We start from the raw sequence: 144,179 nt of genomic DNA, 5'->3' as shown, positions 1-144,179 counted from the left end.
AGGGGTCATCCAAGCGTCGCAAAAGGCCGCCATGCCCTGCATATCCCTTTTCTCTTTTCATAAGCAGACGAGGGTTGAAGCCAACTTTGACCCACTGCTTGGATGACATCACTTGCTGCCTTTCCAATGAAGCAAGTTTAATTTAGTAATAGGTGAAAAACCATCCCTACAAAGATGTTAATCAGATACTTGGCTTTGTGGACACTTTTCAGAGAACAAATTTGTTAGCATAAAAATAAAGCCAGAAAATGAAGAGCTGTTTAATCACTCAATTTGATTTTTTTGCCAGCATATTTCTTTTTCTCTGCAAACCACTGCTAAATTGTGCTTCCTAGCTGTTTTTATAAAATCACTGAATCAAATCTAACTCTGATTACATCAGAGAAGGCCAGGTACCCTACACCATAACAGGGGTTTTTGAAATTTTGACTTGTCTACTTAAAGATCACCAAAATCTGATAACAAGGTCAATTACATCCCTGGGTGGGATTGAACCACCAACCTTTTGGTTAATAGCTGTACACACTAACTGATTGCGCCACAGCGACACTTTGCAAAAGTACATACTGACAAAGGCTAATAAGCATTCATCTAGAACGTTTCCTAGAAAAACTTTAAATAGTCAATAATCTGGAGAGTTTTTGTAAGATGTTTCTTCCATCAACCAATGAAGAAACACATTGGTACTTTCCCATGATGAGTGAGTGCTTCAGGATCTCTTGCAATTACATGTGCAGCAGAGTACTGTAATGGAAGCATGCTGGGTCCATAGCCCAGAGGTAGGCAGATTGAAACTATCCTCTGCTATATGCGTTTTTTTTTTGTTAATTAAAGTAATCCAAAACTGGGATTGATATTTTTGCTCTTTTATTTTTACTTAAAGTACAATAACTTTTACCATTTTCATTTGTTTTAATAGTATATTGACAGTATTGTTTTCTTTCAAAAATCCACTTAATTTTCTTTACCCGATTATTAAAATGGTAATTGACAAAAACAAACTACATTGTCACCAGAAGAGCAATACAAAATGTACAAGTGATATATTAAAATCATCTTTCCAGCTTGAATTTCAATGATGCATTGGGGCAACGATTTTGTGAGAAACATCTTCACCCTTAAATAAAGATTTTCTTAATTCCTTACCTGTGTGCTAATTAGATATCACCTTGTTTTCACATTAAACAGACTTCCACATGAGAAAGCACAAAGGATGCAGTGGCGTTAATGTTTCCTGGTGTCAACCTGTATTATTTCAGTAGATATTGAAATGAGGATGCATCTTGCTGCCTTTCCAATGAAGCAAGTTTAATTTAGTAATAGGTTAAAAACCATCCCTACAAATGTGTTAATCAGAAACTTGGCTTTGTGGACACTTTTCAGAGAACAAATTTGTTAGCATAAAAATAAAGCCAGAAAATGAAAAGCTGTTTAATCACTCAATTGGATTTTTTTGCCAGCATATTTCTTTTTCTCTGCAACCCACTGCTAAATTGTGCTTCCTAGCTGTTTTTATAAAATCACTGAATCAAATCTAACTCTGATTACATCAGAGAAGGCCAGGTACCCTACACCATAAGAGGGGGTTTGAAATTTTCACTTGTCTACATAAAGATCACCAAAATCTGATAACAAGGTCAATTACGTCCCTGGGTGGGATTGAACCACCAACCTTTTGGTTAATAGCCTTACACAGTAACTGATTGCGCCACAGCAACACTTTGTAAAAGTCCATACTGACAAAGGCTAATAAGCATTCATCTAGAACGATTCCTAGAAACATTTTAAAAAGTCAATAATGTGGAGAGTTTTTGTAAGATGTTTCTTCCATCAACCAATGAAGAAACACATTGGTACTTTCCCATGATGAGTGAGTGCTTCAGGATCTCTTGCACTTACATGTGCAGCAGAGTACTGTAATGGAAGCATGCTGGGTCCATAACCCAGAGGTAGGCAGATTGAAACTATCCTTTGCTATATGCATTTTTTTTTTGTTCATTAAAGTAATCCAAAACTGGGATTGATATTTTAGCTTTTATTTTTACTTAAAGTACAATAACTTTTACCATTTTAATTTGTTTTAGTGCAAATGGCATATCAGCAGTCAGCACTAACTGGTGACATGCCATTTGTACAAGTAAGCCATGTGTGACTAATATATAAACATACTTTATTAAATAACACCTCAAACTATCATACCCAGGATTCAAACCTATAACCTGTTGAATTCTAATCAAACACCCTACCCATGGAGCTACTTGATCCTGCATCTTTTCTAACCTCCAAAAACAGATTCAGTTGCATTTTCCAGCGTGTTTTGTTTGCGCCTTTGCAAATGTCTTACATCGACAAACTTATTTAGTACTATTTTGCAAATAGGGTTACATTGTCGCAACATTGTGTTCCCTAATTGCTTGATTTTTTAAATGCAACAATTGATAAAGACACCTGATAATTGCTCTGTGGAGTCTTATTTTGTGTTTTGTGTTTAGTCTTTAGATCTGAATTTGAATGTACTTGTGAACTAACTTAATTTCCTACTTCTAAATTCATTCCTAAATTCACTACTTACATGAATCCTGTAGTTGGGCATTTTGGGACTTCGATTGTGGGCATTGTTTTGTGTCCAGACCAGCAGCAGGTGGTGTGCATTTGCTGGAAAGGCATCGAAGACCTCCGATATGCTGCATCTCCTGATGTGTGTCTCCCTCAAGTGGCTGTCAGCAAATGCCTGCTAGACACCCCATTCCAAGCTGATTGTGACATCATGGAACATGCATCATAGAACAGGCATGCTAAAACATGGGTCTTCAACCTGCGACCCTCCAGCTGCTGTGGAACTACACATCCCAGCATGCCCTGCCTCAGTTTTAGCATACCTTAATAGCAAAACTGTGGCAGGGCATGCTGGGATGTGTAGTTTCACAGCAGCTGGAGGGCCACAGGATGAAGACCCATGTGCTAGAGCCAAGCCGCAGGTACATTGAATGCTAGCAAGCTGAATATTTAAATCCTTTTTGTTCCGCAGCATTCCAATGCGGAAGATTCCATGGAACCAGAGATCCTTCCATTGAGAAGGACATGCTGCCTGGATGACTACACTGTGCAAATTAAATCACGGAGCCAGTTGGCTTGTGGGTGGCTCTGGTGACTGGGTGGTTGGGTGGGTGGTGTGTCGGAAGTGGAGCGCATGCAAATGATTGTGTATCATCCAGCTAGTGAGAGAGAAAACTCATGCAGGAGTGTTCCTGCTTGTCAGTGGGTTATGCACCTTGCCAGACGTTAAATCTACATAGAGCAGCTGGAGGGGACAAGAGCAGGTTTGCAAAATATAGATAGAAGAGCATATATGCTGGCGCATTCTCCATGATTGTGTCAGCTTATGTTTTGGTGCACTGCACTTTCCTCCACTAAGTTTTAGCCATTTTTGTTAAGCTCAAGTGTAGTTGCTTCTCGGCCTTTTGGCTGTGATCTTGTATCGTGGTTGAAGGGTCTGCTGGAGGGAGGGATTGTTTTCTTCATTGGCGAAAGACCAAAGATATTCCAGGATGGAAGGCTTGGGAACACTATCTGTTTTTCAGTTGTGGAAGAGCACAGAGGTCGGATTGGACTACATTCTATAGTAAAGGATATCTTTCTATTTATTGACCCTCCCCTTATATGTGTCTGTGTTACAATAAAGCTTCGGTTTTGTGAATCCCTCACCCTCTTACACTCCACACCCATAGCCTTATTAACTGTTGTATTATTGTATACTTTAAATGTATAGTGCAGTTCATGATTTATAGTGTAGACTGGCCTGTGCTGTAGTTCTTGAACTGTACTATACCGTCAGCATTTGTATTGTGTTTTGGCTGTGCTGCAACACTGTATTTATGTGTGCAATGTTTATGTATGTTTTTTTTTAATGTCAATAAAGACTGCTTTTTCAAGCCAATATCTGAAAACAATCAATGTTTATCTTTGATGGCAATAAAAGTGGTATGATATTTGATGCTTTTGAAATCCAATATCTGATATGTCCCCTATCTGGGAACCATATATTAAATGGCTTTTCAGAAAAGGGAGATGGGAGAAGAGCTTTCATTACTTGTAGGACCGATGCACATAAAGAAGCAAAAAAACATACATAAACATTACACACATAAGTACCGCGTTGCGGCACAGCCAAAACACAATAGAAATGCTGATGGTATAGTACAGTTCAAGAACTACAGCACAGGCCAGCCTACACTATAAATCATGAACTGCACTATACATTTAAACTGTACAATAATACAACAGTTAATAAGGCTATGGGTGTGGAGTGTAAGAGGGTGAGGGAATCACAAGCCCGAAGCTTTATTGAAAGACTGACACATATAAGGGGAGGTTTAATAAATAGAAAGACATCCTTTACTATAGAATGTAGTCCAATCCGACCTCTGTGCTCTTCCACAACTGAAAAACAGATAGTGTTCCCAAGCCTTCCATCCTGGAATATCTTTGGTCTTTCGCCAATGAAGAAAGCAATCCCTCCCTCCAGCAGACCCTTCAACCACAATACAAGATCACAGCCAAAAGGCCGAGAAGCAACTACACTTGAGCTTAACAAAAATGGCTAAAACTTAGTGGAGGAAAGTGCAGTGCACCAAAACATAAGCTGACACAATCATGGAGAATGCGCCAGCATATATGCTCTTCTATCTATATTTTGCAAACATGCTCTTGTCCCCTCCAGCTGCTCTATGTAGATTTAACGTCTGGCAAGGTGCATAACCCACTGACAAGCAGGCACACTCCTGCATGAGTTTTCACTCTCACTAGCTGGATGATACACAATCATTTGCATGTGCTCCACCTCCGACACACCACCCACCCAACCACCCAGTCACCAGAGCCACCCACAAACCAACTGGCTCCGTGATTTAATTTGCACAGTCTAGTCATCCAGGCAGCATGTCCTTCTCAATGGAAGGATCTCTGGTTCCATGGAATCTTCCGCATTGGAATGCTGCGGAACAAAAAGGATTTAAATATTCAGCTTGCTAGCATTCAATGTACCTGCGGCTTGGCTCTAGCACATGGGTCTTCATCCTGTGGCCCTCCAGCTGCTGTGAAACTACACATCCCAGCACGCCCTGCCACAGTTTTGCTATAAGGTATGCTAAAACTGAGGCAGGGCATGCTGGGATGTGTAGTTCCACAGCAGCTGGAGGGTCGCAGGTTGAAGACCCATGTTTTAGCATGCCTGTTCTATGATGCATGTTCCGTGATGTCACAATCAGCTTGGAATGGGGTGTCTAGCAGGCATTTGCTGACAGCCACTTGAGGGAGACACACATCAGGAGATGCAGCATATCGGAGGTCTTCGATGCCTTTCCAGCAAATGCACACCACCTGCTGCTGGTCTGGACACAAAACAATGCCCACAATCGAAGTCCCAAAATGCCCAACTACAGGATTCATGTAAGTAGTGAATTTAGGAATGAATTTAGAAGTAGGAAATTAAGTTAGTTCACAAGTACATTCAAATTCAGATCTAAAGTCTAGGTAGGCCTCACGTCCTGGCAGCCGCCAGCATTTAAAAATGCCTTGATTAGAGGTACGGAATTAAATGTAGATAAGAAGTAGACACAAAATAAGACTCCGCAGAGCAGTTATCAGGTGTTTTTATCAATTGTTGCATTTAAAAAATCAAGCAATTAGGGAACACAATGTTGCAACAATGTAACCCTATTTGCAAAATAGTACTAAATAAGTTTGTCGATGTAAGACATTTGCAAAGGCGCATCCAAAACACGCTGGAAAATGCAACTGAATCTGTTTTTGGAGGCTAGAATAGGAAATGTGCATCGGTCCTACAAGTACTGAAAGCTCTTCTCCCATCTCCCTTTTCTGAAAAGCCATTTAATATATGGTTCCCAGATAGGGGACATATCAGATATTGCCTTTCAAAAGCAGCAAATATCATACCACTTCTATTGCCATCAAAGATAAACATTGATTGTTTTCAGATATTGGATTGAAAAAGCAGTCTTTATTGACATAAAGAAGCAAAAAAACATACATAAACATTACACACATAAGTACTGTGTTGCAGCACAGCCAAAACACAATACAAATGCTGTCGGTATAGTACAGTTCAAGAACTACAGTACAGGTCAGCCTACACTATAAATCATGAACTGCACTATACATTTAAACAATACAATAGTTAATAAGGCTATGGGTGTGGAGTGTAAGAGGGTGACGGAATCACAAGCCCAAAGCTTTATTGAAAGACAGACACATATAAAGGGAGGATTAATAAATACAAAGATACCCTTTACTATAGAATGTAGTCCAATCCGGTCTTTCAACTCTTCCACAACTGAAAAACGGATAGTGTTCCCAAGCCTTCCATCCTGGAATATCTTCAGTCTCTCGCCAATGAAGAAAACAATCCCTCCAGCAGACTCTTCAACCACAATACAATATCACAGCCAAAAGAGCGAGAAGCAACTACACTTGCGTTTAAACAAAATGGCTAAAACTTAGTGGAGGAAAGTGCAGTGCACCAAAACATAAGCTGACACAATCATGGAGAATGCGCCAGCATATATGCTCTTCTGTGTATATTTTCCAAACCTGCTCTTGTCCCCTCCAGTTGCTCCATGTAGATTTGACGTCTGGCAAGGTGCATAACTCACTGACAAGCAGGCACACTCCTGCATGAGTTTTCTCTCTCACTAGCTGGATGATACACATTCATTTGCATGTGCTCCACCTCCGACACACCGCCCACCCAACCACCCAGTCACCAGAGCCACCCACAAGCCAACTGGCTCCGTGATTTAATTTGCACAGTGCAGTCATCCAGGCAGCATGTCCTTCTCAATGGAATAATCTCTGGTTCCATGGAATCTTCCGCATTGGAATGCTGCGGAACAAAAAGGATTTAAACATTCAGCTTGCTAGCATTCAATGTACCTGCGGTTTGGTTCTAGCACATGGGTCTTCATCCTGTGGCCCTCCAGCTGCTGTGAAACTACACATCCCAGCATGCCCTGCCACAGTTTTGCTATTAAGGTATGCTAAAACTGAGGCAGGGCATGCTGGGATATGTAGTTCCACAGCAGCTGGAGGGTCGCAGGTTGAAGACCCATGTTCTAGCATGCCTGTTCTATGATGCATGTTCCGTGATGTCACAATCAGCTTGGAATGGGGTGTCTAGCATGCATTTGCTGACAGCCACTTGAGGCAGACACACATCAGGAGATGCAGCATATCGGAGGTCTTCGATGCCTTTCCAGCAAATGCACACCACCAGCTGCTGGTCTGGACACAAAACAATGCCCACAATTGAAGGCTCAAAATGCCCAACTACAGGATTAATGTAAGTAGTGAATTTAGGAATGAGTTTAGAAGTAGGAAATTAAGTTAGTTCACAAGTACATTCAAATTCAGATCTAAAGACTAGGTAGGCCTCACGTCCTGGCAGCACCCAGCATTTAAAAATGCCTTGATTATAGGTAGGGAATTAAATGTAGATAAGAAGTAGACACAAAAGAAGACTCCACAGAGCAATTATCAGGTGTCTTTATCAATTTTTGCATTTAAAAAATCAAGCAATTAGGGAACACAATGTTGCGACAATGTAACCCTATTTGCAAAATAGTACTAAATAAGTTTGTCGATGTAAGACATTTGCAAAGGCGCAAACAAAACACGCTGGAAAATGCAACTGAATCTGTTTTTGGAGGTTAGAATAGATGCAGGATCAAGTAGCTCAATGGGTAGGGTGTTTGATTAGAATTTAACAGGTTATAGGTTTGAATCCTGGGTATGATAGTTTGAGGTGTTATTTAATAAAGTATGTTTATATATTAGTCACACATGGCTTACTTGTACAAATGGCATGTCACCAGTTAGTGCTGACTGCTGATATGCCATTTACACAAACATGCCATGTGTGACTGTATATGCATTTAAGGAGGGCACCCCTGCAATACCACAAACCATTGAGTGTCAAGTATACTAGATATATCTTCATATCTCATGTGCTTTCTCTGAGACCAATCTTGTTATGCCCCTTCCCCACAAGGCATGCGCCTTTTGTCCATATTGCAAAAATGGGGGGAGGGCATATAATTCTCTGTCACAGGGCACCAAAAAGTCTAGTTATGGCTCTGGTATGCATTATGTAATCTGGCAGACCATCTCTCCAACACTGGCTGGTTGGAATAGAAATCCGGTTATCTATGTGAGCAAATGACCATCAACGATTTACTCTCAAACACTAAAAAATTGACAAAAATGGTCCCCTAAACAAATTGGTTAAATTTTGGGTTTAACCAATTTGTGTAATGACCATTTTTGACCACTTTTCTAGTGTTTGGGAGCAAATGGTTAATTGACATTTGCTCCTATACATTACCAGATTTTCATTCCATCCATCCAGACTGGATAGATAGCCTGACAGATAATTGTGTAGTGTACGCCCAGGATAACTGTTAGTCATGCTTTATTTTATGGCGGCACATAAATGGGTGGACAGATCCAGGGCAAGCACTGCCCACTCATGCATAGTTGTCAACTGATGTGAAGTTCCAGGGGGCAATCTCAGTTATAAAGAGAAGTATCTGGAAATTGTCCCTAGTTAAAAAAAAAAATTTTTTATCAACTCCATTTATTTAGTATGATATCCCAGGTGATAGGATGCCGGCAGTCAGAACAACATACTTTATTAAATAACACATCTCAAACTACCATACCCAGGATTCAAACCTATAACCTGTTGAATTCTAATCAAACACCCTACCTATTGAGCTATTTGATCCTGCATAAAAATTGTGAACATTATATGAAGCTATTGGTACTTTGCAAAAAAAAAGAATCAGCATTACAACGCAGCAGATCCATGCAGTTTGCAGCCACACACTACATGTATCTGCTCAGCCACAATGCTGATTATTTCTTCACAAAGTACAAGGTGAGCTCCAAACAGAATTCTCTAGCTTAGAATTATACCTTTCTTTGCCAAACCTAGAAGTCGGGCCCCCCACCCTGGGATCCCCCAGAGGGAGGCCTGCACCGTCATGCGGCAGGCTTGTCCGTTTTGGAAGCAGGCTGATGGGCAGCCCAGGATTGCTTCAGTCTGGGCTTGGCAGGTCTGGAAACATGAGCTTGCTTTGGGTATGCCTGACCTTGGGTACGCTTTACCTGGAGGATGAAAGGGCCAAGAAAAGTACTTTTAGCCTTCTGCGTGGTAGGAGTCATACTAGGTAGGCAAGCTGTTTTAGCAGTAGCCAGATCAGCTACAATCTTATTGAGGTCTTCTCCAAAAGGAGATTCAACTGAGGCAGCACAAGGGAACTCTCATCTGGGGACAACAACTGCAGGGAGAACACATATTTTCAGATGAACATGGTAGGGCAGAAGGCTGCCTAATACTGAAGCACCCCCAAACAACAAATCAAATGCAACTTACTTGACAGAGATGTGCCTGAGCAACGGCCCTCCCCAGCCCTATCCCAAATCATACTTATTTTGCATAGGAGATACCATGGTCATGAAGATTGTTCTCCCAGGGTTAGGTTCATTCATTGCATTCTGGGTATGCTGACCCCTGTGATTTCCCCAAATGTGGGAAACTCGACTGCATTATTTGTGGTAGTGGGGGACTGTGTTTGTGCTTTCCTCTGGTCAGCTCTGGTAAAAGTCAGATTTCTTTGTCTCAGATCTTCCTCTAGCCTTGTTCTTCTTTCGAGAGTTCCCTTGTGCTGCCTCAGTTGGATCTCCTTCACTTGACAGGGGGGTGCCCGAGCAGCGACCCTCCCCAGCTCTAGCCCAACTCCTACTTACCTGCCAGGTGAGATACTATGATCATGAAGTTGCTTCTCCCAGGGCAAGGCTCACCCATTGCACTCTGGGTGTGCTGCCCCTGCGATTTCCCCAAATGTGGGAAACTTGACTGCATAATTTGAGTTTTCCCTGGTCGGCTCTCATGTTGTAATTCAGATCTCTTTGTCTCAGGTCTCTCTCCAGCCTAGTTTGCTGTCTGGTTCCACTTCTTTTTTCTTGAGCCCCTCCCTTCTATACCCTTGTGCACTATCCTGACTTCTCCTCCCGTCTGCTTACTTTGTGCCTCCCAATGCACAATGCAAACTACGGGTAGTGCTGCAGGGCCCACACCCTTTTACTTGCTTTACAGAGCAGCTCTGGAGCTGTTACAGTGCCCAGCTGCTGCAAGAAATCAGCTTGAATGCTTCAGGGGCTGGGGAATGGCCAACATGAGCCCCACACCGAAGGAGGGTGGGGGTGCTTAATGCGAACTAGGGGTCATCCAAGCACCACAAAAGGCCTCCATGCCCTGCACGCTCCTTTTCTCTTTTCATATGCAGACGAGGGTTGAAGCCAACTTTGACCCACTGCTTGGATGACATCACCATATTCAAATCCATCTGCTGCAGGCCATCCCCCAGGAATGCTTGCACTAGTTGTTGCATTTGGTTTGTTGTTTGGGGGTGCTTCAGTATTAGGCAGCCTTCTGCCACCCCATGTTCATCTGAAAATATGTGTTCTCCCTGCAGTTGTTGTCCCCAGATGAGAGTTCCCTTGTGCTGCCTCAGTTGAATCTCCTTTACTTGACAGAGATGTGCCTGAGCAACGGCCCTCCCCAGCCCTATCCCAAATCATACTTATTTTGCATAGGAGATACTATTGTCATGAAGATTGTTCTCCCAGATTTAATTAAGTGATTTTATAAAAAACAGCTAGGAAGCACAATTTAGCAGTGGGTTGCAGAGAAAAAAATAACATTTTAAACCTACCGGTAAATTTTTTTTCTCGTAGTCCGTAGAGGATGATGGGGACTCCGTAAGGACCATGGGGGATAGACGGGCTCCGCAGCAGACATGGGCACTTTAAGAAAGACTTTAGATCTGGGTGTGCACTGGCTCCTCCCTCTATGCCCCTCCTCCATACCTCAGTTAGAGAAACTGTGCCCAGAGGAGACGGACAGTACGAGGAAAGGATTTTTGTTAATCCAAGGTCAAGATTCATACCAGCCACACCAATCACACCGTATAACTTGTGATATACTACCCAGTTAACAGTATGAAAACAACATAGCATCAGTCCAAGACCGATGAAAACTAACATATAACCCTTATGTAAGCAATAACTATATACAAGTCTTGCAGAAGTAGTCCGCACTTGGGACGGGCACCCAGCATCCTCTACGGACTACGAGAAAAAGATTTACCGGTAGGTTTAAAATCTTATTTTCTCTTACGTCCTAAAAGATGCTGGGGACTCCGTAAGGACCATGGGGATTATACCAAAGCTCCCAAACGGGCTCCTGCGGATGACTCTGCAGCACCGATTGAGCAAACAGGAGGTCCTCCTCAGCCAGGGTATCAAACTTATAGAACTTTGCAAAGGTGTTTGAACCCGACCAAGTAGCAGCTCGGCACAGCTGTAGTGCCGAGACCCCCGGGCAGCTGCCCAAGAAGAGCCCACCTTCCTAGTGGAATGGGCCTTGACTGAATTAGGCAACGGCAATCCCGCCATAGAATGCGCCTGCTGAATCGTGTTACAGATCCAGAGAGCAATAGTCTGATTTGAAGCAGGGGTGCCAATCTTGTTGGCTGCATACAGGACAAACAGTGCTTCTGTTTTTCTGACTCTAGCCGTTCTGGCCACGTAAATTTTCAAAGCCCTGACCACATCAAGGGACTCGGAATCCTCCAAGTCACGCGTAGCCACAGGCACCACAATAGGTTGGTTCATATGAAAGGATGAGTCCACTTTTAGCAGGAATTGAGGACGGGTCTGCAATTCCGCTCTATCCATATGGAAAACCAGATAGGGGATTTTATGTGATAAAGCTGCTAATTCCGACACTCGCCTAGCGGAAGCCAAGGCTAATAACATGACCACCTTCCAAGTGAGATATTTAAACTCCACCATTTTAAGTGGTTCAAACCATAACCTTAACACCACGTTAAGGTCCCAAGGGACCACCAGAGGTACAAAAGGAGGCTGAATATGCAGTACTCCCTTCACAAAAGTTTGTACTTACTTCAGGAAGAGAGGCCAATTCCTTTTGAAAGAAAATGGATAAGGCCAAAATCTGAACCTTAATAGAGCCTAATTTTAGGCCCAAATTCACTCCAGTTTGTAGGAAGTGAAGGAAGTGGCCCAGGTGGAATTCTTACGTATGAGCATTCCTGGCCTCACACAAAGAAACATATTTTCGCCATATACAGTGATAATGTTTAGATGTCACGTCCTTCCTAGCCTTTATTAGCGTAGGAATGACCTCATCTGGAATACCCTTTTCCGCTAGGATCCGGCGTTCAACCGCCATGCCGTCAAACGCAGCCGCGGTAAGTCTTGGAACAGACAGGGCCCCTGTTGCAACAGGTCCTGTCTTAGAGGAAGTGGCCACGGATCTTCTGTGAGCATTTCCTGCAGATCTGGATACCAGGTCCTTCGCGGCCAATCTGGAACAATGAGAATTGTTCTTACTCCTCTTTTTCTTACTATTATCAACACCTTGGGTATGAGAGGTAAAGGAGGAAATACATAGACCGACCGGAACACCCACGGTGTCACTAGGGCGTCTACAGCTACTGCCCGAGGGTCTCTTGACCTGTTGCAATACCTCTGTAGCTTTTTGTTGAGGCGGGACGCCATCATGTCTATCTGGAACAGTCCCCACCGACTTGCAATCTGTGCGAAGACTTCCTGATGGAGTCCCCACTCTCCTGGATGTAGGTCGTGTCTGCTGAGGAAGTCTGCATCCCAGTTGTCCACTCCCGGAATGAACACTGCTGACAGTGCGCTTTGATAAAGCTAAATATTTATCTTAGTTAAAACCCTTTGTGAGGTCTAAGAACACTGTACGCTATTTGCGTATGGAGTACCGTAAGGGTACGCTCGTTGCGTAACAATCGCTTAGCCGTGGTCGAGACGCTCAAGCGTCACGTTCGCTCACGGCCAAGAGATCACAGGCAGGCACGCTATTGGCTGCTGACTAACGTAATGGTTCGCTATAGCGTAACGGACGCTGTATCGGGAGCGGGCTGCTCGAGCGATACAGACGCTCACGAGAATACGCTGTTGGTATCGGGCACACTTATAGGTGAGCGACTACCGTAATGCTACGCTATCAGCGTAGCGGACGCTCGAGACCACGAGGAGATCACGAGCGGCGCCGACGCTCACAATGTTAAACCTTTATGTCTAAACCACAAACAATGTAATTTGCTGTAAAACCTTAGTGTAGAGATAGGGTGTAAATGCAACACTGTATAACCTTATTAACTCAAAAGCTGTTCGAGCGTCACCGACGCTCTGAGAATACTTAACACTATAAGAAATACACAAATACCGTGCTTAGGGTCCAACGCCTAATATATATATTATGAATGTTATACTTGCAAAAGAATTAATACAATACAAGTCATACACTACAATATAACATAGACTAACTAACCAGGTAACTACACAGTAAATACAATACAAGTACGTTTAAGAGAAAATGAGAGAAAGAGAAGAGAGAGAGAGAAAGATATGGCCCATAATAACAAGAAAAGACAATATGATTACGGAGAAAACTTACGCACAAAGGAAACGATCGCATGCGCCTCTGGACATCCAGCTCCCGATTTTCAGCAATGATAACCGATGAAGAGTGAGTGCTGGATGTGATCGGCCTGTCTATTTATGCCCCACACACAATACAATTCAATGGTCCCTACAATCTCATTGTTCATTGGACACAGGAATTCGTCTTCGCATTATAACAAAAGGTCATAGGTTGATTCATACAGGTGGGCTGTGACTATTTCCAACAGCTCAGGTGGGAGGGAAACTGGGTTTCCCGCCGCATGGATAAGTAAGTGCAAATACAGTAAATGTTCATAAACTTCTTATGTCCATAACTATTCGCACGAGCGATTGATCCGCTTCAAACCAACACCGGAATATTGCTAATTAAATACTCTTCCGATGGATACTAAACACCACTGTATTACTCCTGTCTGACCCTTCGTATCAAACAATGAGGGATCTCTCTGTCCAGGAACATACTACATTAACTAAACTTTCAGAATCTATCAAAGGGACCATAATCTACAAAATGCATTATATGGTGAAAATATGTAACGAAAGAGTCGCCCGCTAGACGCACACAATCTCTACCGTAAATGTGCATACCGTGCGCCTGCGGGTGCCCGCAACAGCGAGTATGCGCACGCACGGTAGAGCGCACGCATGCGCAGCAGGGACACATATGAGGTGCAAATATGGCAGTGTGCATCGTGATATTTTTCTGACTTTGACAGTCCACCCTTTGGCAGTCAACAATAACTGCCACTTCCTAAAACATTTCAAAAAGAGAAAAATATATGTCAGGGGTTAATACATTTACATGGTTGGGTAGGGGAGGAGAGGAGAAGGTAGGAAAAGGGTATGACCTAGTGAGATAGCAGAAGCATGTGTGTATGAATCCATGTTTGGGGGGTCATGTATCATCGTGCCGTACGTGTTTTAAATCAAGCTTTGAGGTATTGCGAAGTATACATTTGAATTCCTTCTTATCCCGTGGTACGGGTCTGTGGATGGGCTGTCAAACTTTACCGAGCTTTTTTCGGATTTTGGTTGTAACAAAAATGGGGAGCACATTTTAGTTGATGATACATGAATGGGGGAATATGTGATTGCTGATATCTGTGCCTGTATTCCCTATACTATGTGTGTAATTACCTGAAGGTTGTAGAGATGAAGAAAATACATAGTTACGGTAAATGCAGTGGTATTCTATGTCAGGTTAATGAACATTCGTCGATTGAGGTCTTGTTTGGTGTCTGTTGAATGCAGTCTTCTTTGTGCTTTTGCCCATAAGGTGCGAGCAAAAAGCTTTGTCAATGTCCATAGATTTACAAAAGTGTTGGGCTAGAGTAATTTTAAAATTTCTAGGGAAACTGGGGATCTATGGCATAGTTCATCAAAAATCTGTGTATAAGGTTGTCAAAACTTCTTCTTTAATCCATCTGTTGTCTGTATATCGGCTCATCAAATTCCTCGTCCAAGTGGGTCTTTTTACCTCAGAGGAAAACGGAAAAACAGGTGAAAGAAACGGACCGTAGAAATCGCATTACAATTTCCTCACTCCTTAAATTCATCACCCTGGTACTTCGTTTGCACTTCGTTAAAGCCTGACCGCATCTAAATATCAAGCCAATCGTTATGATAACACCTAAGATACATAGGAGAAACTTCCCTACATCCATTATAACTCCTTGAGCCCATTCTCCTAAACCGGAGAACCAATTTCGCGGGTTCAACCATGACACCCAACTAGTCAGCTCATTACTCACAGCAGCAAGGGTGAGATTGTGTCTCCTGCGAAATTCCCACTTCAATTGGAGAATATCGTCCATCTTTTGGTCTATGACCTCGACCGGGTCCTCGGTACTATTCGTTATATATGTGCAGCATTTCACGCCGTACTGCGTTGCCAGTGTGACACAATATCCACCTGTTACTGCTGTGAGATAATTGAGAATCATTCTATGCTGAACTAGTTCTGTTTTATAAGCTTGAAGTTCTCTTCCAGTATACCTAAACGTGTCATCATACATTTCTGTGATATTGTCTAACAAATTTGCGAGCGCAGATATGTATTTATAATTCAACACTCCTCTGGCGGTGCGAGTGAGGTCTAACGCAAGTAGAAACTGAATCCCGGTGGATTCATGGATCATGTCAGAGGCCGGGTGCTCTGTTCTTTCTATCAGGTGCCGTTTAACTACGTGCTCGTAATGGGTGTGAGTATAAGGAGTTTGGGCAACACGGTGTATGTCTTTCATTTTGGCATGTGATACAGTCATTACCTCAGGCAATACTTTTCCAATATAACACAATCCTTCAGAGTTTGGGGCAAGCCACTTATACGCCTTCCTCCCGCATATGAAATATGCATCATCGGGGAGAACATATGGGACGGAGTAGGACATAACCATATTACACATTTTCCATGTGAAATCTCCTAACCCTAATTCTCCCATCTGTCTAGTACACGTATCAGCTTGTACGATATGTGCACAGTATCCTGGTGATACCTCTCCAACTCTCGTAATCCTACTTCCTAGGGTATACCTATACCGGAAAGATTTTCCTCTACTGGCTATGTGGCGTATAAGCTCTGTATCTGTCGGCATTCTATCTGCTCTATATGAAAAGGTCATGGTTTGGTTACTCCATGACACTTCCCAATTTCCCGGCTTTCGGGGATTGGAAATGTTAAAACATATGAGGGATCTATCCACATGATATTGGTGGAGCTTCAAACTAGGAGGACTGGAGATATTAAACCTCCTGTCCACCGGTCTCCCACCACTTAGCTCAAGTACCTCCCCTATCGTTAAAGGAAATGGTACTAGTCCTGATTTGCTATGACCTTGAGGTACTTGAGAGCATACCCAACAATCTGTTTGATTTAACACGCTACCCACTAAGGAGTGATAGTCACTCAAGGGATGCCGGTCCATGTGGATATTAAAACTGGATTAGCATTTCTTAATGCACCCATCCTCGACTACGTTGTCACAGAGCCTACAGATACAGTTTTCTTCAGCTAACAATCCTTCACAATTCCTTCTATTGTCAATGCTATCGGATCGTTTTCTGATACTCGCCTTTGCTTGTTGATTATGTTGTTCTCGGAAAACTACGCCTCCATCTCTGTCATCAGAACCCATTCCAGAACCTCTCTCGACCTCCATGGTACTCTCGCCGGAACAGACTGCTCTGGTCAACATCATGGTCAACAGGAAAATCCGGATCACAGTCTCTTGGGGCAAGTCCATCTTATAGGAGGAAACGAAGAAGAATGAGAAGGGGGGGAAAATAATTTGAGGGAGAGGGGATGGGAAGTTGGAGAAAAACAATAAAAGGGAACAGGGAATCGACAACTGCTTTTGATCTTGTGATTTTCAATGCTCAGGTGCCGCCTCAGTCCTCCTGGAACAGACACTCCAGTGATACAACGTCCTCTACCGTCTGTTCCTTATCACGGGACCTCTCTGGATCAGCAACCTTCTTACAATGGGACGAATGAACCCAAGTCTCTCTCTCGGCAACTTTCAATGCTGTAGTGCTAGTCAATAAGACTTGGTATGGTCCTTCCCATCTGTCAATAAGGCAACCTGAGCGTAGAAAATTTCGTATCATTACATACTCCCCAGGTTCAATGTCATGACAATTACTATCTGGTAAATCAGGAATCACCAACTTCAAATTATTATTTTGATTCCTTAGCTGTTTACTCATATTAACCAGGTACTTTACAGTCACTTCATTGTTACACTTCAAATCATCCTGAGGGTTAATCATAACATGCGGTTGTCGACCAAACAAGATTTCAAAAGGGGACAGATTAAGAGGGGACCTGGGAGTGGTTCTGATGCTGTACAGTACAATGGGTAAAGCTTCTGGCCATGTCAATCCTGTTTCTGCCATAACTTTGCTCAAATTATTTTTAATAGTGCTATTCACTCTTTCCACCTTCGCACTCGCCTGTGGACGGTATGGAGTGTGCAGCTTGCTATCAATTCCCATCAACTTACACATTCCTTGAAAGACATCACCTGTAAAATGGGTACCCCTATCACTTTCGATAATTCTAGGGATACCATATCTACATACAAATTCCTGCACAATTTTCTTAGCAGTAAACATAGCGGTATTTGTGGCCGCCGGGAATGCTTCAACCCAATTTGAGAACACATCTATACAAACAAGTACATATTTCAAATTTCGACAAGGGGGTAATTGAATGAAGTCAATCTGTATTGCCTGGAAAGGACCGCCTGCAGGTGGGATATGAGATGGTTCTGTTGGTATTGCCTTTCCGATATTCTTTCTCAAACAGGTAAGGCATGACATTGCTCTCTTACTTGCATGAGATGAAAATCCTGGGGCGCACCAATATGCTCTTACCAACTTGCACATTCCTTCCTTGCCCAGATGAGTCAGCCCGTGAGCTGCCTCAGCTAAACATGGAAGATATGCTCTGGGGGCCACCGGTTTACCTTGTCCATCCGTCCAGAGTCCTGAGGACTCCTGGCCATATCCCTTCGCCTTCCAGACTGCCTTTTCCTGTGTGGAACACAAATTTTGCATTTCACACAACTTCTGTGTGTTGATGGTATTAAATACCATCAGTTGTGTGGTGTCTGTCTGTCTGGGGGTACCAGCTGCTAACTTAGCTGCTTCGTCTGCTCGGCTGTTACCAAGTGATACTGGGTCCTGGCTATATGTGTGTGCTTTACACTTGATAACAGCCACTCTGTCGGGTTCCTGTATCGCTGTTAGAAGCCTTTTGATGTGAGCTGCATGCGCTACCGGTGTACCAGCTGCCGTCATGAAATTTCTGAGGCGCCATAGGGCTCCGAAATCATGGACTACCCCGAATGCGTATCTAGAGTCGGTGTAGATATTGGCTGATTTGCCCTTAGCCAATTCACATGCTCTGGTTAGGGCGACCAGTTCAGCAACCTGGGCTGAGTGAGGTGGGCCTAGCGGTTCCGCTTCTATGGTGCCTTGGTCATCTACGACTGCGTATCCAGTACACAAGTCTCCCGAGTCTGACTGTCTGTGACAACTACCGTCCGTGTAGAAAGTTAGATCTACATTTTCCAGCGGGTTGTCACTGATGTCAGGCCTTGCGGTAAAATTTTGGGTCAAATATTCCATACAATCATGTGTGTCCTCCTGTGTGTTAAATTCTCCTTCCCCACCACTCTCATCCTCCACCCTTTGTGCCTGTCCAGGCACACCTGGGAGATATGTTGCAGGATTTAATGCACTGCATCTCCTTATGGTGATGTTTACGGGGGCCATTAGTGCCAATTCCCATCTTGTAAACCGCGCTGATGAGACGTGCCTGGTTTGGGCAGAATTTAGCAAGGCTGACACTGCATGTGGTGTATGAATTGTGAGGTTGTGACCTAGCACTACATCTTCGCTTTTCGTTACTAGCAATGCTATCGCAGCGACGCTTCGCAAGCATGTGGGGAGGGATCGCGCTACCGTGTCTAGCTGAGCGCTGTAGTATGCTACTGGCCTGCTGGCATCACCGTGCTTTTGGGTTAAGACGCCTGCCGCGCAACCAGCACTTTCTGTTCCGTACAGCTCAAAGGGTTTCCCATAGTCTGGCATACCTAATGCTGGTGCCTGCGTTAGGCACTGTTTAAGTCTCTCAAATGCCATCTCGGACTCGTCTGTATGCGAAATCCGATCAGGTTTGTTTGAGGAGACCATCTCCTGCAGAGGTAACGCTAGAATGGAAAACCCTGGGATCCAGTTACGGCAATACCCACACATTCCTAAAAATGTTCTGATCTGTTGCTGGGTTTTTGGCAGAGTCATGTCTCTAATTGCTTGAATTCTATCAGTGGTCAGGTGTCTCAGTCCTTGTGTTAGACAGTGTCCCAAATATTTTACCTTAGTTTGGCATAATTGCAACTTGTCTTTGGAAACCTTGTGTCCTGTGTCTGAAAGATGAAACAGGAGCTGTTTCGTATCCTTCAGGGATGCTTCCAATGAATCAGAACACAGTAGTAGATCATCCACGTACTGTATTAATACTGATCCACTCTCTGGTTGGAAAGACTGTAAACAATCATGCAAAGCCTGGGAAAATATACTTGGACTGTCTATGAAACCTTGTGGTAATCGAGTCCATGTGTATTGGACTCCTCTGTATGTGAATGCAAACAAATATTGGCTGTCAGGGTGCAGAGGTACCGAAAAGAAAGCGGAGCAGAGGTCAATAACAGTGAAAAATTTCGCAGTGGGAGGGATTTGCATAAGGATGACAGCTGGATTTGGCACTATGGGGAACTGACTCTCAACTATTTTGTTGATCCCCCTTAGATCCTGCACTAGCCGGTAACCCCTCCCCCCACTCTTTTTCACAGGGAAGATGGGACTATTGGCAGTGCTGGACGTTCTTACCAGAATACCCTGTTGTAGCAAGCGCTCTATTACGGGATACACTCCTAACTCCACCTCTGGCTTCAGAGGGTACTGTGGGATTTTTGGAGCTATCCTACCATCTTTTACTTGTACAACTACAGGAGCTACGTTTGCCATTAATCCAGTGTCCTGTCCATCTTTAGTCCAAAGTGACTCTGGTATCTGGGATGTCATTTCTTCTACTTTGGATGGAGTCCTATTTGTCATAATGGTATGTGACATTAATTTTGATGGGGAGTCTAACATGTCTCGCACTTCCTGAGCGTGATTCTCAGGTATGTCCAAGAATACACCTTCAGGAGTACAATAAATGACGCACCCCATTTTACACAATAAGTCTCTTCCCAGGAGATTAGTCGGTGCCGATGCAGCCAGCAAAAAGGAATGCTTGGTATGTAAAGGCCCTACTGTAATCTCGGCTGGTTTGCTAACAGGGTAGTGCTGGACTACTCCCGTTACCCCTATGGCTGGAATTGTCTTACCAGTGGTTCTCATGCCCACTGTCGAATTTATCACTGATTTGGCCGCCCCTGTGTCTACAAGAAAGTTTAATGATTTACCAGCTACATTGATTGCAATTTCAGGTTCACTCCCAAGGCTTGCAATCAATTTTACTGGCTGCAGATTACAGGTATGGCTACACCCCTATTGGGTATGGTGACCTCCCTGAATCCCGCTGGCAGCAACTACTTGTGAAGGGGTTAAATGGGAACTGCCAGGAGTTTGCCAGTCTCTGTTCGGGGGGTATCTTTTTGTTTCTCCTGCATGTGGCTCATAACTCCGTCTCTGCGGACCTTGCTCCCAATGTCGTGTGTCGTGTCGTTGTCTAGGGGGTTGGTAAGATCTTTGCGAATTTTTCGCTCTACAGTCTCGTGCTATGTGTCCCTGTTTATGACAAAAATAACATGTTACCACATTTGACTTACCCACAGGGTTTGGTGATATAAACACAGGCTGTTTTGTGGTCAGGGCCTGTATACTTACTGACATTAACTTATCACCTTGCGACTCCCTGTGTCTGGTGATATTCCGGTCGTGATCAATAGCAGCCTCTCTCAAAGTAGCCACTGACAGACCTCGCCAACATGGTTGCGTGGTCTGTACCCTTGTCTTTAATGCTTCTTTTAAACCATCCATTAGCACAGATACTGCTACTTCTTGATGGTTTGCATTGGTCCTAATGTCCTCTATGCCAGTGTACTTTGCCATTTCTAATAATGCCCGGTGAAAATAATCAGCAGCTGTTTCTGTCTCTTTTTGTTTAATGGAAAAAATTCTATTCCATTTGGCTACAGCTGGGAAATACTCCTTTAACTGTAAATTTATTCTTTTTACGTTATCTTTGTTGTACACATCTGTAAGAGGTACATCCAGATCCAATCCACAGTCAGCTAAAAATTGAGCTGAGTCGACATTGGAGGGTAAACATGCCCTCAGCAATATCTGCCAGTCTTTGTTATTGGGCTCTAAAGTGTTTCCTAGGTCTCTGATGTATTTTTGGCTAGCAACTAAGTATTTTCTGGGGTCAGGGAATTCAGACACTATGGTCCTTAATTCCATTCTGGAAAATGGGATATACATGGCAATGTTCCTGATAGGAGTGACTCCTGATGTGTCAGTTTTCCCATTTGGAACAGCTATTACCCTAACAGGATTAAGTCTACTAACATCATTCTGTGTAGATTCTACAGCCTGTGGTGAAATGGTTTCAGCATAGTGTAAGGTGCCGTACTTACCCGTTGATACGACCTCACCTGTCCCTCCGCTAGGGGGCTTTGTTACTAATCTTATGGGTTGGGCCGTGCCTACTGTCGTTTCTGATATAGTGGCTGCTAGAGAGAGCGCCGATATTGTTGCCGATTCGTCCTCTTGATCACACTCCTGGGGAAAGTTCAAAACAGGGTACAACTTGCACGGGTTAATGCTTGCATTGGTTAACTTATTAACATTATCCTTAACATTTATACAGTTGCTAAGTGCCTGTTTGTTACCCCCTGATGCGTCATTCTCCGCAACCAATTTCTCTCCTGATATGTATGGTGGCGGCGGGGCCGTGGCTATCAGTTTCCTGATAGGGCCAGATCCCGCCGCCAGAGCCAATCCTCTCTGTATTTCACCCTCCTGTTGCCATAGCTGCAAATAATCATAATGTTGGATTCGTCTCTTTGTTGATTTAATGAGACATATCCTCCTCCTTAAATTCATTAACACTTCTGGGCTGAAGCTACCTACTCTTGGAAATTTCTCCCCGTCATGTACTGTCATTCTCTCCCATTCATCACATAAAATTTCTGTATGTAAACCATATTTTTCACACATTACATACCTTGCCGACCCGACTGGTCGGTTTACTGAATCAACCCGAACCGAGGTTGATCGCCCCCTTCCTGAACAACTGGCCCCCATAATTTGCAGGTGTTGCTTGCTCTACCTCTGACCTTTATCTCAGGGTCTTCTGCGAACCCTTACAAAAAACCAAAATATTAAAAGATAGGTTGACGGTGAAGTTTACCGAGCACCTCACTCACTCGCCCACGCCGACCAATACGCCCACACACTGATATAGCGCTGGCGTACTCGACCCAGGGCCCCTATGAACCTCTATTTACTGGAACATGCGAGAGATATCCGAAGAACACTTACTCTTTCCAGTAACTATTGGTTGTTGGACAATTCCTGAGTGACCAGCGAACTTCCCTTCAGAAAATAAAAAATTACACAAATAACGTCAGAATGTACAAATAGTTTTATGACCGGGTTTGTACACAAATGGTACTGGTCAGACTAACTTAATGCACACAATTACGTGCGGTACAATCGTTCAGCACATAAGCAACTAATCTTATGTACGGAGCGACCAGTGGAATCGACATTCAGCAGCTGCGAATTCCTTCAGCCTGAGCTTTTTATGGCCTATATGGGTGTCGCACCAACCCTTCTTGGTGTTGTGCCTTGTCTCTATAGCGGACTTCCTTGTCTGCTGTACTTGGACCTCCTGGTCTGTTATGCGACCTCCTGGTCTGACCTCCTGGTCTGTTACAGTATGACCTCCTGGTCTGCTACACTCTAATGCTCAAATTTTATGTTTAACCAGAGATGCCTCCCTAGCCACCACGTATGTCACTTACACGTATGTACTTCACGAGAACTCGATGATTTCTGTGGTTCAATCCCCAAAATTGTAAAAACAAACACTCACTCACCACATACACACTTTTGTTTCTATTTCTATTTCTGCACAGAAATTTTTCTTTAGACCAGATGTGTTGTAAATTTGGAGAAGGATCTGTTAATTTAAATTTCGGATTTAAAATAGATTTGCGCTATTTATCGCCTGTTGCGCTATTTATCGCTTGTTGCGCTATTTATCGCCTGTTGCGATATTTATCGCTTATTGCGCTATTTATCGCTTATTGTGCTATTTAAAAATCAACACTATCGTGTGATTTGAGTTACGTGGGCGTACCCAGACGCTCCGTTGCATAATTTACGCTGCGTGCGTCGGCCTTTGCGTACGCGAGTCTCAGCCTTTTGTTAGAGACACGTGTATACAAAACCAATGTCCACCGTAACACAACTAACACGTTTTATCAATGTAGATGATCCTCAGTCGTCTACCGTGCAACACACCAATCTCTCCTTTTACCTTTAGGTAGAGCTGCGTGTGTGCTTTACACTTTATCCCTTAACGCATTACTTTTACACTTTAACTATGAAATAGCGACAAATCTCTCTTAGCACGTTTTATCAATTATAAAATGGCAAACAGGAGAGTGATATATGAAAATACACGAATGAAAAAGAAATGCAGATATGCGTGTGTGCGTACGCAAGATAGAAATAAACAGTTTTAAAAGACACTAGTGTGTTGTTCTTACCTCCGGTTCCCGGATTCCTTCAGCACCCTTTACTAAGCGAAACAGACGCTTATCCCGTCAGCACTGCGAAGAATATGATCTCCCGCCCTTTGCTGATGGATAATGTCTGCTGAAATTACCTAGCAGAGATATGTGAAGGACAGGACGAGCCGCCAATTGATAAAGCTAAATATTTATCTTATTTAAAACCCTTTGTGAGGTCTAAGAACACTGTACGCTATTTGCGTATGGAGTACCGTAAGGGTACGCTCGTTGCGTAACAATCGCTTAGCCGTGGTCGAGACGCTCAAGCGTCACGTTCGCTCACGGCCAAGAGATCACAGGCAGGCACGCTATTGGCTGCTGACTAACGTAATGGTTCGCTATAGCGTAACGGACGCTGTATCGGGAGCGGGCTGCTCAAGCGATACAGACGCTCACGAGAATACGCTGTTGGTATCGGGCACACTTATAGGTGAGCGACTACCGTAATGCTACGCTATCAGCGTAGCGGACGCTCGAGACCACGAGGAGATCACGAGCGGCGCCGACGCTCACAATGTTAAACCTTTATGTCTAAACCACAAACAATGTAATTTGCTGTAAAACCTTAGTGTAGAGATAGGGTGTAAATGCAACACTGTATAACCTTATTAACTCAAAAGCTGTTCGAGCGTCACCGACGCTCTGAGAATACTTAACACTATAAGAAATACACAAATACCGTGCTTAGGGTCCAACGCCTAATATATATATTATGAATGTTATACTTGCAAAAGAATTAATACAATACAAGTCATACACTACAATATAACATAGACTAACTAACCAGGTAACTACACAGTAAATACAATACAAGTACGTTTAAGAGAAAATGAGAGAAAGAGAAGAGAGAGAGAGAAAGATATGGCCCATAATAACAAGAAAAGACAATATGATTACGGAGAAAACTTACGCACAAAGGAAACGATCGCATGCGCCTCTGGACATCCAGCTCCCGATTTTCAGCAATGATAACCGATGAAGAGTGAGTGCTGGATGTGATCGGCCTGTCTATTTATGCCCCACACACAATACAATTCAATGGTCCCTACAATCTCATTGTTCATTGGACACAGGAATTCGTCTTCGCATTATAACAAAAGGTCATAGGTTGATTCATACAGGTGGGCTGTGACTATTTCCAACAGCTCAGGTGGGAGGGAAACTGGGTTTCCCGCCGCATGGATAAGTAAGTGCAAATACAGTAAATGTTCATAAACTTCTTATGTCCATAACTATTCGCACGAGCGATTGATCCGCTTCAAACCAACACCGGAATATTGCTAATTAAATACTCTTCCGATGGATACTAAACACCACTGTATTACTCCTGTCTGACCCTTCGTATCAAACAATGAGGGATCTCTCTGTCCAGGATCATACTACATTAACTAAACTTTCAGAATCTATTAAAGGGACCATAATCTACAAAATGCATTATATGGTGAAAATATGTAACGAAAGAGTCGCCCGCTAGACGCACACAATCTCTACCGTAAATGCGCATACCGTGCGCCTGCGGGTACCCGCAACAGCGAGTATGCGCACGCACGGGAGAGCGCACGCATGCGCAGCAGGGACACATATGAGGTGCAAATATGGCAGTGTGCATCGTGATATTTTTCTGACTTTGACAGCTTACATGATTCTCCGCCCAGCGAAGAATTCTGGTGGCTTCCGCCATCGCCACTCTGCTCCTTGTGCCGCCTTGGCGGTTTACATGAACTAGTGCGGTGACGTTGTCTGACTGGATCAGAACTGGTTGGTCGCGAAGTAAGGTCTCCGCTTGACATAGGGCGTTGTATATGGCCCTTAGCTCCAGGATGTTGATGTGAAGACAAGTCTCCTGACTTGACCAAAGACCTTGGAAATTTCTTCCCTGTGTGGCTGCTCCCCAACCTCGGAGGCTCGCGTTCGTGGTCACCAGGATCCAGTCCTGAATGCCGAACCTGCGGCCCTCTAGAAGGTGAGCACTCTGCAGCCACCACAGGAGAGATACCCTGGCCCTGGGGGACAGGGTGATCAACTGATGAATCTGTAGATGTGACCCGGACCACTTGTCCAGTAGGTCCCATTGCAAGATCCTCGCATGGAACCTGCCGAAGGGAATGGCCTCGTATGATGCCACCATCATTCCCAGGACTCGAGTGCAGTGATGCACTGACACCTGTTTTGGTTTCAATAGGTTCCTGACCAGAGTCATGAGTTCCTGGGCCTTTTCTATCGGAAGATAAACCCTTTTCTGGTCCGTATCCAGAATAATGCCCAAGCAAAGTCAGACGAGTCGTAGGAACCAACTGCGACTTCGGGATATTGAGAATCCAGCCGTGTTGCTGTAACACCTTCAGTGAAAGTTATACGCTGTTCAGCAACTGCTCTCTTGATCTCGCTTTTATGAGGAGATCGTTCAAGTACGGGATAATTGTGACACCTTGCTTTCGCAGGAGCACCATAATTTCCGTCATTACCTTGGTGAAAATTCTCGGAGAAAATTCTGGAGAGACCAAACGGCAACGTCTGAAATTGGTAATGACAATACTGTACCGCAAATCTTAGGTACGCCTGATGAGGTGGATAAATGAGTACATGAAGGTATGCATCCTTTATGTCCAGAGATATCATAAAATCCCCCCCTTCTAGGCTGGCGATGACCGCTCTTAGCGATTCCATCTTGAACTTGAACCTTTTCAAGTATAGGTTCAGGGATTTTAAATTTAATATGGGTCTGACCAAACCGTCCGGTTTTGGGACTACAAACAGGGTCGAATAATTTCCATTTCCTTGTTGAAGCAGGGGAACCTTGACCACCACCTGTTGAAGATACAATTTGTGAATTGCATTTAACACTATCTCCCTTTCCTGGGGAGAAGATGGTAGGGCCGATTTGAAAAACCGGCGAGGAGGCACCTCTTCGAATTTCAGCTTGTAACCCTGAGAAACAATTTCTATTGCCTAGGGATCCACCTGCGAATGAACCCAGATGTGGCTGAAAACTCGAAGACGTGCCCCCAACTGGGCGGACTCCTTTAGCGGAGCCCCAGCGTCATGCGGTGGATTTTGTAGAGGCCGGGGAGGACTTCTGTTCCTGGGAACTAGCTGTGTTGTGCAGCTTCTTCCCTCTGCCCTTACCTCTGGCAAGAAAGGACACACCTCGTACTTTCTTGTTTCTCTGTGATCGAAAGGACTGCATTTGATAATGTGGTGCTTTCTTAGGCTGTGAGGGAATATAAGGCAAAAATTTTGATTTACCAGCTGTAGCTGTGGAGACTAGGTCCGAGAGACCTTCCCCAAACAATTCCTCACCCCTGTAAGGTAAAACCTCCATATACCTTTTTGAGTCGGCATCACCTGTCCATTGCCGGGTCCATAGGACTCGTCTAGCAGAAATTGACATAGCGTTTATTCTAGAACCCAGTAGACTAATGTCACTTTGAGCATCTCTTATATATAGGACAGCATCTTTTATATGCCCTATGGTCAATAACATAGCATCCTTATCTAGGGTCTCAATCTCTGCTGATAAGGTATCTGTCCATGCTGCCACCGCACTACAACCCCGGCCGACGCAATTGCCGGTCTGAGTAAGGTACCAGAATGTGTGTAAATGGACTTTAGGGTAACCTCCTGCTTGCGGTCAGCATGGTCCCTGATGGTAGCCGTATCCTGGGATGGCAGCGCTACCTTTTTGGATAAGCGTGTCAATGCTTTATCCACCCTAGGGGAGGATTCCCACCGTATCCTGTCCATTGGCGGGAAAGGATACGCCATAAGAATCCTTTTGGGAATCTGCAGCTTTTTGTCTGGAGATTCCCAAGCTTTTTCACATAATTCGTTCAACTCATGTGAGGGGGGAAAGGTTATCTCAGGTTTCTTTCCCTTATAGATGTGTACCCTCGTGTCAGGGACAGGGGACTCTGTGATGTGCAAAACATCTTTTATTGCAATAATCATATATCGAATACATTTAGCCAATTTTGGCTGTAACTTTGCATCATCGTAGTCGACACTGGAGTCAGAATCCGTGTCGGTATCTGTGTCAACTATTTGGGATAGTGGGCGCTTTTGAGACCCCGAAGGTCCCTGCGACATAGGGACAGGCATGGGTTGACTCCCTGACTGTTCCCTAGCTTCAGCTTTGTCTAATCTCTTGTGTAATAAGTTTACATTAGCACTTAAAACATTTCACATATCCATTCAGTCAGGTGTCGGCGTTGTCGATGGAGACACCACATTAATTTGCTCCTGCTCCTCTCTAGGAGAGCCTTCTACCTCAGACATGTCGACACACGTGTACCGACACACCATACACTCAGGGAATCCTCTTATCTGAGGACAGTTCCCCAACAAGGCCCTTTGGAGAGACAGAGAGAGAGAGTATGCCAGCACACACCCCAGCGCTATATGACCCAGGAAAAAAACACAATAATTTTATGTTTACCCAGTAGCGCTGTATTTCCATATATATATGCGCCTAATTATGTGCCCCCCTCTTCTTTAAGACCCTCTTTCTACCGTGGTATAAGCAGGGGAGAGTCCGTGGAGCTTCCCCTCAGCGGTGCTGTGGAGAAAATGGTGCTGGTGAGTGCTGAGGGAGAAGCCCCACCCCCTCAGCGACGGGCTTCTGTCCCGCTCAAATATAGTAAAAAAATGGCGGGGGCTCTTATATATATATATACAGTGCCTAGCTGCATATATATTTATTTTGCCAAAGAGAGGTCTATATTGCTGCCCAGGGCGTCCCCCCTGAGCCCTTCACCCTTACACTGACTGCCGTGTGTGAGGTGTATGGGAGCAATGGAGCACAGCTTTACTGCTGTGCGTTACCTCAGTGAAGATCATGAAGTCTTCCGCCGCCTCTGAAGTCTTCTTTTCTTCTCATACTCACCCGGCTTCTATCTTCTGGCTCTGCGAGGGGGACGGCGGCGCGGCTCTGGGACGGACGGCGAGGGTGAGACCTGCGTACCGATCCCTCTGGAGCTAATGCTGTACAGTAGCCTAAGAAGCAGAGCCTATCAACTCACAGAAGTAGGTGTGCATCTCTCCCCTCCGCCCCTCGATGCAGGGAGTCTGTTGCCAGCAGGCTCCCTGAAAATAAAAAAATCTAACAAATATACTTTCTGTCAGGAAACTCAGGAGAGCTCCCTGAAAAGCACCCAGTCTCCTCTGGGCACAGTAGTAAACTGAGGTCTGGAGGAGGGGCATAGAGGGAGGAGCCAGTGCACACCCAGATCTAAAGTCTTTCTTTAAGTGCCCATGTCTCCTGCGGAGCCCGTCTATCCCCCATGGTCCTTACGGAGTCCCCAGCATCCTCTAGGACGTAAGAGAAAAATTATGCTGGCAGAAAAATCCAATTGAGTGATTAAACAGCTCCAGAGCTGCTCTGTAAGGCAAGTAAAAGGGTGTGGGCCCTGCAGCACTACCTGTAGTTTGCATTGTGCATTGGAAGCCTAGTTTGCTGTCTGTTTCCACTTCTTTTTTCTTGAGCCCCTCCCGTCTATACCCTTGTGCACTATCCTGACTTCTCCTCCCGTCTGCTTACTTTGTGCCTTCCAATGCACAATGCAAACTACAGGTAGTGCTGCAGGGCCCACACCCTTTTACTTGCCTTACAGAGCAGCTCTTGAGCTGTTACAGTGCCCAGCTGCTGCAAGAAATCAGCGTGAATGCTTCAGGGGCTGGGGCATGGCCAACATGAGCCCCACACCGAAGGAGGGTGGGGGTGTTTAATGCGAACTAGGGGTCTCGCACAATGCGAACTACAGGTAGTGCTGCAGGGCCCACACCCTTTTACTTGCCTTACAGAGCAGCTCTGGAGCTGTTACAGTGCCCAGCTGCTGCAAGAAATCAGCTTGAATGCTTCAGGGGCTGGGGCATAGCCAACATGAGCCCCACACCGACGGAGGGTGGAGGTGTTTAATGCAAACTAGGGGTCATCCAAGTGCCGCAAAAGGCCGCCATGCCCTGCACGCCCCTTTTCTCTTTTCATATGCAGACGAGGGTTGAAGCCAACTTTGACCCACTGCTTGGATGACATCGCCATATGCAAATCCATCTGCTGCAGGCCTTCCCCCAGGAATGCTTGCACTAGTTGTTGCATTTGGTTTGTTGTTTGGGGGTGCTTCAGTATTAGGCAGCCTTCTGCCCTCCCATGTTCATCTGAAAATATGTGTTCTCCCTGCAGTTGTTGTCCCCAGATGAGAGTTCCCTTGTGCTGCCTCAGTTGAATCTCCTTTACTTGACAGAGATGTGCCTGAGCAGCGGCCCTCCCCAGCCCTATCCCAAATCATACTTATTTTGCATAGGAGATACCATGGTCATGAAGACTGTACTCCCAGGGTGCGGTTCATTCATTGCATTCTGGGTATGCTGACCCCTGTGATTTCCCCAAATGTGGGAAACTCGACTGCATTATTTAATGCGAACTAGGGGTCATCCAAGCACCGCAAAAGGCCGCCATGCCCTGCATACCCCTTTTCTCTTTTCATAAGCAGACGAGGTTTGAAGCCAACTTTGACCCACTGCTTGGATGACATCACTTGCTGCCTTTCCAATGAAGCAAGTTTAATTTAATAATAGGTGAAAAACCATCCCTACAAAGGTGTTAATCAGATACTTGGCTTTGTGGACACTTTTCAGAGCACAAATTTGTTAGCATAAAAATAAAGCCAGAAAATGAAGAGCTGTTTAATCACTCAATAGGATTTTTCTGCCAGCATATTTCTTTTTCTCTGCAACCCACTGCTAAATTGTGCTTCGTGGCTGTTTTTTTTATAAAATCACTTAATCAAATCTAACTCTGATTACATCAGAGAAGGCCAGGTACCCTACACCATAAGAGGTGGTTTGAAATTTTTACTTGTCTACTTAAAGATCACCAAAATCTGATAACGAGGTCAATTACGTCCCTAGGTGGGATTGAACCACCAACCTTTTGGTTAACAACTGAACACGCTAACTGTTTGCGCCTCAGAGACACTTTGCAAAAGTACATACTGACAAAGGTTAATAAGCATTCATCTAGAACGTTTCCTAGAAAAACTTTAAAAAGTCAATAATCTGGAGAGTTTTTGTAAGATGTTCCTTCCATCAACCAATGAAGAAACACATTGGTACTTTCCCATGATGAGTGAGTGCTTCAGGATCTCTTGCACTTACATGTGCAGCAAAGGACTACAATGGAAGCATGCTGGGCCTATAACCCAGAGGTAGGCAGATTGCAACTGTCCTCTGCTATATGCATTTTTTTTGTTAATTAAAGTAATCCAAAACTGGGATTGATATTTTGGCTCTTTTATTTTTACTTAAAGTACAATAACTTTTACTGTTTTAATTTGTTTTAATAATATATTGACAGTATTGTTTTCTTTCAAAAATCCACTTAATTTTCTTTACCCTATTATTAAAATGGTAATTGACAAAAACAAACTACATTGTCACCAGAAGAGCAATACAAAATGTACAAGTGATATATTAAAATCATCTTTTCAGCTTGAATTTCAATGATGCATTGAGGTAACGATTTTGTGAGAAACATCTTCACCCTTAAATAAAGATTTTCTTAATTCCCTACCTGTGTGCTAATTAGATATCACCTTGTTTTCACATTAAACAGACTTTCACATGAGAAAGCAGCAAGGATGCAGTGGCGTTAATGTTTCCTGGTGTCAACCTGTATTATTTCAGTAGACATTGAAATGAGGATGCATCTTGCTGCCTTTCCAATGAAGCAAGTTTAATTTAGTAATAGGTTAAAAACCATCCCTACAAAGGTGTTAATCAGAGACTTGGCTTTGTGGACACTTTTCAGAGAACAAATTTGTTAGCATAAAAATAAAGCCAGAAAATGAAGAGCTGTTTAATCACTCAATTGGATTTTTCTGCCAGCATTTTTCTTTTTCTCTGCAACCCACTGCTAAATTGTGCTTCCTAGCTGTTTTTTTTATAAAATCACTTAATCAAATCTAACTCTGATTACATCAGAGAAGGCCAGGTACCCTACACCATAAGAGGGGGTTTGAAATTTTGACTTGTCTACTTAAAGATCACCGAAATCTGATAACAAGGTCAATTACGTCCCTGGGTGGGATTGAACCACCAACCTTTTGGTTAATAGCCTTATACACTAACTGATTGCGCCACAGCGACACTTTTCAAAAGTACATACTGACAAAGGCTAATAAGCATTCATCTAGAACGTTTCCTAGAAACATTTTAAAAAGTCAATAATGTGGAGAGTTTTTGTAAGATGTTTCTTCCATCAACCAATGAAGAAACACATTGGTACTTTCCTATGATGAGTGAGTGCTTCAGGATCTCTTGCACTTACATGTGCAGCAGAGTACTGTAATGGAAGCATGCTGGGTCCATAACCCAGAGGTAGGCAGATTGAAACTATCCTCTGCTATATGCATTGTTTTTATTAATTAAAGTAATCCAAAACTGGGATTGATATTTTTACTCTTTTATTTTTACTTAAAGTACAATAACTTTTACCATTTTAATTTGTTTTAATAGTATATTGACAGTATTGTTTTCTTTCAAAAATCCAATTAATTTTCTTTACCCGATTATTAAAATGGTAATTGACAAAAACAATCTACATTGTCACCAGAAGAGCAGTACAAAATGTACAAGTGATATATTAAAATCATCTTTCCAGCTTGAATTTCAATGATGCCTTGGTGCAACAATTTTGTGAGAAACATCTTCACCCATAAAGAAAGATTTTCTTAATTCCTTACCTGTGTGCTGATTAGATATCACCTTGTTTTCACATTAAACAGACTTCCCCATGAGGAAGCAGCAAGGATGCAGTGACGTTTATGTTTCCTGGTGTCAACCTGTATTATTTCAGTAGACATTGAAATGAGGATGCATCTTGCTGCCTTTCCAATGAAGCAAGTTTAATTCAGTAATAGGTGAAAAACCATTCCTACAAAGGTGTTAATCAGAGACTTGGCTTTGTGGACACTTTTCAGAGAGCAAATTTGTTAGCATAAACATAAAATCAGAAAATGAAGAGCTGTTTAATCACTCAATTGGACTTTTCTGCCAGCATAATTTTTTTTCTCTGCAACCCACTGCTAAATTGTGCTTCCTAGCTGTTTTTTATAAAATCACTTAATCAAATCTAATTCTGATTACATCAGAGAAGGCCGGGTACCCTACACCATAAGAGGGGGTTTGAAATTTTGACTTGTCTACTTAAAGATCACCAAAATCTGATAACAAGGTCTATTACGTCCCTGGGTGGGATTGAATCACCAACCTTTAGGTTAATAGCCATACACACTAACTGATTGCGCCACAGCGACACTTTGCAAAAGTACATACTGACAAAGGCTAATAAGCATTCATCTAGAACGTTTCCTAGAAAAACTTTAAAAAGTCAATAATCTGGAGAATTTTTGTAAGAAACACATTGGTACATTCCCATGATGAGTGAGTGCTTCAGGATCTCTTGCACTTACATGGGCTATTAACCAAAAGGTTCCCACCCAGTGATGTAATTGACCTTGTGATCAGATTTTGGTGATCTTTAAGTAGACAAGTCAAAATTTCAAACCCCCTCTTATGGTGTAGGGTACCTGGCCTTCTCTGACGTAATCAGAGTTAGATTTAATTAAGGTGCACAAGGGCATAGAAGGGAGCGGTTTAAGAAAAGAGAAGTGGAAACAGACAGCAAACTAGGCTGGAGAGAGACCTGAGACAAAGAGATCTGAATTATACGAGAGCCGACCAGGGGAAACACAAATTATGCAGTCAAGTTTCCCACATTTGGGGAAATCGCAGGAGCAGCACACCCAGAGTGCAATGGGTGAGCCTTTCCCTGGGAGAAGCACCTTCCTGATCATAGTATCTCACCTGGCAGGTAAGTAGGAGTTGGGCTAGTGCTGGGGAGGGTCGCTGCTCGGGTACCCCCCTGTCAAGTGAAGGAGATCCAACTGAGGCAGCACAAGGGAACTCTCGAAAGAAGAACAAGGCTAGAGGAAGATCTGAGACAAAGAAATCTGACTTTTACCAGAGCTGACCAGAGGAAAGCACAAACACAGTACCCCACTACCACCAGGAAACATTAACGCCACTGCATCCTTGCTGCTTTCTCATGTGGAAGTCTATTTAATGTGAAAACAAGGTGATATCTAATTAGCACACAGAAAAGAAAATTAAGTGAATTTTTGAAAGAAAACAATACTGTCAATATACTATTAAAACAAATTAAATTGGTAAAAGTTATTGTACTTTAAGTAAAAATAAAAGAGCAAAAATATCAATCCCAGTTTTGGATTACTTTAATTAACAAAAAAAATGCATATAGCAGAGGATAGTTTCAATCTTTCTACCTCTGGGTTATGGGCCCAGCATGCTTCCATTGCAGTACTCTGCTGCACATGTAAGTGCAAGAGATCCTGAAGCACTCACTCATCATGGGAAAGTACCAATGTGTTTCTTCATTGGTTGATGGCAGAAACATCTTACAAAAACACTCCAGATTATTGACTTTTTAAAGTTTTTCTAGGAAACGTTCTAGATGATTGTTTATTAGCCTTTGTCAGTATGTAATTTTGCAAAGTGTCGCTGTGGCGCAATCAGTTAGTGTGTATGGCTATTAACCAAAAGGTTGGTGGTTCAATCCCACCCAGGGATGTAATTGACTTTGTTATCAGATTTTGGTGATCTTTAAGTAGACAAGTCAAAATTTCAAACCCCCTGTTATGGTGGTAGGTATTTAGACTTCTCTGATGTAATCAGAGTTAGATTTGATTCAGTGATTTTATAAAAACAGCTAGGAAGCACAATTTAGCAGTGGGTTGCAGAGAAAAAGAAATATGCTGGCAAAAAAATCCAATTGAGTGATTAAACAGCTCTTGGATGGTTTTTCACCTATTACTAAATTAAACTTGCTTCATTGGAAAGGCAGCAAGATGCATCCTCATTTCAATATCTACTGAAATAATACAGGTTGACACCAGGAAACATTAACGCCACTGCATCCTTGCTGCTTTCTCATGTGGAAGTCTGTTTAATGTGAAAACAAGGTGATATCTTATTAGCACACAGGTAAGGAATTAAGAAAATCTTTATTAAAGGGTGAAGATGTTTCTCACAAAATCGTTGCCCCAATGCATCATTGAAATTCAAGCTGGAAAGATGATTTTAATATATCACTTGTACATTTTGTATTGCTCTTCTGGTGACAATGTAGTTTGTTTTTGTCAATTACCATTTTAATAATCGGGTAAAGAAAATTAATTGGATTTTTGAAAGAAAACAATACTGTCAATATACTATTAAAACAAATTAAAATGGTAAAAGTTATTGTACTTTAAGTAAAAATAAAAGAGCAAAAATATCAATCCCAGTTTTGGATTACTTTAATTAACAAAAAAAAATGCATATAGCAGAGGATAGTTTCAATCTGCCTACCTCTGGGTTATGGACCCGGCATGCTTCCATTACAGTACTCTGCTGCACATGTAAGTGCAAGAGGTCCTGAAGCACTCACTTATCATGGGAAAGTTCCAATGTGTTTCTTTATTGGTTGATGGAAGAAACATCTTACAAAAACTCTCCACATTATTGACTTTTTAAAATGTTTCTAGGAAACGTTCTAGATGAATGCTTATTAGCATTTGTCAGTATGTACTTTTGCAAAGTGTCGCTGTGGCGCAATCAGTCTGTGTGTATGGTTATTAACTAAAAGGTTGGTGGTTCAATCCCACCCAGGGACGTAATTGACCTTGTTATCAGATTTTGGTGATCTTTAAGTAGACAAGTCAAAATTTCAAACCCCCTGTTATGGTGTAGGGTACCTGGCCTTCTCTGATGTAATCAGAGTTAGATTTGATTCAGTGATTTTATAAAAACAGCTAGGAAGCACAATTTAGCAGTGAGTTGCAGAGAAAAAGAAATATGCTGGCAAAAAAATCCAATTGAGTGATTAAACAGCTCTTCATTTTCTGGCTTTATTTTTATGCTAACAAATTTGTTCTCTGAAAAGTGTCCACAAAGCCAAGTCTCTGATTAACACCTTTGTAGGGATGGTTTTTCACCTATTACTAAATTAAACTTGCTTCATTGGAAAGGCAGCAAGATGCATCCTCATTTCAATGTCTACTGAAATAATACAGGTTGACACCAGGAAACATTAACGCCACTGCATCCTTGCTGCTTTCGCATGTGGAAGTCTGTTTAATGTGAAAACAAGGTGATATCTAATTAGCACACAGGTAAGGAATTAAGAAAATCTTTATTTAAGGGTGAAGATGTTTCTCACAAAATCGTTGCCCCAATGCATCATTGAAATTCAAGCTGGAAAGATGATTTTAATATATCACTTGTACATTTTGTATTGCTCTTCTGGTGACAATGTAGTTTGTTTTTGTCAATTACCATTATAAAAATAGGGTAAAGAAAATTAAGTGGATTTTTGAAAGAAAACAATACTGTCAATATACTATTAAAACAAATTAAAATGGTAAAAGTTATTGTACTTTAAAGTAAAAATAAAAGAGCAAAAATATCAATCCCAGTTTTGGATTACTTTAATTAACAATAAAAAATGCATATAGCAGAGGATAGTTTCAATCTGCCTACCTCTGGGTTATGGGCCCAGCATGTTTCCAATGCAGTACTCTGCTGCACATGTAAGTGCAAGAGATCCTGAAGCACTCACTCATCATGGGAAAGTACCAATGTGTTTCTTCGTTGGTTGATGGAAGAAACATCTTACAAAAACTCTCCAGATTATTGACTTTTTAAAGTTTTTCTAGGAAACGTTCTAGATGAATGCTTATTAGCCTTTGTCAGTATGTAAGTTTGCAAAGTGTCTCTGTGGCGCAATCGGTTAGTGTGTTTGGTTATTAATCAAAGGGTTGGTGGTTCAATCCCACCCAGGGATGTAATTGACCTTATTATCAGATTTTGGTGATCTTTAAGTAGACTAGTCAAAATTTCAAACCCCCTCTTATGGTGTAGGGTACCTGGCCTTCTCTGATGTAATCAGAGTTAGATTTGATTAAGTGATTTTATAAAAAAACAGCTAGGAAGCACAATTTAGCAGTGGGTTGCAGAGAAAAAGAAATATGCTGGCAGAAAAATCCAATTGAGTGATTAAACTGCTCTTCATTTTCTGGCTTTATTTTTATGCTAACTAATTTGTTCTCTGAAAAGTGTCCACAAAGCCAAGTGTCTGATTAACATCTTTGTAGGGATGGTTTTTCACCTATTACTAAATTAAACTTGCTTCATTGGAAAGGCAGCAAGATGCATCCTCATTTCAATATCTACGGAAATAATACAGGTTGACACCAGGAAACATTAACGCCACTGCATCTTTGCTGTTTTCTCATGTGGAAGTCTGTTTAATGTGAAAACAAGGTGATATCTAATTAGCACACAGGTAAGGAATTAAGAAAATCTTTATTTAAGGGTGAAGATTTTTCTCACAAAATCGTTGCCCCAATGCATCATTGAAATTCAAGCTGGAAAGATGATTTTAATATATCACTTGTACATTTTGTATTGCTCTTCTGGTGACAATGTAGTTTGCTTTTGTCAATTACCATTTTAATAATCGGGTAAAGAAAATTAATTGGATTTTTGAAAGAAAACAATACTGTCAATATACTATTAAAACAAATTAAAATGGTAAAAGTTATTGTACTTTAAGTAAAAATAAAAGAGCAAAAATATCAATCCCAGTTTTGGATTACTTTAATTAACAAAAAAAATGCATATAGCAGAGGATAGTTTCAATCTGCCTACCTCTGGGTTATGGACCCAGCATGCTTCCATTACAGTACTCTGCTGCACATGTAAGTGCAAGAGATCCTGAAGCACTCACTCATCATGGGAAAGTACCAATGTGTTTCTTCATTGGTTGATGGAAGAAACATCTTACAAAAACTCTCCACATTATTGACTTTTTAAAATGTTTCTAGGAATCGTTCTAGATGAATGCTTATTAGTCTTTGTCAGTAAGTACTTTTGCAAAGTGTCGCTGTGGCGCAATCAGTTAGTGTGTGAGGCTATTAACCAAAAGGTTGGTGGTTCAATCCCACCCAGGGACTTAATTGACCTTGTTATCAGATTTTGGTGATCTTTAAGTAGACAAGTCAAAATTTCAAACCCCCTGTTATGGTGTAGGGTACCTGGCCTTCTCTGATGTAATCAGAGTTAGATTTGATTTAGTGATTTTATAAAAACAGCTAGGAAGCACAATTTAGCAGTGGGTTGCAGAGAAAAAGAAATATGCTGGCAAAAAAATCCAATTGAGTGATTAAACAGCTCTTCATTTTCTGGCTTTATTTTTATGCTAACAAATTTGTTCTCTGAAAAGTGTCCACAAAGCCAAGTATCTGATTAACATCTTTGTAGGGATGGTTTTTCACCTATTACTAAATTAAACTTGCTTCATTGGAAAGGCAGCAAGATGCATCCTCATTTCAATATCTACGGAAATAATACAGGTTGACACCAGGAAACATTAACGCCACTGCATCTTTGCTGTTTTCTCATGTGGAAGTCTGTTTAATGTGAAAACAAGGTGATATCTAATTAGCACACAGGTAAGGAATTAAGAAAATCTTTATTTAAGGGTGAAGATGTTTCTCACAAAATCGTTGCCCCAATGCATCATTGAAATTCAAGCTGGAAAGATGATTTTAATATATCACTTGTACATTTTGTATTGCTCTTCTGGTGACAATGTAGTTTGTTTTTGTCAATTACCATTTTAATAATCGGGTAAAGAAAATTAATTGGATTTTTGAAAGAAAACAATACTGTCAATATACTATTAAAACAAATTAAAATGGTAAAAGTTATTGTACTTTAAGTAAAAATAAAAGAGCACAAATATCAATCCCAGTTTTGGATTACTTTAATTAACAAAAAAAATGCATATAGCAGAGGATAGTTTCAATCTGCCTACCTCTGGGTTATGGACCCAGCATGCTTCCATTACAGTACTCTGCTGCACATGTAAGTGCAAGAGATCCTGAAGCACTCACTCATCATGGGAAAGTACCAATGTGTTTCTTCATTGGTTGATGGAAGAAACATCTTACAAAAACTCTCCAGATTATTGACTATTTAAAGTTTTTATAGGAAACGTTCTAGATGAATGCTTATTAGCCTTTGTCAGTAAATACTTTTGCAAAGTGTCGCTGTGGCGCAATCAGTTAGTGTGTATGGCTATTAACCAAAAGGTTGGTGGTTCAACCCCACCCAGGGACGTAATTGACCTTGTTATCAGATTTTGTTGATCTTTAAGTAGACAAGTCAAAATTTCGAAAACCCCTGTTATGGTGTAGGGTACCTGGCCTTCTCTGATGTAATCAGAGTTAGATTTGATTCGGTGATTTTATAAAAACAGCTAGGAAGCACAATTTAGCAGTGGGTTGCAGAGAAAAAGAAATATGCTGGCAAAAAAATCCAATTGAGTGATTAAACAGCTCTTCATTTTCTGGCTTTATTTTTATGCTAACAAATTTGTTCTCTGAAAAGTGTCCACAAAGCCAAGTATCTGATTAACATCTTTGTAGGGATGGTTTTTCACCTATTACTAAATTAAACTTGCTTCATTGGAAAGGCAGCAAGATGCATCCTCATTTCAATATCTACTGAAATAATACAGGTTGACACCAGGAAACATTAACGCCACTGCATCCTTGCTGCTTTCTCATGTGGAAGTCTGTTTAATGTGAAAACAAGGTGATATCTAATTAGCACACAGGTAAGGAATTAAGAAAATCTTTATTTAAGGGTGAAGATTTTTCTCACAAAATCGTTGCCCCAATGCATCATTGAAATTCAAGCTGGAAAGATGATTTTAATATATCACTTGTACATTTTGTATTGCTCTTCTGGTGACAATGTAGTTTGCTTTTGTCAATTACCATTTTAATAATCGGGTAAAGAAAATTAATTGGATTTTTGAAAGAAAACAATACTGTCAATATACTATTAAAACAAATTAAAATGGTAAAAGTTATTGTACTTTAAGTAAAAATAAAAGAGCAAAAATATCAATCCCAGTTTTGGATTACTTTAATTAACAAAAAAAATGCATATAGCAGAGGATAGTTTCAATCTGCCTACCTCTGGGTTATGGACCCAGCATGCTTCCATTACAGTACTCTGCTGCACATGTAAGTGCAAGAGATCCTGAAGCACTCACTCATCATGGGAAAGTACCAATGTGTTTCTTCATTGGTTGATGGAAGAAACATCTTACAAAAACTCTCCACATTATTGACTTTTTAAAATGTTTCTAGGAATCGTTCTAGATGAATGCTTATTAGTCTTTGTCAGTAAGTACTTTTGCAAAGTGTCGCTGTGGCGCAATCAGTTAGTGTGTGAGGCTATTAACCAAAAGGTTGGTGGTTCAATCCCACCCAGGGACTTAATTGACCTTGTTATCAGATTTTGGTGATCTTTAAGTAGACAAGTCAAAATTTCAAACCCCCTGTTATGGTGTAGGGTACCTGGCCTTCTCTGATGTAATCAGAGTTAGATTTGATTTAGTGATTTTATAAAAACAGCTAGGAAGCACAATTTAGCAGTGAGTTGCAGAGAAAAAGAAATATGCTGGCAAAAAAATCCAATTGAGTGATTAAACAGCTCTTCATTTTCTGGCTTTATTTTTATGCTAACAAATTTGTTCTCTGAAAAGTGTCCACAAAGCCAAGTCTCTGATTAACATCTTTGTAGGGATGGTTTTTCACCTATTACTAAATTAAACTTGCTTCATTGGAAAGGCAGCAAGATGCATCCTCATTTCAATGTCTACTGAAATAATACAGGTTGACACCAGGAAACATTAACGCCACTGCATCCTTGCTGCTTTCGCATGTGGAAGTCTGTTTAATGTGAAAACAAGGTGATATCTAATTAGCACACAGGTAAGGAATTAAGAAAATCTTTATTTAAGGGTGAAGATGTTTCTCACAAAATCGTTGCCCCAATGCATCATTGAAATTCAAGCTGGAAAGATGATTTTAATATATCACTTGTACATTTTGTATTGCTCTTCTGGTGACAATGTAGTTTGTTTTTGTCAATTACCATTTTAATAATCGGGTAAAGAAAATTAAGTGGATTTTTGAAAGAAAACAATACTGTCAATATACTATTAAAACAAATTAAAATGGTAAAAGTTATTGTACTTTAAGTAAAAATAAAAGAGCAAAAATATCAATCCCAGTTTTGGATTACTTTAATTAACAATAAAAAATGCATATAGCAGAGGATAGTTTCAATCTGCCTACCTCTGGGTTATGGGCCCAGCATGCTTTCATTGCAGTACTCTGCTGCACATGTAAGTGCAAGAGATCCTGAAGCACTCACTCATCATGCGAAAGTACCAATGTGTTTCTTCATTGGTTGCTGGAAGAAACATCTTACAAAAACTCTCCAGATTATTGATTTTTTAAAGTTTTTCTAGGAAACGTTCTAGATGAATGCTTATTAGTCTTTGTCAGTATGTACTTTTTGCAAAGTGTCTCTGTGGCGCAATCGGTTAGTGTGTTCAGCTATTAATCAAAAGGTTGGTGGTTCAATCCCTCCCAGGGACATAATTGACCTTGTGATCAGATTTTGGTGATATTTAAGTAGACAAGTCAAAATTGCAAACCCCCTGTTATGGTGTAGGGTACCTGGCCTTCTCTGATGTAATCAGAGTTAGATTTGATTAAGTGATTTTATAAAAAAACAGCTAGGAAGCACAATTTAGCAGTGGGTTGCAGAGAAAAAGAATAATGCTGGCAGAAAAATCCAATTGAGTGATTAAACAGCTCTTCATTTTCTGGCTTTATTTTTATGATAACAAATTTGTTCTCTGAAAAGTGTCCACAAAGCCAAATATCTGATTAACATCTTTGTAGGGATGGTTTTTCACCTATTACTAAATTAAACTTGCTTCATTGGAAAGGCAGCAAGATGCATCCTCATTTCAATATCTACGGAAATAATACAGGTTGACACCAGGAAACATTAACGCCACTGCATCTTTACTGTTTTCTCATGTGGAAGTCTGTTTAATGTGAAAACAAGGTGATATCTAATTAGCACACAGGTAAGGAATTAAGAAAATCTTTATTTAAGGGTGAAGATGTTTCTCACAAAATCGTTGCCCCAATGCATCATTGAAATTCAAGCTGGAAAGATGATTTTAATATATCACTTGTACATTTTGTATTGCTCTTCTGGTGACAATGTAGTTTGTTTTTGTCAATTACCATTTTAATAATCGGGTAAAGAAAATTAAGTGGATTTTTGAAAGAAAACAATACTGTCAATATACTATTAAAACAAATTAAAATGGTAAAAGTTATTGTACTTTAAGTAAAAATAAAAGAGCAAAAATATCAATCCCAGTTTTGGATTACTTTAATTAACAATAAAAAATGCATATAGCAGAGGATAGTTTCAATCTGCCTACCTCTGGGTTATGGGCCCAGCATGCTTTCATTGCAGTACTCTGCTGCACATGTAAGTGCAAGAGATCCTGAAGCACTCACTCATCATGCGAAAGTACCAATGTGTTTCTTCATTGGTTGCTGGAAGAAACATCTTACAAAAACTCTCCAGATTATTGATTTTTTAAAGTTTTTCTAGGAAACATTCTAGATGAATGCTTATTAGTCTTTGTCAGTATGTACTTTTTGCAAAGTGTCTCTGTGGCGCAATCGGTTAGTGTGTTCAGCTATTAATCAAAAGGTTGGTGGTTCAATCCCTCCCAGGGACATAATTGACCTTGTGATCAGATTTTGGTGATATTTAAGTAGACAAGTCAAAATTGCAAACCCCCTGTTATGGTGTAGGGTACCTGGCCTTCTCTGATGTAATCAGAGTTAGATTTGATTAAGTGATTTTATAAAAAAACAGCTAGGAAGCACAATTTAGCAGTGGGTTGCAGAGAAAAAGAATAATGCTGGCAGAAAAATCCAATTGAGTGATTAAACAGCTCTTCATTTTCTGGCTTTATTTTTATGATAACAAATTTGTTCTCTGAAAAGTGTCCACAAAGCCAAATATCTGATTAACATCTTTGTAGGGATGGTTTTTCACCTATTACTAAATTAAACTTGCTTCATTGGAAAGGCAGCAAGATGCATCCTCATTTCAATATCTACGGAAATAATACAGGTTGACACCAGGAAACATTAACGCCACTGCATCTTTACTGTTTTCTCATGTGGAAGTCTGTTTAATGTGAAAACAAGGTGATATCTAATTAGCACACAGGTAAGGAATTAAGAAAATCTTTATTTAAGGGTGAAGATGTTTCTCACAAAATCGTTGCCCCAATGCATCATTGAAATCCAAGCTGGAAAGATGATTTTAATATATCACTTGTACATTTTGTATTGCTCTTCTGGTGACAATGTAGTTTGTTTTTGTCAATTACCATTTTAATAATCGGGTAAAGAAAATTAAGTGGATTTTTGAAAGAAAACAATACTGTCAATATACTATTAAAACAAATTAAAATGGTAAAAGTTATTGTACTTTAAGTAAAAATAAAAGAGCAAAAATATCAATCCCAGTTTTGGATTACGTTATTTAACAAAAAAAAAATGCATATAGCAGAGGATAGTTTCAATCTGCCTACCTCTGGGTTATGGACCCAGCATGCTTCCATTACAGTACTCTGCTGCACATGTAAGTGCAAAAGATCCTGAAGCACTCACTCATCATGGGAAAGTACCAATGTGTTTCTTCATTGGTTGATGGAAGAAACATCTTACAAAAACTCTCCACATTATTGACTTTTTAAAATGTTTCTAGGAACCGTTCTAGATGAATGCTTATTAGCCTTTGTCAGTATGCACTTTTGCAAAGTGTCGCTGTGGCGCAATCAGTTAGTGTGTAAGGCTATTAACCAAAAGGTTGGTGGTTCAATCCCACCCAGGGACTTAATTGACCTTGTTATCAGATTTTGGTGATCTTTAAGTAGACAAGTCAAAATTTCAAACCCCCTGTTATGGTGTAGGGTACCTGGCCTTCTCTGATGTAGTTAGATTTGATTCAGTGATTTTATAAAAACAGCTAGGAAGCACAATTTAGCAGTGGGTTGCAGAGAAAAAGAAATATGCTGGCAGAAAAATCCAATTGAGTGATTAAACAGCTCTTCATTTTCTGGCTTTATTTTTATGCTAACTAATTTGTTCTCTGAAAAGTGTCCACAAAGCCAAGTATCTGATTAACATATTTGTAGGGATGGTTTTTCATCTATTACTAAATTAAACTTGCTTCATTGGAAAGGCAGCAAGATGCATCCTCATTTCAATATCTACTGAAATAATACAGGTTGACACCAGGAAACATTAACGCCACTGCATCCTTGCTGCTTTCTCATGTGGAAGTCTGTTTAATGTGAAAACAAGGTGATATCTAATTAGCACACAGGTAAGGAATTAAGAAAATCTTTATTTAAGGGTGAAGATGTTTCTCACATAATCGTTGCCCCAATGCATCATTGAAATTCAAGCTGGAAAGATGATTTTAATGTATCACTTGTACATTTTGTATTGCTCTTCTGGTGACAATGTAGTTTGTTTTTGTCAATTACCATTTTAATAATAGGGTAAAGAAAATTAAGTGGATTTTTGAAAGAAAACAATACTGTCAATATACTATTAAAACAAATTAAAATGGTAAAAGTTATTGTACTTTAAGTAAAAATAAAAGCTAAAATATCAATCCCAGTTTTGGATTACTTTAATGAACAAAAAAAAATGCATATAGCAAAGGATAGTTTCAATCTGCCTACCTCTGGGTTATGGGCCCAGCATGCTTCCATTGCAGTACTCTGCTGCACATTTAAGTGCAAGAGATCCTGAAGCACTCACTCATCATGCGAAAGTACCAATGTGTTTCTTCATTGGTTGCTGGAAGAAACATCTTACAAAAACTCTCCAGATTATTGACTTTTTAAAGTTTTTCTAGGAAACGTTCTAGATGAATGCTTATTAGTCTTTGTCAGTATGGACTTTTTGCAAAGTGTCTCTGTGGCGCAATCTGTTAGTGTGTTCAGCTATTAATCAAAAGGTTGGTGGTTCAATCCCACCCAGGGACGTAATTGACCTTGTGATCAGATTTTGGTGATATTTAAGTAGACAAGTCAAAATTGCAAACCCTCTCTTATGGTGTAGGGTACCTGGCCTTCTCTGATGTAATCAGAGTTAGATTTGATTAAGTGATTTTATAAAAAAACAGCTAGGAAGCACAATTTAGCAGTGGGTTGCAGAGAAAAAGAAAAATGCTGGCAGAAAAATCCAATTGAGTGATTAAACAGCTCTTCATTTTCTGGCTTTATTTTTATGATAACAAATTTGTTCTCTGAAAAGTGTCCACAAAGCCAAGTATCTGATTAACATCTTTGTAGGGATGGTTTTTCACCTATTACTAAATTAAACTTGCTTCATTAAAAAGGCAGCAAGATGCATCCTCATTTCAATATCTACAGAAATAATACAGGTTGACACCAGGAAACATTAACACCACTGCATCTTTGCTGTTTTCTCATGTGGAAGTCTGTTTAATGTGAAAACAAGGTGATATCTAATTAGCACACAGGTAAAGAATTAAGAAAATCTTTATTTAAGGGTGAAGATGTTTCTCACAAAATCGTTGCCCCAATGCATCATTGAAATTCAAGCTGGAAAGATGATTTTAATATATCACTTGTACATTTTGTATTGCTCTTCTGGTGACAATGTAGTTTGTTTTTGTCAATTACCATTTTAATAATCGGGTAAAGAAAATTAATTGGATTTTTGAAAGAAAACAATACTGTCAATATACTATTAAAACAAATTAAAATGGTAAAAGTTATTGTACTTTAAGTAAAAATAAAAGCTAAAATATCAATCCCAGTTTTTGATTACTTTAATGAACAAAAAAAAATGCATATAGCAAAGGATAGTTTCAATCTGACTACCTCTGGGTTATGGGCCCAGCATGCTTCCATTGCAGTACTCTGCTGCACATGTAAGTGCAAGAGATCATGAAGCACTCACTCATCATGCGAAAGTACCAATGTGTTTCTTCGTTGGTTGCTGGAAGAAACATCTTACAAAAACTCTCCAGATTATTGACTTTTTAAAGTTTTTTTAGGAAACGTTCTAGATGAATGCTTATTAGTCTTTGTCAGTATGTACTTTTTGCAAAGTGTCTCTGTGGCGCAATTGGTTAGTGTGTTCAGCTATTAATCAAAAAGTTGGTGGTTCAATCCCACCCAGGGACATAATTGACCTTGTGATCAGATTTTGGTGATATTTAAGTAGACAAGTCAAAATTGCAAACCCCCTCTTATGGTGTAGGGTACCTGGCCTTCTCTGATGTAATCAGAGTTAGATTTGATTAAGTGATTTTATAAAAAAACAGCTAGGAAGCACAATTTAGCAGTGGGTTGCAGAGAAAAAGAAAAATGCTGGCAGAAAAATCCAATTGAGTGATTAAACAGCTCTTCATTTTCTGGCTTTATTTTTATGATAACAAATTTGTTCTCTGAAAAGTGTCCACAAAGCCAAGTATCTGATTAACATTTTTGTAGGGATGGTTTTTCACCTATTACTAAATTAAACTTGCTTCATTGGAAAGGCAGCAAGATGCATCCTCATTTCAATATCTACGGAAATAATACAGGTTGACACCAGGAAACATTAACGCCACTGCATCTTTGCTGTTTTCTCATGTGGAAGTCTGTTTAATGTGAAAACAAGGTGATATCTAATTAGCACACAGGTAAGGAATTAAGAAAATCTTTATTTAAGGGTGAAGATGTTTCTCACAAAATCGTTGCCCCAATGCATCATTGAAATTCAAGCTGGAAAGATGATTTTAATATATCACTTGTACATTTTGTATTGCTCTTCTGGTGACAATGTAGTTTGTTTTTGTCAATTACCATTTTAAAAATCGGGTAAAGAAAATTAATTGGATTTTTGAAAGAAAACAATACTGTCAATATACTATTAAAACAAATTAAAATGGTAAAAGTTATTGTACTTTAAGTAAAAATAAAAGCTAAAATATCAATCCCAGTTTTGGATTACTTTAATGAACAAAAAAAAAATGCATATAGCAAAGGATAGTTTCAATCTGCCTACCTCTGGGTTATGGGCCCAGCATGCTTCCAGTGCAGTACTCTGCTGCACATGTAAGTGCAAGAGATCCTGAAGCACTCACTCATCATGCGAAAGTACCAATGTGTTTCTTCATTGGTTGCTGGAAGAAACATCTTACAAAAACTCTCCAGATTATTGACTTTTTAAAGTTTTTCTAGGAAACGTTCTAGATGAATGCTTATTAGTCTTTGTCAGTATGTACTTTTTGCAAAGTGTCTCTGTGGCGCAATCGGTTAGTGTGTTCAGCTATTAATCAGAAGGTTGGTGGTTCAATCCCACCCAGGGACGTAATTGACATTGTGATCAGATTTTGGTAATATTTAAGTAGACAAGTCAAAATTGCAAAACCCCTCTTATGGTGTAGGGTACCTGGCCTTCTCTGATGTAATCAGAGTTAGATTTGATTAAGTGATTTTATTAAAAAAACAGCTAGGAAGCACAATTTAGCAGTGGGTTGCAGAGAAAAAGAAAAATGCTGGCAGAAAAATCCAATTGAGTGATTAAACAGCTCTTCATTTTCTTGCTTTATTTTTATGATAACAAATTTGTTCTCTGAAAAGTGTCCACAAAGCCAAGTATCTGATTAACATCTTTGTAGGGATGGTTTTTCACCTATTACTAAATTAAACTTGCTTCATTGGAAAGGCAGCAAGATGCATCCTCATTTCAATATCTACGGAAATAATACAGGTTGACACCAGGAAACATTAACGCCACTGCATCTTTGCTGTTTTCTCATGTGGAAGTCTGTTTAATGTGAAAACAAAGTGATATCTAATTAGCACACAGGTAAGGAATTAAGAAAATCTTTATTTAAGGGTGAAGATGTTTCTCACAAAATCGTTGCCCCAATGCATCATTGAAATTCAAGCTGGAAAGATGATTTTAATATATCACTTGTACATTTTGTATTGCTCTTCTGGTGACAATGTAGTTTGTTTTTGTCAATTACCATTTTAATAATCGGGTAAAGAAAATTAATTGGATTTTTGAAAGAAAACAATACTGTCAATATACTATTAAAACAAATTAAAATGGTAAAAGTTATTGTACTTTAAGTAAAAATAAAAGAGCAAAAATATCAATCCCAGTTTTGGATTACTTTAATTAACAAAAAAAAATGCATATAGCAGAGGATAGTTTCAATCTGCCTACCTCTGGGTTATGGACCCAGCATGCTTTCATAACAGTACTCTGCTGCACATGTAAGTGCAAGAGATCCTGAAGCACTCACTCATCATGGGAAAGTACCAATGTGTTTCTTCATTGGTTGATGGAAGAAACATCTTACAAAAACTCTCCAGATTATTGACTATTTAAAGTTTTTATAGGAAACGTTCTAGATGAATGCTTATTAGCCTTTGTCAGTATGTACTTTTGCAAAGTGTCGCTGTGGCGCAATCAGTTAGTGTGTACAGCTATTAACCAAAAGGTTGGTGGTTCAATCCCACCCAGGGACATAATTGACCTTGTTATCAGATTTTGTTGATCTTTAAGTAGACAAGTCAAAATTTCGAAAACCCCTGTTATGGTGTAGGGTACCTGGCCTTCTCTGATGTAATCAGAGTTAGATTTGATTCAGTGATTTTATAAAAACAGCTAGGAAGCACAATTTAGCAGTGGGTTGCAGAGAAAAAGAAATATGCTATCAAAAAAATCCAATTGAGTGATTAAACAGCTCTTCATTTTCTGGCTTTATTTTTATGCTAACAAATTTGTTCTCTGAAAAGTGTCCACAAAGCCAAGTCTCTGATTAACACCTTTGTAGGGATGGTTTTTCACCTATTACTAAATTAAACTTGCTTCATTGGAAAGGCAGCAAGATGCATCCTCATTTCAATATCTACTGAAATAATACAGGTTGACACCAGGAAACATTAACGCCACTGCATCCTTGCTGCTTTCTCATGTGGAAGTCTGTTTAATGTGAAAACAAGGTGATATCTAATTAGCACACAGGTAAGGAATTAAGAAAATCTTTATTTAAGGGTGAAGATGTTTCTCACAAAATCGTTGCCCCAATGCATCATTGAAATTCAAGCTGGAAAGATGATTTTAATATATCACTTGTACATTTTGTATTGCTCTTCTGGTGACAATGTAGTTTGTTTTTGTCAGTTACCATTTTAATAATCGGGTAAAGAAAATTAATTGGATTTTTGAAAGAAAACAATACTGTCAATATACTATTAAAACAAATTAAAATGGTAAAAGTTATTGTACTTTAAGTAAAAATAAAAGCTAAAATATCAATCCCAGTTTTGGATTACTTTAATGAACAAAAAAAAATGCATATAGCAGAGGATAGTTTCAATCTGCCTACCTCTGGGTTATGGACCCAGCATGCTTCCATTACAGTACTCTGCTGCACATGTAAGTGCAAGAGATCCTGAAGCACTCACTCATCATGGGAAAGTACCAATGTGTTTCTTCATTGGTTGATGGAAGAAACATCTTACAAAAACTCTCCACATTATTGACTTTTTAAAATGTTTCTAGGAATCGTTCTAGATGAATGCTTATTAGCCTTTGTCAGTAAGTACTTTTGCAAAGTGTCGCTGTGGCGCAATCAGTTAGTGTGTAAGGCTATTAACCAAAAGGTTGGTGGTTCAATCCCACCCAGGGACTTAATTGACCTTGTTATCAGATTTTGGTGATCTTTAAGCAGACAAGTCAAAATTTCAAACCCCCTGTTATGGTGTAGGGTACCTGGCCTTCTCTGATGTAATCAGAGTTAGATTTGATTCAGTGATTTTATAAAAACAGCTAGGAAGCACAATTTAGCAGTGGGTTGCAGAGAAAAAGAAATATGCTGGCAGAAAAATCCAATTGAGTGATTAAACAGCTCTTCATTTTCTGGCTTTATTTTTATGCTAACTAATTTGTTCTCTGAAAAGTGTCCACAAAGCCAAGTATCTGATTAACATATTTGTAGGGATGGTTTTTCACCTATTACTAAATTAAACTTGCTTCATTGGAAAGGCAGCAAGATGCATCCTCATTTCAATATCTACTGAAATAATACAGGTTGACACCAGGAAACATTAACGCCACTGCATCCTTGCTGCTTTCTCATGTGGAAGTCTGTTTAATGTGAAAACAAGGTGATATCTAATTAGCACACAGGTAAGGAATTAAGAAAATCTTTATTTAAGGGTAAAGATGTTTCTCACAAAATCATTGCCCCAATGCATCATTGAAATTCAAGCTGGAAAGATGATTTTAATATATCACTTGTACATTTTGTATTGCTCTTCTGGTGACAATGTAGTTTGTTTTTGTCAATTACCATTTTAATAATAGGGTAAAGAAAATTAAGTGGATTTTTGAAAGAAAACAATACTGTCAATATACTATTAAAACAAATTAAAATGGTAAAAGTTATTGTACTTTAAGTAAAAATAAAAGCTAAAATATCAATCCCAGTTTTGGATTACTTTAATGAACAAAAAAAAAATGCATATAGCAAAGGATAGTTTCAATCTGCCTACCTCTGGGTTATGGGCCCAGCATGCTTCCATTGCAGTACTCTGCTGCACATGTAAGTGCAAGAGATCCTGAAGCACTCACTCATCATGCGAAAGTACCAATGTGTTTCTTCATTGGTTGCTGGAAGAAACATCTTACAAAAACTCTCCAGATTATTGACTTTTTAAAGTTTTTCTAGGAAACGTTCTAGATGAATGCTTATTAGTCTTTGTCAGTATATTCTTTTTGCAAAGTGTCTCTGTGGCGCAATCGGTTAGTGTGTTCAGCTATTAATCAAAAGGTTGGTGGTTCAATCCCACCCAGGGACGTAATTGACCTTGTGATCAGATTTTGGTGATATTTAAGTAGACAAGTCAAAATTGCAAACCCCCTCTTATGGTGTAGGGTACCTGGCCTTCTCTGATGTAATCAGAGTTAGATTTGATTAAGTGATTTTATAAAAAAAACAGCTAGGAAGCACAATTTAGCAGTGGGTTGCAGAGAAAAAGAAAAATGCTGGCAGAAAAATACAATTGAGTGATTAAACAGCTCTTCATTTTCTGGCTTTATTTTTATGATAACAAATTTGTTCTCTGAAAAGTGTCCACAAAGCCAAGTCTCTGATTAACACCTTTGTAGGGATGGTTTTTCACCTATTACTAAATTAAACTTGCTTCATTGGAAAGGCAGCAAGATGCATCCTCATTTCAATATCTACTGAAATAATACAGGTTGACACCAGGAAACATTAACGCCACTGCATCCTTGCTGCTTTCTCATGTGGAAGTCTGTTTAATGTGAAAACAAGGTGATATCTAATTAGCACACAGGTAAGGAATTAAGAAAATCTTTATTTAAGGGTGAAGATGTTTCTCACAAAATCGTTGCCCCAATGCATCATTGAAATTCAAGCTGGAAAGATGATTTTAATATATCACTTGTACATTTTGTATTGCTCTTCTGGTGACAATGTAGTTTGTTTTTGTCAGTTACCATTTTAATAATCGGGTAAAGAAAATTAATTGGATTTTTGAAAGAAAACAATACTGTCAATATACTATTAAAACAAATTAAAATGGTAAAAGTTATTGTACTTTAAGTAAAAATAAAAGCTAAAATATCAATACCAGTTTTGGATTACTTTAATGAACAAAAAAAAAATGCATATAGCAGAGGATAGTTTCAATCTGCCTACCTCTGGGTTATGGACCCAGCATGCTTCCATTGCAGTACTCTGCTGCACATGTAAGTGCAAGAGATCCTGAAGCACTCACTCATCATGGGAAAGTACCAATGTGTTTCTTCATTGGTTGATGGAAGAAACATCTTACAAAAACTCTCCACATTATTGACTTTTTAAAATGTTTCTAGGAATCGTTCTAGATGAATGCTTATTAGCCTTTGTCAGTAAGTACTTTTGCAAAGTGTCGCTGTGGCGCAATCAGTTAGTGTGTAAGGCTATTAACCAAAAGGTTGGTGGTTCAATCCCACCCAGGGACTTAATTGACCTTGTTATCAGATTTTGGTGATCTTTAAGCAGACAAGTCAAAATTTCAAACCCCCTGTTATGGTGTAGGGTACCTGGCCTTCTCTGATGTAATCAGAGTTAGATTTGATTCAGTGATTTTATAAAAACAGCTAGGAAGCACAATTTAGCAGTGGGTTGCAGAGAAAAAGAAATATGCTGGCAGAAAAATCCAATTGAGTGATTAAACAGCTCTTCATTTTCTGGCTTTATTTTTATGCTAACTAATTTGTTCTCTGAAAAGTGTCCACAAAGCCAAGTATCTGATTAACATATTTGTAGGGATGGTTTTTCACCTATTACTAAATTAAACTTGCTTCATTGGAAAGGCAGCAAGATGCATCCTCATTTCAATATCTACTGAAATAATACAGGTTGACACCAGGAAACATTAACGCCACTGCATCCTTGCTGCTTTCTCATGTGGAAGTCTGTTTAATGTGAAAACAAGGTGATATCTAATTAGCACACAGGTAAGGAATTAAGAAAATCTTTATTTAAGGGTAAAGATGTTTCTCACAAAATCATTGCCCCAATGCATCATTGAAATTCAAGCTGGAAAGATGATTTTAATATATCACTTGTACATTTTGTATTGCTCTTCTGGTGACAATGTAGTTTGTTTTTGTCAATTACCATTTTAATAATAGGGTAAAGAAAATTAAGTGGATTTTTGAAAGAAAACAATACTGTCAATATACTATTAAAACAAATTAAAATGGTAAAAGTTATTGTACTTTAAGTAAAAATAAAAGCTAAAATATCAATCCCAGTTTTGGATTACTTTAATGAACAAAAAAAAAATGCATATAGCAAAGGATAGTTTCAATCTGCCTACCTCTGGGTTATGGGCCCAGCATGCTTCCATTGCAGTACTCTGCTGCACATGTAAGTGCAAGAGATCCTGAAGCACTCACTCATCATGCGAAAGTACCAATGTGTTTCTTCATTGGTTGCTGGAAGAAACATCTTACAAAAACTCTCCAGATTATTGACTTTTTAAAGTTTTTCTAGGAAACGTTCTAGATGAATGCTTATTAGTCTTTGTCAGTATATTCTTTTTGCAAAGTGTCTCTGTGGCGCAATCGGTTAGTGTGTTCAGCTATTAATCAAAAGGTTGGTGGTTCAATCCCACCCAGGGACGTAATTGACCTTGTGATCAGATTTTGGTGATATTTAAGTAGACAAGTCAAAATTGCAAACCCCCTCTTATGGTGTAGGGTACCTGGCCTTCTCTGATGTAATCAGAGTTAGATTTGATTAAGTGATTTTATAAAAAAACAGCTAGGAAGCACAATTTAGCAGTGGGTTGCAGAGAAAAAGAAAATTGCTGGCAGAAAAATACAATTGAGTGATTAAACAGCTCTTCATTTTCTGGCTTTATTTTTATGATAACAAATTTGTTCTCTGAAAAGTGTCCACAAAGCCAAGTATCTGATTAACATATTTGTAGGGATGGTTTTTCACCTATTACTAAATTAAACTTGCTTCATTGGAAAGGCAGCAAGATGCATCCTCATTTCAATATCTACTGAAATAATACAGGTTGACACCAGGAAACATTAACGCCACTGCATCCTTGCTGCTTTCTCATGTGGAAGTCTGTTTAATGTGAAAACAAGGTGATATCTAATTAGCACACAGGTAAGGAATTAAGAAAATCTTTATTTAAGGGTAAAGATGTTTCTCACAAAATCATTGCCCCAATGCATCATTGAAATTCAAGCTGGAAAGATGATTTTAATATATCACTTGTACATTTTGTATTGCTCTTCTGGTGACAATGTAGTTTGTTTTTGTCAATTACCATTTTAATAATAGGGTAAAGAAAATTAAGTGGATTTTTGAAAGAAAACAATACTGTCAATATACTATTAAAACAAATTAAAATGGTAAAAGTTATTGTACTTTAAGTAAAAATAAAAGCTAAAATATCAATCCCAGTTTTGGATTACTTTAATGAACAAAAAAAAAATGCATATAGCAAAGGATAGTTTCAATCTGCCTACCTCTGGGTTATGGGCCCAGCATGCTTCCATTGCAGTACTCTGCTGCACATGTAAGTGCAAGAGATCCTGAAGCACTCACTCATCATGCGAAAGTACCAATGTGTTTCTTCATTGGTTGCTGGAAGAAACATCTTACAAAAACTCTCCAGATTATTGACTTTTTAAAGTTTTTCTAGGAAACGTTCTAGATGAATGCTTATTAGTCTTTGTCAGTATATTCTTTTTGCAAAGTGTCTCTGTGGCGCAATCGGTTAGTGTGTTCAGCTATTAATCAAAAGGTTGGTGGTTCAATCCCACCCAGGGACGTAATTGACCTTGTGATCAGATTTTGGTGATATTTAAGTAGACAAGTCAAAATTGCAAACCCCCTCTTATGGTGTAGGGTACCTGGCCTTCTCTGATGTAATCAGAGTTAGATTTGATTAAGTGATTTTATAAAAAAACAGCTAGGAAGCACAATTTAGCAGTGGGTTGCAGAGAAAAAGAAAAATGCTGGCAGAAAAATACAATTAAGTGATTAAACAGCTCTTCATTTTCTGGCTTTATTTTTATGATAACAAATTTGTTCTCTGAAAAGTGTCCACAAAGCCAAGTATCTGATTAACATCTTTGTAGGGATGGTTTTTCACCTATTACTAAATTAAACTTGCTTCATTGGAAAGGCAGCAAGATGCATCCTCATTTCAATATCTACGGAAATAATACAGGTTGACACCATGAAACATTAACGCCACTGCATCTTTGCTGTTTTCTCATGTGGAAGTCTGTTTAATGTGAAAACAAGGTGATATCTAATTAGCACACAGGTAAGGAATTAAGAAAATCTTTATTTAAGGGTGAAGATGTTTCTCACAAAATCGTTGCCCCAATGCATCATTGAAATCCAAGCTGGAAAGATGATTTTAATATATCACTTGTACATTTTGTATTGCTCTTCTGGTGACAATGTAGTTTGTTTTTGTCAATTACCATTTTAATAATCGGGTAAAGAAAATTAAGTGGATTTTTGAAAGAAAACAATACTGTCAATATACTATTAAAACAAATTAAAATGGTAAAAGTTATTGTACTTTAAGTAAAAATAAAAGAGCAAAAATATCAATCCCAGTTTTGGTTTACTTTAATTAACAAAAAAAAATGCATATAGCAGAGGATAGTTTCAATCTGCCTACCTCTGGGTTATGGACCCAGCGAGCTTCCATTACAGTACTCTGCTGCACATGTAATTGCAAGAGATCCTGAAGCACTCACTCATCATGGGAAAGTACCAATGTGTTTCTTCATTGGTTGATGGAAGAAACATCTTACAAAAACTCTCCAGATTATTGACTATTTAAAGTTTTTCTAGGAAACGTTCTAGATGAATGCTTATTAGCCTTTGTCAGTATGTACTTTTGCAAAGTGTCGCTGTGGCGCAATCAGTTAGTGTGTACGGCTATTAACCAAAAGGTTGGTGGTTCAATCCCACCCAGGGACGTAATTGACCTTGTTATCAGATTTTGGTGATCTTTAAGTAGACAAGTCAAAATTTCAAAAACCCCTGTTATGGTGTAGGGTACCTGGCCTTCTCTGATGTAATCAGAGTTAGATTTGATTCAGTGATTTTATAAAAACAGCTAGGAAGCACAATTTAGCAGTGGTTTGCAGAGAAAAAGAAATATGCTGGCAAAAAAATCCAATTGAGTGATTAAACAGCTCTTCATTTTCTGGCTTTATTTTTATGCTAACAAATTTGTTCTCTGAAAAGTGTCCACAAAGCCAAGTATCTGATTAACATCTTTGTAGGGATGGTTTTTCACCTATTACTAAATTAAACTTGCTTCATTGGAAAGGCAGCAAGATGCATCCTCATTTCAATATCTACTGAAATAATACAGGTTGACACCAGGAAACATTAACGCCACTGCATCCTTGCTGCTTTCTCATGTGGAAGTCTGTTTAATGTGAAAACAAGGTGATATCTAATTAGCACACAGGTAAGGAATTAAGAAAATCTTTATTTAAGGGTGAAGATGTTTCTCACAAAATCGTTGCCCCAATGCATCATTGAAATTCAAGCTGGAAAGATGATTTTAATATATCACTTGTACATTTTGTATTGCTCTTCTGGTGACAATGTAGTTTGTTTTTGTCAATTACCATTTTAATAATAGGGTAAAGAAAATTAAGTGGATTTTTGAAAGAAAACAATACTGTCAATATACTATTAAAACAAATTAAAATGGTAAAAGTTATTGTACTTTAAGTAAAAATAAAAGAGCAAAAATATCAATCCCAGTTTTGGATTACTTTAATTAACAAAAAAAAATGCATATAGCAGAGGATAGTTTCAATCTGCCTACCTCTGGGTTATGGGCCCAGCATGCTTCCATTGCAGTACTCTGCTGCACATGTAAGTGCAAGAGATCCTGAAGCACTCACTCATCATGGGAAAGTACCAATGCGTTTCTTCATTGGTTGATGGAAGAAACATCTTACAAAATCTCTCCAGATTATTGACTTTTTAAAGTTTTCTAGGAAACGTTCTAGATGAATGCTTATTAGCCTTTGTCAGTATGTACTTTTGCAAAGTGTCTCTGTGGTGCAATCGGTTAGTGTGTTTGGTTATTAACCAAAGGGTTGGTGGTTCAATCCCACCCAGGGATGTTATTGACCTTGTCATCAGATTTTGGTGATCTTTAAGTAGACAAGTCAAAATTTCAAACCCCCTCTTATGGTGTAGGGTACCTGGCCTACTCTGATGTAATCAGAGTTAGATTTGATTAAGTGATTTTATCAAAAAACAGCTAGGAAGCACAATTTAGCAGTGGGTTGCAGAGAAAATGAAATATGCTGGCAGAAAAATCCAATTGAGTGATTAAACAGCTCTTCATTTTCTGGCTTTATTTTTATGCTAACAAATTTGTTCTCTGAAAAGTGTCCACAAAGCCAAGTATCGGATTAACATCTTTGTAGGGATGGTTTTTCACCTATTACTAAATTAAACTTGCTTCATTGGAAAGGCAGCAAGATGCATCCTCATTTCAATATCTACTGAAATAATACAGGTTGACACCAGGAAACATTAACGCCACTGCATCCTTGCTGCTTTCTCATGTGGAAGTCTGTTTAATGTGAAAACAAGGTGATATCTAATTAGCACACAGGTAAGGAATTAAGAAAATCTTTATTTAAGGGTGAAGATGTTTCTCACAAAATCGTTGCCCCAATGCATCATTGAAATTCAAGCTGGAAAGATGATTTTAATATATCACTTGTACATTTTGTATTGCTCTTCTGGTGACAATGTAGTTTGTTTTTGTCAATTACCATTTTAATAATCGGGTAAAGAAAATTAATTGGATTTTTGAAAGAAAACAATACTGTCAATATACTATTAAAACAAATTAAAATGGTAAAAGTTATTGTACTTTAAGTAAAAATAAAAGCTAAAATATCAATCCCAGTTTTTGATTACTTTAATGAACAAAAAAAAATGCATATAGCAAAGGATAGTTTCAATCTGCCTACCTCTGGGTTATGGGCCCAGCATGCTTCCATTGCAGTACTCTGCTGCACATGTAAGTGCAAGAGATCCTGAAGCACTCACTCATCATGCGAAAGTACCAATGTGTTTCTTCGTTGGTTGCTGGAAGAAACATCTTACAAAAACTCTCCAGATTATTGACTTTTTAAAGTTTTTTTAGGAAACGTTCTAGATGAATGCTTATTAGTCTTTGTCAGTATGTACTTTTTGCAAAGTGTCTCTGTGGCGCAATTGGTTAGTGTGTTCAGCTATTATTCAAAAAGTTGGTGGTTCAATCCCACCCAGGGACATAATTGACCTTGTGATCAGATTTTGGTGATATTTAAGTAGACAAGTCAAAATTGCAAACCCCCTCTTATGGTGTAGGGTACCTGGCCTTCTCTGATGTAATCAGAGTTAGATTTGATTAAGTGATTTTATAAAAAAACAGCTAGGAAGCACAATTTAGCAGTGGGTTGCAGAGAAAAAGAAAAATGCTGGCAGAAAAATCCAATTGAGTGATTAAACAGCTCTTCATTTTCTGGCTTTATTTTTATGATAACAAATTTGTTCTCTGAAAAGTGTCCACAAAGCCAAGTATCTGATTAACATTTTTGTAGGGATGGTTTTTCACCTATTACTAAATTAAACTTGCTTCATTGGAAAGGCAGCAAGATGCATCCTCATTTCAATATCTACGGAAATAATACAGGTTGACACCAGGAAACATTAACGCCACTGCATCTTTGCTGTTTTCTCATGTGGAAGTCTGTTTAATGTGAAAACAAGGTGATATCTAATTAGCACACAGGTAAGGAATTAAGAAAATCTTTATTTAAGGGTGAAGATGTTTCTCACAAAATCGTTGCCCCAATGCATCATTGAAATTCAAGCTGGAAAGATGATTTTAATATATCACTTGTACATTTTGTATTGCTCTTCTGGTGACAATGTAGTTTGTTTTTGTCAATTACCATTTTAAAAATCGGGTAAAGAAAATTAATTGGATTTTTGAAAGAAAACAATACTGTCAATATACTATTAAAACAAATTAAAATGGTAAAAGTTATTGTACTTTAAGTAAAAATAAAAGCTAAAATATCAATCCCAGTTTTGGATTACTTTAATGAACAAAAAAAATGCATATAGCAAAGGATAGTTTCAATCTGCCTACCTCTGGGTTATGGGCCCAGCATGCTTCCATTGCAGTACTCTGCTGCACATGTAAGTGCAAGAGATCCTGAAGCACTCACTCATCATGCGAAAGTACCAATGTGTTTCTTCGTTGGTTGCTGGAAGAAACATCTTACAAAAACTCTCCAGATTATTGACTTTTTAAAGTTTTTTTAGGAAACGTTCTAGATGAATGCTTATTAGTCTTTGTCAGTATGTACTTTTTGCAAAGTGTCTCTGTGGCGCAATTGGTTAGTGTGTTCAGCTATTAATCAAAAAGTTGGTGGTTCAATCCCACCCAGGGACATAATTGACCTTGTGATCAGATTTTGGTGATATTTAAGTAGACAAGTCAAAATTGCAAACCCCCTCTTATGGTGTAGGGTACCTGGCCTTCTCTGATGTAATCAGAGTTAGATTTGATTAAGTGATTTTATAAAAAAACAGCTAGGAAGCACAATTTAGCAGTGGGTTGCAGAGAAAAAGAAAAATGCTGGCAGAAAAATCCAATTGAGTGATTAAACAGCTCTTCATTTTCTGGCTTTATTTTTATGATAACAAATTTGTTCTCTGAAAAGTGTCCACAAAGCCAAGTATCTGATTAACATTTTTGTAGGGATGGTTTTTCACCTATTACTAAATTAAACTTGCTTCATTGGAAAGGCAGCAAGATGCATCCTCATTTCAATATCTACGGAAATAATACAGGTTGACACCAGGAAACATTAACGCCACTGCATCTTTGCTGTTTTCTCATGTGGAAGTCTGTTTAATGTGAAAACAAGGTGATATCTAATTAGCACACAGGTAAGGAATTAAGAAAATCTTTATTTAAGGGTGAAGATGTTTCTCACAAAATCGTTGCCCCAATGCATCATTGAAATTCAAGCTGGAAAGATGATTTTAATATATCACTTGTACATTTTGTATTGCTCTTCTGGTGACAATGTAGTTTGTTTTTGTCAATTACCATTTTAAAAATCGGGTAAAGAAAATTAATTGGATTTTTGAAAGAAAACAATACTGTCAATATACTATTAAAACAAATTAAAATGGTAAAAGTTATTGTACTTTAAGTAAAAATAAAAGCTAAAATATCAATCCCAGTTTTGGATTACTTTAATGAACAAAAAAAAAATGCATATAGCAAAGGATAGTTTCAATCTGCCTACCTCTGGGTTATGGGCCCAGCATGCTTCCAGTGCAGTACTCTGCTGCACATGTAAGTGCAAGAGATCCTGAAGCACTCACTCATCATGCGAAAGTACCAATGTGTTTCTTCATTGGTTGCTGGAAGAAACATCTTACAAAAACTCTCCAGATTATTGACTTTTTAAAGTTTTTCTAGGAAACGTTCTAGATGAATGCTTATTAGTCTTTGTCAGTATGCACTTTTTGCAAAGTGTCTCTGTGGCGCAATCGGTTAGTGTGTTCAGCTATTAATCAGAAGGTTGGTGGTTCAATCCCACCCAGGGACGTAATTGACATTGTGATCAGATTTTGGTAATATTTAAGTAGACAAGTCAAAATTGCAAAACCCCTCTTATGGTGTAGGGTACCTGGCCTTCTCTGATGTAATCAGAGTTAGATTTGATTAAGTGATTTTATTAAAAAAACAGCTAGGAAGCACAATTTAGCAGTGGGTTGCAGAGAAAAAGAAAAATGCTGGCAGAAAAATCCAATTGAGTGATTAAACAGCTCTTCATTTTCTTGCTTTATTTTTATGATAACAAATTTGTTCTCTGAAAAGTGTCCACAAAGCCAAGTATCTGATTAACATCTTTGTAGGGATGGTTTTTCACCTATTACTAAATTAAACTTGCTTCATTGGAAAGGCAGCAAGATGCATCCTCATTTCAATATCTACGGAAATAATACAGGTTGACACCAGGAAACATTAACGCCACTGCATCTTTGCTGTTTTCTCATGTGGAAGTCTGTTTAATGTGAAAACAAAGTGATATCTAATTAGCACACAGGTAAGGAATTAAGAAAATCTTTATTTAAGGGTGAAGATGTTTCTCACAAAATCGTTGCCCCAATGCATCATTGAAATTCAAGCTGGAAAGATGATTTTAATATATCACTTGTACATTTTGTATTGCTCTTCTGGTGACAATGTAGTTTGTTTTTGTCAATTACCATTTTAATAATCGGGTAAAGAAAATTAATTGGATTTTTGAAAGAAAACAATACTGTCAATATACTATTAAAACAAATTAAAATGGTAAAAGTTATTGTACTTTAAGTAAAAATAAAAGAGCAAAAATATCAATCCCAGTTTTGGATTACTTTAATTAACAAAAAAAAAATGCATATAGCAGAGGATAGTTTCAATCTGCCTACCTCTGGGTTATGGACCCAGCATGCTTTCATAACAGTACTCTGCTGCACATGTAAGTGCAAGAGATCCTGAAGCACTCACTCATCATGGGAAAGTACCAATGTGTTTCTTCATTGGTTGATGGAAGAAACATCTTACAAAAACTCTCCAGATTATTGACTATTTAAAGTTTTTATAGGAAACGTTCTAGATGAATGCTTATTAGCCTTTGTCAGTATGTACTTTTGCAAAGTGTCGCTGTGGCGCAATCAGTTAGTGTGTACAGCTATTAACCAAAAGGTTGGTGGTTCAATCCCACCCAGGGACATAATTGACCTTGTTATCAGATTTTGGTGATCTTTAAGCAGACAAGTCAAAATTTCAAACCCCCTGTTATGGTGTAGGGTACCTGGCCTTCTCTGATGTAATCAGAGTTAGATTTGATTCAGTGATTTTATAAAAACAGCTAGGAAGCACAATTTAGCAGTGGGTTGCAGAGAAAAAGAAATATGCTGGCAGAAAAATCCAATTGAGTGATTAAACAGCTCTTCATTTTCTGGCTTTATTTTTATGCTAACTAATTTGTTCTCTGAAAAGTGTCCACAAAGCCAAGTATCTGATTAACATATTTGTAGGGATGGTTTTTCACCTATTACTAAATTAAACTTGCTTCATTGGAAAGGCAGCAAGATGCATCCTCATTTCAATATCTACTGAAATAATACAGGTTGACACCAGGAAACATTAACGCCACTGCATCCTTGCTGCTTTCTCATGTGGAAGTCTGTTTAATGTGAAAACAAGGTGATATCTAATTAGCACACAGGTAAGGAATTAAGAAAATCTTTATTTAAGGGTAAAGATGTTTCTCACAAAATCATTGCCCCAATGCATCATTGAAATTCAAGCTGGAAAGATGATTTTAATATATCACTTGTACATTTTGTATTGCTCTTCTGGTGACAATGTAGTTTGTTTTTGTCAATTACCATTTTAATAATAGGGTAAAGAAAATTAAGTGGATTTTTGAAAGAAAACAATACTGTCAATATACTATTAAAACAAATTAAAATGGTAAAAGTTATTGTACTTTAAGTAAAAATAAAAGCTAAAATATCAATCCCAGTTTTGGATTACTTTAATGAACAAAAAAAAAATGCATATAGCAAAGGATAGTTTCAATCAGCCTACCTCTGGGTTATGGGCCCAGCATGCTTCCATTGCAGTACTCTGCTGCACATGTAAGTGCAAGAGATCCTGAAGCACTCACTCATCATGCGAAAGTACCAATGTGTTTCTTCATTGGTTGCTGGAAGAAACATCTTACAAAAACTCTCCAGATTATTGACTTTTTAAAGTTTTTCTAGGAAACGTTCTAGATGAATGCTTATTAGTCTTTGTCAGTATATTCTTTTTGCATAGTGTCTCTGTGGCGCAATCGGTTAGTGTGTTCAGCTATTAATCAAAAGGTTGGTGGTTCAATCCCACCCAGGGACGTAATTGACCTTGTGATCAGATTTTGGTGATATTTAAGTAGACAAGTCAAAATTGCAAACCCCCTCTTATGGTGTAGGGTACCTGGCCTTCTCTGATGTAATCAGAGTTAGATTTGATTAAGTGATTTTATAAAAAAACAGCTAGGAAGCACAATTTAGCAGTGGGTTGCAGAGAAAAAGAAAAATGCTGGCAGAAAAATACAATTGAGTGATTAAACAGCTCTTCATTTTCTGGCTTTATTTTTATGATAACAAATTTGTTCTCTGAAAAGTGTCCACAAAGCCAAGTCTCTGATTAACACCTTTGTAGGGATGGTTTTTCACCTATTACTAAATTAAACTTGCTTCATTGGAAAGGCAGCAAGATGCATCCTCATTTCAATATCTACTGAAATAATATAGGTTGACACCAGGAAACATTAACGCCACTGCATCCTTGCTGCTTTCTCATGTGGAAGTCTGTTTAATGTGAAAACAAGGTGATATCTAATTAGCACACAGGTAAGGAATTAAGAAAATCTTTATTTAAGGGTGAAGATGTTTCTCACAAAATCGTTGCCCCAATGCATCATTGAAATTCAAGCTGGAAAGATGATTTTAATATATCACTTGTACATTTTGTATTGCTCTTCTGGTGACAATGTAGTTTGTTTTTGTCAGTTACCATTTTAATAATCGGGTAAAGAAAATTAATTGGATTTTTGAAAGAAAACAATACTGTCAATATACTATTAAAACAAATTAAAATGGTAAAAGTTATTGTACTTTAAGTAAAAATAAAAGCTAAAATATCAATACCAGTTTTGGATTACTTTAATGAACAAAAAAAAAATGCATATAGCAGAGGATAGTTTCAATCTGCCTACCTCTGGGTTATGGACCCAGCATGCTTCCATTACAGTACTCTGCTGCACATGTAAGTGCAAGAGATCCTGAAGCACTCACTCATCATGGGAAAGTACCAATGTGTTTCTTCATTGGTTGATGGAAGAAACATCTTACAAAAACTCTCCACATTATTGACTTTTTAAAATGTTTCTAGGAATCGTTCTAGATGAATGCTTATTAGCCTTTGTCAGTAAGTACTTTTGCAAAGTGTCGCTGTGGCGCAATCAGTTAGTGTGTAAGGCTATTAACCAAAAGGTTGGTGGTTCAATCCCACCCAGGGACTTAATTGACCTTGTTATCAGATTTTGGTGATCTTTAAGCAGACAAGTCAAAATTTCAAACCCCCTGTTATGGTGTAGGGTACCTGGCCTTCTCTGATGTAATCAGAGTTAGATTTGATTCAGTGATTTTATAAAAACAGCTAGGAAGCACAATTTAGCAGTGGGTTGCAGAGAAAAAGAAATATGCTGGCAGAAAAATCCAATTGAGTGATTAAACAGCTCTTCATTTTCTGGCTTTATTTTTATGCTAACTAATTTGTTCTCTGAAAAGTGTCCACAAAGCCAAGTATCTGATTAACATATTTGTAGGGATGGTTTTTCACCTATTACTAAATTAAACTTGCTTCATTGGAAAGGCAGCAAGATGCATCCTCATTTCAATATCTACTGAAATAATACAGGTTGACACCAGGAAACATTAACGCCACTGCATCCTTGCTGCTTTCTCATGTGGAAGTCTGTTTAATGTGAAAACAAGGTGATATCTAATTAGCACACAGGTAAGGAATTAAGAAAATCTTTATTTAAGGGTAAAGATGTTTCTCACAAAATCATTGCCCCAATGCATCATTGAAATTCAAGCTGGAAAGATGATTTTAATATATCACTTGTACATTTTGTATTGCTCTTCTGGTGACAATGTAGTTTGTTTTTGTCAATTACCATTTTAATAATAGGGTAAAGAAAATTAAGTGGATTTTTGAAAGAAAACAATACTGTCAATATACTATTAAAACAAATTAAAATGGTAAAAGTTATTGTACTTTAAGTAAAAATAAAAGCTAAAATATCAATCCCAGTTTTGGATTACTTTAATGAACAAAAAAAAAATGCATATAGCAAAGGATAGTTTCAATCTGCCTACCTCTGGGTTATGGGCCCAGCATGCTTCCATTGCAGTACTCTGCTGCACATGTAAGTGCAAGAGATCCTGAAGCACTCACTCATCATGCGAAAGTACCAATGTGTTTCTTCATTGGTTGCTGGAAGAAACATCTTACAAAAACTCTCCAGATTATTGACTTTTTAAAGTTTTTCTAGGAAACGTTCTAGATGAATGCTTATTAGTCTTTGTCAGTATATTCTTTTTGCAAAGTGTCTCTGTGGCGCAATCGGTTAGTGTGTTCAGCTATTAATCAAAAGGTTGGTGGTTCAATCCCACCCAGGGACGTAATTGACCTTGTGATCAGATTTTGGTGATATTTAAGTAGACAAGTCAAAATTGCAAACCCCCTCTTATGGTGTAGGGTACCTGGCCTTCTCTGATGTAATCAGAGTTAGATTTGATTAAGTGATTTTATAAAAAAACAGCTAGGAAGCACAATTTAGCAGTGGGTTGCAGAGAAAAAGAAAAATGCTGGCAGAAAAATACAATTGAGTGATTAAACAGCTCTTCATTTTCTGGCTTTATTTTTATGATAACAAATTTGTTCTCTGAAAAGTGTCCACAAAGCCAAGTATCTGATTAACATATTTGTAGGGATGGTTTTTCACCTATTACTAAATTAAACTTGCTTCATTGGAAAGGCAGCAAGATGCATCCTCATTTCAATATCTACTGAAATAATACAGGTTGACACCAGGAAACATTAACGCCACTGCATCCTTGCTGCTTTCTCATGTGGAAGTCTGTTTAATGTGAAAACAAGGTGATATCTAATTAGCACACAGGTAAGGAATTAAGAAAATCTTTATTTAAGGGTAAAGATGTTTCTCACAAAATCATTGCCCCAATGCATCATTGAAATTCAAGCTGGAAAGATGATTTTAATATATCACTTGTACATTTTGTATTGCTCTTCTGGTGACAATGTAGTTTGTTTTTGTCAATTACCATTTTAATAATAGGGTAAAGAAAATTAAGTGGATTTTTGAAAGAAAACAATACTGTCAATATACTATTAAAACAAATTAAAATGGTAAAAGTTATTGTACTTTAAGTAAAAATAAAAGCTAAAATATCAATCCCAGTTTTGGATTACTTTAATGAACAAAAAAAAAATGCATATAGCAAAGGATAGTTTCAATCTGCCTACCTCTGGGTTATGGGCCCAGCATGCTTCCATTGCAGTACTCTGCTGCACATGTAAGTGCAAGAGATCCTGAAGCACTCACTCATCATGCGAAAGTACCAATGTGTTTCTTCATTGGTTGCTGGAAGAAACATCTTACAAAAACTCTCCAGATTATTGACTTTTTAAAGTTTTTCTAGGAAACGTTCTAGATGAATGCTTATTAGTCTTTGTCAGTATATTCTTTTTGCAAAGTGTCTCTGTGGCGCAATCGGTTAGTGTGTTCAGCTATTAATCAAAAGGTTGGTGGTTCAATCCCACCCAGGGACGTAATTGACCTTGTGATCAGATTTTGGTGATATTTAAGTAGACAAGTCAAAATTGCAAACCCCCTCTTATGGTGTAGGGTACCTGGCCTTCTCTGATGTAATCAGAGTTAGATTTGATTAAGTGATTTTATAAAAAAACAGCTAGGAAGCACAATTTAGCAGTGGGTTGCAGAGAAAAAGAAAAATGCTGGCAGAAAAATACAATTAAGTGATTAAACAGCTCTTCATTTTCTGGCTTTATTTTTATGATAACAAATTTGTTCTCTGAAAAGTGTCCACAAAGCCAAGTATCTGATTAACATCTTTGTAGGGATGGTTTTTCACCTATTACTAAATTAAACTTGCTTCATTGGAAAGGCAGCAAGATGCATCCTCATTTCAATATCTACGGAAATAATACAGGTTGACACCATGAAACATTAACGCCACTGCATCTTTGCTGTTTTCTCATGTGGAAGTCTGTTTAATGTGAAAACAAGGTGATATCTAATTAGCACACAGGTAAGGAATTAAGAAAATCTTTATTTAAGGGTGAAGATGTTTCTCACAAAATCGTTGCCCCAATGCATCATTGAAATCCAAGCTGGAAAGATGATTTTAATATATCACTTGTACATTTTGTATTGCTCTTCTGGTGACAATGTAGTTTGTTTTTGTCAATTACCATTTTAATAATCGGGTAAAGAAAATTAAGTGGATTTTTGAAAGAAAACAATACTGTCAATATACTATTAAAACAAATTAAAATGGTAAAAGTTATTGTACTTTAAGTAAAAATAAAAGAGCAAAAATATCAATCCCAGTTTTGGTTTACTTTAATTAACAAAAAAAAATGCATATAGCAGAGGATAGTTTCAATCTGCCTACCTCTGGGTTATGGACCCAGCGAGCTTCCATTACAGTACTCTGCTGCACATGTAATTGCAAGAGATCCTGAAGCACTCACTCATCATGGGAAAGTACCAATGTGTTTCTTCATTGGTTGATGGAAGAAACATCTTACAAAAACTCTCCAGATTATTGACTATTTAATGTTTTTCTAGGAAACGTTCTAGATGAATGCTTATTAGCCTTTGTCAGTATGTACTTTTGCAAAGTGTCGCTGTGGCGCAATCAGTTAGTGTGTACGGCTATTAACCAAAAGGTTGGTGGTTCAATCCCACCCAGGGACGTAATTGACCTTGTTATCAGATTTTGGTGATCTTTAAGTAGACAAGTCAAAATTTCAAAAACCCCTGTTATGGTGTAGGGTACCTGGCCTTCTCTGATGTAATCAGAGTTAGATTTGATTCAGTGATTTTATAAAAACAGCTAGGAAGCACAATTTAGCAGTGGTTTGCAGAGAAAAAGAAATATGTTGGCAAAAAAATCCAATTGAGTGATTAAACAGCTCTTCATTTTCTGGCTTTATTTTTATGCTAAAAAATTTGTTCTCTGAAAAGTGTCCACAAAGCCAAGTATCTGATTAACATCTTTGTAGGGATGGTTTTTCACCTATTACTAAATTAAACTTGCTTCATTGGAAAGGCAGCAAGATGCATCCTCATTTCAATATCTACTGAAATAATACAGGTTGACACCAGGAAACATTAACGCCACTGCATCCTTGCTGCTTTCTCATGTGGAAGTCTGTTTAATGTGAAAACAAGGTGATATCTAATTAGCACACAGGTAAGGAATTAAGAAAATCTTTATTTAAGGGTGAAGATGTTTCTCACAAAATCGTTGCCCCAATGCATCATTGAAATTCAAGCTGGAAAGATGATTTTAATATATCACTTGTACATTTTGTATTGCTCTTCTGGTGACAATGTAGTTTGTTTTTGTCAATTACCATTTTAATAATAGGGTAAAGAAAATTAAGTGGATTTTTGAAAGAAAACAATACTGTCAATATACTATTAAAACAAATTAAAATGGTAAAAGTTATTGTACTTTAAGTAAAAATAAAAGAGCAAAAATATCAATCCCAGTTTTGGATTACTTTAATTAACAAAAAAAAATGCATATAGCAGAGGATAGTTTCAATCTGCCTACCTCTGGGTTATGGGCCCAGCATGCTTCCATTGCAGTACTCTGCTGCACATGTAAGTGCAAGAGATCCTGAAGCACTCACTCATCATGGGAAAGTACCAATGCGTTTCTTCATTGGTTGATGGAAGAAACATCTTACAAAATCTCTCCAGATTATTGACTTTTTAAAGTTTTCTAGGAAACGTTCTAGATGAATGCTTATTAGCCTTTGTCAGTATGTACTTTTGCAAAGTGTCTCTGTGGTGCAATCGTTTAGTGTGTTTGGTTATTAACCAAAGGGTTGGTGGTTCAATCCCACCCAGGGATGTTATTGACCTTGTCATCAGATTTTGGTGATCTTTAAGTAGACAAGTCAAAATTTCAAACCCCCTCTTATGGTGTAGGGTACCTGGCCTACTCTGATGTAATCAGAGTTAGATTTGATTAAGTGATTTTATCAAAAAACAGCTAGGAAGCACAATTTAGCAGTGGGTTGCAGAGAAAATGAAATATGCTGGCAGAAAAATCCAATTGAGTGATTAAACAGCTCTTCATTTTCTGGCTTTATTTTTATGCTAACAAATTTGTTCTCTGAAAAGTGTCCACAAAGCCAAGTATCGGATTAACATCTTTGTAGGGATGGTTTTTCACCTATTACTAAATTAAACTTGCTTCATTGGAAAGGCAGCAAGATGCATCCTCATTTCAATATCTACTGAAATAATACAGGTTGACACCAGGAAACATTAACGCCACTGCATCCTTGCTGCTTTCTCATGTGGAAGTCTGTTTAATGTGAAAACAAGGTGATATCTAATTAGCACACAGGTAAGGAATTAAGAAAATCTTTATTTAAGGGTGAAGATGTTTCTCACAAAATCGTTGCCCCAATGCATCATTGAAATTCAAGCTGGAAAGATGATTTTAATATATCACTTGTACATTTTGTATTGCTCTTCTGGTGACAATGTAGTTTGTTTTTGTCAATTACCATTTTAATAATAGGGTAAAGAAAATTAAGTGGATTTTTGAAAGAAAACAATACTGTCAATATACTATTAAAACAAATTAAAATGGTAAAAGTTATTGTACTTTAAGTAAAAATAAAAGAGCAAAAATATCAATCCCAGTTTTGGATTACTTTAATTAACAAAAAAAAATGCATATAGCAGAGGATAGTTTCAATCTGCCTACCTCTGGGTTATGGGCCCAGCATGCTTCCATTGCAGTACTCTGCTGCACATGTAAGTGCAAGAGATCCTGAAGCACTCACTCATCATGGGAAAGTACCAATGCGTTTCTTCATTGGTTGATGGAAGAAACATCTTACAAAATCTCTCCAGATTATTGACTTTTTAAAGTTTTCTAGGAAACGTTCTAGATGAATGCTTATTAGCCTTTGTCAGTATGTACTTTTGCAAAGTGTCTCTGTGGTGCAATCGGTTAGTGTGTTTGGTTATTAACCAAAGGGTTGGTGGTTCAATCCCCCCAGGGATGTTATTGACCTTGTCATCAGATTTTGGTGATCTTTAAGTAGACAAGTCAAAATTTCAAACCCCCTCTTATGGTGTAGGGTACCTGGCCTACTCTGATGTAATCAGAGTTAGATTTGATTAAGTGATTTTATCAAAAAACAGCTAGGAAGCACAATTTAGCAGTGGGTTGCAGAGAAAATGAAATATGCTGGCAGAAAAATCCAATTGAGTGATTAAACAGCTCTTCATTTTCTGGCTTTATTTTTTTGCTAACAAATTTGTTCTCTGAAAAGTGTCCACAAAGCCAAGTATCGGATTAACATCTTTGTAGGGATGGTTTTTCACCTATTACTAAATTAAACTTGCTTCATTGGAAAGGCAGCAAGATGCATCCTCATTTCAATATCTACTGAAATAATACAGGTTGACACCAGGAAACATTAACGCCACTGCATCCTTGCTGCTTTCTCATGTGGAAGTCTGTTTAATGTGAAAACAAGGTGATATCTAATTAGCACACAGGTAAGGAATTAAGAAAATCTTTATTTAAGGGTGAAGATGTTTCTCACAAAATCGTTGCCCCAATGCATCATTGAAATTCAAGCTGGAAAGATGATTTTAATATATCACTTGTACATTTTGTATTGCTCTTCTGGTGACAATGTAGTTTGTTTTTGTCAATTACCATTTTAATAATCGGGTAAAGAAAATTAAGTGGATTTTTGAAAGAAAACAATACTGTCAATATACTATTAAAACATATTAAAATGGTAAAAGTTATTGTACTTTAAGTAAAAATAAAAGAGAAAAAAAATCAATCCCAGTTTTGGATTACTTTAATTAACAAAAAAAAAATGCATATAGCAGAGGATAGTTTCAATCTGCCTACCTCTGGGTTATGAACCCAGCATGCTTTCATTACAGTACTCTGCTGCACATGTAAGTGCAAGAGATCTTGAAGCACTCACTCATCATGGGAAAGTAACAATGTGTTTCTTCGTTGGTTGATGGAAGAAACATCTTACAAAAACTCTCCAGATTATTGACTTTTTAAAGTTTTTCTAGGAAACGTTCTAGATGAATGCTTATTAGCCTTTGTCAGTATGGACTTTTGCAAAGTGTCTCTGTGGCGCAATTGGTTAGTGTGATTGGTTATTAACCAAAGGGTTGGTGGTTCAATCCCACCCAGGGATGTAATTGACCTTGTTATCAGATTTTGGTGATCTTTAAGTAGACAAGTCAAAATTTCAAAAACCCCTGTTATGGTGTAGGGTACCTGGCCTTCTCTGATGTAATCAGAGTTAGATTTGATTCAGTGATTTTATAAAAATAGCTAGGAAGCACAATTTAGCAGTGGTTTGCAGAGAAAAAGAAATATGCTGGCAAAAAAATCCAATTGAGTGATTAAACAGCTCTTCATTTTCTGGCTTTATTTTTATGCTAACAAATTTGTTCTCTGAAAAGTGTCCACAAAGCCAAGTATCTGATTAACATCTTTGTAGGGATGGTTTTTCACCTATTACTAAATTAAACTTGCTTCATTGGAAAGGCAGCAAGATGCATCCTCATTTCAATATCTACTGAAATAATACAGGTTGACACCAGGAAACATTAACGCCACTGCATCCTTGCCGATGATAACCTCAAGTTGGGTCATTCGGTGCTGCAGAGTCGTACGCACTCTTCCACCCGTTCAAGAGCTTTGGTATAACCCCATGGTTCTTAATGTGACCCCAGCATCCTCTAGGTCGTATGAGAAAATAGGATTTTAATACCTACCGGTAAATCCTTTTCTCTTAGTCTGTAGAGGATGCTGGAGTTCCCTTGTGCTGCCTCAGTTGAATCTCCTTTACTTGACAGAGATGTGCCTGAGCAGCGGCCCTCCCCAGCCCTATCCCAAATCATACTTATTTTGCATAGGAGATACCATGGTCATGAAGATTATTCTCCCAGGGTGAGGTTCATTCATTGCATTCTGGGTATGCTGACCCCTGTGATTTCCCCAAATGTGGGTAACTCGACTGCATTATTTGTGGTAGTGGGGGACTGTGTTTGTGTTTTCCTCTGGTCAGCTCTGGTAAAAGTCAGATTTCTTTGTTTCAGATCTTCCTCTAGCCTTGTTCTTCTTTCAAGAGTTCCCTTGTGCTGCCTCAGTTGGATCTCCTTCACTTGACAGGGGGGTGCCCGAGCAGCGACCCTCCCCAGCTCAAGCCCAACTCCTACTTACCTGCCAGGTGAGATACTATGATCATGAAGGTGCTTCTCCCAGGGCAAGGCTCACCCATTGCACTCTGGGTGTGCTGCCCCTGCGATTTCCCCAAATGTGGGAAACTTGACTGCATAATTTGTGTTTCCCCTGGTCGGCTCTCGTATAATTCAGATCTCTTTGTCTCAGGTCTCTCTCCAGCCTAGTTTGCTGTCTGTTTCCACTTCTTTTTTCTTGAGCCCCTCCCTTTTATACCCTTGTGCACTATCCTGACTTCTCCTCCTGTCTGCTTACTTTGTGCCTTCCAATGCACAATGCAAACTACACACCCTTTTACTTGCCTTACAGAGCAGCTCTGGAGCTGTTACAGTGCCAAGCTGCTGTAAGAAATCAGCTTGAATGCTTCAGGGGCTGGGGCATTGTCAACATGAGCCCCACACCGAAGGAGGGTTTGGGTGTTTAATGCGAACTAAGGGTCATCCAAGCGCCGCAAAAGGCCGCCATGCCCTGCACACCCCTTTTCTCTTTTCATATGCAGATGAGGGTTCCAGCCAACTTTGGCCCACTGCTTGGATGACATCACCGTATGCAAATCCATCTTCTGCAGAACTTCCCCCAGGAATGCTTGTACTAGTTGTTGCATTTGGTTTGTTGTTTGGGGGTGCTTCAGTATTAGGCAGCCTTCTGCCCTCCCATGTTCATCTGAAAATATGTGTTCTCCCTGCAGTTGTTGTCTCCAGATGAGAGTTCCCTTGTGCTGCCTCAGTTGAATCTCCTTTACTTGACAGAGATGTGCCTGAGCAGCGGCCCTCCCCAGCCCTATCCCAAATCATACTTATTTTGCATAGGCGATACCATGGTCATGAAGATTGTTCTCCCAGGGTGAGGTTCATTCATTGCATTCTGGGTATGCTGACCCCTGTGATTTCCCCAAATGTGGGAAACTCGACTGCATTATTTGTGGTAGTGGGGGACTGTGTTTGTGCTTTCCTCTGGTCAGCTCTGGTAAAAGTCAGATTTCTTTGTCTCAGATCTTCCTCTAGCCTTGTTCTTCTTTCGAGAGTTCCCTTGTGCTGCCTCAGTTGGATCTCCTTCACTTGACAGGGGGTGCCCGAGCAGCAATCCTCCACAGCTCTGGCCCAACTCCTACTTACCTGCCAGGAGAGATACTATGATCTTCACTGTTAGGGCAATCAGGATGTGGAATTCCCTGCCAGGGAAGGTGGTAATGGCGGACTCTGTAATTGGATTTAAAAAAGGAATGGATACATTTCTGAATGAAAAAGCTATCCAAGGTTATAATACTTAAAATATCAACATGGTTAATCCGGGGGTAACATGAGTTGTAGTAGCTAACTAGTCATAAAACATTATTCAGCAAGTATGTAGAATCATCACAACTTAAAACAGGTTGAACACGATGGGCAATTTGCCTCTATTCAACCTCAAAAACTATGTTACTATATGTTACTATATTACTATGTTACTGTAGTATACAGAACACCACAATGCAATGAGCAGTGATAGTGAGCACTGATGAGGATACTAGAACTGACACTGAGCAGCAAGATGCAGCACTGGACTATTAGTAATGTACTGTAGTATGCTGAGCACAACAATGCAGCACAAGACAATGAGCAGTGATACTGAGCACTGATGAGGATACTACTGAGAACTGACACTGAGCAGGAGAGACACACTACTAGTATTACTGAGCAGCAATAAGTATCCACTGATACTGAGCACTGATATTGAGATTTCCACTGAGAGAACATAGCCACGTCCTCTCCGCTCTCTCTTCAATGCACGAGTAAAAATGGCGGCAATGCGCAGCTCTTTATATGAAATCCGAATCTCGCGAGAATCCGACAGCGGGATGATGACATTTTCCCTTGTTCAGGTTTTCCGAGTCAGGCGGGAACAACCGAGCCTGCCTCGTACCAGTGTAAACCACGTGGAGTTCGTGGGGAATTCGGTTCTCGGAGAACCGAACCCGCTCCTCTCTACCTTATACCCATCAATTTTTTTTATTTTCAATCTAAGCCCCTGCAGTTTTCTGTAAGCATCTGCTTTGCTATGATGATCAACAAGTCACAAGGGCAAACACTCAGGGCTTGAGGCGTAGATCTTAGGACCAGCTGCTACAAGCATGGCAGAGGTGTCACTATCACTGGTGACACCCAGAGAGGTGGCGAGGGAGATTGTAATGCAGTGCGCGCAGATAAGCAGCGCAATGGTAAAAAGGAGGCATGGTTTCATAGGTAGGGGCGTGGCCTGGTGGCCTGAATCTACATTTTGTTGCTCCGGGTGTCCCGGGGGTTGGGGGCTGCACCGGGGACTAGTGTGTGAGCGGTGCTGGCTCCTGCACAGTGACATGGCATGGCCACTAGAGATGTGCACCGGAAATTTTTCGGGTTTTGTGTTTTGGTTTTGGGTTCGGTTCCGCGGCCGTGTTTTGGGTTCGAACGCGTTTTGGCTAAACCTCACCGAATTTTTTTTGTCGGATTCGGGTGTGTTTTGGATTCGGGTGTTTTTTTCAAAAAACCCTAAAAAACAGCTCAAATCATAGAATTTGGGAGTCATTTTGATCCCAAAGTATTATTAACCTCAATAACCATAATTTCCACTCATTTTCAGTCTATTCTTAACACCTCACACCTCACAATATTATTTTTAGTCCTAAAATTTGCACCGAGGTCGCTGGATGACTAAGCTCAGTGACCCAAGTGGCCGACACAAACACCTGGCCCATCTAGGAGTGGCACTGCAGTGTCACGCATGATGGCCCTTCCAAAAAACACTCCCCAAACAGCACATGACGCAAAGAAAAAAAGAGGCGCAATGAGGTAGCTGTGTGACTAAGCTCAGCGACCCAAGTGGCCGACACAAACACCTGGCCCATCTAGGAGTGGCACTGCAGTGTCACGCAGGATGGCCCTTCCAAAAAACACTCCCCAAACAGCACATGACGCAAAGAAAAAAAGAGGCGCAATGAGGTAGCTGTGTGACTAAGCTCAGCGACCCAAGTGGACGACACAAACACCTGGCCCATCTAGGAGTGTCACTGCAGTGTCACGCAGGATGGCCCTTCCAAAAAACACTCCCCAAACAGCACATGACGCAAAGAAAAAAAGAGGCGCAATGAGGTAGCTGTGTGACTAAGCTCAGCGACCCAAGTGGCCGACACAAACACCTGGCCCATCTAGGAGTGGCACTGCAGTGTCACGCAGGATGGCCCTTCCAAAAAACACTCCCCAAACAGCACATGACGCAAAGAAAAATAAAAGAAAAAAGAGGTGCAAGGTGGAATTGCCTTGGGCCCTCCCACCCACCCTTATGTTGTATAAACAGGACATGCACACTTTAACCAACCCATCATTTCAGTGACAGGGTCTGCCACACGACTGTGACTGAAATGACGGGTTGGTTTGGACCCCCACCAAAAAAGAAGCAATTAATCTCTCCTTGCACAAACTGGCTCTATAGAGGCAAGATGTCCACCTCATCATCCTCCGATTCATCACCGTGTACATCCCCCTCCTCACAGATTATCAATTCGTCCCCACTGGAATCCACCATCTCAGCTCCCTGTATACTTTGTGGAGGCAATTGCTGCTGGTCAATGTCTCCACGGAGAAATTGATTATAATTCATTTTAATGAACATCATCTTCTCCACATTTTCTGGAAGTAACCTCGTACGCCGATTGCTGACAAGGTGAGCGGCGGCACTAAACACTCTTTCGGAGTACACACTTGTGGGAGGGCAACTTAGGTAGAATAAAGCCAGTTTGTGCAAGGGCCTCCAAATTGCCTCTTTTTCCTGCCAGTATACGTACGGACTGTCTGACGTGCCTACTTGGATGCGGTCACTCATATAATCCTCCACCATTCTTTCAATGGTGAGAGAATCATATGCAGTGACAGTAGACGACATGTCCGTAATCGTTGGCAGGTCCTTCAGTCCGGACCAGATGTCAGCATCAGCAGTCGCTCCAGACTGCCCTGCATCACCGCCAGCGGGTGGGCTCGGAATTCTGAGCCTTTTCCTCGCACCCCCAATTGCGGGAGAATGTGAAGGAGGAGCTGTTGACCGATCAAGTTCCGCTTGACTTGATAATTTTCTCACCAGCAGGTCTTTGAACCCCTGCAGACTTGTGTCTGCCGGAAAGAGAGATACAACGTAGGTTTTAAATCTAGGATCGAGCACGGTGGCCAAAATGTAGTGCTCTGATTTCAACAGATTGACCACCCGTGAATCCTGGTTAAGCGAATGAAGGGCTCCATCCACAAGTCCCACATGCCTATCGGAATCGCTCTGTCTTAGCTCCTCCTTCAATGTCTCCAGCTTCTTCTGCAAAAGCCTGATGACGGGAATGACCTGACTCAGGCTGGCAGTGTCTGAACTGACTTCACGTGTGGCAAGTTCAAAAGGTTGCAGAACCTTGCACAACGTTGAAATCATTCTCCACTGCGCTTTAGACAGGTGCATTCCACCTCCTATATCGTGGTCAGATGTATAGGCTTGAATGGCCTTTTGCTGCTCCTCCATCCTCTGAAGCATATAGAGGGTTGAATTCCACCTCGTTACCACTTCTTGCTTCAGATGATGGCAGGGCAGGTTCAGGCGTTTTTGGTGTTGCTCCAGTCTTCTGTACGTGGTGCCTGTACGCCGAAAGTGTCCCGCAATTCTTGTGGCCACCGACAGCATCTCTTGCACGCCCCTGTCGTTTTTTAAATAATTCTGCACCACCAAATTCAAGGTATGTGCAAAACATGGGACGTGCTGGAATTTGCCCAGATATAATGCACGCACAATATTGCTGGCGTTGTCCGATGCCACAAATCCACAGGAGAGTCCAATTGGGGTAAGCCATTCTGTGATGATCTTCCTTAGTTGCCGTAAGAGGTTTTCAGCTGTGTGCGTATTCTGGAAAGCGGTGATACAAAGCGTAGCCTGCCTAGGAAAGAGTTGGCGTTTGCGAGATGCTGCTACTGGTGCCGCCGCTGCTGTTCTTGCGGCGGGAGTCAATACATCTACCCAGTGGGCTGTCACAGTCATATAGTCCTGAGTCTGCCCTGCTCCACTTGTCCACATGTCCGTGGTTAAGTGGACATTGGGTACAACTGCATTTTTTAGGACACTGGTGAGTCTTTTTCTGAGGTCTGTGTACATTTTCGGTATCGCCTGCCTAGAGAAATGGAACCTAGATGGTATTTGGTACCGGGGACACAGTACCTCAATCAAGTCTATAGTTGGCTCTGAAGTAATGATGGATACCGGAACCACGTTTCTCACTGCCCAGGATGCCAAGGCCTCAGTTATCCGCTTTGCAGCAGGATGACTGCTGTGATATTTCATCTTCCTTGCAAAAGACTGTTGGACAGTCAATTGCTTGGTGGAAGTAGTAAAAGTGGTCTTACGACTTCCCCTCTGGGATGACCATCGACTCCCAGCAGCAACAACAGCAGCGCCAGCAGCAGTAGGCGTTACACTCAAGGATGCATCTGTCAGGAATCGACTTACCAGGCTGACTTCCGTCCGCCGCTGCGGACTCCGTCCTGGCTCCCTGCGGTCACCTGTCACCTATGCCCCTGCCATGGGGTATCATCTGGATCCTGGGGGCACTGCTGGTGCAGCGGGCGTGTAGCGCGCCGCGTCCCCGCTGGGCCGCGGCGTGGGCGCCGCCATGACAGTCTGCAATAGCCTGTATGCTGCGGCCAATCCGGTGCGTGGCCGCACCCACCTTTCCTGCACTCATCCAATCCCTGCGTACCATGGGGTATATAGGAGGCTACAGTTACAGCTCACAGGCATCCTGGACTTTGTGTCTATCTGCGACCTACACGAAAGGATCGGTTCCTGTCTCTCCTGAGTTCCTAGTTCTCTGCTAAGAACGTTATACTCCTGGTCACTCTGCTATCTTCTGTGGAACTTCAAGGCTCAGCAATACCTGCAACCTGCATAAGGCTTCACACTAATCACCACCTTGTGTGCTTCAGCCTGCAGTTGAAGACTAACTCCAGGTGCGTTCATTCCTCCACCTGTGACACAGCTTGCTGCTGCCAGTGCCCATCACCTGCACTGTGAGTAAGTCTCCTGCTTATGCTCAGGTTTGCCATTTCATCCACTGCCTTAGTTTCCTGTTTTAACCCTGCACTGGTTTCCAAGCCAGAACCATTCCATATGACATTTGTTCTTCTGATTTATATTCCTGGATATTATTTCTCAATTTCACTTATCATTCATTTGCCATAGACTTTCAGTTCCATTACTGAGTGATTGACTTTTTTCCACCTGTTATTATTATTTCTGCTGCAATAACTGTTATAACATCTGTCTAATAAAAATACCATTGCGCTCATGCGCAGGAACGTTATTCAACCTCCTCGTTTCCTTCCTTCCACCTCCACTGACCCACTAGCGCCCCCTCCGGGGACACAGACCAAACACAATCTGACAGTAAGTCCAGGATCGATGGACTCGGATGGTGGACGGAGTGTGGGGTCAGAGGCCTTGCAAGATCTGGTCTCCCGTCTGGATGGTCAAGAGGTTGCGCAGCAGCAGATGCTTCACTTTCTACAAGGGATGTCCTCCCGATTGGATACACTGCAGCAATCCCTGCCCAGTGTACTTTCACCTACTGTTCCAGTTACTCCAGCACCTGCCAGTGCTATGAATTCTTCTACGTCGGCTGCATCATCTCCAGTGTCACGCCTGCACCTGCCCGTGCCGAGCAAATATGATGGCAGTCCTAAACTATGCCGTGGCTTTCTCAATCAGTGTGAAATACAATTTGAGTTATTGCCACATAACTTTCCCACACCAAGGTCCAAGGTTGCCTACATCATTTCCTTGCTCTCTGGTTCCGCTCTGAGTTGGGTGTCTCCGCTATGGGAACGTGCTGACCCTCTGATCAACAACTACTCAGACTTCGTGTCAACTTTTAGACGGATCTTTGACGAGCCTGGTCGTGCAACATCAGCTTCGGCAGACCTGATCCAACTTCGTCAAGGTAACCGAAGCATGGGACAATATGTCATCCAGTTCCAGACGTTGGCTGCAGAGGTCCAGTGGAACAACCAAGCTCTGGTAGCAGCCTTCTGGCACGGACTCTCGGAGCGGATCAAGGACGAACTGACAACCCGTGACATTCCTGTTCAACTGCCTGATTTGATCTCCCTATGTATTAAGCTGGACTCTCGCATCCGCGAACGCAATAATGAACGCGCTCGGAGTGAGTCTCGCAGACCAGGGTTCATACCTCCTGTACAGCTCCAGTCTCCCTCTTCTGACGAGCCTATGCAGATTAATAGGTCCCGCCTATCTCCTGAAGAGCGGGCAAGAAGAATACGGGAGAGGCTCTGCCTGTACTGTGCTGCTGCGGGCCATCAAATTAACTCCTGCACGATGCGTTCGGGAAACGCCAGATCCTGACTTGTAAGGGAGGAGTCAAGTTAGGATCTCTCAGTCAAGCTCCTTCTCAACAAGACCTCATTCTTCCAGTGACGCTAGAAACTTCCGTTGGGCTCCAGTCTGCATCAGCATTAGTGGACTGCGGTGCTGCAGGAAATTTTATTACCCAGGCTGCTGTAAATAAATTTCGTCTGTCTACCTGTGAACTTTCCTGTCCTGTATACATTACTGCTGTGGATGGTAGTAGAATCTCTAAGGGGAACATTTCACATCAAACTACCCCAGTGGTTCTGGGAGTTGGATTTCTTCACTCAGAACTGATCAAGTTCCTGGTCATCCCTCAGGCTACCCAGGAGATTGTCTTGGGCATGCCTTGGCTCCAGCTACATAACCCACAGTTCAACTGGACAACGTTGCAGCTTACCTCATGGGGTTCACAGTGTCACCAAACCTGCCTAGCCCAAGTGTGTCCCTTTAAATCAACCGAAGTAAAGTCACAGCTAGATCTTCCAGCAGTTTATCAAGACTTCGCAGACGTCTTCTGTGAAAAGGCTGCTGATATTCTGCCGCCCCATAGGGAATGGGATTGTCCCATCGATCTCCTTCCTGGCAAGAAGCCACCTAGGGGGCGCACCTACCCTTTGTCTGTTCCTGAAACAGAGGCGATGAGTAACTACATCAGAGAGAATCTCCAGAAAGGATTCATCCGTCCATCATCATCACCCGCTGGTGCAGGTTTCTTCTTTGTCAAAAAGAAGGATGGAGGACTGCGTCCATGCATTGACTATCGGGGTCTCAATGACATTACCATCAAGAATAGTTATCCTTTGCCACTCATTACCGAACTTTTTGATAGAGTTAAGGGGGCCCGCATCTTCACCAAGTTAGATCTCCGCGGTGCCTATAATCTCATCAGAATCCGGAGTGGTGACGAGTGGAAAACAGCTTTCAACACTCGAGATGGCCATTATGAATACCTGGTAATGCCATTTGGGTTGAGTAATGCTCCAGCGGTATTCCAACACTTTGTGAATGAAATTTTTCGAGATGTGCTGTATAAATACCTCGTTGTCTACTTAGATGATATTCTTATCTTTTCTCAAGACCTTCCATCTCATCGCCTACAAGTCTGTGAAGTTCTCCGACGTCTTCGTGAGAACCGTCTCTATGGGAAACTATCTAAATGCACCTTTGAAGTTCCCTCTATACCCTTCCTGGGTTATATAATCTCCGGATCGGATCTTCAGATGGACCCGACGAAATTGGAAGCCATTGCCAACTGGTCCATTCCAACTTCCCTCAAAGCTATCCAGCGGTTCCTGGGTTTCGCTAACTACTATAGAAAATTTATTCGAGGATTCTCCACTCTCATCGCTCCAATTACCAACCTGACTCGGAAAGGGGCAGATCATTCCAACTGGTCAGAAGAAGCCTTGGCAGCCTTCCGGAAAATCAAGCTAGCCTTTATGTCTGCTCCAGTGCTGTCACAGCCAGATGTCGACAGACCATTCGAGTTGGAGGTAGACGCCTCTACAGTTGGGGTTGGTGCTGTTCTCTCCCAGAAGGGATCTGATGGGAAAGTCCACCCGTGTGGATTCTATTCTCGCAAGTTTCTTCCTGCAGAAGCTAACTACTCCGTGGGAGATCAAGAGTTACTGGCAATCAAGCTGGCTCTCGAGGAATGGAGATATCTCCTAGAAGGGGCCAAACATCCGTTTAACATCTTCACGGATCATAAGAACTTGCTTTACTTAAAAGCAGCCCAGTGCCTTAACCCTCGCCAGTCCAGGTGGGCTATGTTTTTCTCACGTTTTAATTTCAAGCTTCATTTCCGCCCAGGTTCACAGAATGTGAAAGCCGATGCATTATCCCGATCCATGGAATCTGAAGAAGGAACATCTGACTCTGTGCCACATTCCATCCTGAGTCCCGTGGTTTTCGCTGCCTCTCAAGTCTCCCCAGCTCCTCCTCCTGGTAAGACTTTTGTTTCCTCAGAGCTCCGTCCCAAGTTGCTATCTTGGGCCCATCAGTCCAAGTTCACTGGTCATCCTGGTGTCCTGAAGACATTCAAGTTCCTTTCCGCATCATATTGGTGGCCAAAGATGAAAATGGACATCCAGGATTTCGTGGCATCCTGTCCTAAGTGTGTGCAGCACAAGACTCCTCGTCAGTCGCCAGCAGGTCAGTTACAACCCTTGTCTGTCCCTAGTCGTCCTTGGTCTCATCTGTCCATGGATTTTATCACTGACCTTCCATCTTCTCAGGGACATAATACCATTTGGGTTGTAGTGGACAGATTCACCAAGATGGCTCATTTCGTTCCTCTCCAGGGTCTCCCTTCTGCCCCAAAACTTGCCCAAATCTTCATACAGGAGATTTTCCGCTTACATGGTTTACCCTCTGAAATAATATCTGATCGGGGGGTACAGTTTGTAGCGAGGTTTTGGAGGGCCCTCTGTTCTGCCATGCAGGTAAAATTAAAGTTCTCGTCATCATACCATCCTCAGACGAATGGGCAGACAGAGAGAGTCAATCAAGAACTTGAGACTTTCCTAAGGTTATATGTGTCATCTTCCCAGGATGATTGGTTTAATCTGCTCCCGTGGGCCGAGTTTGCCCATAACTTCCGATATCATACTGCCACTGACACGACACCATTCTTTGCAGTTTATGGGCAACATCCCCGTGTACCTGAATTCCAAGAGCTCCCTCACATGGATGTTCCGGCTGCCACTTCTGCCCTAACTCAGTTTTCAGTCATTTGGAAAAAGATTCACGTTTCCCTCAAAAAAGCCTCCAGTCGATATAAGATCTTTGCCGACCGCAAGAGACGTGCGGTTCCCCATTTGAAACCTGGGGATCGAGTTTGGTTATCCACCCGCAACCTTCGTCTCAGGGTTCCTTCCATGAAGTTTGCACCACGCTTCATTGGTCCTTACCCTATTGAGAGTGTCATCAACCCAGTGGCTTACAAGTTGAAATTGCCATCTTCACTACGTATACCTAACGCCTTTCACATTTCTCTCCTCAGACCTCTAGTTCTAAACCGCTTTCAGAATACTCTTCCAGCAGGTCCCAAGATCCGAACTCAGCGGGGCGTGGAATTTGAGATCAACAAGATTCTGGACTCCCGTTGCCGGTATGGACGTCTCCAGTACCTGGTCGATTGGTGCGGTTATGGCCCAGAGGAGAGAAGCTGGGTGAACTCTTCTGATGTCCATGCTCCTAGGTTGGTCCGTGTTTTCCACAGCACTCATCCCTCCAAACCACATGGGTGTTCGGTGTCCACCCCTAAAGGAGGGGGTACTGTCAGGAATCGACTTACCAGGCTGACTTCCGTCCGCCGCTGCGGACTCCGTCCTGGCTCCCTGCGGTCACCTGTCACCTATGCCCCTGCCATGGGGTATCATCTGGATCCTGGGGGCACTGCTGGTGCAGCGGGCGTGTAGCGCGCCGCGTCCCCGCTGGGCCGCGGCGTGGGCGCCGCCATGACAGTCTGCAATAGCCTGTATGCTGCGGCCAATCCGGTGCGTGGCCGCACCCACCTTTCCTGCACTCATCCAATCCCTGCGTACCATGGGGTATATAGGAGGCTACAGTTACAGCTCACAGGCATCCTGGACTTTGTGTCTATCTGCGACCTACACGAAAGGATCGGTTCCTGTCTCTCCTGAGTTCCTGGTTCTCTGCTAAGAACGTTATACTCCTGGTCACTCTGCTATCTTCTGTGGAACTTCAAGGCTCAGCAATACCTGCAACCTGCATAAGGCTTCACACTAATCACCACCTTGTGTGCTTCAGCCTGCAGTTGAAGACTAACTCCAGGTGCGTTCATTCCTCCACCTGTGACACAGCTTGCTGCTGCCAGTGCCCATCACCTGCACTGTGAGTAAGTCTCCTGCTTATGCTCAGGTTTGCCATTTCATCCACTGCCTTAGTTTCCTGTTTTAACCCTGCACTGGTTTCCAAGCCAGAACCATTCCATATGACATTTGTTCTTCTGATTTATATTCCTGGATATTATTTCTCAATTTCACTTATCATTCATTTGCCATAGACTTTCAGTTCCATTACTGAGTGATTGACTTTTTTCCACCTGTTATTATTATTTCTGCTGCAATAACTGTTATAACATCTGTCTAATAAAAATACCATTGCGCTCATGCGCAGGAACGTTATTCAACCTCCTCGTTTCCTTCCTTCCACCTCCACTGACCCACTAGCGCCCCCTCCGGGGACACAGACCAAACACAATCTGACAGCATCGGAGGAATCCCAGGCAGGAGAGAACTCGTCAGAATTGTCAGTGACATGGCCTGCAGGACTATTGGCATTCCTGGGGAAGGAGGAAATTGACACTGAGGGAGTTGGTGGGGTGGTTTGCGTGAGCTTGGTTACAAGAGGAAGGGATTTACTGGTCAGTGGACTGCTTCCGCTGTCGCCCAAAGTTTTTGAACTTGTCACTGACTTATGATGAATGCGCTGCAGGTGACGTATAAGGGAGGATGTTCCGAGGTGGTTAACGTCCTTACCCCTACTTATTACAGCTTGACAAAGGCAACACACGGCTTGACACCTGTTGTCCGCATTTCTGTTGAAATACTTCCACACCGAAGAGCTGATTTTTTTGGTATTTTCACCAGGCATGTCAATGGCCATATTCCTCCCACGGACAACAGGTGTCTCGCCGGGTGCCTGACTTAAACAAACCACCTCACCATCAGAATCCTCCTTGTCAATTTCCTCCCCAGCGCCAGCAACACCCATATCCTCCTCATCCTGGTGTACTTCAACACTGACATCTTCAATCTGACTATCAGGAACTGGACTGCGGGTGCTCCTTCCAGCACTTGCAGGGGGCGTGCAAATGGTGGAAGGTGCATGCTCTTCACGTCCAGTGTTGGGAAGGTCAGGCATCGCAACCGACACAATTGGACTCTCCTTGTGGATTTGTGATTTTGAAGAACGCACAGTTCTTTGCTGTGCTTTTGCCAGCTTAAGTCTTTTCATTTTTCTAGCGAGAGGCTGAGTGCTTCCATCCTCATGTGAAGCTGAACCACTAGCCATGAACATAGGCCAGGGCCTCAGCCGTTCCTTGCCACTCCGTGTGGTAAATGGCATATTGGCAAGTTTACGCTTCTCCTCCGACGATTTTTATTTAGATTTTTGAGTCCTTTTTTTACTGATCTTTTGTGTTTTGGATTTTACATGCTCTGTACTATGACATTGGGCATCGGCCTTGGCAGACGACGTTGATGGAATTTCATCGTCTCGGCCATGACTAGTGGCAGCAGCTTCAGCACGAGGTGGAAGTGGATCTTGATCTTTCCCTATTTTTGGAACCTCAACATTTTTGTTCTCCATATTTTAATAGGCACAACTAAAAGGCACCTCAGGTAAACAATGGAGATGGATGGATACTAGTATACTTATGGATGACGAGTGACTGACGACACAGAGGTAGCTACAGCCGTGGACTACCGTACTGCGTCTGCTAGTATAGAGATGATAATTAATGATATAAAAAAAAAATATATATAACTACTGTAGGTATATATAATATAATGACGGACCTGGTGGACACTGTCAGCAGACTGCTAAACTACTAGTATGAAGAAGATAGAAAAAAACTTCCACCACAGGTAGGTAGGTATACAATTATGGATGAGCACTGACGACACAGAGATAGCCACAGCCGTGGACTACCGTACTGCGTCTGCTAGTATAGAGATGATAATTAATGATATAAAAAAAAATATATATAACTACTGTAGGTATATATAATATAATGACGGACCTGGTGTAATTCAGATCTCTTTGTCTCAGGTCTCTCTCCAGCCTAGTTTGCTGTCTGTTTCCACTTCTCTTTTCTTGAGCCGCTGCCTTCTATGCCCTTGTGCACTCTCCTGACTTCTCCTGTCTGCTTACTTTGTGCCTTCCAACGCACAATGCAAACTACAGGTAGTGCTGCAGGGCCCACACCCTTTTACCTTGCCTTACAGAGCAGCTCTGGAGCTGTTACAGTGCCCAGCTGCAGCAAGAAATCAGCTTGAATGCTTCAGGTGCTGGGGCATAGCCAACAAGAGCCCCACACCGACGGAGGGTGGAGGTGTTTAATGCAAACTAGGGGTCAGCCAAGCGCCGCAAAAGGCCGCCATGCCCTGCATGCCCCTTTTCTCTTTTCATATGCAGACGAGGGTTGAAGCCAACTTTGACCCACTGCTTGGATGACATCACCATATGCAAATCCATCTGCGGCAGGCCTTCCCCCAGGAATGCTTGCACTAGTTGTTGCATTTGGTTTGTTGTTTGGGGGTGCTTCAGTATTAGGCAGCCTTCTGCCCTCCCATGTTCATCTGAAAATATGTGTTCTCCCTGCAGTTGTTGTCCCCAGATGAGAGTTCCCTTGTGCTGCCTCAGTTGAATCTCCTTTACTTGACAGAGATGTGCCTGAGCAGCGGCCCTCCCCAGCCCTATCCCAAATCATACTTATTTTGCATAGGAGATAACATGGTCATGAAGATTGTTCTCCCAGGGTTAGGTTCATTCATTGCATTCTGGGTATGCTGACCTCTGTGATTTCCCCAAATGTGGGAAACTCAACTGCATTATTTGTGGTAGTGGGGGACTGTGTTTGTGCTTTCCTCTGGTCAGCTCTGGTAAAAGTCAGATTTCTTTGTCTCAGATCTTCCTCTAGCCTTGTTCTTCTTTCAAGAGTTCCCTTGTGCTGCCTCAGTTGGATCTCCTTCACTTGACAGGGGGGTGCCCGAGCAGCGACCCTCCCCAGCTCTAGCCCAACTCCTACTTACCTGCCAGGTTAGATACTATGATCATGAAGTTGCTTCTCCCAGGGCAAGGCTCACCCATTGCACTCTGGGTGTGCTGCCCCTGCGATTTCCCCAAATGTGGGAAACTTGACTGCATAATTTGTGTTTCCCCTAGTCGGCTCTCATATAATTCAGATCTCTTTGTCTCAGGTCTCTCTCCAGCCTAGTTTGCTGTCTGTTTCCACTTCTTTTTTCTTGAGCCCCTCCCTTCTACACCCTTGTGCACTATCCTGACTTCTCCTCCTGTCTGCTTACTTTGTGCCTTCCGATGCACAATGCAAACTACAGGTAGTGCTGCAGGGCCCACACCCTTTTACTTGCCTTACAGAGCAGCTCTGGAGCTGTTACAGTGCCAAGCTGCTGAAAGAAATCAGCTTGATTGCTTCAGGGGCTGGGGCATGGCCAACATGAGCCCCACACCGAAGGAGGGTGGGGGTGTTTAATGCGAACTAAGGGTCATCCAAGCGCCGCAAAAGGCCGCCCTGCCCTGCATACCCCTTTTCTCTTTTCATATGCAGATGAGGGTTCCAGCCAACTTTGGCCCACTGCTTGGATGACATCACTGTATGCAAATCCGTCTTCTGCAGACCTTCCCCCTGGAATGCTTGAACTAGTTGTTGCATTTGGTTTGTTGTTTGGGGGTGCTTCAGTATTAGGCAGCCTTCTGCCCTCCCATGTTCATCTGAAAATATGTGTTCTCCCGGCAGTTGTTGTCCCCAGATGAGAGTTCCTTTGTGCTGCCTCAGTTGAATCTCCTTTACTTGACAGAGATGTGCCTGAGCAGCGGCCCTCCCCAGCCCTTTCCCAAATCATACTTATTTTGCATAGGAGATACCATGGTCATAAAGATTGTTCTCCCAGGGTGAGGTTCATTCATTGCATTCTGGGTATGCTGACCCCTGTGATTTCCCCAAATGTGGTAAACTCAACTGCATTATTTGTGGTAGTGGGGGACTGTGTTTGTGTTTTCCTCTGGTCAGCTCTGGTAAAAGTCAGATTTCTTTGTCTCAGATCTTCCTCTAGCCTTGTTCTTCTTTCGAGAGTTCCATTGTGCTGCCTCAGTTTGATCTCCTTCACTTGACAGGGGGGTACCCAAGCAGCGACCCTCCCCAGCTCTAGCCCAACTCCTACATACCTGCCAGGTGAGATACTATGATCATGAAGGTGCTTCTCCCAGGGCAAGGCTCACCCATTGCACTCTGGGTGTGCTGCTCCTGCGATTTCCCCAAATGTGGGAAACTTGACTGCATAATTTGTGTTTCCCCTGGTCGGCTCTCGTATAATTCAGATCTCTTTGTCTCAGGTCTCTCTCCAGCCTAGATTGCTGTCTGTTTCCACTTCTCTTTTCTTGAGCCGCTGCCTTCTATGCCCTTGTGCACTCTCCTGACTTCTCCTGTCTGCTTACTTTGTGCCTTCCAACGCACAATGCATACTACAGGTAGTGCTGCAGGGCCCACACCCTTTTACTTGCCTTTCAGAGCAGCTCTGGAGCTGTTACAGTGCCCAGCTGCTGCAAGAAATCAGCTTGAATGCTTCAGGGGCTGGGGCATAGCCAACATGAGCCCCACACCGACGGAGGGTGGAGGTGTTTAATGCGAACTAAGGGTCATCCAAGCGCCGCAAAAGGCCGCCATGCCCTGCATACCCCTTTTCTCTTTTCATATGCAGATGAGGGTTCCAGCCAACTTTGGCCCACTGCTTGGATGACATCACCGTATGCAAATCCGTCTTCTGCAGACCTTTTCCCAGGAATGCTTGTACTAGTTGTTGCATTTGGTTTGTTGTTTGGGGGTGCTTCAGTATTAGGCAGCCTTCTGCTCTCCCATGTTCATCTGAAAATATGTGTTCTCCCTGCAGTTGTTGTCCCCAGATGAGAGTTCCCTTGTGCTGCCTCAGTTGAATCTCCTTTACTTGACAGAGATGTGCCTGAGCAGCGGCCCTCCCCAGCCCTATCCCAAATCATACTTATTTTGCATAGGAGATACCATTGTCATGAAGATTGTTCTCCCAGGGTGAGGTTCATTCATTGCATTCTGGGTATGCTGACCCCTGTGATTTCCCCAAATGTGGGAAACTCGACTGCATTATTTGTGGTAGTGGGGGACTGTGTTTGTGCTTTCCTCTGGTCAGCTCTGGTAAAAGTCAGATTTCTTTGTCTCAGATCTTCCTCTAGCCTTGTTCTTTTTTCGAGAGTTTCCTTGTGCTGCCTCAGTTGGAGCTCCTTCACTTGACAGGGGGGTGCCCGAACAGCGACCCTCCCCAGCTCTAGCCCAACTCCTACTTACCTGCCAGGTGAGATACTATGATCAGGAAGGTGCTTCTCCCAGGGCAAGGCTCACCCAATGCACTCTGGGTGTGCTGCTCCTACGATTTCCCCAAATGTGGGACACTTGATTACATAATTTGTGTTTCCTCTGGTCGGCTCTCGTATAATTCAGATCTCTTTGTCTCAGGTCTCTCTCCAGCCTAGTTTGCTGTCTGTTTCCACTTCTCTTTTCTTGAGCCGCTCCCTTCTATGCCCTTGTGCACTATCCTGACTTCTCCCGTCTGCTTACTTTGTGCCTTCCAAAGCACAATGCAAACTACAGGTAGTGCTGCAGGGCCCACACCCTTTTACTTGCTTTACAGAGCAGCTCTGGAGCTGTTACAGTGCCCAGCTGCTGCAAGAAATCAGCTTGAATGCTTCAGGGGCTGGGGCATAGCCAACATGAGCCCCACACCGAAGGAAGGTGGAGGTGTTTAATGCGAACTAGGGGTCATCCAAGCGCCGCAAAAGGCCGCCATGCCCTGCACACCCCATTTTTATTTTCATATGCAGACGAGGGTTGAAGCCAACTTTGACCCACTGCTTGGATGACATCACCATATGCAAATCCATCTGCTGCAGGCCTTCCCCCAGGAATGCTTGCACTAGTAGTTGCATTTGGTTTGTTGTTTGGGGGTGCTTCAGTATTAGGCAGCCTTCTGCCCTCCCATGTTCATCTGAAAATATGTGTTCTCCCTGCAGTTGTTGTCCCCAGATGAGAGTTCCCTTGTGTTGCCTCAGTTGAATCTCCTTTACTTGACAGAGATGTGCCTGAGCAGCGGCCCTCCCCAGCCCTATCCCAAATCATACTTATTTTGCATAGGAGATACCATGGTCATGAAGATTGTTCTCCCAGGGTGAGGTTCATTCATTGCACTCTGGGTATGCTGACCCCTGTGATTTCCCCAAATGTGGGAAACTCGACTGCATTATTTGTGGTAGTGGGGGACTGTGTTTGTGCTTTCCTCTGGTCAGCTCTGGTAAAAGTCAGATTTCTTTGTCTCAGATCTTCCTCTAGCCTTGTTCTTCTTTCGAGAGTTCCCTTGTGCTGCCTCAGTTGGATCTCCTTCACTTGACAGGGGGTGCCCGAGCAGCAATCCTCCACAGCTCTAGCCCAACTCCTACTTACCTGCCAGGTGAGATACTATGATCTTCACTGTTAGGGCAATCAGGATGTGGAATTCCCTGCCAGGGAAGGTGGTAATGGCGGACTCTGTAATTGGATTTAAAAAAGGAATGGATACATTTCTGAATGAAAAAGCTATCCAAGGTTATAATACTTAAAATATCAACATGGTTAATCCGGGGGTAACATGAGTTATAGTAGTTAACTAGTCATAAGACATTATTCAGCAAGTATGTAGAATCATCACAACTTAAAACAGGTTGAACACGATGGGCAATTTGCCTCTATTCAACCTCAAAAACTATGTTACTATATGTTACTATATTACTATGTTACTGTAGTATACAGAACACCACAATGTAATGAGCAGTGATAGCAGAGCCGGCCATAGCTATAGGCAAACTAGGCAATTGCCTAGGGCATTTGATATGCCCAGGGGCATCAGCAGCTTCTGCTGATTAAAATGATATGCGGCATGCCTATATTCTGTGTGTAGCATTTCATATGCAGATACAGCCACAGTCTCACACAGTATAAAGGCATGCTGTATATAATTTTAATCAGCAGAAGCTGCTTGTGCATCCTAGCCACATAACAATGCAAACAAGATGCATTTTCATTAAAAAATTTGCCCAACGTTAGCACTGAGGCAATATTTATGAGGACACATCTGTATCCAAGCAGAGGTCACAGTGTTAGCGGCAGTGTGTGTGCTGTGTGCATGTGAGTGGGTTGGTTGTGCAGTAGTGTTCGGAATATGTGTAAGGAGCATTATGTGTGTCATGTAAAAATGCATTAATAATGTGCAACATATGTATAAGGGGCACTATGTGTGTCATTATGTGTTTAAGGGCATTAATAATGTGTGGCATACTGTATGTGTAACAGGGTACTACTGTATGTGTCATTATGTGTATAGGGGCACTAACAATGTGCAGCAAATGTGCAGGGGGCACTATGTGTGTCATTATGTGTATTAGGGCATTAATAATGTGCGGCATATGTGTAAGGGACAAAATGTGTAAAAGGGCATTAATAAAGGTTGTCATAATGTGTAAGCACATTATGTTTAGAAGGACATTAATAATGTGTCTTATATGTGTTAGGGGCATTACTGTGTGGAATTATGTGTTTAAGGTGCTCTTCTATGTGGTGTTGCGTATAGAAAGGGCACTACTGTGTCGTCTAATGTGAATAAAGAGCAATAGGGTGTAGTGTAATGTGAATAAGGAGCAATTCAGTGTGATGTAATGTGAATAAGGGGCTCTACTGTGAGGAGTAACGTTTATAAGGTAAAGTGATACTACTGTGGGATGTAATATGAATTATGGAAACTATCGCATGATCAAATGTGAATAAAGTGCAGTACTGTGTGGCGTATTTGGAATTGGGTTACTATTGTGTGGCCATGCCCCTTGCCAGCAAAAACACACTCCTTTTTGGGCTGTGCGCCAAATGTGCGAACTGTTCCTATTTAAAATATAGGGGGTACAAACACCAAAATAAGGACTGCTATGGCTGAGGGGTGATGGTTCCGGGAAAGAAGTGCAAGGTCAGAGGCAGAACCAGCAGTGGTGCTAGGGGGCACTAGCCAAAATCTTGCCTAGGGCATCATATTGGTTAGGGCCGGCTCTGAGTGATAGTGAGCACTGATGAGGATACTAGAACTGACACTGAGCAGCAAGATGCAGCACTGGACTATTAGTAATGTACTGTAGTATGCTGAGCACCACAATGCAGCACAAGACAATGAGCAGTGATACTGAGCACTGATGAGGATACTACTGAGAACTGACACTGAGCAGGAGAGACACACTACTAGTATTACTGAGCAGCAATAAGTAACCACTGATACTGAGCACTGATATTGAGATTTCCACTGAGAGAACATAGCCACGTCCTCTCCGCTCTCTCTTCAATGCACGAGTAAAAATGGCGGCAACGCGCAGCTCTTTATATGGAATCCGAATCTCGCGAGAATCCGACAGCGGGATGATGACATTTTCCCTTGTTCAGGTTTTCCGAGTCAGGCGGGAACAACCGAGCCTGCCTCGGACCAGTGTAAACCACGTGGAGTTCGTCGGGAATTCGGTTCTCGGAGAACCGAACCCGCTCCTCTCTACCTTATACCCATCAATTTTTTTATTTTCAATCTAAGCCCCTGCAGTTTTCTGTAAGCATCTGCTTCGCTATGATGATCAACAAGTCACAAGGGCAAACACTCAGGGCTTGAGGCGTAGATCTTAGGACCAGCTGCTACAAGCATGGCAGAGGTGTCACTATCACTGGTGACACCCAGCACAAGGGAACTCTCGTCTGGGGACAACAACTGCAGGGAGACCACATCTGTTCAGATGAACATGGGAGGGTGGAAGGCTGCCTAATATTGAAGCACCATCAAATATCAAACCATATGCAACAACTAGTACAAGCATTCCAGGGGGAAGGTCTGCAGAAGACGGATTTGCATACGGTGATGTCATCCAAGCAGTGGACCAAAGTTGGCTGGAACCCTCATCTGCATATGAAAAGAGAAAAGGGGCATGCAGGGCATGGCGGCCTTTTGCGGTGCTTGGATGACCCCTAGTTCGCATTAAACACCCCCACCCTCCTTTGGTGTGGGGCTCATGTTGGCCATGCCCCATCCCCTGAAGCATTCAAGCTGATTTCTTGCAGCAGCTGGGCACTGTAACAGCTCCAGAGCTGTTCTGTAAGGCAAGTAAAAGGGTGTGGGCCCTGCAGCACCACCTGTAGTTCGCATTGTGCGTTGGAAGGCACAAAGTAAGCAGACGGGAGGAGAAGTCAGGATAGTGCGCAAGGGCATCCTTTTCTCTTAGTCCGTAGAGGATGCTGGGGTCACATTAAGAACCATGGGGTATAGACGGGATCCGCAAGAGACATGGGCACTTTAAGACTTTCAAAGGGTGTGAACTGGCTCCTCCCTCTATGCCCCTCCTCCAGACTCCAGTTATAGGAACTGAGCCCAGGGAGACGGACATTTCGAGGAAAGGATTTATTGTTAAACTAAGGTGAGCATCTTACCAGCTCACACCTTAAGCATGCCGCAGAACGTGGCATTCAACAGAACACAAGCCAACGGCATGAACAATTGCAGCAAAAAGCTGACCAGAACCATAACACAACATGTGTATAACCACAAGTAATAACTGCAGACACAGTATGGACTGGGACGGGTGCCCAGCATCCTCTACGGACTAAGAGAAAAGGATTTACCGGTAGGTATTAAAATCCTATTTTCTCATACGACCTAGAGGATGCTGGGGTCACATTAAGAACCATGGGGTTATACCAAAGCTCTTGAACGGGTGGGAGAGTGCGTACGACTCTGCAGCACCGAATGACCCAACTTGAGGTTATCATCAGCCAAGGTATCAAACTTGTAAAACTTAGCAAAAGTGTTTACTAAATAGCTGCTCGGCAAAATTGCAATGCCGAGACTCCCCGACCAGCTGCCCAGGATGAACCCACCTTTCTAGTAGAATGGGTCTTCACCTATTTCAGTAACGGCAATCCTGCCGTGGAATGAGCATGCTGAATCTTACCACAGATCCAGCGCATAATGGTCTACATGGAAGCAGGACACCCAATCCTGTTGGGAGCATACAGGACAAACAGAGCCTCTGTTTTCCTAATCTGAACCGTTCTGGTGACATAAATTTTCAAAGTTCTGACCACAGCCAGAGACTTTGACTCAACGAAGGTGTCAGTGGCCAAAGGCACCATGTGGAAAGATGAACCACCTTCGGCAGAAATTGTTGACGTGTCCTCAATTCTGCTCTATCTTCATGAAAGATCAAATAAAGGCTCTTGTGATACTGCATGGTTTGTACTGTTTTCCATGTGCTCCCAGATCTTTCAAGCAAGTAGCATGGTCAAGAAAGTTCTGTTTGAAAAGTAACAACATTTACTGTCATTGTTATAGAATTTGGGAGAAAAAACAAGAAGAAATCTGCACTGTTGACGCACTGGACAGAATGAATGAATCATAAAATATAACCTTTATTAAGTATGTATTAAAATTGGATAAATATTAATATTATTATCCCAAACTGCAGTGAAACATAAAGGTTAAAATCACAGAACTAACATACATGTGCATAAGAAGAATAAAGAGATGTGAAAAAAAGGTTTAAAAAGCGTGTCCGTGTGTGATTATTTTTGAAGGCACAACCCTGGCGGGGTTGTTTATATAGATATATATGTTGCTAATAATCACTTTCTAGCGTAATGTTATTAAATAGCTGTTAGTATCTATGTCGTCAGGTACCACTGGGTCGTATCCTATATACTCCCTTCACTCAATAGGGGTTACCTCCCGGGAAGCCATCCCCATTGGCGAATTTGTGGGGGTGATTGAGTATAACCGGTAAGCTAACCTCCAATTTGTGGGGTGCTTAGGTAGATGGGGATCACTTATTTCTCTGTGTCCCCTAAGACTATATTCCTAAATTCAATACCATAGGGGGATAGCTTTCTATATCGGATAAGGAATCACTTGATAGGGAAATCTCTATGCATCATGGAAAGATCATATTTATTAATATCCAAACTAAAAAAATGATGAATAGCTTTAATTTAGCTGTTTAGATATAGTTAATTGGCGAGATATACCAACAGGTGCGGTTGCCTTAAGGAATATGGCAATTCCAATATAAATAGCAGCCCTCCTTCATATAATCAGCCAGATCTTATTAAATCTGGTCCAGATATAGCCGTTCAGATATACTTAATTGACAACATATATCAATCGGTGGGGTTGCCTTAAGGAATATAGCAATTCCAATTCTCATATAAATAGCAACCTTCCTTCATATATTCAGCCAGATCTTATTTAATCTGATCTAGGCGTAGGCAATAATGCTTTCCTTAGAGGTATAGCCACCTCAATTCTTATTAGGAAGCAAAGTGTCTGTCATAATGGTTTATCCAATTCATCTAAGAAATAATATATTCCATGTGTCAGAGATTCATTACTCTCTATTTACACTGTTAAAGAGTTAATTCTTATTATGTTACAGTGTAATGAAATTATCATATAGGGAGATGTGGCAATTCCATGTGCTATATATATAATAACCCTTAGTGGTCCAGATTCCACAATGAGGAATTTTCTTATAAACCGCTGAAACACACAGCTGTTTGACTGACTTCCAAATATATCTATCTCACTTTGTAACAGTCTTATGATAGAGAAACTGTTACATATTCGGTCACTTAGTTATCTAAAGGTAAACAGACTCAGTGTGAGGGTAATATAATATATCAAATGCGCTGTCAATAATCGTGGTAACTGGTGTAATAATGTGGTATATTGAGTATGCTAGTAAGGCATATAACTGCTCTCCAGCCTTTAAGTGTTACCAATCAATTTGTTACACTGTAAAGGATTTATGGTGTCCTGTTAGGACATGCAGCTGCTAGGCTGACTCAAAGATTTATCCATTTGTAACAATTATGTAACAGTTATATACATGTTACTGGTATTACATAGAAATAGTATGACACAGGCCAGCAGTCCCATGTGTCTAGATTCCACAATAGGAGATTTTCTTTGTCTTATAAACTGCTGGAACACACAGCTGCTAGACTGACTTCAAATATATATATTACTTTGTAACAGTCTTATAGTAAAGAGACTGTTACACACTGTCATTTAGTTATCTCAAGGTTAGCAGATTCTGTGTGAGGATAGTGTTCTGTTAGAACATGCAGCTGCTAGGCTGACTCATAGAAAATGTATCCATTTGTAACAAATGACACATACAGCATTAAATTAATATCTATAGCAGCCCATGTGACATCTCTACTCTTATCATAATTGTCTGGTTATTGCCAATCTGGACAGCAGGAGTGATATATATTCACTAGTCCCAATATCCCATCATATAAATATACCCACACTGATATACTTTCTTATCAAGAGTTATTAGTAGCTATCTGTATGCACTTTAGACATTGTAATTGCTAAGTGACATCATATCTAGTGTATTCCTTTCTTATAGCTCAGCTTCTATTCCCTATTAGTGGAGACTAACAGCTAACATCATAATCATATATTTTTGTTTTATAACATTTCACATGAGTCAAATACACGAGGACACGCCGTGCCCTACACGCGTGTTTCACTGCATCTATGGCAACTTACATTAAAGCTAACAAGAAAGCACACTCGTTCTGTCTTTAAACAGATAAAAGAAACCCCAATAATATGGGGCATGCAAAAATTTAGATAAAACTCAGTTTTGCTCCTCTCCACGGAAATCTTTAGTAAAAGGCGAAAGATTTGTTCGTTCTGAAGAGAAACCAGAGCATGACCAAGATTCCACCTGTCGCCTGAGTGCCATGCCAGCAGTCCTCATTCAGCTCAAAGTGAGCACCCAATATGAAAGAAAGAAAGCAGATTTCTCACCAGGCTTCCCCTTGCTATAAGCATGGTTTGTACTCTTTTCCATGTGCTCCCAGATCTTTCAAGCAATTAGTATGGTCAAGAAAGTTCTGCTTGAAAAGAAACAGACATTTACTGTCATTGTTATACAAATAAACTTACATTAAAGCCAACAAGAAAGCTCACTCGTTCTGTCTTTAAACTGATAAAAGAAACCCCAATAATATGGGGCATGCAAAAATTGAGATAAAACTCAGTTTTGCTCCTCTCCACGGATAATCTTTAATAAAAGGCGAAAGATTTGTTCATTCTGAAGAGAAACCAGAGCATGACCAAGATTCCACCTGTCGCCTGAGTGCCATGCCAGCAGTCCTCATTCAGCTCAAAGTGAGCACCCAATATGAAAGAAAGAAAGCAGATTTCTCACCAGGCTTCCCCTTGCTATAAGCATGGTTTGTACTCTTTTCCATGTGCTCCCAGATCTTTCAAGCAATTAGTATGGTCAAGAAAGTTCTGCTTGAAAAGAAACAGACATTTACTGTCATTGTTATACAAATAAACTTACATTAAAGCCAACAAGAAAGCTCACTCGTTCTGTCTTTAAACTGATAAAAGAAACCCCAATAATATGGGGCATGCAAAAATTGAGATAAAACTCAGTTTTGCTCCTCTCCACGGATAATCTTTAATAAAAGGCGAAAGATTTGTTCATTCTGAAGAGAAACCAGAGCATGACCAAGATTCCACCTGTCGCCTGAGTGCCATGCCAGCAGTCCTCATTCAGATCAAAGTGAGCGCCCAATTTGAAAGAAAGCAGATTTCTCACCTGGCTTCTCCTTGCTATAAGCATGGTTTGTACTGTATTCCATGTGCTCCCAGATCTTTCAAGCAAGTAGCATGGTCAAGAAAGTTCTGTTTGAAAAGAAACAAACATTTACTGTAATTTCTATGCAAATGAGCTTTCATTAAAGCACACTCATTCTATCTTTAAACCGATAAATGAAACCCCAAAAAGATGGGGCATGCAAAAATTGAGGTAAAACTCAGTTTTGCTCCTCTCCACGGAAATCTTTAGTAAAAGGCGAAAGATTTGTTCGTTCTGAAGAGAAACCAGAGCATGACCAAGATTTTCATCTGAAAATATGTGTTCTCCCTGCAGTTGTTGTCCCCAGATGAGAGTTCCCTTGTGCTGCCTCAGTTGAATCTCCTTTACTTGACAGAGATGTGCCTGAGCAGCGGCCCTCCCCAGCCCTATCCCAAATCATACTTATTTTGCATAGGAGATACCATGGTCATGAAGATTGTTCTCCCAGGGTGAGGTTCATTCATTGCATTCTGGGTATGCTGACCCCTGTGATTTCCCCAAATGTGGGAAACTCGACTGCATTATTTGTGGTAGTGGGGGACTGTGTTTGTGCTTTCCTCTGGTCAGCTCTGGTAAAAGTCAGATTTATTTGTCTCAGATCTTCCTCTAGCCTTGTTCTTCTTTCGAGAGTTCCCTTGTGCTGCCTCAGTTGGATCTCCTTCACTTGACAGGGGGTGCCCGAGCAGCAATCCTCCACAGCTCTAGCCCAACTCCTACTTACCTGCCAGGTGAGATACTATGATCTTCACTGTTAGGGCAATCAGGATGTGGAATTCCCTGCCAGGGAAGGTGGTAATGGCGGACTCTGTAATTGGATTTAAAAAAGGAATGGATACATTTCTGAATGAAAAAGCTATCCAAGGTTATAATACTTAAAATATCAACATGGTTAATCCGGGGGTAACATGAGTTATAGTAGCTAACTAGTCATAAAACATTATTCAGCAAGTATGTAGAATCATCACAACTTAAAACAGGTTGAACACGATGGGCAATTTGCCTCTATTCAACCTCAAAAACTATGTTACTATATGTTACTATATTACTATGTTACTGTAGTATACAGAAAACCAAAATGCAATGAACAGTGATAGTGAGCACTGATGAGGATACTAGAACTGACACTGAGCAGCAAGATGCAGCACTGGACTATTAGTAATGTACTGTAGTATGCTGAGCACCACAATGCAGCACAAGACAATGAGCAGTGATCTGAGCACTGATGAGGATACTACTGAGAACTGACACTGAGCAGGAGAGACACACTACTAGTATTACTGAGCAGCAATAAGTAACCACTGATACTGAGCACTGCTATTGAGATTTCCACTGAGAGAACATAGCCACGTCCATTCCGCTCTCTCTTCAATGCACGAGTAAAAATGGCGGCAACGCGCAGCTCTTTATATGGAATCCGAATCTCGCGAGAATCCGACAGCGGGATGATGACATTTTCCCTTGTTCAGGTTTTCCGAGTCAGGCGGGAACAACCGAGCCTGCCTCGGACCAGTGTAAACCACGTGGAGTTCGTGGGGAATTCGGTTCTCGGAGAACCGAACCCGCTCCTCTCTACCTTATACCCATCAATTTTTTTATTTTCAATCTAAGCCCCTGCAGTTTTCTGTAAGCATCTGCTTCGCTATGATGATCAACAAGTCACAAGGGCAAACACTCAGGGCTTGAGGCGTAGATCTTAGGACCAGCTGCTACAAGCATGGCAGAGGTGTCACTATTACTGGTGACACCCAGAGAGGTGGCGAGGGAGATTGTAATGCAGTGCGCGCAGATAAGCAGCGCAATGGTAAAAAGGAGGCATGGTTTCATAGGTAGGGACGTGGCCTGGTGGCCTGAATCTACATTTTGTTGCTCCGGGTGTCCCGGGGGTTGGGGACTGCACCCGGGGACTAGTGTGTGAGCGGTGCTGGCTCCTGCACAGTGAAAAGGCATGGCCACCCAGCATGACGCCTCCCTTCTTGACCATGCTGTAATTGCAGTCGCACTGCAGTTCAGCGTGATCATAAAAAATGGTGTAGCCTCCTGCTGGTGCAGACTGTATGTGCGCGCAGGAAGCCGCCACCATTTTTGTGATCACAGCGGCTGAATGTGATGTCATACAGCCGCTGTGACCACGCCCCCTGTGTCTCCTCCATTGCAGACCCCATTTTGAAGCCTTGCACCCGCACCGCTCCATCCCTCACTTGGAAATGGAGTGTTGCTGACCCACCTATCCCCCCCCCCCCACCCCGATTGACAGGCAGAGGCGATCGCATTCTCTGCGGGGTGCCGCAGAAAATGCAGGCACATGCGTATGCTCTTAGCAATTTTTGCAGTTGGATCGCTTATTGTGATTGCAATCCAACCTGAATCAGGCCCTATTACCTATCACAATGCGCTGCGGGCAGTACAAAATTGGGTTAATATAGGAGAAAAACCCCCAGACCTGTGCTCCTTAACTGTACCTGGTGGCTAGTGGAGCGGCTGCCCAGTAATCAGTGTCCACGCCAGTGCGCACACGGTCCACCCCCTACGGCCACGCTCCCCTTCAACAGCGGCCTCGTGATCCGGAAGGGTGGTGTGTGTGTGACTGACCTTAGGATGAAACCGGAGCCTCCGCTGCAGTGACCCAGCAACCAGGGCACGGGAGTATACAGCGTCGCTGGGAGTGATGAAGCTGCAGTAAAGATGTCTATTAGACCTAGCCTGCTGCAGCCCTTGTAGATTCTCATAAAACAAGTTCTTCTTTTCTTGTCAAAATTTATAGCTAAGAATAGGCTGCCTGAGGCAGGCCCCTGTTAAGTGGCCTGCTACTGAAGGCACCAACTACAAACTGAGCTCCCTGTTCATGGAAGCGGGGTTATAGAGGAGAATGCACTGAGCATCTTGGGAACAGTCAAAAGCTTTGAGCCGGTTGGTGCCTCAGATCAAGATCCTACTCTACACCCCAATGTGAATCCTTGTGGAGTCCAGTGTACCCCACAGAAGAAATTAATGTGTCACACCCATTGGCAGCAACCTTAGAATAGCTGCTGACGGGCACAATTGAGAATGGAAGGGGGGGGGGGACATTTGAATCCAGCACATAAATGCAATTCAAATATGTAATTTGTACCTTCCTATTTTAAAATATAATGGATGAACCTCACCCTGTGAGAACAATCTTCATGATCAAGAAATCTCATATGCAAAATAAGTATGAGTTGGGATAGGGCTGGGGAGGGTGTCTGCTCTGGCAGCCCCTCCCCCGTCAAGTTAAGGAGATTCAACTGAGGAAGCACAAGGGAACTCTCGTCTGGGGACAACAACTGCAGGGAGACCACATCTTTTCAGATGAACATGGGAGGGCGGAAGGCTGCCTAATACTGAAGCACCATCAAATATCAAACCATATGCAACATCTAGTACAAGCATTCCTGGGGGAAGGTCTGCAGCAGACGGATTTGCATACAGTGATGTTATCCAAGCAGTGGGCCAAAGTTGGCTGGAACCCTCATCTGCATATGAAAAGAGAAAAGGGGCGTGCAGGGCATGGCGGCCTTTTGCAGTGCTTGGATGACCCCTAGTTCTCATTAAACACCCCCACCCTCCTTTGGTGTGGGGCTCATGTTGGCCATGCCCCATCCCCTGAAGCATTCAAGCTGATTTCTTGCAGCAGCTGGGCACTGTAACAGCTCCAGAGCTGTTCTGTAAGGCAAGTAAAAGGGTGTGGGCCCTGCAGCACCACCTGTAGTTCGCATTGTGCGTTGGAAGGCACAAAGTAAGCAGACGGGAGGAGAAGTCAGGATAGTGCGCAAGGGCATCCTTTTCTCTTAGTCCGTAGAGGATGCTGGGGTCACATTAAGAACCATGGGGTATAGACGGGATCCGCAAGAGACATGGGCACTTTAAGACTATCAAAGGGTGTGAACTGGCTCCTCCCTCTATGCCCCTCCTCCAGACTCCAGTTATAGGAACTGTGCCCAGGGAGACGGACATTTCGAGGAAAGGATTTATTGTTAAACTAAGGTGAGCATCTTACCAGCTCACACCTTAAGCATGCCGCAGAACGTGGCATTCAACAGAACACAAGCCAACGGCATGAACAATTGCAGCGTGGCCTAAGTAAAAGGGGGTGTGACTTCGCGGGAGGACCCGCGATCGCGAGTCACGCCCCCGTTTTCGGCACTGAGGGGGCATGCCCAGCGCTCTGTGAGCCGCTGGCATGCCACCTCTCCCTCTGACTTCAGTGAATAGACGCTGTGCGCATGCGCACAGCGTCTATTCACCGCTGCTCTGCTAAGCAGGGCAGCGACAGACAGAGCCTCCCAACTGTCCTCCCCACCGCGGGACACTGCGGCCCGCAGGTGGGACAGCGGGACAGTCCCCAAAAAACGGGACTGTCCCGCGAAAATCGGGACAGTTGGGAGGTATGATATGGGGCATGCAAAAATTGAGATAAAACTCAGTTTTGCTCCTCTCCACGGAAATCTTTAATAAAAGGCGAAATATTTGTTAGTTCTGAAGAGAAACCAGAGCATGACCAAGATTCCACCTGTCGCCTGAGTGCCATGCCAGCAGTTCTCATTCAGCTGAAAGTGAGCACCCAATTTGAATGAAAGAAAGCAGATTTCTCACCAGGCTTACCCCTGCTATAAACATGGTTTGTACTCTTTTCCATGTGCTCCCAGATCTTTCAAGCAATTAGTGTGGTCAAGAAAGTTCTGTTTGAAAAGAAACAAACATTTACTGTAATTTCTATGCAAATGAGCTTACATTAAAGCACACTCGTTCTATCTTTAAACAGATAAAATAAAACCCCAATAAGATGGGGCAAGGAAAAAATGAGATAAAACTCAGTTTTGCTCCTCTCCACGGAAATCTTTAGTAAAAGGCGAAAGATTTGTTCGTTCTGAAGAGAAACCAGAGCATGACCAAGATTCCACCTGTCGCCTGAGTGCCATGCCAGCAGTTCTTATTCAGCTCAAAGTGAGCACCCAATTTGAAAGAAAGAAAGCAGATTTCTCACCAGGCTTCCCCTAGCTATAAACATGGTTTGTATTTTTTTCCATGTGTTCCCAGATCTTTCAAGCAATTAGTATAGTCAAGAAAGTTCTGTTTGAAAAGAAACAAACATTTACTGTCATTTCTATGCAAATGAGCTTACATTAAAGCACACTCGTTCTATCTTTAAACCGATAAAATAAAACCCCAATAAGATGGGGCATGCAAAATTTGAGATAAAACTCAGTTTTGCTCCTCTCCACGGAAATCTTTAGTAAAAGGCGAAAGATTTGTTCGTTCTGAAGAGAAACCAGAGCATGACCAAGATTCCACCTGTCGCCTGAGTGCCATGCCAGCCAGGGCCGGCTCCAGGCCTACTAGCACCCTGAGCGAGAAAATGTAAAAGTGCCCCCCCCCATGCGCGCGCCGAAGGCGCGCGCGCCCTTGGAAAAGTGGGCGTGGCCTCTTGAAAAAGCGGGCGTGGTCTCGTCCCCCAGCAGTGCCAGCTACACATGACATGCCCTCCAGCAGTGCCAGCTACACGTGCTAGTGTTCACTTTTTAGGGCAGGTTGCTGATCACAGGGAGGGCACATTTTTAAGTTAGGTGGGCAAAATGATGTACATACTGTAATGCTTGTTGTTCCCATTTCCACACGCTAAAGCATGGACAGTGCGCGCCGAAGGCGCGCAGCAAAAATTTAGGGGAGTTACTTCGTGGGGAAGGTGCGTAGCCACATTATAGTGGCAATTCACATTACACCACACAGTAGTGCAGCTAATACACATTGCACCAGGTAGAACCTCCTATAAGAGCACGTTAGACACATTGCGCCAGGTAGAGCACTGAGACACACTGCCCAGCCACAGACGCCTAGCGGGAACACTACATGATATGCCCCCCAGCAGTGCCAGCTACACATGACATGCCCCCCAGCAGTGCCAGCTACACGTGACATGCCCCCCAGCAGTGCCAGCTACATAAATGGCCACACAGTTCCAGATGGATAAATGCCCCCACAGCGCAGATATGCCCCCACAGTGCCACATACATTAATGCCCTCACAGTGCAAGATATGCCCCCACAGTGCAAGAAATGTCCCCACAGTGCAAGAAATGCCCCCACAGTGCAAGAAATGCCCCCACGGTGCCAGATACATAAATGCCCCCACGGTGCCAGATACATAAATGCCCCCACGGTGCCAGATACATAAATGCCCCCACGGTGCCTGATACATAAATGCCCCCACGGTGCCAGATACATAAATGCCCCCACGGTGCCAGATACATAAATGCCCCCACGGTGCCAGATACATAAATGTCCCCACGGTGCCTGATACATAAATGCCCCCACGGTGCATGATACATAAATGCCCCCACGGTGCATGATACATAAATGCCCCCACGGTGCCTGATACATAAATGCCCCCACGGTGCCTGATACATAAATGCCCCCACAGAGCCAGATAAATGCCCCCACAGTGCCAGATATGTCCCCACAGTGCCAGATATGCCCCCACAGTGCCAGATATGCCCCCACGGTGCCAGAAATGCCCCCACAGTGCCAGATAAATGCCCCCAGTGCCAGATAAATGCCCCCACAGTGCCAGATAAATGCCCCCACAGAGCCAGATAAATGCCCCCACAGTGCCAGAAATGCCCCCACAGTGCCAGAAATGCCCCCACAGTGCCAGATATGCCCCCACAGTGCCAGATATGCCCCCACAGTGCCAGATATGCCCCCACAGTGCCTGATATGTCCCCACAGTGCCAGAAATGCCCCCACAGTGCCAGAAATGCCCCCACAGTGCCAGATAAATGCCCCCACAGAGCCAGATAAATGCCCCCACAGAGCCAGATAAATGCCCCCACAGAGCCAGATAAATGCCCCCACAGTGCCAGAAATGCCCCCACAGTGCCAGAAATGCCCACACAGTGCCAGAAATGCCCCCACAGTGCCAGAAATGTCCCCACAGTGCCTGATATGCCCCCACAGGGCCAGATATGTCCCCACAGTGCCAAATATGCCCCCACAGAGCCAGATATGCAATGCCCCCACAGTGCCAGAAATGCCCCCACAGTGCCAGAAATGCCCCCCACAGAGCCAGAAATGCCCCCACAGTGCCAGAAATGCCCCCACATAACCAAAAATGCCCCCTTTGTGCCAGAAATGCCCCCACAGTGCGGATCTCCCCCCCCCCCCAAAAAAAAATACCTGCGGCGCTGGGGAGGAGTACTGCTGTCCGCCTGTGTGGGAGCGCTGGCGGGCGGGCGGGAGGCCGGGCGAGTGAGCCTGAGCCTGGGTCCGGGCTGGCGGGCGGGTGGGCGGCCACTTGTGCAGGCGGGCTATGCGCGGCGCCGGCGTCTGACGTTAGATACCGGCGCCGCGCAGCGCGCATACACAGCGCGACCGCCAAATGCTGCAGCAGCACACACACAGGGCCGGCTCCAGCATCGAATATGGCGGCGCCAGCGCGAGGCGCCCATTAAGGGTGGCGCCCTGCGCGGCCGCTCTATTCGAACATGCCTAGAGCCAGCCCTGATGCCAGCAGTCCTCATTCAGCTCAAAGTGAGCACCCAATTTGAAAGAAAGAAAGCAGATTTCTCACCAGGCTTCCCCTTGCTATAAGCATGGTTTGTACTCTTTTCCATGTGCTCCCAGATCTTTCAAGCAATTAGTATGGTCAAGAAAGTTCTGCTTGAAAAGAAACAGACATTTACTGTCATTGTTATACAAATAAACTTACATTAAAGCTAACAAGAAAGCACACTCGTTCTGTCTTTAAACTGATAAAAGAAACCCCAATAATATGGGGCATGCAAAAATTGAGATAAAACTCAGTTTTGCTCCTCTCCACGGAAATCTTTAATAAAAGGCGAAATATTTGTTAGTTCTGAAGAGAAACCAGAGCATGACCAAGATTCCACCTGTCGCCTGAGTGCCATGCCAGCAGTCCTCATTCAGATCAAAGTGAGCGCCCAATTTGAAAGAAAGCAGATTTCTCACCTGGCTTCTCCTTGCTATAAGCATGGTTTGTACTGTATTCCATGTGCTCCCAGATCTTTCAAGCAAGTAGCATGGTCAAGAAAGTTCTGTTTGAAAAGAAACAAACATTTACTGTCATTTCTATGCAAATGAGCTTTCATTAAAGCACACTCATTCTATCTTTAAACCGATAAAAGAAACCCCAAAAAGATGGGGCATGCAAAAATTGAGGTAAAACTCAGTTTTGCTCCTCTCCACGGAAATCTTTAGTAAAAGGCGAAAGATTTGTTCGTTCTGAAGAGAAACCAGAGCATGACCAAGATTTTCATCTGAAAATATGTGTTCTCCCTGCAGTTGTTGTCCCCAGATGAGAGTTCCCTTGTGCTGCCTCAGTTGAATCTCCTTTACTTGACAGAGATGTGCCTGAGCAGCGGCCCTCCCCAGCCCTATCCCAAATCATACTTATTTTGCATAGGAGATACCATGGTCATGAAGATTGTTCTCCCAGGGTGAGGTTCATTCATTGCATTCTGGGTATGCTGACCCCTGTGATTTCCCCAAATGTGGGAAACTCGACTGCATTATTTGTGGTAGTGGGGGACTGTGTTTGTGCTTTCCTCTGGTCAGCTCTGGTAAAAGTCAGATTTCTTTGTCTCAGATCTTCCTCTAGCCTTGTTCTTCTTTCGAGAGTTCCCTTGTGCTGCCTCAGTTGGATCTCCTTCACTTGACAGGGGGTGCCCGAGCAGCAATCCTCCACAGCTCTAGCCCAACTCCTACTTACCTGCCAGGTGAGATACTATGATCTTCACTGTTAGGGCAATCAGGATGTGGAATTCCCTGCCAGGGAAGGTGGTAATGGTGGACTCTGTAATTGGATTTAAAAAAGGAATGGATACATTTCTGAATGAAAAAGCTATCCAAGGTTATAATACTTAAAATATCAACATGGTTAATCCGGGGGTAACATGAGTTATAGTAGCTAACTAGTCATAAAACATTATTCAGCAAGTATGTAGAATCATCACAACTTAAAACAGGTTGAACACGATGGGCAATTTGCCTCTATTCAACCTCAAAAACTATGTTACTATATGTTACTATATTACTATGTTACTGTAGTATACAGAAAACCAAAATGCAATGAAGAGTGATAGTGAGCACTGATGAGGATACTAGAACTGACACTGAGCAGCAAGATGCAGCACTGGACTATTAGTAATGTACTGTAGTATGCTGAGCACCACAATGCAGCACAAGACAATGAGCAGTGATACTGAGCACTGATGAGGATACTACTGAGAACTGACACTGAGCAGGAGAGACACACTACTAGTATTACTGAGCAGCAATAAGTAACCACTGATACTGAGCACTGATATTGAGATTTCCACTGAGAGAACATAGCCACGTCCATTCCGCTCTATCTTCAATGCACGAGTAAAAATGGCGGCAACGCGCAGCTCTTTATATGGAATCCGAATCTCGCGAGAATCCGACAGCGGGATGATGACATTTTCCCTTTTTCAGGTTTTCCGAGTCAGGCGGGAACAACCGAGCCTGCCTCGGACCAGTGTAAACAACGTGGAGTTCGTGGGGAATTCGGTTCTCGGAGAACCGAACCCGCTCCTCTCTACCTTATACCTATCAATTTTTTTATTTTCAATCTAAGCCCCTGCAGTTTTCTGTAAGCATCTGCTTCGCTATGATGATCAACAAGTCACAAGGGCAAACACTCAGGGCTTGAGGCGTAGATCTTAGGACCAGCTGCTACAAGCATGGCAGAGGTGTCACTATCACTGGTGACACCCAGAGAGGTGGCGAGGGAGATTGTAATGCAGTGCGCGCAGATAAGCAGCGCAATGGTAAAAAGGAGGCATGGTTTCATAGGTAGGGGCGTGGCCTGGTGGCCTGAATCTACATTTTGTTGCTCCGGGTGTCCCGGGGGTTGGGGGCTGCACCCGGGGACTAGTGTGTGAGCGGTGCTGGCTCCTGCACAGTGAAAGGGCATGGCCACCCAGCATGACGCCTCCCTTCTTGTCCATGCTGTAATTGCAGTCGCACTGCAGTTCAGCGTGATCATAAAAAATGATGTAGCCTCCTGCTGGTGCAGACTGTATGTGCGCGCAGGAAGCCGCCACCATTTTTGTGATCACAGCGGCTGAATGTGATGTCATACAGCCGCTGTGACCACGCCCCCTGTGTCTCCTCCGTTGCAGACCCCATTTTGAAGCCTTGCCCCCGCACCGCTCCATCCCTGACTTGGAAATGGAGTGTTGCTGACCCACCTATCCCCCCCCCCCCGCCCCGATTGACAGGCAGAGGCGATCGCATTCTCTGCGGGGTGCCACAGAAAATGCAGGCACATGCGTATGCTCTTAGCAATTTTTGCAGTTGGATCGCTTATTGTGATTGCAATCCAACCTGAATCAGGCCCTATTACCTATCACAATGCGCTGCGGGCAGTACAAAATTGGGTTAATATAGGAGAAAAACCCCCAGACCTGTGCTCCTTAACTGTACCTGGTGGCTAGTGGAGCGGCTGCCCAGTAATCAGTGTCCACGCCAGTGCGCACACGGTCCACCCCCTACGGCCACGCTCCCCTTCATCAGCGGCCTCGTGATCCGGAAGGGTGGTGTGTGTGTGACTGACCTTAGGATGAAACCGGAGCCTCCGCTGCAGTGACCCAGCAACCAGGGCATGGGAGTATACAGCGCCGCTGGGAGTGATGAAGCTGCAGTAAAGATGTCTATTAGACCTATCCTGCTGCAGCCCTTGTAGATTCTCATAAAACAAGTTCTTCTTTTCTTGTCAAAATTTATAGCTAAGAATAGGCTGCCTGAGGCAGGCCCCTGTTAAGTGGCCTGCTACTGAAGGCACCAACTACAAACTGAGCTCCCTGTTCATGGAAGCGGGGTTATAGAGGAGAATGCACTGAGCATCTTGGGAACAGTCAAAAGCTTTGAGCCGGTTGGTGCCTCAGATCAAGATCCTACTCTACACCCCAATGTGAATCCTTGTGGAGTCCAGTGTACCCCACAGAAGAAATTAATGTGTCACACCCATTGGCAGCAACCTTAGAATAGCTGCTGACGGGCACAATTGAGAATGGAAGGGGGGGGGACGGGACATTTCAATCCAGCACATAAATGCAATTCAAATATGTAATTTGTACCTTCCTATTTTAAAATATAATGGATGAACCTCACCCTGTGAGAACAATCTTCATGATCAAGAGATCTCATATGCAAAATAAGTATGAGTTGGGATAGGGCTGGGGAGGGTGGCTGCTCGGGCAGCCCCTCCCCCGTCAAGTTAAGGAGATTCAACTGAGGAAGCACAAGGGAACTCTCGTCTGGGGACAACAACTGCAGGGAGACCACATCTTTTCAGATGAACATGGGAGGGCGGAAGGCTGCCTAATACTGAAGCACCATCAAATATCAAACCATATGCAACATCAAGTACAAGCATTCCTGGGGGAAGGTCTGCAGCAGACGGATTTGCATACAGTGATGTTATCCAAGCAGTGGGCCAAAGTTGGCTGGAACCCTCATCTGCATATGAAAAGAGAAAAGGGGCGTGCAGGGCATGGCGGCCTTTTGCAGTGCTTGGATGACCCCTAGTTCTCATTAAACACCCACACCCTCCTTTGGTGTGGGGCTCATGTTGGCCATGCCCCATCCCCTGAAGCATTCAAGCTGATTTCTTGCAGCAGCTGGGCACTGTAACAGCTCCAGAGCTGTTCTGTAAGGCAAGTAAAAGGGTGTGGGCCCTGCAGCACCACCTGTAGTTCGCATTGTGCGTTGGAAGGCACAAAGTAAGCAGACGGGAGGAGAAGTCAGGATAGTGCGCAAGGGCATCCTTTTCTCTTAGTCCGTAGAGGATGCTGGGGTCACATTAAGAACCATGGGGTATAGACGGGATCCGCAAGAGACATGGGCACTTTAAGACTATCAAAGGGTGTGAACTGGCTCCTCCCTCTATGCCCCTCCTCCAGACTCCAGTTATAGGAACTGTGCCCAGGGAGACGGACATTTCGAGGAAAGGATTTATTGTTAAACTAAGGTGAGCATCTTACCAGCTCACACCTTAAGCATGCCGCAGAACGTGGCATTCAACAGAACACAAGCCAACGGCATGAACAATTGCAGCAAAAAGCTGACCAGAACCATAACACAACATGTGTATAACCACAAGTAATAACTGCAGACACAGTATGGACTGGGACGGGTGCCCAGCATCCTCTACAGACTAAGAGAAAAGGATTTACCGGTAGGTATTAAAATCCTATTTTCTCATACGACCTAGAGGATGCTGGGGTCACATTAAGAACCATGGGGTTATACCAAAGCTCTTGAACGGGTGGAAGAGTGCGTACGACTCTGCAGCACCGAATGACCCAACTTGAGGTTATCATCGGCAAGGATGCAGTGGCGTTAATGTTTCCTGGTGTCAACCTGTATTATTTCAGTAGATATTGAAATGAGGATGCATCTTGCTGCCTTTCCAATGAAGCAAGTTTAATTTAGTAATAGGTGAAAAACCATCCCTACAAAGATGTTAATCAGATACTTGGCTTTGTGGACACTTTTCAGAGAACAAATTTGTTAGCATAAAAATAAAGCCAGAAAATGAAGAGCTGTTTAATCACTCAATTGGATTTTTTTGCCAGCATATTTCTTTTTCTCTGCAAACCACTGCTAAATTGTGCTTCCTAGCTGTTTTTATAAAATCACTGAATCAAATCTAACTCTGATTACATCAGAGAAGGCCAGGTACCCTACACCATAACAGGGGTTTTTGAAATTTTGACTTGTCTACTTAAAGATCACCAAAATCTGATAACAAGGTCAATTACATCCCTGGGTGGGATTGAACCACCAACCCTTTGGTTAATAACCAATCACACTAACCAATTGCGCCACAGAGACACTTTGCAAAAGTCCATACTGACAAAGGCTAATAAGCATTCATCTAGAACGTTTCCTAGAAAAACTTTTAAAAGTCAATAATCTGGAGAGTTTTTGTAAGATGTTTCTTCCATCAACCAACGAAGAAACACATTGTTACTTTCCCATGATGAGTGAGTGCTTCAAGATCTCTTGCACTTACATGTGCAGCAGAGTACTGTAATGAAAGCATGCTGGGTTCATAACCCAGAGGTAGGCAGATTGAAACTATCCTCTGCTATATGCATTTTTTTTTTGTTAATTAAAGTAATCCAAAACTGGGATTGATATTTTTTCTCTTTTATTTTTACTTAAAGTACAATAACTTTTACCATTTTAATATGTTTTAATAGTATATTGACAGTATTGTTTTCTTTCAAAAATCCACTTAATTTTCTTTACCCGATTATTAAAATGGTAATTGACAAAAACAAACTACATTGTCACCAGAAGAGCAATACAAAATGTACAAGTGATATATTAAAATCATCTTTCCAGCTTGAATTTCAATGATGCATTGGGGCAACGATTTTGTGAGAAACATCTTCACCCTTAAATAAAGATTTTCTTAATTCCTTACCTGTGTGCTAATTAGATATCACCTTGTTTTCACATTAAACAGACTTCCACATGAGAAAGCAGCAAGGATGCAGTGGCGTTAATGTTTCCTGGTGTCAACCTGTATTATTTCAGTAGATATTGAAATGAGGATGCATCTTGCTGCCTTTCCAATGAAGCAAGTTTAATTTAGTAATAGGTGAAAAACCATCCCTACAAAGATGTTAATCCGATACTTGGCTTTGTGGACACTTTTCAGAGAACAAATTTGTTAGCATAAAAATAAAGCCAGAAAATGAAGAGCTGTTTAATCACTCAATTGGATTTTTCTGCCAGCATATTTCATTTTCTCTGCAACCCACTGCTAAATTGTGCTTCCTAGCTGTTTTTTGATAAAATCACTTAATCAAATCTAACTCTGATTACATCAGAGTAGGCCAGGTACCCTACACCATAAGACGGGGTTTGAAATTTTGACTTGTCTACTTAAAGATCACCAAAATCTGATGACAAGGTCAATAACATCCCTGGGTGGGATTGAACCACCAACCCTTTGGTTAATAACCAAACACACTAACCGATTGCACCACAGAGACACTTTGCAAACGTCCATACTGACAAAGGCTAATAAGCATTCATCTAGAACAATTCCTAGAAAACTTTAAAAAGTCAATAATCTGGAGAGATTTTGTAAGATGTTTCTTCCATCAACCAATGAAGAAACGCATTGGTACTTTCCCATGATGAGTGAGTGCTTCAGGATCTCTTGCACTTACATGTGCAGCAGAGTACTGCAATGGAAGCATGCTGGGCCCATAACCCAGAGGTAGGCAGATTGAAACTATCCTCTGCTATATGCATTTTTTTTTGTTAATTAAAGTAATCCAAAACTGGGATTGATATTTTTGCTCTTTTATTTTTACTTAAAGTACAATAACTTTTACCATTTTAATTTGTTTTAATAGTATATTGACAGTATTGTTTTCTTTCAAAAATCCACTTAATTTTCTTTACCCTATTATTAAAATGGTAATTGACAAAAACAAACTACATTGTCACCAGAAGAGCAATACAAAATGTACAAGTGATATATTAAAATCATCTTTCCAGCTTGAATTTCAATGATGCATTGGGGCAACGATTTTGTGAGAAACATCTTCACCCTTAAATAAAGATTTTCTTAATTCCTTACCTGTGTGCTAATTAGATATCACCTTGTTTTCACATTAAACAGACTTCCACATGAGAAAGCAGCAAGGATGCAGTGGCGTTAATGTTTCCTGGTGTCAACCTGTATTATTTCAGTAGATATTGAAATGAGGATGCATCTTGCTGCCTTTCCAATGAAGCAAGTTTAATTTAGTAATAGGTGAAAAACCATCCCTACAAAGATGTTAATCAGATACTTGGCTTTGTGGACACTTTTCAGAGAACAAATTTGTTAGCATAAAAATAAAGCCAGAAAATGAAGAGCTGTTTAATCACTCAATTGGATTTTTTTGCCAGCATATTTCTTTTTCTCTGCAAACCACTGCTAAATTGTGCTTCCTAGCTGTTTTTATAAAATCACTGAATCAAATCTAACTCTGATTACATCAGAGAAGGCCAGGTACCCTACACCATAACAGGGGTTTTTGAAATTTTGACTTGTCTACTTAAATATCACCAAAATCTGATCACAAGGTCAATTACGTCCCTGGGTGGGATTGAACCACCAACCTTTTGATTAATAGCTGAACACACTAACCGATTGCGCCACAGAGACACTTTGCAAAAAGAATATACTGACAAAGACTAATAAGCATTCATCTAGAACGTTTCCTAGAAAAACTTTAAAAAGTCAATAATCTGGAGAGTTTTTGTAAGATGTTTCTTCCAGCAACCAATGAAGAAACACATTGGTACTTTCGCATGATGAGTGAGTGCTTCAGGATCTCTTGCACTTACATGTGCAGCAGAGTACTGCAATGGAAGCATGCTGGGCCCATAACCCAGAGGTAGGCAGATTGAAACTATCCTTTGCTATATGCATTTTTTTTTTGTTCATTAAAGTAATCCAAAACTGGGATTGATATTTTAGCTTTTATTTTTACTTAAAGTACAATAACTTTTACCATTTTAATTTGTTTTAATAGTATATTGACAGTATTGTTTTCTTTCAAAAATCCACTTAATTTTCTTTACCCTATTATTAAAATGGTAATTGACAAAAACAAACTACATTGTCACCAGAAGAGCAATACAAAATGTACAAGTGATATATTAAAATCATCTTTCCAGCTTGAATTTCAATGATGCATTGGGGCAATGATTTTGTGAGAAACATCTTTACCCTTAAATAAAGATTTTCTTAATTCCTTACCTGTGTGCTAATTAGATATCACCTTGTTTTCACATTAAACAGACTTCCACATGAGAAAGCAGCAAGGATGCAGTGGCGTTAATGTTTCCTGGTGTCAACCTGTATTATTTCAGTAGATATTGAAATGAGGATGCATCTTGCTGCCTTTCCAATGAAGCAAGTTTAATTTAGTAATAGGTGAAAAACCATCCCTACAAATATGTTAATCAGATACTTGGCTTTGTGGACACTTTTCAGAGAACAAATTTGTTATCATAAAAATAAAGCCAGAAAATGAAGAGCTGTTTAATCACTCAATTGTATTTTTCTGCCAGCATTTTTCTTTTTCTCTGCAACCCACTGCTAAATTGTGCTTCCTAGCTGTTTTTTTATAAAATCACTTAATCAAATCTAACTCTGATTACATCAGAGAAGGCCAGGTACCCTACACTATAAGAGGGGGTTTGCAATTTTGACTTGTCTACTTAAATATCACCAAAATCTGATCACAAGGTCAATTACGTCCCTGGGTGGGATTGAACCACCAACCTTTTGATTAATAGCTGAACACACTAACCGATTGCGCCACAGAGACACTTTGCAAAAAGAATATACTGACAAAGACTAATAAGCTTTCATCTAGAACGTTTCCTAGAAAAACTTTAAAAAGTCAATAATCTGGAGAGTTTTTGTAAGATGTTTCTTCCAGCAACCAATGAAGAAACACATTGGTACTTTCGCATGATGAGTGAGTGCTTCAGGATCTCTTGCACTTACATGTGCAGCAGAGTACTGCTATGGAAGCATGCTGGGCCCATAACCCAGAGGTAGGCAGATTGAAACTATCCTTTGCTATATGCATTTTTTTTTTGTTCATTAAAGTAATCCAAAACTGAAATTGATATTTTAGCTTTTATTTTTACTTAAAGTACAATAACTTTTACCATTTTAATTTGTTTTAATAGTATATTGACAGTATTGTTTTCTTTCAAAAATCCACTTAATTTTCTTTACCCTATTATTAAAATGGTAATTGACAAAAACAAACTACATTGTCACCAGAAGAGCAATACAAAATGTACAAGTGATATATTAAAATCATCTTTCCAGCTTGAATTTCAATGATGCATTGGGGCAATGATTTTGTGAGAAACATCTTTACCCTTAAATAAAGATTTTCTTAATTCCTTACCTGTGTGCTAATTAGATATCACCTTGTTTTCACATTAAACAGACTTCCACATGAGAAAGCAGCAAGGATGCAGTGGCGTTAATGTTTCCTGGTGTCAACCTGTATTATTTCAGTAGATATTGAAATGAGGATGCATCTTGCTGCCTTTCCAATGAAGCAAGTTTAATTTAGTAATAGGTGAAAAACCATCCCTACAAATATGTTAATCAGATACTTGGCTTTGTGGACACTTTTCAGAGAACAAATTAGTTAGCATAAAAATAAAGCCAGAAAATGAAGAGCTGTTTAATCACTCAATTGGATTTTTCTGCCAGCATATTTCTTTTTCTCTGCAACCCACTGCTAAATTGTGCTTCCTAGCTGTTTTTATAAAATCACTGAATCAAATCTAACTCTGATTACATCAGAGAAGGCCAGGTACCCTACACCATAACAGGGGGTTTGAAATTTTGACTTGTCTGCTTAAAGATCACCAAAATCTGATAACAAGGTCAATTATGTCCCTGGGTGGGATTGAACCACCAACCTTTTGGTTAATAGCCTTACACACTAACTGATTGCGCCACAGCGACACTTTGCAAAAGTACTTACTGACAAAGGCTAATAAGCATTCATCTAGAACGATTCCTAGAAACATTTTAAAAAGTCAATAATGTGGAGAGTTTTTGTAAGATGTTTCTTCCATCAACCAATGAAGAAACACATTGGTACTTTCCCATGATGAGTGAGTGCTTCAGGATCTCTTGCACTTACATGTGCAGCAGAGTACTGTAATGGAAGCATGCTGGGTCCATAACCCAGAGGTAGGCAGATTGAAACTATCCTCTGCTATATGCATTTTTTTTTGTTCATTAAAGTAATCCAAAACTGGGATTGATATTTTAGCTTTTATTTTTACTTAAAGTACAATAACTTTTACCATTTTAATTTGTTTTAATAGTATATTGACAGTATTGTTTTCTTTCAAAAATCCAATTAATTTTCTTTACCCGATTATTAAAATGGTAACTGACAAAAACAAACTACATTGTCACCAGAAGAGCAATACAAAATGTACAAGTGATATATTAAAATCATCTTTCCAGCTTGAATTTCAATGATGCATTGGGGCAACGATTTTGTGAGAAACATCTTCACCCTTAAATAAAGATTTTCTTAATTCCTTACCTGTGTGCTAATTAGATATCACCTTGTTTTCACATTAAACAGACTTCCACATGAGAAAGCAGCAAGGATGCAGTGGCGTTAATGTTTCCTGGTGTCAACCTGTATTATTTCAGTAGATATTGAAATGAGGATGCATCTTGCTGCCTTTCCAATGAAGCAAGTTTAATTTAGTAATAGGTGAAAAACCATCCCTACAAAGGTGTTAATCAGAGACTTGGCTTTGTGGACACTTTTCAGAGAACAAATTTGTTATCATAAAAATAAAGCCAGAAAATGAAGAGCTGTTTAATCACTCAATTGTATTTTTCTGCCAGCATTTTTCTTTTTCTCTGCAACCCACTGCTAAATTGTGCTTCCTAGCTGTTTTTTTATAAAATCACTTAATCAAATCTAACTCTGATTACATCAGAGAAGGCCAGGTACCCTACACCATAAGAGGGGGTTTGCAATTTTGACTTGTCTACTTAAATATCACCAAAATCTGATCACAAGGTCAATTACGTCCCTGGGTGGGATTGAACCACCAACCTTTTGATTAATATCTGAACACACTAACCGATTGCGCCACAGAGACACTTTGCAAAAAGAATATACTGACAAAGACTAATAAGCATTCATCTAGAACGTTTCCTAGAAAAACTTTAAAAAGTCAATAATCTGGAGAGTTTTTGTAAGATGTTTCTTCCAGCAACCAATGAAGAAACACATTGGTACTTTCGCATGATGAGTGAGGGCTTCAGGATCTCTTGCACTTACATGTGCAGCAGAGTACTGCAATGAAAGCATGCTGGGCCCATAACCCAGAGGTAGGCAGATTGAAACTATCCTTTGCTATATGCATTTTTTTTTTGTTCATTAAAGTAATCCAAAACTGGGATTGATATTTTAGCTTTTATTTTTACTTAAAGTACAATAACTTTTACCATTTTAATTTGTTTTAATAGTATATTGACAGTATTGTTTTCTTTCAAAAATCCACTTAATTTTCTTTACCCTATTATTAAAATGGTAATTGACAAAAACAAACTACATTGTCACCAGAAGAGCAATACAAAATGTACAAGTGATATATTAAAATCATCTTTCCAGCTTGAATTTCAATGATGCATTGGGGCAATGATTTTGTGAGAAACATCTTTACCCTTAAATAAAGATTTTCTTAATTCCTTACCTGTGTGCTAATTAGATATCACCTTGTTTTCACATTAAACAGACTTCCACATGAGAAAGCAGCAAGGATGCAGTGGCGTTAATGTTTCCTGGTGTCAACCTGTATTATTTCAGTAGATATTGAAATGAGGATGCATCTTGCTGCCTTTCCAATGAAGCAAGTTTAATTTAGTAATAGGTGAAAAACCATCCCTACAAATATGTTAATCAGATACTTGGCTTTGTGGACACTTTTCAGAGAACAAATTTGTTATCATAAAAATAAAGCCAGAAAATGAAGAGCTGTTTAATCACTCAATTGTATTTTTCTGCCAGCATTTTTCTTTTTCTCTGCAACCCACTGCTAAATTGTGCTTCCTAGCTGTTTTTTTATAAAATCACTTAATCAAATCTAACTCTGATTACATCAGAGAAGGCCAGGTACCCTACACTATAAGAGGGGGTTTGCAATTTTGACTTGTCTACTTAAATATCACCAAAATCTGATCACAAAGTCAATTACGTCCCTGGGTGGGATTGAACCACCAACCTTTTGATTAATAGCTGAACACACTAACCGATTGCGCCACAGAGACACTTTGCAAAAAGAATATACTGACAAAGACTAATAAGCTTTCATCTAGAACGTTTCCTAGAAAAACTTTAAAAAGTCAATAATCTGGAGAGTTTTTGTAAGATGTTTCTTCCAGCAACCAATGAAGAAACACATTGGTACTTTCGCATGATGAGTGAGTGCTTCAGGATCTCTTGCACTTACATGTGCAGCAGAGAACTGCTATGGAAGCATGCTGGGCCCATAACCCAGAGGTAGGCAGATTGAAACTATCCTTTGCTATATGCATTTTTTTTTTGTTCATTAAAGTAATCCAAAACTGGGATTGATATTTTAGCTTTTATTTTTACTTAAAGTACAATAACTTTTACCATTTTAATTTGTTTTAATAGTATATTGACAGTATTGTTTTCTTTCAAAAATCCACTTAATTTTCTTTACCCTATTATTAAAATGGTAATTGACAAAAACAAACTACATTGTCACCAGAAGAGCAATACAAAATGTACAAGTGATATATTAAAATCATCTTTCCAGCTTGAATTTCAATGATGCATTGGGGCAATGATTTTGTGAGAAACATCTTTACCCTTAAATAAAGATTTTCTTAATTCCTTACCTGTGTGCTAATTAGATATCACCTTGTTTTCACATTAAACAGACTTCCACATGAGAAAGCAGCAAGGATGCAGTGGCGTTAATGTTTCCTGGTGTCAACCTGTATTATTTCAGTAGATATTGAAATGAGGATGCATCTTGCTGCCTTTCCAATGAAGCAAGTTTAATTTAGTAATAGGTGAAAAACCATCCCTACAAATATGTTAATCAGATACTTGGCTTTGTGGACACTTTTCAGAGAACAAATTAGTTTAAAAATAAAGCCAGAAAATGAAGAGCTGTTTAATCACTCAATTGGATTTTTCTGCCAGCATATTTCTTTTTCTCTGCAACCCACTGCTAAATTGTGCTTCCTAGCTGTTTTTATAAAATCACTGAATCAAATCTAACTCTGATTACATCAGAGAAGGCCAGGTACCCTACACCATAACAGGGGGTTTGAAATTTTGACTTGTCTGCTTAAAGATCACCAAAATCTTATAACAAGGTCAATTATGTCCCTGGGTGGGATTGAACCACCAACCTTTTGGTTAATAGCCTTACACACTAACTGATTGCGCCACAGCGACACTTTGCAAAAGTACTTACTGACAAAGGCTAATAAGCATTCATCTAGAACGATTCCTAGAAACATTTTAAAAAGTCAATAATGTGGAGAGTTTTTGTAAGATGTTTCTTCCATCAACCAATGAAGAAACACATTGGTACTTTCCCATGATGAGTGAGTGCTTCAGGATCTCTTGCACTTACATGTGCAGCAGAGTACTGTAATGGAAGCATGCTGGGTCCATAACCCAGAGGTAGGCAGATTGAAACTATCCTCTGCTATATGCATTTTTTTTTGTTCATTAAAGTAATCCAAAACTGGGATTGATATTTTAGCTTTTATTTTTACTTAAAGTACAATAACTTTTACCATTTTAATTTGTTTTAATAGTATATTGACAGTATTGTTTTCTTTCAAAAATCCAATTAATTTTCTTTACCCGATTATTAAAATGGTAACTGACAAAAACAAACTACATTGTCACCAGAAGAGCAATACAAAATGTACAAGTGATATATTAAAATCATCTTTCCAGCTTGAATTTCAATTATGCATTGGGGCAACGATTTTGTGAGAAACATCTTCACCCTTAAATAAAGATTTTCTTAATTCCTTACCTGTGTGCTAATTAGATATCACCTTGTTTTCACATTAAACAGACTTCCACATGAGAAAGCAGCAAGGATGCAGTGGCGTTAATGTTTCCTGGTGTCAACCTGTATTATTTCAGTAGATATTGAAATGAGGATGCATCTTGCTGCCTTTCCAATGAAGCAAGTTTAATTTAGTAATAGGTGAAAAACCATCCCTACAAAGGTGTTAATCAGAGACTTGGCTTTGTGGACACTTTTCAGAGAACAAATTTGTTAGCATAAAAATAAAGCCAGAAAATGAAGAGCTGTTTAATCACTCAATTGGATTTTTTTGATAGCATATTTCTTTTTCTCTGCAACCCACTGCTAAATTGTGCTTCCTAGCTGTTTTTATAAAATCACTGAATCAAATCTAACTCTGATTACATCAGAGAAGACCAGGTACCCTACACCATAACAGGGGTTTTCGAAATTTTGACTTGTCTACTTAAAGATCAACAAAATCTGATAACAAGGTCAATTATGTCCCTGGGTGGGATTGAACCACCAACCTTTTGGTTAATAGCTGTACACACTAACTGATTGCGCCACAGCGACACTTTGCAAAAGTACATACTGACAAAGGCTAATAAGCATTCATCTAGAACGTTTCCTATAAAAACTTTAAATAGTCAATAATCTGGAGAGTTTTTGTAAGATGTTTCTTCCATCAACCAATGAAGAAACACATTGGTACTTTCCCATGATGAGTGAGTGCTTCAGGATCTCTTGCACTTACATGTGCAGCAGAGTACTGTTATGAAAGCATGCTGGGTCCATAACCCAGAGGTAGGCAGATTGAAACTATCCTCTGCTATATGCATTTTTTTTTTGTTAATTAAAGTAATCCAAAACTGGGATTGATATTTTTGCTCTTTTATTTTTACTTAAAGTACAATAACTTTTACCATTTTAATTTGTTTTAATAGTATATTGACAGTATTGTTTTCTTTCAAAAATCCAATTACTTTTCTTTACCCGATTATTAAAATGGTAATTGACAAAAACAAACTACATTGTCACCAGAAGAGCAATACAAAATGTACAAGTGATATATTAAAATCATCTTTCCAGCTTGAATTTCAATGATGCATTGGGGCAACGATTTTGTGAGAAACATCTTCACCCTTAAATAAAGATTTTCTTAATTCCTTACCTGTGTGCTAATTAGATATCACTTTGTTTTCACATTAAACAGACTTCCACATGAGAAAACAGCAAAGATGCAGTGGCGTTAATGTTTCCTGGTGTCAACCTGTATTATTTCCGTAGATATTGAAATGAGGATGCATCTTGCTGCCTTTCCAATGAAGCAAGTTTAATTTAGTAATAGGTGAAAAACCATCCCTACAAAGATGTTAATCAGATACTTGGCTTTGTGGACACTTTTCAGAGAACAAATTTGTTATCATAAAAATAAAGCCAGAAAATGAAGAGCTGTTTAATCACTCAATTGGATTTTTCTGCCAGCATTTTTCTTTTTCTCTGCAACCCACTGCTAAATTGTGCTTCCTAGCTGTTTTTTTTATAAAATCACTTAATCAAATCTAACTCTGATTACATCAGAGAAGGCCAGGTACCCTACACCATAAGAGGGGTTTTGCAATTTTGACTTGTCTACTTAAATATTACCAAAATCTGATCACAAGGTCAATTACGTCCCTGGGTGGGATTGAACCACCAACCTTCTGATTAATAGCTGAACACACTAACCGATTGCGCCACAGAGACACTTTGCAAAAAGTACATACTGACAAAGACTAATAAGCATTCATCTAGAACGTTTCCTAGAAAAACTTTAAAAAGTCAATAATCTGGAGAGTTTTTGTAAGATGTTTCTTCCAGCAACCAATGAAGAAACACATTGGTACTTTCGCATGATGAGTGAGTGCTTCAGGATCTCTTGCACTTACATGTGCAGCAGAGTACTGCACTGGAAGCATGCTGGGCCCATAACCCAGAGGTAGGCAGATTGAAACTATCCTTTGCTATATGCATTTTTTTTTTGTTCATTAAAGTAATCCAAAACTGGGATTGATATTTTAGCTTTTATTTTTACTTAAAGTACAATAACTTTTACCATTTTAATTTGTTTTAATAGTATATTGACAGTATTGTTTTCTTTCAAAAATCCAATTAATTTTCTTTACCCGATTTTTAAAATGGTAATTGACAAAAACAAACTACATTGTCACCAGAAGAGCAATACAAAATGTACAAGTGATATATTAAAATCATCTTTCCAGCTTGAATTTCAATGATGCATTGGGGCAACGATTTTGTGAGAAACATCTTCACCCTTAAATAAAGATTTTCTTAATTCCTTACCTGTGTGCTAATTAGATATCACCTTGTTTTCACATTAAACAGACTTCCACATGAGAAAACAGCAAAGATGCAGTGGCGTTAATGTTTCCTGGTGTCAACCTGTATTATTTCCGTAGATATTGAAATGAGGATGCATCTTGCTGCCTTTCCAATGAAGCAAGTTTAATTTAGTAATAGGTGAAAAACCATCCCTACAAAAATGTTAATCAGATACTTGGCTTTGTGGACACTTTTCAGAGAACAAATTTGTTATCATAAAAATAAAGCCAGAAAATGAAGAGCTGTTTAATCACTCAATTGGATTTTTCTGCCAGCATTTTTCTTTTTCTCTGCAACCCACTGCTAAATTGTGCTTCCTAGCTGTTTTTTTTATAAAATCACTTAATCAAATCTAACTCTGATTACATCAGAGAAGGCCAGGTACCCTACACCATAAGAGGGGGTTTGCAATTTTGACTTGTCTACTTAAATATCACCAAAATCTGATCACAAGGTCAATTATGTCCCTGGGTGGGATTGAACCACCAACTTTTTGATTAATAGCTGAACACACTAACCAATTGCGCCACAGAGACACTTTGCAAAAAGTACATACTGACAAAGACTAATAAGCATTCATCTAGAACGTTTCCTAAAAAAACTTTAAAAAGTCAATAATCTGGAGAGTTTTTGTAAGATGTTTCTTCCAGCAACCAACGAAGAAACACATTGGTACTTTCGCATGATGAGTGAGTGCTTCAGGATCTCTTGCACTTACATGTGCAGCAGAGTACTGCAATGGAAGCATGCTGGGCCCATAACCCAGAGGTAGGCAGATTGAAACTATCCTTTGCTATATGCATTTTTTTTTGTTCATTAAAGTAATCCAAAACTGGGATTGATATTTTAGCTTTTATTTTTACTTAAAGTACAATAACTTTTACCATTTTAATTTGTTTTAATAGTATATTGACAGTATTGTTTTCTTTCAAAAATCCAATTAATTTTCTTTACCCGATTATTAAAATGGTAATTGACAAAAACAAACTACATTGTCACCAGAAGAGCAATACAAAATGTACAAGTGATACATTAAAATCATCTTTCCAGCTTGAATTTCAATGATGCATTGGGGCAACGATTATGTGAGAAACATCTTCACCCTTAAATAAAGATTTTCTTAATTCCTTACCTGTGTGCTAATTAGATATCACCTTGTTTTCACATTAAACAGACTTCCACATGAGAAAGCAGCAAGGATGCAGTGGCGTTAATGTTTCCTGGTGTCAACCTGTATTATTTCAGTAGATATTGAAATGAGGATGCATCTTGCTGCCTTTCCAATGAAGCAAGTTTAATTTAGTAATAGATGAAAAACCATCCCTACAAATATGTTAATCAGATACTTGGCTTTGTGGACACTTTTCAGAGAACAAATTAGTTAGCATAAAAATAAAGCCAGAAAATGAAGAGCTGTTTAATCACTCAATTGGATTTTTCTGCCAGCATATTTCTTTTTCTCTGCAACCCTCTGCTAAATTGTGCTTCCTAGCTGTTTTTATAAAATCACTGAATCAAATCTAACTACATCAGAGAAGGCCAGGTACCCTACACCATAACAGGGGGTTTGAAATTTTGACTTGTCTACTTAAAGATCACCAAAATCTGATAACAAGGTCAATTAAGTCCCTGGGTGGGATTGAACCACCAACCTTTTGGTTAATAGCCTTACACACTAACTGATTGCGCCACAGCGACACTTTGCAAAAGTATATACTGACAAAGGCTAATAAGCATTCATCTAGAACGATTCCTAGAAACATTTTAAAAAGTCAATAATGTGGAGAGTTTTTGTAAGATGTTTCTTCCATCAACCAATGAAGAAACACATTGGTACTTTCCCATGATGAGTGAGTGCTTCAGGATCTCTTGCACTTACATGTGCAGCAGAGTACTGTAATGGAAGCATGCTGGGTCCATAACCCAGAGGTAGGCAGATTGAAACTATCCTCTGCTATATGCATTTTTTTTTGTTAATTAAAGTAATCCAAAACTGGGATTGATATTTTTGCTCTTTTATTTTTACTTAAAGTACATTAACTTTTACCATTTTAATTTGTTTTAATAGTATATTGACAGTATTGTTTTCTTTCAAAAATCCAATTAATTTTCTTTACCCGATTATTAAAATGGTAATTGACAAAAGCAAACTACATTGTCACCAGAAGAGCAATACAAAATGTACAAGTGATATATTAAAATCATCTTTCCAGCTTGAATTTCAATGATGCATTGGGGCAACGATTTTGTGAGAAACATCTTCACCCTTAAATAAAGATTTTCTTAATTCCTTACCTGTGTGCTAATTAGATATCACCTTGTTTTCACATTAAACAGACTTCCACATGAGAAAGCAGCAAGGATGCAGTGGCGTTAATGTTTCCTGGTGTCAACCTGTATTATTTCAGTAGATATTGAAATGAGGATGCATCTTGCTGCCTTTCCAATGAAGCAAGTTTAATTTAGTAATAGGTGAAAAACCATCCCTACAAAGATGTTAATTAGATACTTGGCTTTGTGGACACTTTTCAGAGAACAAATTTGTTAGCATAAAAATAAAGCCAGAAAATGAAGAGCTGTTTAATCACTCAATTGGATTTTTTTGCCAGCATATTTCTTTTTCTCTGCAACCCACTGCTAAATTGTGCTTCCTAGCTGTTTTTATAAAATCACTGAATCAAATCTAACTCTGATTACATCAGAGAAGGCCAGGTACCCTACACCATAACAGGGGTTTTCGAAATTTTGACTTGTCTACTTAAAGATCAACAAAATCTGATAACAAGGTCAATTACGTCCCTGGGTGGGATTGAACCACCAACCTTTTGGTTAATAGCCGTACACACTAACTGATTGCGCCACAGCGACACTTTGCAAAAGTACTTACTGACAAAGGCTAATAAGCATTCATCTAGAATGTTTCCTAGAAAAACTTTAAAAAGTCAATAATCTGGAGAGTTTTTGTAAGATGTTTCTTCCATCAACCAACGAAGAAACACATTGGTACTTTCCCATGATGAGTGAGTGCTTCAGGATCTCTTGCACTTACATGTGCAGCAGAGTACTGCATTGGAAACATGCTGGGCCCATAACCCAGAGGTAGGCAGAATGAAACTATCCTCTGCTATATGCATTTTTTATTGTTAATTAAAGTAATCCAAAACTGGGATTGATATTTTTGCTCTTTTATTTTTACTTAAAGTACAATAACTTTTACCATTTTAATTTGTTTTAATAGTATATTGACAGTATTGTTTTCTTTCAAAAATCCACTTAATTTTCTTTACCCTATTATTATAATGGTAATTGACAAAAACAAACTACATTGTCACCAGAAGAGCAATACAAAATGTACAAGTGATATATTAAAATCATCTTTCCAGCTTGAATTTCAATGATGCATTGGGGCAACGATTTTGTGAGAAACATCTTCACCCTTAAATAAAGATTTTCTTAATTCCTTACCTGTGTGCTAATTAGATATCACCTTGTTTTCACATTAAACAGACTTCCACATGAGAAAACAGCAAAGATGCAGTGGCGTTAATGTTTCCTGGTGTCAACCTGTATTATTTCCGTAGATATTGAAATGAGGATGCATCTTGCTGCCTTTCCAATGAAGCAAGTTTAATTTAGTAATAGGTTAAAAACCATCCCTACAAAGATGTTAATCAGACACTTGGCTTTGTGGACACTTTTCAGAGAACAAATTAGTTAGCATAAAAATAAAGCCAGAAAATGAAGAGCTGTTTAATCACTCAATTGGATTTTTCTGCCAGCATATTTCTTTTTCTCTGCAACCCACTGCTAAATTGTGCTTCCTAGCTGTTTTTTTATAAAATCACTTAATCAAATCTAACTCTGATTACATCAGAGAAGGCCAGGTACCCTACACCATAAGAGGGGGTTTGAAATTTTGACTTGTCTACTTAAAGATCACCAAAATCTGATAACAAGGTCAATTACATCCCTGGGTGGTATTGAACCACCAACCCTTTGATTAATAACCAAACACACTAACCGATTGCGCCACAGAGACACTTTGCAAACTTACATACTGACAAAGGCTAATAAGCATTCATCTAGAACGTTTCCTAGAAAAACTTTAAAAAGTCAATAATCTGGAGAGTTTTTGTAAGATGTTTCTTCCATCAACCAACGAAGAAACACATTGGTACTTTCCCATGATGAGTGAGTGCTTCAGGATCTCTTGCACTTACATGTGCAGCAGAGTACTGCATTGGAAACATGCTGGGCCCATAACCCAGAGGTAGGCAGATTGAAACTATCCTCTGCTATATGCATTTTTAATGTTAATTAAAGTAATCCAAAACTGGGATTGATATTTTTGCTCTTTTATTTTTACTTAAAGTACAATAACTTTTACCATTTTAATTTGTTTTAATAGTATATTGACAGTATTGTTTTCTTTCAAAAATCCACTTAATTTTCTTTACCCTATTATTATAATGGTAATTGGCAAAAACAAACTACATTGTCACCAGAAGAGCAATACAAAATGTACAAGTGATATATTAAAATCATCTTTCCAGCTTGAATTTCAATGATGCATTGGGGCAACGATTTTGTGAGAAACACCTTCACCCTTAAATAAAGATTTTCTTAATTCCTTACCTGTGTGCTAATTAGATATCACCTTGTTTTCACATTAAACAGACTTCCACATGCGAAAGCAGCAAGGATGCAGTGGCGTTAATGTTTCCTGGTGTCAACCTGTATTATTTCAGTAGACATTGAAATGAGGATGCATCTTGCTGCCTTTCCAATGAAGCAAGTTTAATTTAGTAATAGGTGAAAAACCATCCCTACAAAGATGTTAATCAGAGACTTGGCTTTGTGGACACTTTTCAGAGAACAAATTTGTTAGCATAAAAATAAAGCCAGAAAATGAAGAGCTGTTTAATCACTCAATTGGATTTTTTTGCCAGCATATTTCTTTTTCTCTGCAACTCACTGCTAAATTGTGCTTCCTAGCTGTTTTTATAAAATCACTAAATCAAATCTAACTCTGATTACATCAGAGAAGGCCAGGTACCCTACACCATAACAGGGGGTATGAAATTTTGACTTGTCTACTTAAAGATCACCAAAATCTGATAACAAGGTCAATTAAGTCGCTGGGTGGGATTGAACCACCAACCTTTTGGTTAATAGCCTCACACACTAACTGATTGCGCCACAGCGACACTTTGCAAAAGTACTTACTGACAAAGACTAATACGCATTCATCTAGAACGATTCCTAGAAACATTTTAAAAAGTCAATAATGTGGAGAGTTTTTGTAAGATGTTTCTTCCATCAACCAATGAAGAAACACATTGGTACTTTCCCATGATGAGTGAGTGCTTCAGGATCTCTTGCACTTACATGTGCAGCAGAGTACTGTAATGGAAGCATGCTGGGTCCATAACCCAGAGGTAGGCAGATTGAAACTATCCTCTGCTATATGCATTTTTTTTGTTAATTAAAGTAATCCAAAACAGGGATTGATATTTTTGCTCTTTTATTTTTACTTAAAGTACAATAACTTTTACCATTTTAATTTGTTTTAATAGTATATTGACAGTATTGTTTTCTTTCAAAAATCCAATTAATTTTCTTTACCCGATTATTAAAATGGTAATTGACAAAAGCAAACTACATTGTCACCAGAAGAGCAATACAAAATGTACAAGTGATATATTAAAATCATCTTTACAGCTTGAATTTCAATGATGCATTGGGGCAACGATTTTGTGAGAAAAATCTTCACCCTTAAATAAAGATTTTCTTAATTCCTTACCTGTGTGCTAATTAGATATCACCTTGTTTTCACATTAAACAGACTTCCACATGAGAAAGCAGCAAGGATGCAGTGGCGTTAATGTTTCCTGGTGTCAACCTGTATTATTTCAGTAGATATTGAAATGAGGATGCATCTTGCTGCCTTTCCAATGAAGCAAGTTTAATTTAGTAATAGGTGAAAAACCATCCCTACAAAGATGTTAATCAGATACTTGGCTTTGTGGACACTTTTCAGAGAACAAATTTGTTAGCATAAAAATAAAGCCAGAAAATGAAGAGCTGTTTAATCACTCAATTGGATTTTTTTGCCAGCATATTTCTTTTTCTCTGCAACCCACTGCTAAATTGTGCTTCCTAGCTGTTTTTATAAAATCACTGAATCAAATCTAACTCTGATTACATCAGAGAAGGCCAGGTACCCTACACCATAAGAGGGGGTTTGAAATTTTGACTAGTCTACTTAAAGATCACCAAAATCTGATAACAAGGTCAATTACATCCCTGGGTGGGATTGAACCACCAACCCTTTGATTAATAACCAAACACACTAACCGATTGCACCACAGAGACACTTTGCAAACTTACATACTGACAAAGGCTAATAAGCATTCATCTAGAACGTTTCCTAGAAAAACTTTAAAAAGTCAATAATCTGGAGAGTTTTTGTAAGATGTTTCTTCCATCAACCAACGAAGAAACACATTGGTACTTTCCCATGATGAGTGAGTGCTTCAGGATCTCTTGCACTTACATGTGCAGCAGAGTACTGCATTGGAAACATGCTGGGCCCATAACCCAGAGGTAGGCAGATTGAAACTATCCTCTGCTATATGCATTTTTTATTGTTAATTAAAGTAATCCAAAAACTGGGATTGATATTTTTGCTCTTTTATTTTTACTTTAAAGTACAATAACTTTTACCATTTTAATTTGTTTTAATAGTATATTGACAGTATTGTTTTCTTTCAAAAATCCACTTAATTTTCTTTACCCTATTTTTATAATGGTAATTGACAAAAACAAACTACATTGTCACCAGAAGAGCAATACAAAATGTACAAGTGATATATTAAAATCATCTTTCCAGCTTGAATTTCAATGATGCATTGGGGCAACGATTTTGTGAGAAACATCTTCACCCTTAAATAAAGATTTTCTTAATTCCTTACCTGTGTGCTAATTAGATATCACCTTGTTTTCACATTAAACAGACTTCCACATGCGAAAGCAGCAAGGATGCAGTGGCGTTAATGTTTCCTGGTGTCAACCTGTATTATTTCAGTAGACATTGAAATGAGGATGCATCTTGCTGCCTTTCCAATGAAGCAAGTTTAATTTAGTAATAGGTGAAAAACCATCCCTACAAAGGTGTTAATCAGAGACTTGGCTTTGTGGACACTTTTCAGAGAACAAATTTGTTAGCATAAAAATAAAGCCAGAAAATGAAGAGCTGTTTAATCACTCAATTGGATTTTTTTGCCAGCATATTTCTTTTTCTCTGCAACTCACTGCTAAATTGTGCTTCCTAGCTGTTTTTATAAAATCACTGAATCAAAACTAACTCTGATTACATCAGAGAAGGCCAGGTACCCTACACCATAACAGGGGGTTTGAAATTTTGACTTGTCTACTTAAAGATCACCAAAATCTGATAACAAGGTCAATTACGTCCCTGGGTGGGATTGAACCACCAACCTTTTGGTTAATAACCATACACACAGACTGATTGCGCCACAGCGACACTTTGCAAAAGTACATACTGACAAATGCTAATAAGCATTCATCTAGAACGTTTCCTAGAAACATTTTAAAAAGTCAATAATGTGGAGAGTTTTTGTAAGATGTTTCTTCCATCAACCAATGAAGAAACACATTGGAACTTTCCCATGATAAGTGAGTGCTTCAGGACCTCTTGCACTTACATGTGCAGCAGAGTACTGTAATGGAAGCATGCTGGGTCCATAACCCAGAGGTAGGCAGATTGAAACTATCCTCTGCTATATGCATTTTTTTTTGTTAATTAAAGTAATCCAAAACTGGGATTGATATTTTTGCTCTTTTATTTTTACTTAAAGTACAATAACTTTTACCATTTTAATTTGTTTTAATAGTATATTGACAGTATTGTTTTCTTTCAAAAATCCAATTAATTTTCTTTACCCGATTATTAAAATGGTAATTGACAAAAACAAACTACATTGTCACCAGAAGAGCAATACAAAATGTACAAGTGATATATTAAAATCATCTTTCCAGCTTGAATTTCAATGATGCATTGGGGCAACGATTTTGTGAGAAACATCTTCACCCTTTAATAAAGATTTTCTTAATTCCTTACCTGTGTGCTAATTAGATATCACCTTGTTTTCACATTAAACAGACTTCCACATGAGAAAGCAGCAAGGATGCAGTGGCGTTAATGTTTCCTGGTGTCAACCTGTATTATTTCAGTAGATATTGAAATGAGGATGCATCTTGCTGCCTTTCCAATGAAGCAAGTTTAATTTAGTAATAGGTGAAAAACCATCCAAGAGCTGTTTAATCACTCAATTGGATTTTTTTGCCAGCATATTTCTTTTTCTCTGCAACCCACTGCTAAATTGTGCTTCCTAGCTGTTTTTATAAAATCACTGAATCAAATCTAACTCTGATTACATCAGAGAAGTCTAAATACCTAACACCATAACAGGGGGTTTGAAATTTTGACTTGTCTACTTAAAGATCACCAAAATCTGATAACAAAGTCAATTACATCCCTGGGTGGGATTGAACCACCAACCTTTTGGTTAATAGCCATACACACTAACTGATTGCGCCACAGCGACACTTTGCAAAATTACATACTGACAAAGGCTAATAAACAATCATCTAGAACGTTTCCTAGAAAAACTTTAAAAAGTCAATAATCTGGAGTGTTTTTGTAAGATGTTTCTGCCATCAACCAATGAAGAAACACATTGGTACTTTCCCATGATGAGTGAGTGCTTCAGGATCTCTTGCACTTACATGTGCAGCAGAGTACTGCAATGGAAGCATGCTGGGCCCATAACCCAGAGGTAGAAAGATTGAAACTATCCTCTGCTATATGCATTTTTTTTGTTAATTAAAGTAATCCAAAACTGGGATTGATATTTTTGCTCTTTTATTTTTACTTAAAGTACAATAACTTTTACCATTTTAATTTGTTTTAATAGTATATTGACAGTATTGTTTTCTTTCAAAAATTCACTTAATTTTCTTTTCTGTGTGCTAATTAGATATCACCTTGTTTTCACATTAAATAGACTTCCACATGAGAAAGCAGCAAGGATGCAGTGGCGTTAATGTTTCCTGGTGGTAGTGGGGTACTGTGTTTGTGCTTTCCTCTGGTCAGCTCTGGTAAAAGTCAGATTTCTTTGTCTCAGATCTTCCTCTAGCCTTGATCTTCTTTCGAGAGTTCCCTTGTGCTGCCTCAGTTGGATCTCCTTCACTTGACAGGGGGGTACCCGAGCAGCGACCCTCCCCAGCACTAGCCCAACTCCTACTTACCTGCCAGGTGAGATACTATGATCAGGAAGGTGCTTCTCCCAGGGAAAGGCTCACCCATTGCACTCTGGGTGTGCTGCTCCTGCGATTTCCCCAAATGTGGGAAACTTGACTGCATAATTTGTGTTTCCCCTGGTCGGCTCTCGTATAATTCAGATCTCTTTGTCTCAGGTCTCTCTCCAGCCTAGTTTGCTGTCTGTTTCCACTTCTCTTTTCTTAAACCGCTCCCTTCTATTCCCTTGTGCACCTTAATTAAATCTAACTCTGATTACGTCAGAGAAGGCCAGGTACCCTACACCATAAGAGGGGGTTTGAAATTTTGACTTGTCTACTTAAAGATCACCAAAATCTGATCACAAGGTCAATTACATCACTGGGTGGGAACCTTTTGGTTAATAGCCCATGTAAGTGCAAGAGATCCTGAAGCACTCACTCATCATGGGAATGTACCAATGTGTTTCTTACAAAAATTCTCCAGATTATTGACTTTTTAAAGTTTTTCTAGGAAACGTTCTAGATGAATGCTTATTAGCCTTTGTCAGTATGTACTTTTGCAAAGTGTCGCTGTGGCGCAATCAGTTAGTGTGTATGGCTATTAACCTAAAGGTTGGTGATTCAATCCCACCCAGGGACGTAATAGACCTTGTTATCAGATTTTGGTGATCTTTAAGTAGACAAGTCAAAATTTCAAACCCCCTCTTATGGTGTAGGGTACCCGGCCTTCTCTGATGTAATCAGAATTAGATTTGATTAAGTGATTTTATAAAAAACAGCTAGGAAGCACAATTTAGCAGTGGGTTGCAGAGAAAAAAAATTATGCTGGCAGAAAAGTCCAATTGAGTGATTAAACAGCTCTTTATTTTCTGATTTTATGTTTATGCTAACAAATTTGCTCTCTGAAAAGTGTCCACAAAGCCAAGTCTCTGATTAACACCTTTGTAGGAATGGTTTTTCACCTATTACTGAATTAAACTTGCTTCATTGGAAAGGCAGCAAGATGCATCCTCATTTCAATGTCTACTGAAATAATACAGGTTGACACCAGGAAACATAAACGTCACTGCATCCTTGCTGCTTCCTCATGGGGAAGTCTGTTTAATGTGAAAACAAGGTGATATCTAATCAGCACACAGGTAAGGAATTAAGAAAATCTTTCTTTATGGGTGAAGATGTTTCTCACAAAATTGTTGCACCAAGGCATCATTGAAATTCAAGCTGGAAAGATGATTTTAATATATCACTTGTACATTTTGTACTGCTCTTCTGGTGACAATGTAGATTGTTTTTGTCAATTACCATTTTAATAATCGGGTAAAGAAAATTAATTGGATTTTTGAAAGAAAACAATACTGTCAATATACTATTAAAACAAATTAAAATGGTAAAAGTTATTGTACTTTAAGTAAAAATAAAAGAGCAAAAATATCAATCCCAGTTTTGGATTACTTTAATTAATAAAAACAATGCATATAGCAGAGGATAGTTTCAATCTGCCTACCTCTGGGTTATGGACCCAGCATGCTTCCATTACAGTACTCTGCTGCACATGTAAGTGCAAGAGATCCTGAAGCACTCACTCATCATAGGAAAGTACCAATGTGTTTCTTCATTGGTTGATGGAAGAAACATCTTACAAAAACTCTCCACATTATTGACTTTTTAAAATGTTTCTAGGAAACGTTCTAGATGAATGCTTATTAGCCTTTGTCAGTATGTACTTTTGGAAAGTGTCGCTGTGGCGCAATCAGTTAGTGTATAAGGCTATTAACCAAAAGGTTGGTGGTTCAATCCCACCCAGGGACGTAATTGACCTTGTTATCAGATTTCGGTGATCTTTAAGTAGACAAGTCAAAATTTCAAACCCCCTCTTATGGTGTAGGGTACCTGGCCTTCTCTGATGTAATCAGAGTTAGATTTGATTAAGTGATTTTATAAAAAAAACAGCTAGGAAGCACAATTTAGCAGTGGGTTGCAGAGAAAAAGAAAAATGCTGGCAGAAAAATCCAATTGAGTGATTAAACAGCTCTTCATTTTCTGGCTTTATTTTTATGCTAACAAATTTGTTCTCTGAAAAGTGTCCACAAAGCCAAGTCTCTGATTAACACCTTTGTAGGGATGGTTTTTAACCTATTACTAAATTAAACTTGCTTCATTGGAAAGGCAGCAAGATGCATCCTCATTTCAATGTCTACTGAAATAATACAGGTTGACACCAGGAAACATTAACGCCACTGCATCCTTGCTGCTTTCTCATGTGAAAGTCTGTTTAATGTGAAAACAAGGTGATATCTAATTAGCACACAGGTAGGGAATTAAGAAAATCTTTATTTAAGGGTGAAGATGTTTCTCACAAAATCGTTACCTCAATGCATCATTGAAATTCAAGCTGAAAAGATGATTTTAATATATCACTTGTACATTTTGTATTGCTCTTCTGGTGACAATGTAGTTTGTTTTTGTCAATTACCATTTTAATAATAGGGTAAAGAAAATTAAGTGGATTTTTGAAAGAAAACAATACTGTCAATATACTATTAAAACAAATTAAAACAGTAAAAGTTATTGTACTTTAAGTAAAAATAAAAGAGCCAAAATATCAATCCCAGTTTTGGATTACTTTAATTAACAAAAAAAATGCATATAGCAGAGGACAGTTGCAATCTGCCTACCTCTGGGTTATAGGCCCAGCATGCTTCCATTGTAGTCCTTTGCTGCACATGTAAGTGCAAGAGATCCTGAAGCACTCACTCATCATGGGAAAGTACCAATGTGTTTCTTCATTGGTTGATGGAAGGAACATCTTACAAAAACTCTCCAGATTATTGACTTTTTAAAGTTTTTCTAGGAAACGTTCTAGATGAATGCTTATTAACCTTTGTCAGTATGTACTTTTGCAAAGTGTCTCTGAGGCGCAAACAGTTAGCGTGTTCAGTTGTTAACCAAAAGGTTGGTGGTTCAATCCCACCTAGGGACGTAATTGACCTCGTTATCAGATTTTGGTGATCTTTAAGTAGACAAGTAAAAATTTCAAACCACCTCTTATGGTGTAGGGTACCTGGCCTTCTCTGATGTAATCAGAGTTAGATTTGATTAAGTGATTTTATGAAAAAAACAGCCACGAAGCACAATTTAGCAGTGGGTTGCAGAGAAAAAGAAATATGCTGGCAGAAAAATCCAATTGAGTGATTAAACAGCTCTTCATTTTCTGGCTTTATTTTTATGCTAACAAATTTGTGCTCTGAAAAGTGTCCACAAAGCCAAGTATCTGATTAACACCTTTGTAGGGATGGTTTTTCACCTATTATTAAATTAAACTTGCTTCATTGGAAAGGCAGCAAGTGATGTCATCCAAGCAGTGGGCCAAAGTTGGCTTCAAACCTCATCTGCTTATGAAAAGAGAAAAGGGGTATGCAGGGCATGGCGGCCTTTTGCGGTGCTTGGATGACCCCTAGTTCGCATTAAATAATGCAGTCGAGTTTCCCACATTTGGGGAAATCACAGGGGTCAGCATACCCAGAATGCAATGAATGAACCGCACCCTGGGAGAACAGTCTTCATGACCATGGTATCTCCTATGCAAAATAAGTATGATTTGGGATAGGGCTGGGGAGGGCCGCTGCTCAGGCACATCTCTGTCAAGTAAAGGAGATTCAACTGAGGCAGCACAAGGGAACTCTCATCTGGGGACAACAACTGCAGGGAGAACACATATTTTCAGATGAACATGGGAGGGCAGAAGGCTGCCTAATACTGAAGCACCCCCAAACAACAAACCAAATGCAACAACTAGTGCAAGCATTCCTGGGGGAAGGCCTGCAGCAGATGGATTTGCATATGGCGATGTCATCCAAGCAGTGGGTCAAAGTTGGCTTCAACCCTCGTCTGCATATGAAAAGAGAAAAGGGGCGTGCAGGGCATGGCGGCCTTTTGCGGCACTTGGATGACCCCTAGTTTGCATTAAACACCTCCACCCTCCGTCGGTGTGGGGCTCATGTTGGCTATGCCCCAGCCCCTGAAGCATTCAAGCTGATTTCTTGCAGCAGCTGGGCACTGTAACAGCTCCAGAGCTGCTCTGTAAGGCAAGTAAAAGGGTGTGGGCCCTGCAGCACTACCTGTAGTTCGCATTGTGCGAGACCCCTAGTTCGCATTAAACACCCCCACCCTCCTTCGGTGTGGGGCTCATGTTGGCCATGACCCAGCCCCTGAAGCATTCACGCTGATTTCTTGCAGCAGCTGGGCACTGTAACAGCTCAAGAGCTGCTCTGTAAGGCAAGTAAAAGGGTGTGGGCCCTGCAGCACTACCTGTAGTTTGCATTGTGCATTGGAAGGCACAAAGTAAGCAGACGGGAGGAGAAGTCAGGATAGTGCACAAGGGTATAGACGGGAGGGGCTCAAGAAAAAAGAAGTGGAAACAGACAGCAAACTAGGCTTCCAATGCACAATGCAAACTACAGGTAGTGCTGCAGGGCCCACACCCTTTTACTTGCCTTACAGAGCAGCTCTGGAGCTGTTTAATCACTCAATTGGATTTTTCTGCCAGCATAATTTTTCTCTTACGTCCTAGAGGATGCTGGGGACTCCGTAAGGACCATGGGGGATAGACGGGCTCCGCAGGAGACATGGGCACTTAAAGAAAGACTTTAGATCTGGGTGTGCACTGGCTCCTCCCTCTATGCCCCTCCTCCAGACCTCAGTTTACTACTGTGCCCAGAGGAGACTGGGTGCTTTTCAGGGAGCTCTCCTGAGTTTCCTGACAGAAAGTATATTTGTTAGATTTTTTTATTTTCAGGGAGCCTGCTGGCAACAGACTCCCTGCATCGAGGGGCGGAGGGGAGAGATGCACACCTACTTCTGTGAGTTGATAGGCTCTGCTTCTTAGGCTACTGTACAGCATTAGCTCCAGAGGGATCGGTACGCAGGTCTCACCCTCGCCGTCCGTCCCAGAGCCGCGCCGCCGTCCCCCTCGCAGAGCCGGAAGATAGAAGCCGGGTGAGTATGAGAAGAAAAGAAGACTTCAGAGGCGGCGGAAGACTTCATGATCTTCACTGAGGTAACGCACAGCAGTAAAGCTGTGCTCCATTGCTCCCATACACCTCACACACGGCAGTCAGTGTAAGGGTGAAGGGCTCAGGGGGGACGCCCTGGGCAGCAATATAGACCTCTCTTTGGCAAAATAAATATATATGCAGCTAGGCACTGTATATATATATATAAGAGCCCCCGACATTTTTTTACTATATTTGAGCGGGACAGAAGCCCGTCGCTGAGGGGGTGGGGCTTCTCCCTCAGCACTCACCAGCACCATTTTCTCCACAGCACCGCTGAGGGGAAGCTCCACGGACTCTACCCTGCTTATACCACGGTAGAAAGAGGGTCTTAAAGAAGAGGGGGGCACATAATTAGGCGCATATATATATGGAAATACAGCGCTACTGGGTAAACATAAAATTATTGTGTTTTTTTCCTGGGTCATATAGCGCTGGGGTGTGTGCTGGCATACTCTCTCTCTCTGTCTCTCCAAAGGGCCTTGTTGGGGAACTGTCCTCAGATAAGAGGATTCCCTGAGTGTATGGTGTGTCGGTACACGTGTGTCGACATGTCTGAGGTAGAAGGCTCTCCTAGAGAGGAGCAGGAGCAAATTAATGTGGTGTCTCCATCGACAACGCCGACACCTGACTGAATGGATATGTGAAATGTTTTAAGTGCTAATGTAAACTTATTACACAAGAGATTAGACAAAGCTGAAGCTAGGGAACAGTCAGGGAGTCAACCCATGCCTGTCCCTATGTCGCAGGGACCTTCGGGGTCTCAAAAGCGCCCACTATCCCAAATAGTTGACACAGATACCGACACGGATTCTGACTCCAGTGTCGACTACGATGATGCAAAGTTACAGCCAAAATTGGCTAAATGTATTCGATATATGATTATTGCAATAAAAGATGTTTTGCACATCACAGAGTCCCCTGTCCCTGACACGAGGGTACACATCTATAAGGGAAAGAAACCTGAGATAACCTTTCCCCCCTCACATGAGTTGAACGAATTATGTGAAAAAGCTTGGGAATCTCCAGACAAAAAGCTGCAGATTCCCAAAAGGATTCTTATGGCGTATCCTTTCCCGCCAATGGACAGGATACGGTGGGAATCCTCCCCTAGGGTGGATAAAGCATTGACACGCTTATCCAAAAAGGTAGCGCTGCCATCCCAGGATACGGCTACCATCAGGGACCATGCTGACCGCATGTCCCTGATACATTTACAAGTAAAGTAAAGTCCATTTACACACATTCTGGTACCTTACTCAGACCGGCAATTGCGTCGGCCGGGGTTGTAGCGCGGTGGCAGCATGGACAGATACCTTATCAGCAGAGATTGAGACCCTAGATAAGGATGCTATGTTATTGACCATAGGGCATATAAAAGATGCTGTCCTATATATAAGAGATGCTCAAAGTGACATTAGTCTACTGGGTTCTAGAATAAACGCTATGTCAATTTCTGCTAGACGAGTCCTATGGACCCGGCAATGGACAGGTGATGCCGACTCAAAAAGGTATATGGAGGTTTTACCTTACAGGGGTGAGGAATTGTTTGGGGAAGGTCTCTCGGACCTAGTCTCCACAGCTACAGCTGGTAAATCAAATTTTTTGCCTTATATTCCCTCACAGCCTAAGAAAGCACCACATTATCAAATGCAGTCCTTTCGATCACAGAGAAACAAGAAAGTACGAGGTGTGTCCTTTCTTGCCAGAGGTAAGGGCAGAGGGAAGAAGCTGCACAACACAGCTAGTTCCCAGGAACAGAAGTCCTCCCCGGCCTCTACAAAATCCACCGCATGACGCTGGGGCTCCGCTAAAGGAGTCCGCCCAGTTGGGGGCACGTCTTCGAGTTTTCAGCCACATCTGGGTTCATTCGCAGGTGGATCCCTAGGCAATAGAAATTGTTTCTCAGGGTTACAAGCTGAAATTCGAAGAGGTGCCTCCTCGCCGGTTTTTCAAATCGGCCCTACCATCTTCTCCCCAGGAAAGGGAGATAGTGTTAAATGCAATTCACAAATTGTATCTTCAACAGGTGGTGGTCAAGGTTCCCCTGCTTCAACAAGGAAATGGAAATTATTCGACCCTGTTTGTAGTCCCAAAACCGGACGGTTTGGTCAGACCCATATTAAATTTAAAATCCCTGAACCTATACTTGAAAAGGTTCAAGTTCAAGATGGAATCGCTAAGAGCGGTCATCGCCAGCCTAGAAGGGGGGGATTTTATGATATCTCTGGACATAAAGGATGCATACCTTCATGTACTCATTTATCCACCTCATCAGGCGTACCTAAGATTTGCGGTACAGTATTGTCATTACCAATTTCAGACGTTGCCGTTTGGTCTCTCCAGAATTTTCTCAGAGAATTTTCACCAAGGTAATGACGGAAATTATGGTGCTCCTGCGAAAGCAAGGTGTCACAATTATCCCGTACTTGAACGATCTCCTCATAAAAGCGAGATCAAGAGAGCAGTTGCTGAACAGCGTATAACTTTCACTGAAGGTGTTACAGCAACACGGCTGGATTCTCAATATCCCGAAGTCGCAGTTGGTTCCTACGACTCGTCTGACTTTGCTTGGGCATTATTCTGGATACGGACCAGAAAAGGGTTTATCTTCCGATAGAAAAGGCCCAGGAACTCATGACTCTGGTCAGGAACCTATTGAAACCAAAACAGGTGTCAGTGCATCACTGCACTCGAGTCCTGGGAATGATGGTGGCATCATACGAGGCCATTCCCTTCGGCAGGTTCCATGCGAGGATCTTGCAATGGGACCTACTGGACAAGTGGTCCGGGTCACATCTACAGATTCATCAGTTGATCACCCTGTCCCCCAGGGCCAGGGTATCTCTCCTGTGGTGGCTGCAGAGTGCTCACCTTCTAGAGGGCCGCAGGTTCGGCATTCAGGACTGGATCCTGGTGACCACGAACGCGAGCCTCCGAGGTTGGGGAGCAGCCACACAGGGAAGAAATTTCCAAGGTCTTTGGTCAAGTCAGGAGACTTGTCTTTACATCAACATCCTGGAGCTAAGGGCCATATACAACGCCCTATGTCAAGCGGAGACCTTACTTCGCGACCAACCAGTTCTGATCCAGTCAGACAACGTCACCGCACTAGTTCATGTAAACCGCCAAGGCGGCACAAGGAGCAGAGTGGCGATGGCGGAAGCCACCAGAATTCTTCGCTGGGCGGAGAATCATGTAAGCTGTCAAAGTCAGAAAAATATCACGATGCACACTGCCATATTTGCACCTCATATGTGTCCCTGCTGCGCATGCGTGCGCTCTCCCGTGCGTGCGCATACTCGCTGTTGCGGGCACCCGCAGGCGCACGGTATGCGCATTTACGGTAGAGATTGTGTGCGTCTAGCGGGCGACTCTTTCGTTACATATTTTCACCATATAATGCATTTTGTAGATTATGGTCCCTTTGATAGAGTCTGAAAGTTTAGTTAATGTAGTATGTTCCTGGACAGAGAGATCCCTCATTGTTTGATACGAAGGGTCAGACAGGAGTAATACAGTGGTGTTTAGTATCCATCGGAAGAGTATTTAATTAGCAATAATCCGGTGTTGGTTTGAAGCGGATCAATCGCTCGTGCGAATAGTTATGGACATAAGAAGTTTATGAACATTTACTGTATTTGCACTTACTTATCCATGCGGCGGGAAACCCAGTTTCCCTCCCACCTGAGCTGTTGGAAATAGTCACAGCCCACCTGTATGAATCAACCTATGACCTTTTGTTATAATGCGAAGACGAATTCCTGTGTCCAATGAACAATGAGATTGTAGGGACCATTGAATTGTATTGTGTGTGGGGCATAAATAGACAGGCCGATCACATCCAGCACTCACTCTTCATCGGTTATCATTGCTGAAAATCGGGAGCTGGATGTCCAGAGGCGCATGCGATCGTTTCCTTTGTGCGTAAGTTTTCTCCGTAATCATATTGTCTTTTCTTGTTATTATGGGCCATATCTTTCTCTCTCTCTCTTCTCTTTCTCTCATTTTCTCTTAAACGTACTTGTATTGTATTTACTGTGTAGTTACCTGGTTAGTTAGTCTATGTTATATTGTAGTGTATGACTTGTATTGTATTAATTCTTTTGCAAGTATAACATTCATAATATATATATTAGGCGTTGGACCCTAAGCACGGTATTTGTGTATTTCTTATAGTGTTAAGTATTCTCAGAGCGTCGGTGACGCTCGAACAGCTTTTGAGTTAATAAGGTTATACAGTGTTGCATTTACACCCTATCTCTACACTAAGGTTTTACAGCAAATTACATTGTTTGTGGTTTAGACATAAAGGTTTAACATTGTGAGCGTCGGCGCCGCTCGTGATCTCCTCGTGGTCTCGAGCGTCCGCTACGCTGATAGCGTAGCATTACGGTAGTCGCTCACCTATAAGTGTGCCCGATACCAACAGCGTATTCTCGTGAGCGTCTGTATCGCTTGAGCAGCCCGCTCCCGATACAGTGTCCGTTACGCTATAGCGAACCATTACGTTAGTCAGCAGCCAATAGCGTGCCTGCCTGTGATCTCTTGGCCGTGAGCGAACGTGACGCTTGAGCGTCTCGACCACGGCTAAGCGATTGTTACGCAACGAGCGTACCCTTACGGTACTCCATACGCAAATAGCGTACAGTGTTCTTAGACCTCACAAAGGGTTTTAAATAAGATAAATATTTAGCTTTATCAATTGGCGGCTCGTCCTGTCCTTCACATATCTCTGCTAGGTAATTTCAGCAGACATTATCCATCAGCAAAGGGCGGGAGATCATATTCTTCGCAGTGCTGACGGGATAAGCGTCTGTTTCGCTTAGTAAAGGGTGCTGAAGGAATCCGGGAACCGGAGGTAAGAACAACACACTAGTGTCTTTTAAAACTGTTTATTTCTATCTTGCGTACGCACACACGCATATCTGCATTTCTTTTTCATTCGTGTATTTTCATATATCACTCTCCTGTTTGCCATTTTATAATTGATAAAACGTGCTAAGAGAGATTTGTCGCTATTTCATAGTTAAAGTGTAAAAGTAATGCGTTAAGGGATAAAGTGTAAAGCACACACGCAGCTCTACCTAAAGGTAAAAGGAGAGATTGGTGTGTTGCACGGTAGACGTCTGAGGATCATCTACATTGATAAAACGTGTTAGTTGTGTTACGGTGGACATTGGTTTTGTATACACGTGTCTCTAACAAAAGGCTGAGACTCGCGTACGCAAAGGCCGACGCACGCAGCGTAAATTATGCAACGGAGCGTCTGGGTACGCCCACGTAACTCAAATCACACGATAGTGTTGATTTTTAAATAGCACAATAAGCGATAAATAGCGCAATAAGCGATAAATAGCGCAACAGGCGATAAATAGCGCAACAAGCGATAAATAGCGCAACAGGCGATAAATAGCGCAAATCTATTTTAAATCCGAAATTTAAATTAACAGATCCTTCTCCAAATTTACAACACATCTGGTCTAAAGAAAAATTTCTGCGCAGAAATAGAAATAGAAACAAAAGTGTGTATGTGGTGAGTGAGTGTTTGTTTTTACAATTTTGGGGATTGAACCACAGAAATCATCGAGTTCTCGTGAAGTACATACGTGTAAGTGACATACGTGGTGGCTAGGGAGGCATCTCTGGTTAAACATAAAATTTGAGCATTAGAGTGTAGCAGACCAGGAGGTCATACTGTAACAGACCAGGAGGTCAGACCAGGAGGTCGCATAACAGACCAGGAGGTCCAAGTACAGCAGACAAGGAAGTCCGCTATAGAGACAAGGCACAACACCAAGAAGGGTTGGTGCGACACCCATATAGGCCATAAAAAGCTCAGGCTGAAGGAATTCGCAGCTGCTGAATGTCGATTCCACTGGTCGCTCCGTACATAAGATTAGTTGCTTATGTGCTGAACGATTGTACCGCACGTAATTGTGTGCATTAAGTTAGTCTGACCAGTACCATTTGTGTACAAACCCGGTCATAAAACTATTTGTACATTCTGACGTTATTTGTGTAATTTTTTATTTTCTGAAGGGAAGTTCGCTGGTCACTCAGGAATTGTCCAACAACCAATAGTTACTGGAAAGAGTAAGTGTTCTTCGGATATCTCTCGCATGTTCCAGTAAATAGAGGTTCATAGGGGCCCTGGGTCGAGTACGCCAGCGCTATATCAGTGTGTGGGCGTATTGGTCGGCGTGGGCGAGTGAGTGAGGTGCTCGGTAAACTTCACCGTCAACCTATCTTTTAATATTTTGGTTTTTTGTAAGGGTTCGCTGAAGACCCTGAGATAAAGGTCAGAGGTAGAGCAAGCAACACCTGCAAATTATGGGGGCCAGTTGTTCAGGAAGGGGGCGATCAACCTCGGTTCGGGTTGATTCAGTAAACCGACCAGTCGGGTCGGCAAGGTATGTAATGTGTGAAAAATATGGTTTACATACAGAAATTTTATGTGATGAATGGGAGAGAATGACAGTACATGACGGGGAGAAATTCCCAAGAGTAGGTAGCTTCAGCCCAGAAGTGTTAATGAATTTAAGGAGGAGGATATGTCTCATTAAATCAACAAAGAGACGAATCCAACATTATGATTATTTGCAGCTATGGCAACAGGAGGGTGAAATACAGAGAGGATTGGCTCTGGCGGCGGGATCTGGCCCTATCAGGAAACTGATAGCCACGGCCCCGCCGCCACCATACATATCAGGAGAGAAATTGGTTGCGGAGAATGACGCATCAGGGGGTAACAAACAGGCACTTAGCAACTGTATAAATGTTAAGGATAATGTTAATAAGTTAACCAATGCAAGCATTAACCCGTGCAAGTTGTACCCTGTTTTGAACTTTCCCCAGGAGTGTGATCAAGAGGACGAATCGGCAACAATATCGGCGCTCTCTCTAGCAGCCACTATATCAGAAACGACAGTAGGCACGGCCCAACCCATAAGATTAGTAACAAAGCCCCCTAGCGGAGGGACAGGTGAGGTCGTATCAACGGGTAAGTACGGCACCTTACACTATGCTGAAACCATTTCACCACAGGCTGTAGAATCTACACAGAATGATGTTAGTAGACTTAATCCTGTTAGGGTAACAGCTGTTCCAAATGGGAAAACTGACACATCAGGAGTCACTCCTATCAGGAACATTGCCATGTATATCCCATTTTCCAGAATGGAATTAAGGACCATAGTGTCTGAATTCCCTGACCCCAGAAAAGACTTAGTTGCTAGCCAAAAATACATCAGAGACCTAGGAAACACTTTAGAGCCCAATAACAAAGACTGGCAGATATTGCTGAGGGCATGTTTACCCTCCAATGTCGACTCAGCTCAATTTTTAGCTGACTGTGGATTGGATCTGGATGTACCTCTTACAGATGTGTACAACAAAGATAACGTAAAAAGAATAAATTTACAGTTAAAGGAGTATTTCCCAGCTGTAGCCAAATGGAATAGAATTTTTTCCATTAAACAAAAAGAGACAGAAACAGCTGCTGATTATTTTCACCGGGCATTATTAGAAATGGCAAAGTACACTGGCATAGAGGACATTAGGACCAATGCAAACCATCAAGAAGTAGCAGTATCTGTGCTAATGGATGGTTTAAAAGAAGCATTAAAGACAAGGGTACAGACCACGCAACCATGTTGGCGAGGTCTGTCAGTGGCTACTTTGAGAGAGGCTGCTATTGATCACGACCGGAATATCACCAGACACAGGGAGTCGCAAGGTGATAAGTTAATGTCAGTAAGTATACAGGCCCTGACCACAAAACAGCCTGTGTTTATATCACCAAACCCTGTGGGTAAGTCAAATGTGGTAACATGTTATTTTTGTCATAAACAGGGACACATAGCACGAGACTGTAGAGCGAAAAATTCGCAAAGATCTTACCAACCCCCTAGACAACGACACGACACACGACATTGGGAGCAAGGTCCGCAGAGACGGAGTTATGAGCCACATGCAGGAGAAACAAAAAGATACCCCCCGAACAGAGACTGGCAAACTCCTGGCAGTTCCCATTTAACCCCTTCACAAGTAGTTGCTGCCAGCGGGATTCAGGGAGGTCACCATACCCAATAGGGGTGTAGCCATACCTGTAATCTGCAGCCAGTAAAATTGATTGCAAGCCTTGGGAGTGAACCTGAAATTGCAATCAATGTAGCTGGTAAATCATTAAACTTTCTTGTAGACACAGGGGCGGCCAAATCAGTGATAAATTCGACAGTGGGCATGAGAACCACTGGTAAGACAATTCCAGCCATAGGGGTAACGGGAGTAGTCCAGCACTACCCTGTTAGCAAACCAGCCGAGATTACAGTAGGGCCTTTACATACCAAGCATTCCTTTTTGCTGGCTGCATCGGCACCGACTAATCTCCTGGGAAGAGACTTATTGTGTAAAATGGGGTGCGTCATTTATTGTACTCCTGAAGGTGTATTCTTGGACATACCTGAGAATCACGCTCAGGAAGTGCGAGACATGTTAGACTCCCCATCAAAATTAATGTCACATACCATTATGACAAATAGGACTCCATCCAAAGTAGAAGAAATGACATCCCAGATACCAGAGTCACTTTGGACTAAAGATGGACAGGACACTGGATTAATGGCAAACGTAGCTCCAGTAGTTGTACAAGTAAAAGATGGTAGGATAGCTCCAAAAATCCCACAGTACCCTCTGAAGCCAGAGGTGGAGTTAGGAGTGTATCCCGTAATAGAGCGCTTGCTACAACAGGGTATTCTGGTAAGAACGTCCAGCACTGCCAATAGTCCCATCTTCCCTGTGAAAAAGAGTGGGGGGAGGGGTTACCGGCTAGTGCAGGATCTAAGGGGGATCAACAAAATAGTTGAGAGTCAGTTCCCCGTAGTGCCAAATCCAGCTGTCATCCTTATGCAAATCCCTCCCACTGCGAAATTTTTCACTGTTATTGACCTCTGCTCCGCTTTCTTTTCGGTACCTCTGCACCCTGACAGCCAATATTTGTTTGCATTCACATACAGAGGAGTCCAATACACATGGACTCGATTACCACA

General features: G+C 41.0%; 23 non-coding genes and 4 pseudogenes across 23 annotated transcripts; 16 read left to right on the top strand and 11 right to left on the bottom strand.

Annotated features, from left to right (window-relative positions):
* The first annotated feature begins 9,501 nt into the window (after window positions 1–9,501).
* Window positions 9,502–9,665, top strand: LOC134996165 (U1 spliceosomal RNA). Its single transcript, XR_010198872.1, has one exon. It is a non-coding gene; the product is annotated as a U1 spliceosomal RNA (small nuclear RNA).
* Window positions 9,666–9,817: 152 nt separating this feature from the next.
* LOC134996577 (U1 spliceosomal RNA) lies at window positions 9,818–9,971 on the top strand (annotated as a pseudogene).
* A 20,226-nt stretch (window positions 9,972–30,197) lies between these two features.
* Window positions 30,198–30,376, top strand: LOC134995919 (U1 spliceosomal RNA; annotated as a pseudogene).
* Window positions 30,377–33,628: 3,252 nt separating this feature from the next.
* LOC134996424 (U1 spliceosomal RNA) lies at window positions 33,629–33,791 on the bottom strand. The gene has a single exon (XR_010199121.1). It is a non-coding gene; the product is annotated as a U1 spliceosomal RNA (small nuclear RNA).
* Window positions 33,792–71,450: 37,659 nt separating this feature from the next.
* On the top strand, window positions 71,451–71,614 carry LOC134996269 (U1 spliceosomal RNA). Its single transcript, XR_010198972.1, has one exon. It is a non-coding gene; the product is annotated as a U1 spliceosomal RNA (small nuclear RNA).
* Window positions 71,615–71,766: 152 nt separating this feature from the next.
* LOC134996378 (U1 spliceosomal RNA) lies at window positions 71,767–71,929 on the top strand. The gene has a single exon (XR_010199078.1). It is a non-coding gene; the product is annotated as a U1 spliceosomal RNA (small nuclear RNA).
* A 655-nt stretch (window positions 71,930–72,584) lies between these two features.
* Window positions 72,585–72,748, top strand: LOC134996196 (U1 spliceosomal RNA). Its single transcript, XR_010198901.1, has one exon. It is a non-coding gene; the product is annotated as a U1 spliceosomal RNA (small nuclear RNA).
* Window positions 72,749–85,654: 12,906 nt separating this feature from the next.
* On the top strand, window positions 85,655–85,818 carry LOC134996237 (U1 spliceosomal RNA). Its single transcript, XR_010198942.1, has one exon. It is a non-coding gene; the product is annotated as a U1 spliceosomal RNA (small nuclear RNA).
* A 152-nt stretch (window positions 85,819–85,970) lies between these two features.
* On the top strand, window positions 85,971–86,105 carry LOC134996597 (U1 spliceosomal RNA; annotated as a pseudogene).
* Window positions 86,106–86,807: 702 nt separating this feature from the next.
* On the top strand, window positions 86,808–86,971 carry LOC134996167 (U1 spliceosomal RNA). Its single transcript, XR_010198874.1, has one exon. It is a non-coding gene; the product is annotated as a U1 spliceosomal RNA (small nuclear RNA).
* A 152-nt stretch (window positions 86,972–87,123) lies between these two features.
* Window positions 87,124–87,286, top strand: LOC134996477 (U1 spliceosomal RNA). Its single transcript, XR_010199168.1, has one exon. It is a non-coding gene; the product is annotated as a U1 spliceosomal RNA (small nuclear RNA).
* Window positions 87,287–87,957: 671 nt separating this feature from the next.
* Window positions 87,958–88,121, top strand: LOC134996170 (U1 spliceosomal RNA). The gene has a single exon (XR_010198877.1). It is a non-coding gene; the product is annotated as a U1 spliceosomal RNA (small nuclear RNA).
* Window positions 88,122–88,273: 152 nt separating this feature from the next.
* On the top strand, window positions 88,274–88,436 carry LOC134995901 (U1 spliceosomal RNA). Its single transcript, XR_010198623.1, has one exon. It is a non-coding gene; the product is annotated as a U1 spliceosomal RNA (small nuclear RNA).
* A 671-nt stretch (window positions 88,437–89,107) lies between these two features.
* LOC134996115 (U1 spliceosomal RNA) lies at window positions 89,108–89,271 on the top strand. Its single transcript, XR_010198822.1, has one exon. It is a non-coding gene; the product is annotated as a U1 spliceosomal RNA (small nuclear RNA).
* Window positions 89,272–95,644: 6,373 nt separating this feature from the next.
* Window positions 95,645–95,760, bottom strand: LOC134995951 (U5 spliceosomal RNA). The gene has a single exon (XR_010198660.1). It is a non-coding gene; the product is annotated as a U5 spliceosomal RNA (small nuclear RNA).
* A 286-nt stretch (window positions 95,761–96,046) lies between these two features.
* LOC134996090 (U5 spliceosomal RNA) lies at window positions 96,047–96,163 on the bottom strand. The gene has a single exon (XR_010198798.1). It is a non-coding gene; the product is annotated as a U5 spliceosomal RNA (small nuclear RNA).
* A 286-nt stretch (window positions 96,164–96,449) lies between these two features.
* Window positions 96,450–96,566, bottom strand: LOC134996089 (U5 spliceosomal RNA). The gene has a single exon (XR_010198797.1). It is a non-coding gene; the product is annotated as a U5 spliceosomal RNA (small nuclear RNA).
* A 270-nt stretch (window positions 96,567–96,836) lies between these two features.
* Window positions 96,837–96,952, bottom strand: LOC134995939 (U5 spliceosomal RNA). Its single transcript, XR_010198648.1, has one exon. It is a non-coding gene; the product is annotated as a U5 spliceosomal RNA (small nuclear RNA).
* A 144-nt stretch (window positions 96,953–97,096) lies between these two features.
* Window positions 97,097–97,260, top strand: LOC134996401 (U1 spliceosomal RNA). The gene has a single exon (XR_010199101.1). It is a non-coding gene; the product is annotated as a U1 spliceosomal RNA (small nuclear RNA).
* Window positions 97,261–101,099: 3,839 nt separating this feature from the next.
* On the bottom strand, window positions 101,100–101,212 carry LOC134996104 (U5 spliceosomal RNA). The gene has a single exon (XR_010198812.1). It is a non-coding gene; the product is annotated as a U5 spliceosomal RNA (small nuclear RNA).
* Window positions 101,213–101,487: 275 nt separating this feature from the next.
* Window positions 101,488–101,603, bottom strand: LOC134996020 (U5 spliceosomal RNA). Its single transcript, XR_010198728.1, has one exon. It is a non-coding gene; the product is annotated as a U5 spliceosomal RNA (small nuclear RNA).
* Window positions 101,604–101,878: 275 nt separating this feature from the next.
* Window positions 101,879–101,994, bottom strand: LOC134995970 (U5 spliceosomal RNA). The gene has a single exon (XR_010198680.1). It is a non-coding gene; the product is annotated as a U5 spliceosomal RNA (small nuclear RNA).
* Window positions 101,995–104,471: 2,477 nt separating this feature from the next.
* LOC134996069 (U5 spliceosomal RNA) lies at window positions 104,472–104,587 on the bottom strand. Its single transcript, XR_010198777.1, has one exon. It is a non-coding gene; the product is annotated as a U5 spliceosomal RNA (small nuclear RNA).
* A 270-nt stretch (window positions 104,588–104,857) lies between these two features.
* Window positions 104,858–104,973, bottom strand: LOC134995937 (U5 spliceosomal RNA). The gene has a single exon (XR_010198646.1). It is a non-coding gene; the product is annotated as a U5 spliceosomal RNA (small nuclear RNA).
* Window positions 104,974–105,117: 144 nt separating this feature from the next.
* On the top strand, window positions 105,118–105,281 carry LOC134996390 (U1 spliceosomal RNA). The gene has a single exon (XR_010199090.1). It is a non-coding gene; the product is annotated as a U1 spliceosomal RNA (small nuclear RNA).
* Window positions 105,282–130,079: 24,798 nt separating this feature from the next.
* Window positions 130,080–130,242, top strand: LOC134996422 (U1 spliceosomal RNA). Its single transcript, XR_010199120.1, has one exon. It is a non-coding gene; the product is annotated as a U1 spliceosomal RNA (small nuclear RNA).
* A 3,252-nt stretch (window positions 130,243–133,494) lies between these two features.
* LOC134995910 (U1 spliceosomal RNA) lies at window positions 133,495–133,673 on the bottom strand (annotated as a pseudogene).
* Window positions 133,674–144,179: the final 10,506 nt, after the last annotated feature.

This window comes from Pseudophryne corroboree, unplaced genomic scaffold (assembly GCF_028390025.1).
Source record: "Pseudophryne corroboree isolate aPseCor3 unplaced genomic scaffold, aPseCor3.hap2 scaffold_142, whole genome shotgun sequence".
Classification (NCBI taxonomy): Eukaryota; Metazoa; Chordata; class Amphibia; order Anura; family Myobatrachidae; genus Pseudophryne; species Pseudophryne corroboree.
The sequence above is the reverse complement of the archived record's forward strand: the minus strand, read 5'-3'. Positions and strand labels throughout refer to the sequence as shown.